This window comes from Amblyomma americanum, chromosome 11 (assembly GCF_052857255.1).
Source record: "Amblyomma americanum isolate KBUSLIRL-KWMA chromosome 11, ASM5285725v1, whole genome shotgun sequence".
Taxonomy (NCBI): domain Eukaryota; kingdom Metazoa; phylum Arthropoda; class Arachnida; order Ixodida; family Ixodidae; genus Amblyomma; species Amblyomma americanum.
The window spans coordinates 5,317,749-5,461,927 of record NC_135507.1 but is presented as its reverse complement, the minus strand read 5'-3'; the positions used below and the strand labels follow the sequence as shown (position 1 = coordinate 5,461,927).

The 144,179-nt window shown below is 45.4% G+C and overlaps 5 protein-coding genes and 1 long non-coding RNA gene across 6 annotated transcripts in view; 2 read left to right on the top strand and 4 right to left on the bottom strand.

Moving 5' to 3' along the window:
* LOC144110885 (uncharacterized) overlaps positions 1-16,351 on the bottom strand; it is a 22,790-nt gene extending 6,439 nt beyond the window's left edge. Inside the window, exons 1-6 of the mRNA XM_077643952.1 lie at positions 16,076-16,351; positions 10,298-10,520; positions 9,051-9,213; positions 8,152-8,258; positions 7,719-7,863; positions 6,021-6,215 (exon numbers count right to left, since the gene is read on the bottom strand). Of these exons, the coding sequence (XP_077500078.1) occupies positions 6,021-6,215; positions 7,719-7,863; positions 8,152-8,258; positions 9,051-9,213; positions 10,298-10,520; positions 16,076-16,346 (1,104 nt within the window). The 5' untranslated portion in view covers positions 16,347-16,351. The remainder of the gene's footprint in view (positions 1-6,020; positions 6,216-7,718; positions 7,864-8,151; positions 8,259-9,050; positions 9,214-10,297; positions 10,521-16,075) is intronic.
* A 21,364-nt stretch (positions 16,352-37,715) lies between these two features.
* On the top strand, positions 37,716-39,452 carry LOC144109522 (uncharacterized). The gene is made up of 3 exons (XM_077642347.1): positions 37,716-37,847; positions 38,976-39,140; positions 39,339-39,452. Exons 1-3 carry the CDS (start codon positions 37,737-37,739, stop codon positions 39,390-39,392), a joined length of 330 nt encoding a protein of 109 aa, XP_077498473.1. The 5' UTR covers positions 37,716-37,736; the 3' UTR covers positions 39,393-39,452.
* Positions 39,453-48,779: 9,327 nt separating this feature from the next.
* LOC144110884 (uncharacterized) lies at positions 48,780-68,383 on the bottom strand. Its single transcript, XM_077643951.1, has 7 exons — positions 68,113-68,383; positions 62,421-62,643; positions 61,161-61,323; positions 60,268-60,386; positions 59,815-59,959; positions 57,685-57,879; positions 48,780-48,860 (listed from the first exon to the last, which is right to left on the bottom strand). The coding sequence occupies exons 1-7, from the start codon at positions 68,381-68,383 to the stop codon at positions 48,780-48,782; spliced, it is 1,197 nt and encodes a 398-aa protein (XP_077500077.1).
* An 18,002-nt stretch (positions 68,384-86,385) lies between these two features.
* LOC144110745 (uncharacterized) lies at positions 86,386-93,595 on the bottom strand. Its single transcript, XR_013309915.1, has 3 exons — positions 93,474-93,595; positions 91,293-91,494; positions 86,386-86,525 (listed from the first exon to the last, which is right to left on the bottom strand). It is a non-coding gene; the product is annotated as an uncharacterized LOC144110745 (long non-coding RNA).
* Positions 93,596-94,035: 440 nt separating this feature from the next.
* LOC144110883 (uncharacterized) lies at positions 94,036-129,567 on the bottom strand. The gene is made up of 11 exons (XM_077643950.1): positions 129,474-129,567; positions 126,046-126,106; positions 117,081-117,184; positions 116,049-116,143; positions 112,185-112,422; positions 108,950-109,172; positions 107,344-107,506; positions 104,710-104,816; positions 104,289-104,433; positions 101,438-101,632; positions 94,036-94,059 (listed from the first exon to the last, which is right to left on the bottom strand). The coding sequence occupies exons 1-11, from the start codon at positions 129,565-129,567 to the stop codon at positions 94,036-94,038; spliced, it is 1,449 nt and encodes a 482-aa protein (XP_077500076.1).
* Positions 129,568-129,916: 349 nt separating this feature from the next.
* Positions 129,917-133,052, top strand: LOC144109513 (uncharacterized). Its single transcript, XM_077642338.1, has 2 exons — positions 129,917-130,234; positions 132,622-133,052. Exons 1-2 carry the CDS (start codon positions 129,931-129,933, stop codon positions 133,050-133,052), a joined length of 735 nt encoding a protein of 244 aa, XP_077498464.1. The 5' UTR covers positions 129,917-129,930.
* Positions 133,053-144,179: the final 11,127 nt, after the last annotated feature.

Genomic DNA, 144,179 nt, shown 5'->3' with positions numbered 1-144,179 from the left:
GCCAGCGTTTATTTTGCATTGTGTTTGCTGCTGTTGACCTTACTTTTTGTTTAAGCATTCGGCCGATGCTTATTTGACAAAAGGAATGCCGCGAAACTGTTGTACTACTTGTTTGGTCGAGTTCAAAACCGTCGGCTCGCGGGAAAATCACTTTGTTATGCGAGATGCGATCAGCGTTATCTAGAAGGAATGCAGCCAGGCGCAACTATTTCGACATTATTCTTGGTTGTTGTACTTTTTAGCGCCTTATCTTGAAGGTTCCTCTTAGATGACCACTGAGCACGTTTGTTGCTACCGGCGTCGCGGAATTCTTCAGTTTATTTATGGGCGATATTCACTTCAGTAACTAAACTACTGCTGAAATAATTCGTTTCCTGTCCACTGCTCATAATTTCACAATGGAAAAATCAAACTTGGGTAAAAGGGTGAGATGTGTGGTTTGCAAAAGCACTGAGATCGTTCTGTTGCTGTTCGTGGTGACTTTGAACGCAAATTTCGTCATTGCACAAGCGACTTCCAACTATTGTGGACAAAGTTGCTATTAGTGGTTTATTTGAAAAAATAATAAAAATTGCAATTTAATAGAAAAAAAGATGGGCGCTGCAACCACGCCAACTGCGAGTGCTCTTTCTGAACACAAAAACGGCAGCGCATCTGAATTGCCATGACATCAGGGGTTTGAAAGCGAAAATTCCACACCTACTATGGTTTCCGAAAAAGTCTCCTTATGAGCTCTGCTTTTTTATGTTATTTTATATATTTTATATATTATATACTTTTATGTATTATATATGTTATATATGTATTTATATAGCGCCCCTTCCGAGCGTTTTTATGATTGAAATGTGCGACTTTTGGAAGCGTAGTGAAGGAGGTGCGACTAGGTGTGGCGTATACCGAGGCGTATCTAATTGGGAGAATAAAGACGGTTGGGAAACGCTTGACACATGCGAGACCTGTTCAGAAGCAAAACTGGATGATTTGGCCAGCCAGTCCATGAACGTTTGACATCACGTTATTTACGCCACGGAGATGTCTATTCTTGAGTAGGGGACTCGGAAATCCGCGAGCTCCTTTCTGCAGATAAGGTGCAACCATGCTTACCCGTGTACAGTGGGCAGCACCTGCACTGATAACGCGAATATTCTGGCATAGATATGCCTGGTCGCGAGGAGAATTGGGGGAAAAGTGCGACGCTCGACCAAAGATTTGTTAGAGAACCGATGTTCCGATGCTGATTCGACACATTCTGGTTTTCAGCTAGCTTGGAGCCAGAGGCGAACGTTGGCTTCGACCGGTTCTCATGACGTCGCAGTTGCAGTGCAGCAGGGGCTGAGCAGGAAAAGGAAGGAGACGGTCCTTTCTCCCCTTGATGTGGGCTGTTGCACTGGCATGCATAGTTGTCCGCGAGTATAGCGTGAAATCGCAGGTGATTGGCAAGTGCCTCAGTGAAAAAAGGTTGATCGCTACGTCATGACAATCAGTCTGAGCCATTAGCCCCGTTTACATGAACCCGGTAGCGTCGGGTAGATTCGGGGGTCGGGTTAAGCATGGTCAATCGAACTCAACCACTGCGTGTTTACATGAACTCGATTTTAGCGATTCGAGACCGGTTCAGCTGTAGCGACACCAAGCGTCGAGCAAGCAGTAGCAGCCTCCAAGATTGAGGCACGCCATCGCTGTGTCGGAGGTGCGACGGCGCACTTGGAAAGCAAGTTCGCGTTGATCCCCTTCCTTCTCAATAACCCTACTTTTCGACCCAACAGCGTTTACAAGCACATCGGTTCAGGGTCCAGTTGTGTCACCTACCCCTTGCGGCGGAATTGACTGGACCCGACCCGTCGACTCCCGGCTCGGCGTGCGTACCAGTACCGGTTTTCAAACAACCAGGTGTGTGGGTTCATGTAAGCGCCGGCTGCTATAGGCTCGAGGCCCTCCTATGAAGAATATTTGCAGCTTTATTCTTGACTTGTATCGACACCTGGGTCGCTGCGCCCTTGGGCTGGGCAAGGAACAATGCTGTTCTCCCGCACTGTCCTGAATAGGGAGCCCCCATCCTGTGTTTTGGCACTAACAATGCCTTATTGTGTGGCTGCCCGGAGAAAATAGGGGGGGGGGGGGGGGGGGGGGGTTGGATGTGGCCTTGCATTCCACTTCCTTTCGGCACCAAGAGCTCGAGCAAAAAAGAAACGCAGAAATCCTTTCCCAATACACCCCAAGCAAGAAAAAAAGGAAAGAAAGAGCGTTCTGAGTAAGACCTGCGCGCACGAACACAGAAAACCAAGAGGCTGACGGTAGAGTGTAGCAGCGACAAAATATTCTGACGCCAGATGGAGCCACATCGCGCTAGTAAAATTTGGCGCGAATTTCAAATCCCCTCGGAAAATACATACACAACTTTCAGAGCCTGTAAAACGCAAATACTAAGCTCGATATGAATGAAAATTGTGGCTTGACAATCAAGAAAGTAAAAGGGAGGAAATGTTGCGGACTAAATTCTGTTATTTGGCTTAGTTTTTTCACGAAATGACATAAAAGACCGACATATCTAAACGTGCAATTTTTCTGGATATTTACCTCTGAATTGAAAAAAATCGAAACTTAAAAATAATATCTGTCTGCAAAATTTTTTCCATTCATTAAAGAAGAAAACGCTGCCACAGATATCATGAAAATCGAGCCATTTTTAGGCACGCTACAGCTTTTGAAAGTAACCATGTATTTCCTAAGGACACTGTCACTGGTGAACACTCTTAACCCGCGTTTGCCTGCCCGCTTCTGGTCTCTTACCGCCCGGTGTTAAGGATATCAAGATAAGAAAAAAAATCTCTCAAAATTTGATATATGCAAATGTCGACCCCGTGATCGCACAGCGGATACTTGCCACTGCAGCTAGAAGTTCTAATATGGCGGTTGATGGGCAAAGAAGCTGGTGCAAAACACACAGAAGTTAAACAGAAGTTTCCACATATGTGAAATATGATGCTATCGCATTCCACCCCCCTGATTAACCAACTCGCCCAAACAAGTATTGCATCAAGATCACTGAGCGTCCCCACAGATTTTATCCGCCTTACGTGATGGTTTCTGGACCTCGAAGGGTATAATCAAGGATAATTGCTATATATCAAAATCTAATGGGTATATATTACCTGCGCCAGTCTTGACAACACGTCGCATTAGTGCGGATTGCGAGTAATCGAGAAACGTCATAAAATGCTAAGAGGCAGGTAAGCAGGTAGGGTTTGGGATGGAATATTTTATCAAGCAACCAATTCGGAAAAAGATATGACAAGATGCCAGTTGAAATTTGGTAAGTAAGGTTTGAAATTTTCGCAAGGCACTGGCCACTGATCGAACTGCGCTTACAGTGGAATCACTGTAACCTCGAGTATGTGCACGACGCAGCTAGTGGTGTGGAAGGTTAGTGTTTTACTACACAACATACCTTAATAAATGTCTTCTAGATGCGGCCATATCCACGAAGTACTTGAGAGGTCAGGGAACGATAGGAACTCACAACGATGAGATTCCGTGAATATGTGCTCGTTCAAGGAAGTATCGCTCTTAAGCCCTTGTGATGGCACCCGTCATTTGTGTTAAACAATAAATCTCGCGGGAAAGTTATCAATATGCTCGTTAGTGTTCCTTATATGCTTTTGCAAGGAGCATAGTTGTGTGACTGTTTTCCACGCGCCACTCGTAACGCTATTTTGCGGTGCAGTGTTCACATGACCACGATGATGTCAAATTTTCCAGATAACTGCGGCACAGGAGACTTCACAGACGCAACACTGCTGCTCGCATGCGTCTGTTCTGAGGCGCCACTGGCAGGCACCTTGCGCCATCTGCCCGTCCACTCTCTTACTGGCGCTGTCAGTAGCTGAGGCGCTGATTCTGGCGGCGAGAGGCACGCATTAGCCCGGTAGAGATGATAGTGGACACTATGCTAAATAGAGAGTTATAGCACAGTGCGAGTGCTACCGTAATTCTCTTCCGCGGGGTACCACGGTGTACGCGCTGATTGGTCCCGACGCTACAAGCGCGCACGCAGCTTGCTGGCACGTGGCGCCATCTGGCGCCCTCAGGGCTTACTGCGCACGCGCAGTGGCATCTCGCGGAGGCGGAACATGGTAGCGGCTCGCGGATCGCGCTATGCTATAACTCTCTAATGTCCCTAGCATAACGTGCACACTGCTACCGCTACCGCGGAGCACATTGGACACAACAGTAGTACATGTGCGAAGCTTACAGGAGGCGAGGACGGCACTGAAATGCACTTTTTACTTTGATATAACGGCTGACGCTTTCCGCGTTGACGTGAATTCATGGCGACCGGGTTCATGACATCGTGCAGCAGAAGACTGTGCAAATTACCGAAGATTTCAGGGCGATTCATCCCACGATCGACGAGTCACGTTACAACAAAACCAGTTGTTGTCGGCGTCGTGGTATAAAAGATTGGAGAGCCGTGGTGATGGTAAGAATTGGAGAAGGAAAATGCGAGTTTGCTTCGGAGCCTTCTAAGTGAAGACATCTCACCTTTGTTCTGAAGGATTCCGCGTTGTCAAGAGTCACCGTAAAACCATGATTCTTATCGAATGCGAATACAGTGCTGTCATACGCAGCGTAGTAAAATGTCGACTTGTATGTGAGGGAACTGTTGTCGCAGACCTGGGAAAAAGCAGAGATTCTATTGGAGGGAAGCAAGTGGGCGCGAGGAAAAGGAAATATCTGAGGGGAGTTCTTATATGGGCGCATTTCAGCGTAAGCTCTAAAGGGAGTCATCTTTCTGTAAGGAGTTGAACGGGTGATGACGTTAGCGGTAAAAGTAAGGTGTTAATGACGAGATTGAGCGAGCCACACAAGTCATTGAAAATTAATTGGTCACATGGTAATAGTAACTCACACGACCTGTTATTCTAAGCAGTCGGTTTTAGAACTAATTATATTGTCATAGTTCATGCTCACGTGATCAAGACGTGATTTCATGCAAGTCACGTTATCTCCCCACAACGATCGAGCCATTTAAAAATACAGGTCACATGATAAATATCTTCAGTCACCAAGGCTCTTACTGCGACTAACGCGTCACTTGACCAAAGGGTGATAAGTGTTGATGATCACTGGATGATGTCATTTTGTGTGAAAAAATGGAAGCTACGGACAGATAGCTTAAGTTTTTTTTTTTTTGAGAATTCGAAATGCGAAGCTCTGCTATTTTGAAATCTGGCTGTTCGCTATGACAATATTGCGGAGGCTAGCAGATGGGAGCGGAGCCGAGCAGCCGCAAATAAAAAAATGTCCTTGATCATCGTCATTTTCCAGAAGCGCTGGAGTGCACTGCTTGTTCAAGCTTGAAACTTCTCTTTTGGAGAGCTTTGCGCGCGTTTGTGTCGTGTACTTCCAACGACCTGTTTTTGTGTCATCATTGCGACCTGTGATACTATGTCTATGCGTTTTTGTTACTGTGTCTGCTGCACATATTTGGATCCAAGGTACTCTCCCAGTTATAAGGCACCTCCACAGTTTTGCAACCTTTAAAAAGTTTACCTTGATGCCCACGGATGTCGCGACAACCGGCGAACTTTCGTGATCTGGCTCTATCAAACCCCAGCTTGTCGTGAAGAGTTTATCTACCGAAATGAAAAAAAAAAAGCTGTGCGTGCTTTTCACAGTTGAGGCCGTAACTGTTTTTTTACGGTCCATCAGGGCCAACTAGGGACGGTCACAGTGGAAACATGCTGGTAAAAAGCTCTCCGCTGATGTAGAATTCTCTGGCCTCCCTTATGTTTTTGTCGATATATTTATTTTACCTCCATACCACTCTTTGCTCGCAACTTTCGTTCAGGATATGCCACACCGCCTCAGTGCACTATATTTCGTATATTTTTAACCTTTCTCCATGGTGCGGTAAATTCACCGTACTTAACGTCAAACGCTCAAGATCACTGCAATTATTTTCGCTGAAATAGATGCTACAAGCATTTCGTATACGCAGCAAGAAAAAAGAGACTTGCCTCTTGCACAAACGCTTTCTGGGAGTAAACTCCTGTTTTGCAAAGGTTCCCTGGGCGGAACTTTCCTGCCTTGTCGAAATGAATATCCGGGTGCTTTGGCTGGTACCAACGCCCCGCCATGGTGAATGACAGAGCGTACATGGTGTCGATGCCGTGCGTCTTTTGCAGATACCTCACCGCTGTCATTGAATCCTGCTGTGAAAACAAAGGATTGAATAAGCAGCACTATTTACTTGCTTAAAAAAGTACTTTATGGATTTTGGAACTAGTGAACTCCGCTGAACTGTTTCCCTTCCGGTAAAAGTGGCGCCTTCGAGAAAAGGAATGTACCGATGTAAAAGAATCCCATCGACGCAGGAACCAGAATGTCGAATAGAAGGGGCAAAATTACAGCACAAACCTTCCAAAGCCGCTGCCAGTTCTGGCCATGTTCAGAGAGAAGGCCAACCACATATTCTAGCCAGTTTCAACTTTTCTTCTGATGAACAGCAAAAACGTGTCTGGTGTAAACCTATGGAAGGATGTACGTTGAAGAAAGCTTCTTCGATCATTAATTAGCTTATTTGAAAGTAAAAACGGTGTAAGATGTCCTCCAGAGCACAGCCTTTTAGGGAATGGGTATACTCTTTGCAACGAAGGCATTTTCCCACCTCAAAGCATAGTAACCTCATACAGTTACCAATGGAAGGATCCAGGAAGGATTCGGACCTCCAGAGGACGTGATGTTAGCAAGCAGAGTTCATTGAAACGTAGGTTAAAATCTTCGAAAATGCTAGAACATCGAAAGTTTTGAAGACAGAATTTGTTTCCGTTGCCAAGCATAAGTATTCCGTATTTTACTGATGGAAATCTACCCCAGGGCTTGTGCAGAATACCCTTCCCCTGAAGGAGCGTACGCAAGAGGACAGCTTAATGCCCTTTTGCAGCCCATATCGGCTAATTCATGTTTAGACTGAATACCTTCAGAACAATCAGGGCTGCAGTATATCATAATAATATGTAGGGATTCCCAGTTAATCAAAGATCATATGTCACAGGGAGAAGTTAGCCAAAGAGCGTCACGGTCAATCTTTTTGCTCTACATGAGGTAACTAAGTGAAGGTGATGAGGGACTACACACAGAAAATGGTACACAGGTCCAGCGATCCAATAACTATTTTATGCAAGATGTAAAGAATAAATGGGGAAGTGCTTGCCCAGACACCTCATTCCGCACCCCTGCTTCCGCTAGCATGAGTAGATGAAGCTCACAGATGGAGCACGCAGACAAGGAATAACACGAGACAGGTGCTATTTGCAACTGTTTATTGAATTTAGGACCGGCTTACTGTGTAGCCAAAAAGAAGGCGTGGTGGAAGGGGAGACAAAAACAATACAACAAAGAGGTAAATGACGCGCGTGAGGACAAGGATACTACAATGGAGGGTACAAAAGTGAATCAACTATTTTGAAAATTATCTAGAAACATTTTCATCCTCGTGAATGACAAGTGATGGAGCGCTAACACAGGAATTCCCGCTTCCGCTAGGAAGCCTGCAACACTGGGCACGGGTAAGCGACCAGTCATGCCCTCACAAGCGACGGACACTCTGATTGTTAGAAGTTAAAGGCTTCGCCTGAGGACTAAAATGACAGAACACGACTAAACCTTGAAGAGATATCTCCTGTTCTCTTTTAGTGCGTTGATCTAGAACTCACCAGGGTATGCACGTAGCTCGCGTTTTCATATTTCCTGCCCCTAGTAGTCTTTAAGGTTGGCCCTAGTATGAAGCAGTCAGTGATGTTGTTGTCGCGGTGAGATAAGTGTCCCAGAATCACCAGTCCTCCCGGAATGAATGTGGTCCTGCAAGTACATTATTAATATTGAATACCAAACAGCAGAAAAGCTTTCGCTAGACGCTCCTTACGACCCGCTACATGCAGATACAGACAGAGACACGGACACAAACTCCAGAGGGAATTTGGAAACACGCCAGACAAAACCGTTTGAAATATGCGCGGGCGTTTAAGGCATGCTTGCCTGTAAAATAAAATGTGCTGAGAAATAATAAACGAAACAACACCGAGACGACGATCATCTGTGCCCATGCACTGCTTGGAACCAGAAGAAATGGAAACATTGAACGCTCACTTTATGTATTCCGCCACTTGATCACAGGTCGTTTGAGGCCGGCAGTAAAGTCCGATGACCATGCTGGAGGCATTCGTGCTTTCCGCAACCGCGATTTCTTCCAACTCCTGCGAGACGTTGTGTTATAATCGCAAAGCTCTGCACTGCACGTTGGCCGCAACGGAGACGCACACCAGCGGCACCCAAGAGCAAGCAGCATGTTTCCGTAGCCTGACACAGTGATTTTTGAATTCCGTTCAACCTTAACATTCCCAAGCTACAGAGTAGAGCTCTCCCATGCGTAAAATGAAGATTTAACTTCAAAATGCGAAGAACTCCATTGTGATAAACCGATATCAAAACTTGTATGTTTCCTGTCCGCCTTCTACACTGCAACGAAGACTACAGCTGCGTGTCATCATGAGGGTGGTGGTGTTGAGGCTATTCGAGAATGGCGGCTACTATTGACGTCCGAGTCATTTAGTTCAAAAAATTTCCGGGAGGAAGGGAAACATTCGACGTAAGCTTAAAATTATACGACTCTAAACAGTGGACAAAGACGCGAGTAAAACATGTATATTTAAACATGCAAATCTTGCACACTGCAGACGCGCACAAGAAAACCACCAGAAGAAAATTCAGAGTGTGGAGTACCCCTGCACTCTCCCATTGCATAAATACCCCACAAAGCAACTACTGCTCTGGACGCATGCATCTTTGTTTTGCTTGTCGCAATTCTTACTGTACAAGCCTGTACAAAATCGAGTGGTCATGAAAAAAAAAACGAAGACGGGACAAAAAAAACCGTAAAATTAATTCATTCGGCTGAAATATTTAAGAGTGGATCTTTTTCGAACTAAAAATCCGTACTGTTAGATTGATTGCTTAAGCGCACAGATTCGTCGGTTCAGACAGCGAACCTTGAGTACAGTGAGGGCCGACTTGACCACCGCTGGGTTGCTCTTCACGATTAGCTCGTGGATGTTGAGAAAGCCCCAGCCGTAGATGTTGTGCTGCCAGTGGTCCTTGTAGTGCTTCTTGCCATCGACCGACCGGATCTCGTTGGTGAAACCATCGACTGCCCTGCGTGGAGTGAGACGGGAATATTTACATCGCGACGGAGGTGACTAGAGCTATTTATCGAATGACTCTTGCGGCCTCACCCAGCCTTGACCTTTGCAGCTGCCCGAAAACAGAAAAGCAAGCTCAGCGCAGCAATACTGCAGTAACAGAAATCAAAAGCGCACAAATAGGTAAAGAAAGAAATTGGTGGTAATGACAGTCTAGCTGAGGTCAAGAAGAGAGAGTGAGCAAGAAAGGGCAGGGCATAGTGTGCGAAGATGAGACCACCGTTGGCACTTTCGTAAATGTAGTGAACTCGGAGAAGGTAAACGCATTCGAAGCGACAGAGATTAAGGAGGACAGATGAAGTGGAAAGGTTTGCGAAGACAGTTTGGAAGCAGGTAGTGCAGGTCAGGATAAAACTTAGCTAGCTAGAATTCGGTTAGGAATAGGAAATGGGATTTCCTAATCGATTAGGAATTCGATTAGAATAGCCCGCCTGATACAAAGCGGGCCTGGGTTTGATCCCGATTTCTAGCTAATTTATTTTAAAGAGTTACTTGTATATTCTGAAATAAACCCACTATAAAAACCTCCTTGCGAATTTCAGCTTCATTTGAACGCTCCTCAAATTCAGTACCTTCATTGGAAATTTTTGGGATTTTTTCCGACTGACGCAGGACGATGAAGGGCCGTTGGCAACGAAGGGTCGCTGGATCGACACCCTAGTGAGCGCGTTGTGGTGTGTATAAATTTGTCACTTGTGTTTGAGATTTGTACTGATGTTACACTAATTAAAAACATAAAACCAATATAGATATGCTAATTAGTCTGAGAAATTGCGCGGAATGAAAAGACAGTGTAACAAAAGAAAAACAAAAGAGAAAGCAGGAGAAGGCGCTATCCACTTTACATTTAAGGCGGAGCTAAAGCGTCCTCTTGATTTTTGATTATTCCTTTGCATCAACTAGCACAGAAATGGAGGCTGGCGCCCCCGCAGAAATTTTGGTCCAGAACACTAGTTCATATTTTTTTTTTCTCGGGAGAGCTTCATTTCTCGAGATAATAAAGGTCATCCATAAGCCGGTAGGACGGGATGGCTTACGGCGCGTGCACAGAGAACCCGAAGCGGACAGTGGGGCTCTGCCTGGCTGTGTCGAAGAAGGGCTTGAGGTAGTCGTTGGTGAATGTCCCCATGAAGGTGTCCTCGGGCCGTAAGTAGAGCGAATCGTAGAAGATGTAGTTGCAGACTTCTCCCGGGGGCATCACGAGACCAACGTGAAGGTAGCTCACTGTGCACACGGTGGTGAAGCGATGCAGACCCGGCCCTGTTGCGGGCAGAAGCAAGAGGGAATACACTTTGTGAGGTGCTTGGGGCATGCGTACAAAGCGGTTTAAATGATTTTGTCAGGTGAACTCGGCGCACTCTCTTCACTGCGCTGATTTCTCTCCTAACAGCATTTAACCGCCACCCTTCGTTTAGCCTCGGCTATCCAACTTACACCGTCGGAAGCGCCTACAATGCACTCTCAATTTCGCCTTGACTACACGTTGAAGGAGGTAACTCGCTGGCGTGCTGGGCCTACTTGAGCCTTCTTGAGGACGTGGTCTTTCTAACAGGTGTGTAAGGAAACTTAAACATGTTGGAAACTCCCAGCAAGCAATTGCGTAATTTAGTATCCACCAGGAAGACCTCCGCCGCTCATGCTTTTATCATTAATCTCATTTTTGTGCGCTCGTTCTGTAATGAGGCTCTTCTGAATGGCGCGATGCGAGATGGTGTTGTCGCATTGAAGAGATCAAGGGGACTAAGTTCTGCTTCTGCTTTAGACGTTCTTTTTCTGAAACTGTTCGTCTCTCTCCTTTATCAGAGTACTGTAAGAGTGAATTACAGATGAAAATTATTTAATTACCCGATTTTGGAACAGATCAGCTCTCCTGACCAAGTGACTCAGTCATTTCTAATAGAACACTTGATACTGTGCTCTTCCTGACTAAATGAGGCGTTTTTTGTGACACAGATTTTATTGGAAACTTTAAGAATCATACGTGGTGGCGAGTGATATCGTGCGTAGTGATTTGTAGCGCAGACGATATGTGGAGTTTTTTTTTTTTCATTCGGCTACTGATCCAGAGTACCCGGGTTCGAACCCGACCGTGGCGGTAGCGTTTCGATAGAGGCGAAATGCAAAGGCGCCCGTGTGCTGTGTGATATAAGTGCACGTTTAAGATCCTTAGGAGGTCGAAATTATTCCGGAGCCCTCTACCATGGCACCTCTTTATTCCTATCTTCATTCATTCCCTCCTTTACCCCTTCTCTTACGGCACTGTTCGGGTCTCCGCCGAGATGCGAGACAGATACCGCGCCATTTCCATTCCCCAAAATCCGATTTTCAGTTTTCATTATGACACCGGTACTCTAGCCATGCTTGCTCGTCCCTACTGCTGATGCATTGATTTTTCTCCTCGTTAGGCCTAAAACACCAAGCTTTTGAAAGGGGGGCCATGTCTTTGATACCTCAATATATAGCTGTACAATTTACCAGAACGTGTTGAATGCTTTCTACACTGTTCCAACGTGCTACACAATTATCATTTTCCTGATGCTTACTTATTTATTTTCTCCTTTTAATGCATCCTGATCTAGCCTCAAACGGAAGCCACTGCCTCTGGAATTATAATGCAGCTCTTCCTTCCAGACTTTAGCTCTTACGGTTTCCTAATTCACGCAGGGGTTCTCTTCTTTCCATTTAACGTGTCCACTTAGCAGTCGTCTTCCCATGAACTGCTTTTCTATGCTCACGGCAACTTCGTTTTCCCCATTGTCACCTTTTTGTACTCTGACGTAAGCTTTCTATTCCCTTTCCTCCACCGCGTGACCTCGAGACATGACCAGAGTGTCGAGGTCAGGGGTCTAGGGTGTGACACCATAACTGTACAACATATGGTCATGCACGGCTAACGTGATTGGGTTCAAGGTCGTTCAAGATCATTCTCACCTACGCGACGACAGCTTTACCTATAGTGAAGGTTTCGCGTCAAAAACTGGCAAGCCCTTTCCGGCAACTTTTTGAAACTCTTGCTCCCACGTGGTTATGACGTGGTATAACATGGTCTTACAGCACCCCCATCGGATGTCATCACGTGGCTTCACATCACCCCATCGGATATTCTTAAGGTCAAAGGTCAACTCAAGGCCAAAAGTCAACCAGAGGTCATGTGTCGAGGTCAGGGGTCTAGGTTTCGACACCATAACTTCCCGAGTTTGAAGTGATGACCAACACTTATCCTCCTCGTTAGAGTTGCTTTGTAGGAGATCTGATTTGTACGAGAACTGATGGGAGATCTTAGTAGGAGATCTGATTTAAGGTAGCGTACCGCGCTCACGAATGTAAGTTTCGGAACTATTAGAGTCATTCCCCGTTAATAAAAATGTTACTATGGCCGACTCTAATTATGAACCGTGATTCTGACACCAAACTTTTGTCATTTATTTTCGCCTCGTTAATATGGACACTCGCAGTCCAGGCAATGGGCAGCGCGCAGAAATGCAGAGATAATGGCATTCTATTATTCTCCTAGCGTTGGAGGGCCCCGAAACACTTTCTGGAGAGAGCACACGAACTCGGTCAGTCACTACATTTGTGTTGTCCGGAAACCTCCGTCAAATGTTACAGTTGCGCACACAGCAGAGAGCGCATAATCGTGTTCGAAAAAGTTGGCAGTCACTTAACTTGGCTAACCCTGGAATTCAGCGAAAAGCAAGGACGCTTGCCAAGCGTCTGAGGCTCGTCCATGACAGCTCCGCTACACGCTCGCGACCGCTGTTCTTTATATACACACACGCCCACGTGGCTATGACGTAGTACCACATGGTCTTACAATACCACCATCGGATGTCATCACGTGGCTTCACATCACACAATCAGATATTCTTAAGGTCAAAGGTCAACTCAAGGTCATAGGTCAACCAGAGGTCATGTGTAGATGTCAGGGGTCTAGGGTTCGACACCATAACTGTACCACATATGGTCATGCACGGCTAACGTGATTGGGCTGGAGGTTGTTCAAGGTCATTCTCTGACCTACGTGACGACTGCTTTACCTATAGTGAAGGTTTTCGCGTCAAAAACTGGCAAGCCCTTTTCGGCAACTTTTGAAACTCTTGCTCCCCTCCGTGCCGCGCATCTGCCTACGTCGGTTAAGGGATGGCTATAGATTAGGCTCTTTTAGACGTCACGCAGCTACCATGGTCCGCGGCCGGTGAACGGCGTCGCGCCAGTTGGTCAGGAACCTCCGCCCCCTGGGGAATTCATGCGCGCGTCAGCGGTGGCACTGGCAGAGGACCGTCAGCGTGCAAAAAGTGACCAGAGGAGAGGGAAAGGCCCGTAGATGCTAAAATTAAACTTTTGACTATAGATAAATCAGCGTTTAAGAAATGCCCTGAAAACTTATTCTTTGAGGATATACGTCAAGCGGCGTCTTTAACTTCTCAGGCACAGCGCAAGTTTATTGAGTACTCCGTTCAAGGGCCATCTAATATGAACAGCGATTACAAAAAAAATCTGCTCTTCCCTAACCGGATGCATACTTCCCACTAATTTGAGTAGTGGACACCAGCGAAACAAAGGAAGAAAGTGTGAAAGCTACAATGACTCCTCTGCTTTGAGCTTCCATGCTGTCTAATGTCCCGGGTTCGAACCCGACCGCGGCGGCTGCGTTTTTATGGAGGGAAAACGCCAAGGCGCCCGTGTGCGGTGTGATGTCAGTGCACGTTAAAGATCCCCAGGTGGTCGAAATTATTCCGGAGCCCTCCACAACGGCACCTATTCTTCCTTTCTTCTTTCACTCCCTCCTTTATCTCTTCCCTAACGGCGCGGTTCAGGTGTCCAGCGATATATGAGACAGATACTGCGGCATTTTCATTTCCCCAAAACCAATTATTATTATTGTTATTATTATTATTATTATTATTATTATTATTATTATTATTATTATTATTATTATTATTATTATTATTATTATTATTATTATTATTATTATTATTATTATTATTCCAATGTCGCGGTGCCGATCGAGGCGCGTCAACATTTGTTGCACTTCGTGAATCGCTCTGAAGGATATCCTATGTTGTACAGCTGTAGTTTGCGTCACGTTGAAAGCCGCCTTCTGCGGCTTTCAGCCGACTTACAAAATATGTACTGTATTGGTTCGTGGTATATGAGCAACAGTAAAAGCAGATACTCTATAATGCCTAGAGGCGGCGTCAAGCAATGGTAATTAAGATAATGCCAGGATAGCCCGCTTGGTACGCCCAAGTTGAGCGCTGGGCGAGTATAAATGTTCAAGAGAAAAAAAAACAACAGTAAAAGGACGCATGAAGAGGAGAAGGCTCACACAGAAGAGAGAGAGAGTTGTAAGTCCAGCGTCAGTCTGTGTGTGTCTCCTCTTGGTCCTGCATCCTTCTTCGATGTTTTTTTTTTGTCTTGAAGGTATTTAATTACAACTTCACTGCCCATTACACAGGAGCAGACCTTAAACTAAAGTGTTTTTTTTTCTTAATACATATTTCTCATTTTTTGCAATTTGATCGTGCCGACAAACCGCTTTATGGACCATTTTGCTCGGGAGCCGATGTATACATGTTAACGAAGCACGAATGTACACCGTCCCCCACTCCTTGTATTAGATGTTATTGGTTGTATCCCCATAGCGTTGCACGTTTCAATAGAGCCACGTTCCTTTTTCCTTTCGTCCTGGGATGTTCCTCATGAGGTGGTGTTTGATCTGTCAATACACCCTAGATATTTGTACTTTGCTACGCGCGGGGTTTCGCACCCGTGGATTGATGCTGTTTCCAACGCCACCTTGTCCAGATATGCCATATTGAGAATAGCGCTTAACGACCTTCTTACTGTGATTCTGATGTACCAATCCTACTTGAGCCACTTGACGGCGGATGGCGTCACTCATGGCATGGCAAATTCTCACAGTGGCCCTCATAAATAACCAAATAGTTGGCAACCACATTGAGTTTTTGCGGCATCTTTAAGCAGAGGAGAGTTCAACGAACTACACATGCACGCAGACGAAATCCTTGAAATTTTATATCTGAAACAACTGATTCGTGCATGTTCACTTTCTCCCAACGGCTACCTAAGGGAGATGGACGCCGAGGCACAGGTTTCGAACAGTTTGTTGCTTTCTCGTGCAGCTCATTGACGAAGATAGGATGGCCCATTTGTTGGCCATTACTGTGCGAAGTCATGTACAAAAGTTTTCGAGATGTGGATTCGTAAGAAAAATTGTTTCCGCATAGTGAGATAAACCAGGTCAATGAAAACAAAATACGCTTAAGCGGGCATGTGTGCTCCAGCTGCTGAAAAAAATGAAAATCGAATGGCTCGCGAGGCGAAGAGAGAATTTTTTTCGCGCGACCGCATCCCCGAACTTTATCCATGATTGTACTTGTATAAAATCACATTTTCTGCATTGTTCACATCCAACGTTGGTAACACATTGACCTAAACGTGCACATAGCGCGTGGCTCTGAGTCGACCGTTGGGATATTAGGTTTACACAAGATGATATGCTATTTTCTTGTTCACTTCAGGCTGTAGTCATGTTGTTACCGTAACTCTTGTGTCTTAACTCGCGTACATGTCTCTACAAGAATTACAGGGCTGAATAAAAACACCGCGGCGTTTCGTGTGTACGCTGTCCAGCCCACACCTAATGCCATTGTGCTTGAATGAAGATGGGGCTTCTTTTCCTCTTTCTTGCTGGCCCAAATGTGGCTCAGCGTATCTTCCACCTTACGACTTGTGCAATTCCTGCCGTATAAAGCATCTGAGCGAAGGAAATGTACGAGGCCAGTTCTCACGCTTTGGAGTAGTCATTTCAGCCGATGTGGTGGTCTCTGGCGTAGTTTCTGACGAGGGTGCTGTCTCCGCCTCAGTCGTGGTCATAGGCTCCGTCGCATCCGTAGACATTGCCGAAGTCACTGTAGTTGTCTCTTCCGTGGAAGATGCCTTCGTATCCGCAGACGTGACCGCAGTCAGAGACATTGTCTCTTCCGAGGAGGATACCGTCGCCGTTTGTTGGCTAGTGCCAGGAGTAGACTGCGTTTCTGGTGGCTGGATGGAAGGTGCCATCGACGTCTCAGAGGTGGCCTGAAATTAGCGCAAAACAGAGGACACTATTCGTTGTGCTACTGCATAAAGGAGATGATTACACATGAAATTGGCACCATGTTCCACAAAGTGTGTGACATTTTGAAACGTTGCCACATGGCGGGCGCTCTTCTCGACCTGAATATGTCCGAAGGCGCACCCTCCGAAAACACTTCCTCCGAGAAACTTCCCGCCTAGAGTTCCAATCAAGTAAACTGAAAACTGAATTAGAATAATGGAGCAACTGCTTATTTGCGTCCACCCCAGTGCAGCCATATTTCCCCCTAGGAAAAAGATGAAGCATTTACCGGAACTTAGCAATTAAAGAAAAATTCATCCTGGTTCAGAGATTGAAGTCAGGAACCCACTCGGGGCAGTCGCTCTGCCAGCTTTTGAGAGTAAATTATATTGTGTAAATTTTCTCATAACCTTGAAACCATCACTTACCAAGTGTACACGATATCAGATCTAGTGACCTTTTTTATCAGAGAAATTGGGATTAAGTGAGGGTGAATGGATTCTGCTGCGGTTGAGAAAAGATAAGGTGAAAAGATTATGATGATGATTAGCGGTTGTGGCTGAGAAATAACAGAGAGAGGCATCATTTCTTGGAACAATTCGTCGAGCCAGAAAGCAACAGCTAGCATTGAAATTTTGCGTGTTTAGAAGCTGTAGCATATTGCTCTTTGTGGAGGCCAGAACTTAATAATTACAGTATATTGCTGTGCGACCACAGTTTAAAACTTGGTTACAGAGTTTTATTTGATTGCCAAGCCAAGAAGTGCACCGAAAGCAATCTCATAACATTCGGCAGTAAGAAGGAACGAACAGTCGTGCTTACAGTTGTGGCCTGTTTTAATTACTTAAACATCAGAACGCCAACCTGAGTTTCTGAGAACATGCATGGACATATCACGGAGCCACCGGCGTCATTTTCGGGTTTGCACTAGTAGATATCAAACGAAGACACTCCTGAGACATGGCCACCGACATAGGGACGGCGCAGCTAAGGACGCTACTAGGGATGTCTAAAGTAAAGCTATGTACAGACCCGTGAGAAAAAAAAAAACAGCACATATTTTCGAGACAGGGGTGCACAGACGGCCGAACTAAACTAGCTCTCATTAGGTCCGTGTCAACTGTGAAGGAAAGTATGATATGCGAGTGGCTTCGCACCTTATTCGGATTTGAGATGCAACACTGAGAAAAGTAAAACTCATCGCGATAGAGGGACTTGGTCACGGGTAATTCGCCCATGAAATATGCTCACTCATTTCAACTAGAGCACACTGAACAGCTTAATATATCGTACCACCAACATTCCCCCAATTAACATAATATATTCGCAATCTGCACTGGGACCAGGCAGATCTGCAGCATGTTAGGGCCGCATTTTGCAATTCTTTCAAACTACCGAGAGCGAGGACGCGTAGGTATAAAGCTACCTTTTCTTACTTTCTTTACTGACACATTAGCACACTTCGTAAGGTGATTTTCATCTTATAGCTCAGCAACTCTTACCATTTGATACGGCTTTCAGTGGAACCGCATGCACAAGTCGGTATCCTTAACTCGTTTAAGAAGGTTATCCTAGCGATGGCGAAGAAATCTGAACGTGTAGCTCTGACTCGACCAATAGCATTAGTTGACCTAATTGGACGCCGTGCAAACATTCAGATTCATATGTATTGGTACATTCAATACTGGGTACCAACAGCAAAAAGACCACTCCCTCTCGAAACCAAGCTTCCATAAGCTATAAAAGGCCGAAATTAAAATGCAGCTGTCGCCACCGCCGTCCGTCTGTAGATGCAAACCTCAATGCAAAACTGTTTAATCTCTGAGGCTAGGCACTATGCTGTTCATTTGCAAGCAGTGATACGGAGTTCTCTTCGTTGCTGTCATAACGCTTTCTAATAGCATGGCGGGTAGTGCTTCAATTCTAAATGTAACTCTATCACGAGTAAAGGCGTCAACTAATGCCGACCGAACTTGAACATTGATAGAAAGGGCCATTTTTTTCCCTGAAGAAAGTTGTATATAGATATTCTCAGTGTTTTTTTTTTACTTGCCGATGTAATCTGAAATTAATATTTGGCGCTTTCAGCGTCAGTTAATTTGGCAGTTGTCTCACTGCATGAAATAGTACAAATTAAGTGCCGCATCCTTGTTGTAGGCCCTGTATTTTGTCGCTGACTACAAGAAATGCTCAACACAACAGCGCTGCGCTTCGTTTGCACATGCGAGCAAGCGAAGCAAAAGAAGACTTCAGAGAACAAGAAAGAGTGGGCTGCCTCCCAATGGTCAGGGTCTCTAAACAGTTCCTACACTCAAACGTGAATTACTCTACACAAGTGTACAAGGCATTAAAGATTCCTTTAGCGCCCTCCCTGGTAGGGGTAGGGTATGCTGCGCAATCCTTGAGGTAAACTGGCTTCACCAAAAATAATATATACAGTTGACAACGAAAACATATTCTCTCTTCAAAACATGCAAAGTTCCAGCAGTTACGAAGATTTTAACTGAGGTTGCAATCTCCTCTGTTCGCTAACATCATGCGCTCCGGCGCCCCGTTTGCCGACTGCATCAGGTTACTATGCTTTCTGGTTGGAGTATGCCTCCGTTGCAAAGAGTAAGCATTCCACATATTTAGTGATCGAAATCGGCACCGCGACCTTGCAAGCATACACTGACCCTTGAAAGGAATGCGCCAGAAGGCAGCTTACTACCTCCTTCTACTCCTATTTAGGCTTTTAGTGTTCGAGAAGAACATTAATACAGCCGCACTTATTGCGAATTCAGTGGCGGCATTTGGCTATTGAATGCATTGCGATTGAATGCACACTTGTGGCCGCTAAAGGTGCCAAGTACACGCACGATTAAGCTCATTTGAGTGCGACAGCACAAGTAATGCATCGTTCATTGTGAACTGCAACACGCGGGCGTAGACAGTAGTGCGATTTTCGCTTTACTGCACTTGAACGTGCAGTAATGCACGCAACTAAAGTTCTTAGCCCATAGACTGGCGGCTGCACGTATGACCCGTATTCACCGCCAAACTACCGCTGCTTCGTTAAGGCAGCCGAAACCACGTGTTTAGTGTTGCAGGTAATACTTAGTGCAAGTGTACATCTCATTCTAAGCGGGGATATCTATGGGTTTAAGGCAGCCACACCTTTCAGGGTACAGCGACATGAGCAGGAAATTTAGCCTATTGGTTGTTGGTATAGGAGCCGGAACTTGCCTGCACTGTCGGCGTCCCGTCCGCAGGGTTCACGAATCCGGGTCCGGGTTTTGGGGCGTATGTTCTTTCGCGGTCTTCCGTTACTTCATCGTCCTCCTCTTCTGTTACGGGCGACGTGTTAGAGGTTTCAATGAGTAGTCTCGCATGAACACCTCCGACAAACATTAACAAGCCATCGAGCTTCCTTCCGTGTTGGACACGCGTACGGCTCCTTTTGCGCAGCCTTCAGCTATCAAGGTTCCTCGAGCTTCAAGGTAACTGTAGTGCTCACTTTTGTTGTAGTTTCAATAGTGCCAATTTTGCTACAAGATTAACCTTCAGAAAACCATAGCAAATGCAACAGTCTGTATAGCTCACAATCGACGTAAGTGGGCACGATGTCGACACACGTTGCTTAAACTCGGATCTCGAATGGACGGAAGACCAGTAATGAAAATGTCGAAATTAAATATTCTGCTTGGGTCTACGCCTGCGGCATTTCGCACTTACCATCCGGTGGTGAACTAATCCGTTCACTGTGGGCGCCTTTTGATAAAAGCGAAATAGAAGGTAGGCCCTGTATTGAGGTTGTGCTATACTTTAAAGAAGCGACTGTTTCCTGTTCTGTGCATCCTGTTGTTTCGAATGCATACAGTAGACGGGTGCTCTGTTTATCCAATGTAAACTGTATCAGCAAACCACGCTGGAAACTCACAACTACTGCTCTAGGAGGCAATGGCTTGGTCCTAACACAATGTTATTCTCACTGAATACAAAGGGCACAAGTTGTTCAGTGTAGCATGGACTCTACGAGCACGAGGCGACGCCATGTGCGCACTTTTTTCACGATCTAGCATTCCAACCAGATTTGGAAGCCATCGCCTAGTCCTCATATCTTCCCGTGCAAGCAGCGAGACATGTTTTATGAGAACAAGAGGGGTAGCGAGAGATGAAGAAGCAGGCCTCTCACCGCTTGTGAGAACGCTAGTGCCGGCGAAGAATCCAGCGATTAGGGCGGAGAGCAAGAATAGGCAGCAGATACTGCCAACGATAGAGAAGAAGCGGTTCTTCTCCCTGAACAGAACCAAATGCAGGATAAAGGTCACACGCTAGCATGTAGAAACCAGTGAGCTGCTCGTCTGCAGCAAGTGCCTCGGCCAAGAGCCCATGACTGCGCTAGACACGGCATGTTTTGAAGAAACACCTTCACAGCAGAATTTTCAAAGAAATAAACGCCACTTATGTCTGACTAAATTTTGTTTGGCTGTAATAGGGAATGTTCACTTGCTACTAAATTCGTATTCAACGAATGCAATGCGTGTAACCATCAGCTTCTACATAGCATTATCAGCGGTGCAGCGCATCAGAACACAACGAATACGTGCTGACTTGTACGCTGGTAAACTATTATTGAATAGTAAACTTTTAAATATTAATGTCAGTTTCTTTATTAATTCAAAGGCGTGTAGCCCACCGTAAGTAACATGTATATCAGCTTTTAGTGTTTTGAAACGCAGTTACCCTCGGCAATGTGGCCCAACCAGTTTTAGCTATTTTTATGTGTAATGTGCGCTGGAGCGGTTGCTTTACCTGCAACATTTCCGAAAGGGGATGTTATATCGGTGCGATATGGGCAGAATCTGTTGGGCAACAGGGTCGACGTTAAGCGCGTTTTCGAAATTCTAAATAATTGATATTGGTATTAATTACTGTGGGCCACACGCCTCTAAATATGTAAGCAGTCTAACAGTATTAGTCGAAATGTTTGGTTTATTACATATTCGTTAACGAGCCTTCTAGTTAGCATCTCTTTGCAGATGCACTACACCACAGACAAAGTTATGCCGAAAACGTTTCTCTACCTCAGAAAGCCTATTTCTTTTTTTAAATTTCGGAACATCTGAGGCGAAAAACAACGTATGTTACTCTGGGACAATTGTTCTGCGAGGTTCTCACATCATCCCAGAAAATAAATGCCGTGATGTGCAAAGAGGGTTGTAGTTCTGAGTCTTGAGAAAAAGCTGCATTTTTCACTGTCGTAGTAATCTTTAGACTTGTAGATTTCATTATGCAGTTCCACAGAAACAGCACATTCGGCATACCAAGCCATCCTCGCTTTGATTTTCTTCTGGTTGTGTGCATACTTTGCCATCAGACGACGCTGATACAGTATTTACAACTTCAAAATAATTTGGCTCGCTCTTATCAATCCTTTCAGCCCTGAAAAACTTCAGATGTTGAAAACAGCGTTCGAATGCAATAATCAGTGTCACCTCAGGTTTGCAATATTCATCAGTAGCGAAGCACAAAATGGCAAACAGCGCAAAAAGGAGAAAAGTCAATCACGATATTCAAAATACAACAGAAGCCACCACGGTAGAGGCAGACTATTGAAGCCTGAACTCGCTCTCACTGCAGCTGTGGAAAATGCTTCGAACTTTGATTTCCAGTCATGCTGTGTATTCTATTTCATAGACTTCATTTTATTTTTAATTTCCAGAGATGTACTTCAAATATCAAGCGTAGATATCATTTACACATGGGCTATAAATCTTAAGGGACGGAGGCATCACGTAATGATGTCTTCTGCGTTTTGTCCGGGTTTATAACGCCTTTAAACTCGGCTAAGAAAGCTGAAGTTGAATGGAATTCCACTTACCTTTCGTCTTCTGTGGGTAGAAAAAAAACACGAAGAAAAGAAGTAGCATGATAAGAAGTAAAATAAAAAACAGCACAATTTGAAAGACCAATGAACTTGAAAACTTCATTGCGCTTAGGTTCCGAACGAGCAGCAACTGTTGCAGCTAGGCGCCCGACTGTACCATTATACAGCGTGTGGTGAGGATGCCGGTGCTCGTCTTCTTGTAGAGTGGCCAGCCATTTCGCTTTGAATGATCATCAGCTCTCCCAGTTAACATTTGAATGCAAGTGGAATCTTCGTACAGCTGCTAATAATCGGCACACTAGTAAAGGCGAATGTCGAAGTTCAGCTGTCCATGCACTACAAGCGACACGTGCAAGATGTCCGTTCCGCGAACTGTCTTGATGTCTTCTCTTATTTTTCTGCCTGTTTCTTTCAGTTTCACACTTGCCATAAACATGGATTGTCGGTGCTTTTGTGGACTAAGTGTCATCGCCCAGTTTTCTTGCTTTTTTTTTCTCTTTTGTCTTTTGCTGCACTACAAGAAATACGCAGGCACTGCTGGGGCCATAGCGAGTTAGCGAGTGGCAACAGAAACGGCACATTCGGCATCTAAACACTGATAAAAATACCAATGAGCATAAGTAAAAGAAAATATAAACTAACTAAAAACTTACGAATCAAAGAAGAACGTGTAAAACTTATGCACAAAATACAGCAATCTTAAATTAATGTACAATATGACCCTACAAATATCACATCGCACAGATCAATAAGTATGCGTAATATCGCTTCACTAGATCACGAAATATCATATATAACCAAGAAATTTAACATCAAATTAAATACGAGAATATGTATGCGGGGTTACGTGAAGCTAACATCAAGCGAACGACATGAAGTTATACAGTGAAGTGCAGGTGTGAACTCAAAGTACTTCATTCACTTCAAGGTAGTGATTTTCATGTGGAAAAGCTTTTGGCACGTTTTTTAGGTCACACGGAAGACGGTTCCACATTTTTCTGCCAGTAAACTAAAGCACCAGAGTATAGATATATCGACGGGAGGATTGTTGCATACTATTTTGTGTATACATTCAGCAAGTGTTTTTCTCACGAAACAGATCAACAGGTAGCAAACGTAGTTTAGCAAACAGTGGCTTGATAGTTATGACGAAGTTTTCGAAGCGCACAGGTTTGCGCAAAGAGAGAAGCATTTCTAAGAAATGCCGCTAGCTCAGGATTCACCACTCTCCTGCCATCTCCATCACCATCATCTAGGCCCCAAAAAACTGGCGCTCGGTGAACGCTAGTGCTTTCGTGATCACCGAGCTCAGTATAGGCGTAAGGAAAAACAAACAAACGCCTGTTTCTAGCCAGTGTAGAAACTGGGTCACTTTGATTTGCTCGCAGCTTCAAGAGCCACTGCAGAAAGCCAGCGTCATGCCAACTTTATTAGCCACCGCTGAAGCCCTCCTATCGCCGTCTGTTTGATAGGCATCTAGCTTACACTTACCTTGCCTGTTTTCTGCATTTATTTTTTCTTTTAAATAGTGCCCTACAAAATGGCGAAAGCAATAGCATTTCCGGCTTATTTTTCATGTTGCAACAAATAGATGAAATCCTGGGAGAGCTTCTTCTATACACTGACGCCTACTACTGTTCCCACCTGCATTCGCACACCATATCGGGTGTTTCTTCTAAGATGTTCTGTCATTAAAAAGAATGGTTTTCGAGTGAAAAAAGCGCTTTTTCCGGCAATAGCATTGCCAGCGGTGTAGCGCATCAGAATACCGCTAACTGTTAGGTTGGTTAGCTAATATTGAATGTTTAACTCTTCACGGATTACTGCTAACCGCCTTATTTATCGAGAGGCATCTAGTTCACTCTGAGTAATATCCATATCAGTTTTTAGAATTTCGAATGCGCACTTACCGGTGCCCCTGTGAGGCAACATATTTTGGCTATTTAGATGATTTAAGTGTAATGAAGGCATATCTTTACCTGTATGTTACTCGAAGGCGCATGTATTTTGGCGCGATGTAGACAACATTTGTTTCCTGTTTGGACTTTTGACTTTTTCCTCTTTTGACTTTTGCAACTGAATAAACACCGGCATAACCTGAAAGACGCAAACACACTTTGCTACAGACGAAAATACTATGTAGATTTTTTTTCGTGGTCCAAAAAAGGTAGTGTGTGTTCCGCAAGTGTGTGGTCAAACTTTCCAGTTTTGGCCAGTGGGCTAGTAAAAGGAACTTAGAGGAAGAGTTTAAGTGAGGCTCTAAGGACACTCAGTGCATTTAAACTAGTGCGGAGGTTTTTTTCTACCGGAAACCATTTAACAAGCACAGCAGCGTTCTTATCCTTAAGTTCCCGTATTCACGGGAAAACGAAAAAGCCGAGGATAGTGCAAATAATATTAAGGAGCGAAAGTGCTGCAGAAAAACAGCCAAGGGCTGTCAGGGCAAACCAGCATTACTGCCGCGGTCTTCTCCTTCGCATAAACCGATCGAAATTCTGATTTTCTTGTAACTTATTCCATGCTGCATGGAAAACATATACGCAGGAGGAGTACTGTGGCCATTGACCTTCTAGATTTTCAGGGGCTAATTGTTTAAATGACTCACGGAAGACAAACTAATGGCTTGTATACAAGTAAAAAATCTGCTGATACAGTCTGTATTATTCGCTCACGTCGGCCAAAATTGCATTCTTGTATCGTGCCTGTCGCGGATACTCTGAATGTGCGCAACGAGTCACGGAAGCAATGAAAATGAAGCCGGGAGTAGAATTCTAATTTTGCCCCAAGCCGCATTTGCGTCTGTGTGCGCTCACTTGGCATATTTGTATTTAAAATCGAATACTATCTCTCTTCCTGCTTTATGTGCAAGAAAACAATGAAAATTTCAAACAAGCAAACCATCATCACCATAATCCTGACTGCGCCCATTGCAAGGCAAAGGCCTCTCCCATGTCTCATTAACCTTGTCCTATGCCAGCTGCGGCCGCCGTATCCCAACAAACGCGGGTTAATAACGTCCTAGTCGAAATCAACAGGAATAATTCGGCTTGGGCAGGGCATGTAATGCGAAGGCAAGATAACCGCTGGTCCTTAAGAGTAACGGAGTAGATTCCAAGAGAAGGCAAGCGTAGTAGGGGGCGGCAGAAAGTTAGGTGAGTGGGTGAGATTAAGAAGTTTGCGGCATGCGGTGGCAATAAAACCAGTACTGTTTAATTAATACTTGCCATCTTGTTGCTCAGCTGGAACGGAAAGCCCAGCAGTTTGATAAGTGCACAATGCCTTAAAGTACTCCACAATTTTGTGATTTTTGTGAAAATTTTTCTTCGGGTTTCACAAAATTACGTCGTTAATTTAAAAACCCAGTTTACGTTATATAAGTTGGGCATAAAGATCGTGCGGAATTGGAGCGTAAATGGCGCAACTTTCACTAAATACAAAAAAGAACTGTTTGAGCAATCATTGCGTTTTGTTTGCTGAACAAAATGGCGTAAGCGGTAAACCCTGGCGGATGCCCCGTATTGCTGTATTTGTTTCAATTGTCTAATCTGCTGCTGTGCATTCGCAGTAACGAAATATAGGAGATTGGCCCTACGACTACTAATCAGTGCAAGCGCTCTGGCCTGTATTTTGTAGTACTTGTCTGAAATATTTTCACATGAGAATACAAAATTTTACCGGACAGTACTTACGTCCCACTGAGAAATCCACTGTCGATAAAGAATTAAAATGTCAGAAACAGCGAATGAGCAGAGACCAGTGATGTTCTTATGTAACAAAGCGAAACATTCGCTTGTGTAGCAACCATAGATATCAGAAATGCTTTGGTACTCGCTTTTCGTGCGCTAACAAGAATCTGACAGCGTATCCTGGCCGCGAAGATCGAGCCAAATCTTAAACACACTTGTGTTATTCAGGAGACAAGGATAACGAAATTTAGGGGCCCCTTCCGACAAAGGCCTACTATGAAAGAATCCAACAAGCGCTGCAACTAATGATAGCATGAGGGAATGTCTTGTTCTTACAAATTGATTTTGCTGAAAATGGGAGGAACTACCAGCGTAATCATTTTATGTGCAAAATAGTTTTCCGCAATGTAGAGCAGATAACTACATGCAGCCGGTTGGATCTAAGCCCATGACTTTCTCTTTCGCGAACGGTTATCTATCAAGGGATCAACGATCGCAGCTGGAATCTACTCTCGAGTGCGTGTTGCATGTAGTTTGGTCCTCAAAATGTTGACCATGGAATCCTCCTGACAGTGGTTACATGGCTTTTTCATATGTCGTAACGAGCCGTTCGCAGACTCAATAGCTGGATACTATGTGTGCCAGAATGGTCGGGGAGAGGGGGGAGGGGTAGTGGAGGTGGTGAATTGGTGAAATCTTTCGTAGCACGCAAAACAAAAACACCCGAAAGAAAAAGTGGGAGAACAACCGCCGCAGCTCTGTTGGTTGCTCATGATATGCGACATGCGAATGTCGTGAGTTCGAATCCCAGCGGTGGAATGTGGTTCTCTTTTTTTCTATTGTTACGGATCGGGTAGCATAACCAGTTGTTGTGATGCAGGGTAGCGTGGTTGGGCCGGATAACGGATGAGGAAAGATGGAAGCTGACATTTGGGACAACAAAAACACACAGGGTTACTGGCACTTTGAAGAAACTTTTTTACATATCGTACAAAAGAGCAAATAGTCAAGCATTAAAAGTTCATAGTGTCGAGTGACTGGATGAGCCTTGTAGCCAGGGCCCAGAGCGTTTATTCCCACTCAGGACACTCGTTAAATACCCTAAGGGTCCGCCCCTTCCAACAAGCGGTGGCCAGTTCAACACGAGGCACAGATCGGAAGAGTGAGACAGAAAAAAGAACGCGGAGGCATTCATTGGTATAGGCGAGGAGGATTCGGTGTTCCGCTGCTACTTCGCCCCAGGCTGGAAGTGTCCATGCAAACACACATGCGGCGCCGCGGCCACAACCTCTGCGGGCTCTCTCCGGTCCGGACAGCTCTTGTCAGACGCGGTTAATTACTGGAAGTCACCGTTCCCCTCTTCCCTCCGTCGTCTTGTCCATCTTCGGTCGCGTCTCGCGGCAAACCAGACAAAGGGAAGGCCATCTCACCCCCACCCCCCCCCCCACCCCTTCCTGAAGAGCGTGGGAAAGATTCAGCAGGCAGGTTCCCAGAGACAACCCAATTTTTTTTCGTGGGGTCAACGAGGGATCAAATGACCTGTCGAAATTGGCGCTACCGTGGTCATCCCGGTCGATGTAATCTTCGCCTTAATCCTCTTCGGCTGGTGTGCATCCCGTTCATAACACTCTATAGTGGACGTTATGGAGCCTGATTGCACACCTAATTTTCCCCCCTTTCAGCAACACCGCCGTATAAAAACACATTCCCGTACACTCCTTTTCTTTGGCTTGATTTACTGTTGGCGTCTTCCCTACTGCAATTGTCACCCTGATGACCATAATGTTAAGCTCTTCAGTAGCGGCGGAGGTGGTCGTTGAAGCAAATTATGGTTTTTACGGATTGCCCCTCTACAGTGTACTGCCGGGGATAAAAGATTCCAGGACGAGTAAACGGCAACCAAAGGCCATACCGTCGCTATGCGCCAGTAGTTTGGCACTTATGGACATTTAAGTTTGAATTAGCTTCTCTTCAACGTGCTAGTGAGATTAGCAGATCGTCGGTAAACATTCTAACATTACTCCTACATTGCTATTCCCGCAGTGTGGAGACTTGTTTTTCCGATAGTAAATTATTATATATTTTAGCTTAAACCCGAATGCAAGGGCTGGTAGGAGGTTCTGTATTAGAAATCTGCATTGCGTTTGACCCACGAGGCGTTGCCTAATTGATATAGGCCCCAACGGTACGTCTGTACAGCCTTTGTCAAAAGCATAGCGCACCCAAGCCTTCATTGATGGCGATGTTATGTGATTCCTTATGCGGTGGCAGCGTTCCAAATCCCTCGAAGGTGAAACGAATTGTCCTCACCTTTCCAAACCATAGAACTTCGACATATGTTACAAGGGCTACGCTACGCTCCTGAGAAGCACACCTTCCTGAGCTCAGAACTTTTGGTCAATACTGGTGTTGCAGAATCGGTCTAATAAATGATTTCTTCCTCAGAAAAGTGAAACAAAAAAGGCAAACTGATTTTTATGTGAAAAAGAGTACTCATGAAAGTTCGGTGGCTCAGTGCTCAATAATCCTAACGACTAAACCTGTAAACTGCTCATTATAATGCTTAAAACACAGGAATTTTTCCACGGGAATGAAACATCCAGCAGGTAAACGTCACATACGAGGACACCTGGCAGCAAAAAATTGTTTAGAATAGCATGCAGGTTTATTTTGGTTTGATGACTGAGCTTTAGTCATCCCACTTGCTGCTAGTAGTTCAGCACTCACAGGAAAATAAACCTACCCAAAATGTTGTGAGCCATACGTTACGTCCATTCTGATCCATTCTTGCCAATATTGTTCATTACGTCGTGTGTAGATCTTGTAATAGATTAGATTTTTTTCCGACGGGTAACGAAACGTTTACATATGCATTCATTGATTCGACTGATTCGTCTAGCGTTCATCGCACGGCATGATATCATGCAAGAATGAACTTATTGTTGGCCAGCCGAAGAGGTATCTTCATTTCAAATTTGCTTTCTCTCCAGATTTGTTGACGATATTGTCCTTTCCTCCACCGACCCTCAGTTCATCGTCGCCTATCATTCCCAAACGAGGTTATCGAACGTGTCAGCCAAACCACGACATATGCTCTCAATGTATGCTTCGTAGGATTATCGGGAATGGAAGATGCCTGTTGTAATGCAGAAGTTTTAGCAAGTTGCTGGATATTCACGATCAAACACAGCTCAAACTAAACGAGTCAGCGCTTGTGGTGTCTACTTTTTCTTGCATGTCTCGTCTAGTTTGTGTATTTGTGCAGTTTTTCTCCGTCCACTATGTTAAGTCTATCGTAAATACTCGTTCACCGACATCGCCGGCTGCTCATATTTTTGCGTTTTGTACGGCCTCGACCTAACATATACTCCACTATGTTGTGCTCCGTGCTACTCAGGCTCCGCCTTGTTTTCAGCATCATGCTGGCTCTCCGTCAGCCTCCGAGTCACGACAGCATCTTCTCCATCGGCCGCTGCTAACCAAATCCGCGAGCTCCTCCTTGGGCATGCGCATTCCGTCCATTGCGTGTCAATATCTCACTTTTTGCCAATCGTTGTCTTCCCGGCATTTTCCGAAGAAATTAAGGAAGATGATAAAGCAACAACACAGGCGCCACTTCAACCATTCGGAGTGAGGACGCAAGGATCGTCGCACGCAGGCGGCGCCTCGGGCCCTCTAAAACCTGAACACCGTGACTCAAGCATGCAGTCTAAACCACTGATTAAGTTGTGTCTAATTCGGACGCGAGCATTCGCACGTGTTCCAGCATGCGGTTCCCAGTAGGTAGACATTCCCATTCCAAGCGCGCTCATAAAGAGGGCGTCTTCGGAAAGAGCGCGACCCAGCGACTCGAAAGGCCATGAATTCGACGCCCCATGCACCACAGAGCGCTGGTACGCCCGACGCACACGTTTCGTCCGTGCAGCCGGGCCTCTGTACGCACCCCACGCTACCGTTACTGTTACGACCTCAATGGCTTGAACAGCCATCAGCAAGAAACACTTTTAGCGCGAGAGCGTAGGCTACTAAGGCCATCCTAACCTAGCTGGTATAGAGTGAGCAGCAGTGGCCCATGGCTCAGGACTCTGCGGCTATACAGCCGTGGGTGCCTTCAAGGGCACAATACTTACTAGCCGACATGTCTGCCTCTACTGCCTCTGAAAACAAAACCAAAGGGTAACATAGAGAAGACAGAATAAAATAAGTACTAAGTACCGTCACTGACGCGTCGTGTGGCTAAGATTTGTTTTTCAAAGCCGCTTTATGGAGAACATCACCGTTAAATTAATGGCTCTCGTATCTAAAAAACTGTTTTGAGTTTAAAGTATAGAGTAAGAATAGACACCGCCGACAGCTTTTAGACACAAACGCAATTGGCCGCAATAATGAACGACTTGTGCGCAGCTAATTTATTTAATTTCAGCACTCGTGACAGCTGAGGAACCAAAAAGAAAACAGCAAAGAAACCCGAAAAATATATAACAAATCCGTCCTGTTTTGGGCGTGTAAAGCAACCAGGACCGAAAGTGGTGAGGCTTGCCCCAACTGGAGGGTCGCTTCCACGTAAACCACCTGGTGACACCTTTCCCGCTAATATAATGCCGACAGTCACGATATATTGTGTGAAACTTTCCAGAAACATATCAGACGGTGTGGAAGGCGCGCGAACTAGGAAGATGTGGAAACTCTCCTATCGCAACTCGAACATTAATGGTCACACGTTTTTTTTTTTCCTATACCCACAAGGCTAGGAAGGATCCGTCCACCCGTTAGTCTGCATTCAACGGTATCAGTAACTCAGCGTTTGCGACGTATGAAGGCGCAGATCTGAGAGCCCTTCTTTATTACCATTATTCAAGATATACTAGCAGGCTATGGTTGAGTACTGTCCTTGAAGATCTTCAAAACCTTCCACAACTCTCCCTCAAGAGAACAGCAGCAGTCATGCTGTTCCAATCACGCCCTATTTCATCCCGACTTCAAGGCCCGACTCCGAAGCCCATCTCCAATGAAGAATTCTAAACACCTACTCTAAGGCCAGAATCTAGGGGAGGTGACAAAAGGACTAATCTAAAGCCTGACCTTCAATGATAGTCTCCGACACTACCCTAAGACCGCTGTCTAGGGCCTTGTTTTAGAGCGCCGAGCCAAAGTCATAGCCTGAGGCCCACACTGACACCAATGCCCACTCGAACCAGGCCCACATTGATTAATAAGGAGCTGTCAAGCGTCAGCAGACGTTGCCATTGTCGACAGTGCATTCGAGTGGCCAAACTTAACATTCTTCTTTAGGCATGGAATCATGGTGCGACCTACAGCCGCCGTGGTTAATTTTGGGGACAGAAGTAAGCAACCGCTTTAAATAATACCAGTTAGAAGAAACAGTAACTGAAAAATCAGACCCGGGTTGAAATGACTTCGGGCAGCGTGTTCATGCATTTCGGGTGGCTTACCCATCGTCGCGGTTTTTGCGGTGTGAATACGTTCTCCTGTGCGAAGACGATCTAACGAAGCCTAGGCAAACGGTGGGAGTACTCAGGTTCAGGTTGGCGTCACTGGATGACTTGGATGCGGAGTCGAGAGCACAAGAAAGATCGTTCTGACGGCGGCCCAGTACTTCTTCTTCGGTGCGTGCGCCGGAAATTATAGAGACGCGCGTGAGACGTGCGGGCTTCGTCATTTTATGGAGCCTGATTCGTGGTATTTTGTGAGTATCGAATTTAATAATTATGATTTCATTTCCTTTCGGAATAGCTTGTAGATAACATTAAATTTATTGTTTTTTTATGGTCGTTTCAAGATTAGCTTTCCTCCTAGTGCCCTCTCTGCGGCATCTTCTGAAAGAGTTCTTCATTGGGATTTGACCTAAATTTTAGATATCATACTTTGGTAATGAACTTCAGCCGAGTTAGTTCTTGGGCTAGTTGGTATTCTTGATTCACTCTCATAATTTTTCAGCGCTGTGTTCGTCCTTATTCTCTTCCTTCTTCTTTTCTTTGACTGTGTGCCGTTTCGCTGAGAAACTATGATATTGAATTTCGGTAATGCATTTGCCTAAACCAGCCCAAAAGCTAACAACAGATTGAGAACCAAAATATTTTCAAATATCAACCAATATATTTGCTTTAAATTAATTTTTCGCTCACAACGCCTACACCGCATTTTCTGTAGAACGGGGCATTTAACGCGACCGCGTTAAAAATGGCCGCTTAGCTGCCTGTACGACCTTTTCAGGCGTTTGTCCAGCTTGTCAGTGTTCACATTAAAGTACTACGGTGCTTCGTCTTTTGGAATCCCAGATACAACCTATCATTGGCCGGCCTCCTTCGCGCAGAGGTAGGCGGGGAGGCAGCCGCATCTGGCTAGGAAAAATGAGGAGTGACCCTGAACCGCATTGTCAGATGAAATCAAGAGGTGAATGGAGGGAGAGGTGTAAAAATACACCAAAGAGGAACGTGGATGCGAGCATATGGTCAGTATGGTGAAAGAGTTCTGAATGGCCATGTGCCAAAGGAATACAAACTGCTATTGAAAGAGACGCTTAAGACAAATCGAGCTTTCCGCAAATTTATTACCATTCTGTAACGACTGAGGTTTCTAGCGCGGTTTGGGTTGTATACAAATAGTTGTTCTCTCTGACGTCTTCCTTCAATGCCACTCGAAAATAGGAACTGGTCACCTCTGGTGCTCGTGCCGCCAGTTTTGGAAAGCTTGTCGAAAAAGCCTCATTTTGCTTGAGGTGCGGCGAAACTTTGAGTATAGTTTTTGAAAGTCGGATGTAGAGAAATTGTACTAAAAGCTGTGGGTACGAAATTTTCCACCGATTTTAAAAAATAGATTCAGCTTGCCTCAGCTGTACACTCTAAACACAGTAACCTTTAGCGTAACTTTTGGACGTGAGTAACTTTTGTCGCAAAGGTTACAAGTGATGTTTTTTATGTTTTCATTATGTTTTCTTAATTTTTGTTGTGCCCAAAGGGTATAACGGCCAAAAGTCAACCGTTTCAAAGGTTACGATGAAAAAATTGCCAAGTGACCTTTGCGCAGTAACCTTTGAGCAGCACGGTAACCTATATGCGTCGACTAGCCAGGAGATATGCACATAGAGAAGACGTATGTCGCTTTATGTGCGGGAATGTGCTTTTCTGATACATTGGGCCTGCTGTTCTGACCGAAAGGTAGACGCTTTAATATGCCGGAGACATCAACGTACGCTATCGCATGAGCCCGATACTACTGTTTTGGGTCGCAGTCACATTGAATCGCGCGTTATTAGATATCTGTCTTTACTTTTACAAAAGGAGGCTGCGAATGCATGCAAAGCAAATGCAGTATTCTGCGGCTGAATATGAGAGAACACATCTTGAATGTTCAATTCATATCGATGAATTTTGCAAAGAAATCCAACGTGTACTTCCCTAAGCTTGTTCTGTTCCGGTTTTATTGCGCGAACAAGCGCTAATAAACAGATATTTTAAATTACACGTAATTTCTCGATGCCTGGGATAGAGCCTATTTCTCATCTTCTTTGAACTGATACGCGATAACAACGGTGGCAATTAATGGTCAAAAAGCAGGCATATGGAAGGGCAGCGCCTGGGAAGGCGACAGCGTACGTAACCGCATTTGCGGGCTGCCGAGTGCGCAATTCGACTTCCCTTCTTGCGGCTCCTTTATACGCTTCCAATGTATCATTTCAGGTGGCAAATATATATCACAAATCAAAGCGTAATGCGCCCACGGTACGAACGCCGGCGCCCAAGAAACGAGTAATTGCCAAAGAACTACTCAAAATATTACGTGACGGCCGCTCCAGTATGCGTGAGACGCGCATGCGCAGACGGCCTTGCGCTTCACCCAATGAAAAGCGATCTCCTGCTTCACGCTTGGCATCGTTGCACGCCGGCAAGTCTAGACAGCGGGAAGGCGCGGACTTTGCAGCGTTGCGGAGGCGGCTTTGTTCTTCAAACTAGACTTGGAACCGTTCGTGAACCACGCCGTCTTTTGGTGTCGTTTCTTAAGTGGTTTGTTTGGGGCGCACCGCGTCAGTAATGCCGCTAAGCAGCAGGGACTTGTGGGGTACTTACACTGTGCGGCAGCTGCAACGAACCTCACTGTGACTGTAGAAGAAACGTCGTCGTGTGCTCGGCAGACGGCTCCGCACGCTGCGCTATTCGTTGCGACTGCTGCAATCACGTTCCAGGGATTCACGGAAGAATAACGGACTTGGGTGAGTGGCCTTTTTTTACCATGTGCACAATAACGACTTGCAAAGTCATTTATTTCATGCTTGTTAGAGCGCGTATATTTTCTCTGTTTGCCAGAACACCTTCATTTGTAAGGCTCGTTGAGTGCACTTCGAAGCGAAATCTGGTTCAGTAGTTTGAGTGCCTTAGTCATCTATTGCGCGAGTTTCCTGTCAATAAGTTCAGTTATCCAGAATATTGGTTTTGGGCTATTGTTGCAGCATGTCGTTTGGGTCATTAGGTGCGATAATACGGGGGTAATCTAGCGCTAATTCTTGATCGTTTGCATGCGTGTGCACATTATTGCATACTTAATAAAGAGCACGCTTGAAACGCACGGCGGTAGTTTTGTTTTGAGTCTGAATGCTGGAACTTTGCACATCGTTTCAATGATTATCGATTGATTGGTGCGCTATAAGATTTTGGCGATACAACTGGGCACATAAAAAGTAATATTGAAAGTGTGGCGCCACCGAACTTTATGCAACATGTCCTGCTCAGGATCCAGTGCGGTACAGACGGTGTGAATTTTGTTTTCTTGCCAAATGATTCTGTCGCGCGTTTTACTTCGTATTTTACCTAGGTGTCCCAGGGCAAGACAGTGGAGTTGCTGAAGTGCCGCAGCATATTCCGCAACCTAGTAGTTTCCAATGTTAGTGGGCTCAAGAAAGATATTTGCAATTTCTGCCTACAAGTTCTTGTTCTTTGTGAAACCATTTTCCCTTGTTCGCCATTGCACGCTTTTATGTGCAATTGTGCTTGGTATGAGACGTTTTTTTTCTTATTCATGAAAGTGGACGCTTGCAGAGTGGGGCTGCGGTACGATATTAAACGGGACTTCTAGAACTTGTTTATTAATATCTGTAATGCACGCTCTTGGAGATTCATTTCGCCTCGGGTTACAATATTTGTGCGGCTGTTGACAGAACCTATGCAGGCGTAGTCCATGTTTTACGCAATGCGTTAGCTAGTGTACTTGGCTGATGCGTTAGAGCCGCACTGAGGACAGCAGCTTCCTGTATATCCCCCCTCCCCTTTCTCTTATCGAGAATAAATGTTTTTCCACTCCACTGCACAAGGCACAGTATGCAGCGACCACGAAATAAGTGGTGATCCGTCAAAGGCATGAGGGACGTCTCTTCCTATTCCTGCCCACACTCTGCCTTTAAATCTCTGTACTACAATTCGATACGAAACCGCATGCGTGGCTGTTCAATTGATGGCGGCAGCAGAGCTGTCACAGCATTACTCCACCTCTCTCTGCAAATTCAAGGTTTACGAGAAAAACGGTTAACCGGTTGCAGAGGAGCGAGTCAGAAGTTGTCGTCCCAGCCGCCAAACGAAAGCCTTTCAATACACGGTCACCTGGAAGATTGCGCGCGTGGTAATTTATGGCTCTGGAAAGCGCACCGCGTGACAGACCGAATGTCCTTGAAACGGGTGGCGATGGCTGGGAGCGCGGACGGAGCGTTGCGTGCTGTACCGATTGTGTTTGCTTTCGTTGGGTTTCGGTTGCCGTTTTTGTGTGTTTGTGTATCAAGCGAAAATGCGTCGCGTCTTCCTGGAATTTACGCGGTGCTCGAGAGTAAAGAATCTCGTTGGCACCGGCGTGATATTAGTTCTTCGCTTTTAAAGAAATCCTTCTCATTAGCTCCGACAAGCGCATTACCGATTGGTCACCAAGAGGGTCCCCGAAATCCTGGGCAATCGTATTTCAGAGGGGTTTTGGCGCAAAGTGGAAGAGGAATGGCGACCGTCCGAGGTGCTGCTCGGGACTTCTGCTCGGAAGATGTTGCGTACTATGAGTTACTGCTTTGTTGTTTGATCTATATCAGTTCGTTCGATTTAACTAATGTTCGGCCTCATCTTTAATAAATTAAATTAACTAATGCCGTACATCGGCCCCCTTCCTCGATGCGGTGGAGCCACCGTGCCGTCACGGACGAACGTTTTGTTACAATATAATAGCATTTACTGAAAGCACTAGTGTTGGCTTGTTGGCTCGTGAACCATGCATCCAGATGAGTTCGAGAGACGTAGTGAAGTCTCCGGAGCTGTCAACGTGGGCAAACTTTCACGTCTCGTACGTTTCGGCACTTTTTCAAGTTAGGCACTCTAAGCACGTTCTGAGTTTTAATCGGAATTTACTGAGCAGAAGATATGTAGTCGCCTGTTCTTCTTTTCATTGTAAGAAAAGCAACAGGAAACTCTAAGCAGGCTCGTGATATCGTTAAAAGAAACCGGCATATTTCTGCATCATAGTTGTCAAAATAAAACGTCAAATACAGAAAAGCTAAAGCTATATATAAAAGCGATACGGAACAGATGCTTTTGTCCTCTGGCAGAAGCACGCATATACGCCGGGAAAATATTTTTTCGTATCAACTATCAGCGAACATATACGCCGTCGGTTCTATACCAAAGGTGCTACGCAGCTGTATGGCTTCGTGTTACCACGCACCCCTGGACACTTGAAGTCGTGTAGACGTTTGAAAACCCAGAGCGATCTGCCTTCACTGTTTCATTGAACGTTGACAGTATACTAAGGAACCCGCCACCCTTCTACTTTGTGCCTGAAACAAAACAGCAAAGAGAAAAGCTACGAGCAGAAAACAACCAGCATCGTATGTGTTTGGCCTCTAAAAGAGGCGCTTCTACTCTGTGGCAAGCTTGGGCCGAACCAAGTAGTATCAGTTATCAGCGAGTACACGCCGTCAGTTAAACCGAAGCTGCTTCGCAGATTTTCAGCTTCGCGTTACCGAGCGCTGGTGGACATTCGAAGCCTCGTTGCAAACCCTGGAGAGGCGCTTCAAAAGCTGGTATCATTTCACCATCCGTCTGCGTATATTTCTAACTCAGCAGTTCAAATACACAAGAGCTAAAAGCGAAACACAGAAACGCAGCCAGCAGCGCATACATTATCTTCTGCGAATTAGCGTATGAGTTGTATAGGAAGATTGGGACGCATCAGCTGGCAAAATTTGAGCGAGCGCACTCCGTACGCTCTCGGTTCCACCACAGGTGGTCGGCCTCTGTGTTTTCTGCGTTTTTGCCGTGTGGGACTGCATCCTGCTGTTGTATAGGCCAAACAGCTATGTCCATGCGTTCAGCTTTTGTCTCTGGTATCAGGATCTCAATTTCTCATGTGCTTGTGTTCGAACAAAATGACTTTCCAATGTTTGGTGAAGTAGAAGTAATTGTACCTTGGGAAGGAAAGATTTTCATCACTCTTCTGGTCTTGGCAAAAGTGAGTTATTCTCAGCGAGTGAATGCATTTTTCCTTATGAAGGCACCACATATTGTTGTCATCAAATCTGAACTCCTTTTGTATCCGTGGACATTGTATATTTATGTAAGAGATGACTGTTTGTCTGCTATTACAAAATTGCATTATGAGTCACCTTTGATATAATGCCAATGGTTTTGGAATATTTTCTTCCTGATGTTGCATACTGATAGCAAAAAAGAACTTGAGTGTGTTATTGCAGGTTTTCATTGAATAAAGCTTAGTTTGTTTCCTTTTAGGAATTCGGAGACTGACTCGTTGCAAGTATGCCAGAATTCTCTGAGTGTGCACAACCAATCCTGCGAGGGAAAGCTCTTTCGGACAGGTCACAAAAAGCGGTCAGGGCAGCTTCGGGTGGAACTGGCATTGTTCCTGGAGTAAGTTTTTCTTGTTTGTTCTTCGTTGAATGTAGTGCAATTTGCTGATATACCGAGTATTTCAGCGAACACTTTCGATATATCATTGAAATACATTTGGGACACGAAAAAGAATTGAAAGATAAGGGCAACTGACAAATCGACACGTTGAAGGCAATTATAATGGATTAATTTTTTACTTCAGTGACTAGTTCTCTGAGAAATCTGTCAAGGTTTGCACTGTAGTCGGATGGCTGTGTTGAGGTAAATGATAAGAAGGAATTTTTCTTTAATAATAAAGCTAATTTCTGGCACGAACTCTCACTCTTGGCGAGTATAATTTATTCTCAGAACGTTACTTTGGTCACATAGGCAATAACTGAGCCTCACTAATTAGTCTATATTGGAGCAGTGAGTGATGGTGTCATATCAGTTTTCGAAGCAACGATAGACTCCTTTAATGAGCAATAAGCTCGGTGGAAACGTGACCCCCGTTATTGCGTGTTACAATAACAATGGCATCCATCCGAACATTATTTGCTATTTAGCAATGTCATGTGCATTCTCTTGCTTTGCTACTTAGTGCAAAGAATACGACACTCATAGCTAACTACGTGGATGTTATTTTTTTGCGAACCAGCAAAAGAAGATGCATGATATAATCTAACTGAGTAGATGAAATGTAGTGCTGTAGTCACTGCAACCAGGCATCAGCAGGCACTGCATTTCCACCTCTTTTTCCTTACATTTGTCGCGTTCAGTTTAGGTTTTGTGTGGAAATAAGCCCTGAGTAACTTTGCGATTGCCATGATGATACCCTGCCCCAGTAATTCTTGCTACAAAATATTGTAAGGGAACATTACAAGAATATAAGAACTGAGCATTGCCATATACCCTGCTGCAGTGAATAGCAGGCAGCTGATTAAAAAAATTACGATTTATGAAGAAATTAGGTCTTGTGATGTGTTAAAACATTGGTGAATTTATTGAAAACTCAATTAAATTGCACTCAGATTTACATGCATGAGGAAAAAGAAATTTTATTTCTGTTAATAATACTGACAACTGCTTTCAATTGTATGATCTTTTCTTCAAGAATGCTTGCTTTAATTGACTGATTTACACTTCCTCCTAACGACTTTTTTCCAGCTGTGCATTGAAGTGGAACTCCGATTTAAGCGGATCTTTGGAGATATAGAAGGAAAACTCAAAGCAGTAGCTCAAGTATTTTCTTCCAAACAAGGACGCAGATGCACATTTCTTGCCGTTGGAAAGCATTTACAAGGCCATTCCAAGCACGCATTCATCAACGAGGTTTGTGAAATATTTCTTATTCATCTAACAGTTTCTTCGGCATACTGGCTTTTCATGATGACAAACTTTTTTTTAATATGATCAAATCCTCTTGAAAAATCTCATGTTCTTTGTGTACCATGTTTCACTATGGGGAGAATACCAGCCACGATTTAAGTATGACTGGTTGCTCACTGGCTCTAATTTAACATTCCACAGATCCCACTGCCTGAAGTTGCAAGTGACTGCACCTCATGTATAAAGCTGTGCTGAACACACTTGCGTTTACTAAGCGTAGACAGCTGGGCTAGTTGGTTCACAGTCGCATTATGATACATCGTTCTGGCGCACGAAAAACACGGACGAAGGAAGAACAGACACACAATCGCCGGACATCAACTGAAGTTTATTCACAGAAACCAGTCCTATATGTACACATGTGACCACCAGGTAACTGATATCAAAAGCACAAAATCGGGAAAACCAAAAGGCAATCAACCAGAGCCACAGGTTCCATATCGCACACGTGCCTTCATGCAGATCGCCCACAATCATGCCCAAAAAGATTTGCCTTTTCAATTGATGTTGAAGATTTATTCTACTCAATACCTTATCCCGAGCTGTTTTGCGCGGTCAGAACTTTCATTGAAGACGCCGGGCCTGTGGCTTTTCAGAATATGACAGGGTTATCTACCGACAATTTTCTAGAGCTTTTAAGATTTTATCTTTCATCCACCATTGTCACCTTCAATGATTGTTGCCTCATCCAAAAAGAAGGAGTGTGCATAGGCTCTTGCCTAGCACCGCTTTTAAGCGATATATTTTTATCCACCCTTGACAAGCGCATTCAGGCGTCCCTTTACAACGCCAGCGTGCTGAAAGTTTTTAGATACGTAGACGACTACCTTGTAGTAATGAACGCGACTGAGGCTCGGGATAGGGGTATTGTCGTGGACGACATTATTGACATTTTTGTTTGCAACGCCTTTGGCATGAAGTTCACGCACGAACTGCCGCAGGAAGGGCACATCCAGTATCTAGATGTGTGCTTTATTTTTGAGGAAACGCGCGTGTGCTGGCAGTACAAGCCACGGTCGAGAAAACAAATTATTAACTACAAATCGGCTCATTCTAAGCTCGTGAAGAGAGCTATTGCAAAAAACTGCATCCGCTCTGCTCTAGCCAAGTCGTGTGAGCATCGAGTCCGGGAGAGTGTCCATGCCCAACTAAGGCGTCTGGAGAAGGCAGGTTTCCAGAGAGAAATCGTGGCCTCAGTGGTCGAAAGCCAGATTAGCGAAGTAAAATCTGGTGGACGGCACAGGCAGGTGGATAACACACGCCCGCAACAGCGACCTGTCGTTGTGCCTTACTGGCACAAGGTCTCGCACCGCCTCAAGAAGGTCGGGGACAAGTGCGGCGTCCGTGTAGTGTTTTCAGCTCCGGAGAAGCTGGGACGCCTGTGCCGCCTAGTAAACGAACCCAAAAAGAGGTCTGCCTGCAAAATTAGGCACACCAAAGCCCTCGTCGACTGCAAGGTTGGCGTGGTGTATAACATCCCTCTCGCCTGTGGCAAACGCTACATTGGACAAACCGGGCGCTGTATCAACGAACGCTTGCTAGAGCATCGCAGGACAGTAACTTCGATTAGTGGCGGAGGTCATTTAGCTGACCACATTCGCCGTTGTTCGTATAAGCCAGCATGCAAGGCGTTTTTGGAAGAAACAAGTGTGTTAAGAAAGTTCAGGACTCAGAAAAGCCGGGAAATTTTTGAAGCCCTCTGTATTGCCAATGATAAAGATCACTGCGTCAGTACTCCCTCTATTGTTCTTAGAAGAAAGGAACAAGATTATCTGAAGGCTAACGGTGTTGATCGTGTCAGCTAGGCACAGAAATTGTGGGCGATTTGCATGAAGGCACGTGTGCGATATGGAACCTGTGGCTCTGGTTGATTGCCTTTTGGTTTTCCCGATTTTGTGCTTTTGATATCAGTTACCTAGTGGTCACATGTGTACATATAGGACTGGTTTCTGTGAATAAACTTCAGTTGATGTCCGGCGATTGTGTGTCTGTTCTTCCTTCGTCCGTGTTTTTCTTGCGTTTACGCTGGAAGTAGTAAAGAAGTGATCTCGATCAGCAGCGGCAACCTAGATCGTGTCCTCATCTTCTGCCTGGTGACGTATTACATAAAATTCACGACTATACGCCGTAATTTTTCGCCATTCTCGTCCTGCTTCAGAAGATTGCCCTGCAAGACACTGTAGTGCCACGTGGACTACTGACGAACCTACTTAAGAGGCCTTCCACGCTCTTGAAAAATAATTTGTTCTAATTTTCTGGAAAGAAATGTTTTTCAGTTGTTCACTTTCTAATATGTTGTAGTAAGTTTTCTAGAGCTAAATTCAGCAAGTTTTATTAAAACTGCAGTACACAAATTCATGTACTTATGCGAGTGTTGTCAGGCTTATAGTACTGTAAAATGTTACGAGTTATTGGTCATGTCATTGTGCTTCTTTGTTAATAAAGTGACTGGAGGAGTCAATTGTATGATCTTTTCTTCAAGAATGCTTGCTTGTATGTCTGTGAGCTGTTTATTTATGATGTTTAAATCGATTGATTGTTGTTTAGGTTGGTATGTGGCCGCAAGCTCTAAAAGAACTCATGTTATCTGCACTGCTTGTATCTCCTGTCTTGATTTCTTATTGTAGTCATTTTAACCTTTCTTTTAAGAAGCGTGATAAAATATGTGATCACAATACTGCCTTCTCTGATATTTTTACCATTTATATTTTGCCTTACACAATGTCAAGTTGACTTGGCACTTGGTCTTGAATAATTGGGCTTTTATTTTGTTCGTTTTTGTACTATAATTACAGTGCCTATTTTTTATTTAAATTGCAATAAGAGTGATATATGCTGTTGACAAACTCTTCTGGAAGCGAGACTTGACCTGGGCTTGCTTTATTGAGTTGCTTGTTCAACGGGGTTGTTTGGCTTGGCAACACAAATAGTGTAATATCGGCCCAGATTTCAGTACCTTGGATGCTCATTTCTTGCGATATTTTTTTGCGAAAAGTTTGCAAAATGCCTTGAACATACCTGCATCTGTTACATTCCTTAGTTTTTCTATAATGCAGACAATATTTGGGAAGTTTTGTTGTTTTGTATAACTTCTAGTCTTGAAGATGTTGGAGTCAATGAACAATTTGACTGTTATATACCGATGTTTGTCATTTTTCTCTTTTCTGAACTATTCTCCTGATTGGCCAATTTTTGTTCCCTTCAAATCGAAATCCAGCAGAGCTCTGAATTTGATCACCTTCAGTAAGTTGCAAGGATATTTTGGCCGTTCTAGGCCAGCCATTGTGGCGGACAAAGGTCACACATTTTGTAGCATGTAACCTATGCTTAACCCAATGATGTATACCTTTGTAAAGGTTACAGCGCTAAAAGGTTGCGTAACCTATGCATAAAAAGAAGTAATGTTTACCATTTGTAACTTTTACAAAGGTTAAAGGTGGAAAAGTTCCATCGTGTAACCTTTCAATTATAGGTGTACTTCAATGTGAAAATGTGCACCTTTACAAAGGTTACCCAAAGGTTACCGTGTTTAGAGTGTAAATTATCGACTGAAATTCTGCCCAGCAGTTTCCATTGCCTTGTTCCTCTTAAAATCTACTAAAAGCAGTGCAATTTTTGCGTAAAAGTACAATATGTTGTTCAACACAACTGATTTCATAAGTATGGGTATTGAAGAAACAATATATTACGTTTCTTTCTTGTTTCAATGAAATTTCTCCCGACGAATTTTTCTTCAGCGATTTAAATTCAAATGGGCTTGTGCTTTTGATTGTGGTACCAGTCATGAAAAAATCATTGCTTGAAATATGGGCAAAACTTTGTTGTTTGTGAACATACAGAAATGCTGATGAAATATCTGAAAACTCGTACCTCTCCGCCCGATGTTGCCACTAAGAGAGATTTCTAAAGAGAGAGTTTCTAAAGTCTCGAACACTCAAGTTTAATATCGTATTTTCTGAGCGCTGAAGAAATGCTCTCTTGTTCTTCCTGGCTAATGTCTCTAAATGCATCTAAAACAAAGTTAATGTCGTTTACTAACCGTTCCACTCGAATTGCTACAACATACTTCCTCAATAACGATAAAGTTGAACTTACAACAACTTACAAGTACCTAGGAGTTCACTTTCAGTCTGACCTAACTTGGCATTACCATATTAACACAATCTTAGCATCAGCAAATCGCGCACTCGGCCTTCTTAGGCGTAATCTCAAACACGCGCCTTCACACTTAAAAAAACTTGCTTACATCACGCTAATCCGCCCGAAAGTTGAGTATGCGTCTGCCATATGGGACCCTCATCAAGCTTACATCATAAACAACCTTGAATCCCTGCAAAACCGTGCTGTTCGCTTCATCTTTTCAGATTATTCACGCTTCACCAGTGTCACAGCATTAAAACAACGTGCCGAGTTGGAACCGCTATCATGTCGACGCCATTTCGCTCGCCTAACCTTGCTTCACAAACTGTATCACCATCCCACCCTCCACGACGACTTCTTTTTGCCACACCCTGCAGTCTTTCCTCGCCGCGACCACGTTAACAAAATAAAACGCGTCACATGCCGTTCTTTGCTCTACTCGAAATCATTCATTCCTCGCACTATAATAGATTGGAATAACTTGCCATCACACATAGCTACTGAGGTTAACCCACAATCGTTTCAGCATTCGTTAAAACAAACCATGGACTAACAGATTTGGTATTTTTGTTGTATTATGTGCATTTACTGAGTATTTTCTTCTGCATTGTTTGTTGTTGTTATTTGTGTACATTACTAGTTTTAATTAATTATTACGTGTATTTTGTTTCTAATGCCTGTGCCATATTTTTATGCTTGTATCGCCCCCCCCCCCCCTATGTAATACCCTCGCACGAGGGCCCTTAGGGGTATTGTAAATAAATAAAAATAAAGCAAGATCCAATAAGTCTCATCCCAGCTTAATTTACATATGCCACAAAAAAGTATGGTGTGAAACGTAAGCTTTTATTGGTAGTTTATTACCGGAGCCGTGACCTAGCAGTTTGGGCATCCGCCCCGTCTGCAGGTGGTGCGGGATTCGATCCGCAGCGCCGCCTGGTGCCCGCCAATGATACAATGGGTACAAGCTTTCCCTGGCCTGGTGTTGAGCTTATTCAGGATGAAATATTTGGGATCCCACCTTGAGTAAACGAAAATATCTTGTGTCATGGCGCTCTTTGGCCCCAGATCCACTTGCAACACAAAACATTCATCATCATCATTGATTATTCAGAAGGAAAGGCATCCAAGATTGTAGTGAGGTATAAGAATGGCGAGTTGGGCAAGTTGCATGTAGTTCATATTTGCGGATAATTCTGCGCGGAGGGACGCAAGACACTGGAAGGGGGACAAAATTTTATTGTGGTGTTAGTTCCTGCACGAGCGTCCCTGCTGATTCGTGAGCGTGCATTGCGCAATACGGCTCCTCTTTTGCGTGGATGCTTGCTCTCTGTGCGTCTATATCTTCAGAAATGACCGGAAAGTCCGCAATGGCGCCATCAGCAGCCGGTCCACACTTGGAAAACCGTGCCATGAATGAGAAAACGTAACGACCAAAAGCACACTTCCTATATCAGTGTCTACGCAAATATTAAAATAAATACAAGATAACTAAAAAGCAAACGAAAGATAGCGTTATGAGCACATAATTGAGCTCAGGAATGAACTAAAGTCCATTCGAGACCAGGGGGAGTCCGCAAGGCAAATTCCGGAGGGCTGGCTGTATGGCGGCGCATCTTCGTTACTTCAGGCGAGGCACTGCGAACAGAATGCAGACTTAGCATTAATTATTCTGGAATTTAGATATTTTAAAACTTTTTACTTATCTTTGTGACTTGCGGTATGTAAGCCGTAAGAACAAAATGGGAGACGGCAGCTCGCACACCCAAAAATAAAATTTACCCGGCTTCTCCGGTTTTTCAGGCACATGGTGTAAGTTTCTCACAAAATTGGCGAGGAAAACAACGGTGCGAAGAGATGCAAGAAATTCGAGCTCCCACGTTGCCTGCATCTCTTTATTTCATTTTTTTTTCAGTTTCTCGCGCTTATTTTATAACCACCGAAAACGATCGATTTAACGTTGTGCATATTACGTTGCGCAGCAGTGGTGTTTCTCCCCCGGAAGAATGAAAAGTTTTTAGCGCTCGACAACAAAAAAGTAGGAAAATTTGTTTATCCATATCAAAGTGAAGGAGATTGGACAGGGCGGAATATCTTCAGATTAGTCAACGCGTGACGCTCAGATTCTAATTCGACTGTCTCATAAATATTCTAGCATGTCTAGTGTTATTCGTCTATTTCCAGATAGCCACGGACACTGCAAAGCAGTTGTAATGGGAGGGATACACACTCGTATAGTGGTAGTAGTAGTGGTAGTGGTAGTGGTAGTAGTGGTAGTGGTGGTGGTGGTAGTAGTAGTGGTAGTAGTAGTGGTAGTACGGGCTCGTAGCCTGTGCAGCCAGGTCCCGACAGTGCGTGGGAGGGGGTGGGAAAGAAATCTGATTGCAGAGTAACCGGGCAGGAGAATAGACAGTGGGAGAGGTTGGCATAAGGAGCAGGGCCGTTGTGGCATGAAGTATCACGATGAAATTTGTATAGATAAAGCCCTGCAGGTGTGACAAGTGCGTTAAGTTGTAGCTGTCAAAGGATGTGAGCCTCCTGCACAGAAAGACCGGATGAGGGTCGGGGTAGATGTTACGGTCGAGGCGTAGTGCTTTGTAATATTCTTTGATGGTGGCGCGAAAGGACCGTCTCGAACCGCCCTCCGAGTTCCTTGGCCAGGGGCTGAACGGTACCCGGGCAAATGTTTAAGAGCTTCACGGGCGAGCTGGTTAACCAGCTCATTGCCGTCAATCCCCGAGCGCCCAGAGATCCATCGAAGGAATAGAGGGCAAGGGTGCAGCGACGCAAGTGCGGCCTCGAGCTCCGTGGACAGGTGTGATGGGAGTGTTTTTGATTCAATGACACGAATCCTGGGAGTCTGTGTAGATGGTGTAGTGGAAAATGTATAGCTTGAATGTTACAGCTGGAAAGTGGAAGTTATAATTTAGGCCGAAGTTATAGCTGGAAAATCCTTAACTCGCTTTTCATCTAACTATCCATGTTGCTTTCTTGCTGTGTTGTACTACGATACTATTCACCTTCCTCTGATGCGTGCGTTGCTTTTAATGCAATGCCATTAGAGTTGACACACCAAACACCCCCCCCCCCCTCACCACCTCCCCACTGTCCGAGATGATCTCGCTCATTGACCGAGAGATGTCGTGTGGTCTTGTGACATCATCCCAACCTACCCTGACGAAACACCTTGATTGTTTGAGAGAGGTCACGAAACATTGTCACTTCATCAAAACCTGCCCACCGTGGCAGATGACAAATAATTAATGATTGGTCGAGAATATTTTGGAGACAGCAAGGAAGAGACTCGATATCAGAAGTCGGGGAAAAAAAAGGTTGGTATAGCAAATGTCGTCACCGCCACAGCACAGCAGGTACCTGCTACTGCAGCTGGTAATCGTAATACAACACTTGATGCACTGACAATTGCAAAGAAACTGACGCAAACACACCCTGGGATTGCAACAGAAGCTGCGTATAATGTGAAATGTAATGATATCTCATTCCGCTCATCGGGTACCTTAAAGGGCAGGTGAAGAGGTTTTAGAATTGTACGAGTTTAAATGGGGTAGAATGTGTGACACCCGGAGGTAAAGCATGTGAAGTATTTTGGGGCTAAGATTTGAAATGTTGACGTAATAGCAGAATAAATCCGCATTGTTGGTTAGGCTTCTCTTCAGTGCCTGCGATGGGCAGAGACCGCAACGATGACGTCACATAGAGCGGCGCTGCGTTTCCAGCTAATAAACGTTTGTTTCAAGGAATTAAACCAACGCCGCCGACAGTGAAGCCCACGAAGCACGATGAGACGCTGCCATAGAGAAATGGATGCATAAAGAAATGACTCCCATAATTTGAATGCTAGCATGCGCTGCGGCCTGTCGCGCCCTCATAGCGAATTATTCATTGTTTAGTATATTATCTATTTACTTTAGGAGCAGAAAGATGAAAATTACATTCCGCGGGCGCTCTTGACCGGCCATCAACGCAGCTGCGCCAAGTCCGTCAAACAGCGTCAATCCAGGAACGACACCAGGTGCTTTATGGAATGAACATTTATTTCATTGCATATAAACCCAAAATCGATACAGTAGCCGTCGCCAATGCACACTGCTAAGCTCGTTCCGCGCTAGTTATGCGTTAGTTACGGCACCACGGCTCACAGCAGTGCCTGTCGCTACCACGGACCATGCACCGTCAGCTGAAAAATGTAAATTACGAGCAGATGTCACTCGCTAGCCTTACAAAAGCGGTGCGAACAGGAGAAACGCGTAAAAGGGGCGGTATTACGAACAAGGAAAACATGCTTTTACGAACCCGGCACGCGGAACATTTATGCACCACACACAGTGCTACAGCTACCACAAGATATCTCCCAATGATTTACAAGCATTCCTCTGTTCCCCGACGTTATTCTCTGCCCCCCAGAACACTTACATTCCACGGCCAACTGTGCGTTTTATTCGACAAATGTTTGTCACCGTGACCGCAACAGCACAGACTCCAAAATATTTGCTCGGAGTGTGTTTGAGCACTGAGAACAAATGCGCGGGTGCAATTTGCATGTCTTCAGAAAAATAGAGAATTTCCAGGGCAGCCGCTCCTTGTTTTCATAATTTACTTTTTCCCTGGTCGTTTTGAAAAGCGCACTACCTTGTCACTACGCGGGTGCAATGCACATTTTCACTAGAGCAGACGACGCAGTTTTTGAGGCACAAGTTTCTAGTTATTGAGCATTTCATGCGCTACCTATTTTTCACAGCAGTCATAAAAGTTACGCGCTCATACTAACAACATGAGAACGCTCGATTTGGACACTTTTTTCGATTTTTTTTTCAAGTTGACCACATTTTACCCGATCTTAAAAAAAATCATTCGAAATAAGTTGTGCATTGTTGGGGGCCACAAAAAACATCGCGCCCAGTAAAACTCAACGCGCCACCATAGGAAACTAACCGCAAGGCAAAGCGCACAAGGTATGAGCGCGCCCTTCACTAACCGCGCACCGACCGGCACCATGGCGCGAGCAGGTAGGCGTGCCTTTCACCACTCCGCCATATTGCCCCAGCCGGCGCGCTCAGCGAAACTGCTCGAAATGCAGCGTATATTGGCAAAAGCTACGTTTCTCACCTTGCCGCTGTCAGTAAGAGCAAGACGGACCGCGCCATGACTGCCGGCAGGCCACGAACCATGCGCGCCTCTTCACGAACTGCGTAATTCAAGGCACCGGACGGCGTGGCCAGCGTAAACTGCTTGAAATGCAGAGTGGTTGGGCAAAAAAGCATTCCTCACCTTGCCGTCGTCAGAAATCGTGCGTCGACGACCAAGACAGACGCGAAAACGCGGAACCTGCGCGCTAACAAAGATGCCGCACGCTCGCAGCGCAGCCCCGCAGGCAACGGCCTACAGGTTTCGCTTTGCCCCATGCCTTATCGCGATATCGCCTCAGTCACGGGACAGCAAGATGGCCACTCGCGCCGGCGGATGCAGCTGCTGCTGCTCGATGGTTTTCGACTCTACCTTGTGCTGTGGCGATGCGAAGTGTGGTGTTTTCAGTGTGCATTAGTTATTCTGAAACCATGGGAGTCGCCTACCTATGTGAAGAACATTATGCGACGCGCATGGACCACGTTAGGCGAATTGCTTGTGAAGCTGGCGGTGATGTGGCTACTCCGACGGCATTGACGAAGATACTCAGCGTGTGTGGCGACCGTACGAGTTATGTGCCAAAAACGGAGCAGTATGTTCACTGTGCGGGATCATCGTGTAGTTTGTGCCTGAAGTGCAGCACGTTGTGACAAGTATTGCTTACGGATTCGACCACCTGGGAACATGAGCAGCCGGTGCACGACAACGTGGTCTGCCTAAAACGTAAGAAATCCTCTGTCTGATTTCACGGGAGTTCTGCATGTTCTAAAGGGTGCCGGCAAGAATGGTGCTGCAAGGTATTGCAACATTCGGTTCTGGATAAAGCATTAAATGTGGTGCTTGCAGTGCAGTCCGCCTAGTATTGCATTGGCAGTCTGCAGCTGTCACGAAACAATGCCTGCATTTCGTAGTGTAAAAATTCATGTTTCTCGTGCGTTTGAGCATAGAAAACATGAATTTAAGGTAAACTTTCTGCTCAACTTATTTCGGTACTGCTAATCGCATAGCTTTACTTATCCTACCATAAGTTGTTCTCTTAGTAAGGCCGACAGCTGGAGATGAAAGGAAGATTTCATTCGAGCCGTGCGCCCGAATTTGCAGAAATAATAGCACCGAAGCTTTGGAAAGTGATTTTCGCACTGGCCGAAAGGGCCAAGTTTGAGTGCACCTTTATTTGTGCTCACAGAAAAGTCTGGGACTCAGGCTATTAAAACAGCATTCTCAACTTCCTAATTAGCACCCAACAAAAAACTGCTAGGATAAGATATTAGTTGATGAAAACAGATTACGCGTATTTCTTGCATTTTCAAGTGTTTGCATCGTTGCAGTTCGTATTTTCTGTTGTCTTGCGATGGTCATTTGTGTGTTATGTTGCAGAAGAACTTGAGTTTGTTAGTTGTTATGTTTATTCGATATGCACTAAAGTACTTTACAAGCAATATGCTGTGCCTCCCCGACGTCATTCATCTAAGGGTCATAACGCTGCAGCTTGATAGAATACGTCGAAGTGAACTGCTACCTCAAAGTGTCGCAAGGTGTTCATACATCAATCAAAGCCGAAGAAAGCGGCGAAGCCATTTGCTGGAAGTCGTCTTAAAGCTTTAGTGACTTGACTGACACGATTGAAACCTAACCGCTTAGTTATCAGACGAGATTTCAACATTCCTGAAACATACTGGCCCTCGGAAACTGTTTCAGGGGTTCCACTACTACTACATTAGTCAAAGAAATGTAATTCATTGAGTATATCCCAATTAGGCCTGCAGCCAACACGTGGTAATAATGCATTGGATTCATTTTGATGAATCACCCTTCGAGAGCTCCGTCTGCCCTCATGTCGCCTGCTATCAGTGATTGCAGTTGGATTTTGGTGGAAATGAACTGCCCCTATATTAATCTTGACGATTGTGGCGATCGGCGCATTTACAGTTCTCGATTAGCAGGTGCATCAGCAGTTGCCCGATTAGCAGGTGCATTAGATTTCTATAATGATGTATTGAGACGTTATCTGCACCACTCAGCGCACAAGAATTGTGGTGTGCACTGAAAGACAATCCCTAGCATTTTGGAGAACTACATATGCCTTCAAGTGTGATGAGAAAAAGCCGCAGCATAGGCAAATAATGGTTTACAAAAGTGATGCGGAGAATAGCTGAAAAAGGACCGCAGGTATATGCACGCTTAAAAAAAAATCTATCGCAAAAAGGCAGGAATAAGTTAAAGAAAGCTAGAAAAAGTTGTGAACGTTTCGGTTAAAACGGTCAAATTCCGCGTACTTTCAGTCGGTCGAGGTGCGCATGGAAGATCGCCTTGAAGAATTTAGGCAGTAGAATAAAAGAAGCAGGAAGGATGAGTGTTCTTCCCACCGCCTGAACGTAAAGAATTATCAGTCACGATAATCTGGAAAAGGCAAAGTGCTTTAACGCGTTTTTTTTTATCTCAGTGTTTTCTCCTGCTGGAAGCAATAGCCTTATCAATTTTCCGCCCGATACTAGGCAGTATGAAACCCATGGTGAACGGCGTGTTTGACCGCCGAGGAATTTCGTCGCTCTTGCTATAGTTTAAGCATGTTTCACTGAACCTGACGGTTTGCCTACAGTTCTATTCCCGTCTTGTTGTTTTTTTGCCAAGGTGTCCGCAGATTCTTTCCACTAGGTCATTAGAGGGCAGCTCTTTACCTGAGGATTGGAAACGTGCGAATATTGTGTGTGTATATATATTCTGCGTATATATATATATATATATATGTGTGTGTGTGTGTGTGTGTGTGTGTGTGTGTGTGTGTGTGTGTGTGTGTGTGTGTGTGTGTGTGTGTGTGTGTGTGTGTGTGTGTGTGTGTGTGTGTGTGTGTGTGTGTGTGTGTGTGTGTGTGTGTGTGTGTGCGCGCGTGCGTGCGTGCATGTGTGTGTGTGTGTGTGTGTGTGTGTGTTTGTGTGTTTGTGTTTGTCTTTAAGTAGTGTTATATTTAAGTTTTAGACCATGTGTTTTATACTAATCATATGAGTCATGCTAGTGTACACTCGTTATTAAACAACCATCAACGTGGTTTCCGTAGAAACCACTCGCATGTCACCCAGCTTACCGAATTGATGCATTACTTAGCAAGCACACTGCGTTAGGGATGTTCTATTGATCATATGTTCTTATACTTTTGAAATGCTTTTGACATTCTCAAATTCGTTAATGAAAAAGTTATCCTCCTGCAACACAAATCATAAATTGATTAGTTGGATAAAAGAATAATTAAGCATTAGGTGTCAGAGTGTTATTATTAACTTGCAACAGTCACACGTCGGTGATGCAAACTCAGGGGTGCCTTAGGAACCCGTCTGGGGCCCATTAATGTTTATAATTCACATGAATAACTTTTTTTAACTGATATTTCATGATGTATGCGTCTTTTCGCGAAAGAATGTGTGTTATACGGAGTTATTAACAGTCAACGTAACTGCAGAGCGTTCCAGCAATTACCAGTCGCCCGATATTGTATGAAGGCATTAAAGGCCTAAATGCTTCTTACTCTGGTAACAATATGAGGAGAGCCGCCACGGTGCCTCAGTGGTTATTGCGCTCGGCTGCTGACCCGAAAGACGCGGGTTCCATCCCGGCCACGGCGGTCGAATTCCGATCGAGGCGAAATTCTAGAGGCTCGCGTAGTATGCGATGCCAGTGCACGTTAATGTATTCCCAGGCGGTCGCAATATCTGGAGCCCTTCACTACAGCGTCGCCCATAACCTTAGTCTGTTTGGGACGTTAAAACCGCATAAACCAAATATATATCGGGAGACTGGACAGATAGGCGGAGCTGCAATATATGTTTTTTCAAGAACTCGCGTCCCGGGAACTTTTGCCCCCCACAGTCCATGCCCACCCATGAGTGTTCTTCATTCCACTTATGCCGACTTAATCCAATTAATTTAAGAGCGCATTTAGGGCACCGTCAATATTAGGAAGATTGTATCGTGTTAAGCAGGCGATCTTCGAACAACATGGATAAGGTGGATAAGTGGAGGAATTGCTAGACGACTTGACAGATACTCTGAATCCAATATATTTATTCTATGTTTTTTATGGGCAATCAGCCTGAATGCATTTTCTACACTAATAGGTCACCCAGCCTTTAGTGAGTGCATGGTCATCGCAACATTTAACGCGACAACGTTAAAGGTCCCTTTCTCCAGAAAATCCGGCGTTGGCGTTGTGAGCGAAACATCACGGGCATGACACTGGCAGGTGCTGCCCAGACAGCAAACTAGGAGTCAGGTGGGCTACCTAGGTCACGTGGCCTTGAGGCGGAATCACAAACTGCCCCACGGAGAGTCAGCCGACTGGACACCCTGGCAGTGGCAGTTAAATTAACCATTGGTCGCTCGGTAAATGCAACCTTGGCCGCACAAGGTCAACCGCTAGGAGCGTCTGCCATCGCAGGCTTGTGGCGCATCGCTTAACCGCTGCACCACAGCGCCAGGAGAGGTATGATAACTGCTTTAGGGATCTATGAATGTAATGCGAAGAACGACCTTCTGCATATATGAGAATTAACTGACTACGCAATCCCTTCACATCCATAATGTGGAGCTGAAGTGTGTCCCCTCCGAATTTTTTTCTCAGCTCTTCTTTCGTACCCGTGTCCCGAAATCTTTGTCAACCGGAAGTCCCACGATCGCGGTGAATTTTTTGTCTTCGCGTTCATCTCCTCTATACGTCGCATGCACGTATACGTACGCGAGTAGCACGTTCCCGAGAAGTTTCCAACTTTCTTGTCTGCCCAAATATTCAGCAAATCTCGGGCTCTGCCGAAACGTTGGAGAAAATCCCAGGCGGCCCCTTTGTAGGGGCCGCAGTTCTTGGCCGCGCCGTCGTAGTTTGCGTCGTAGACCGCGAGCCCGACCAGAAGGTCCGTGTTGTTTTCCCAGGTAATGCATATCTGCGTCAGGAAGCGGCAGAGTGTCATTGTTTTACCATAAAATCGCGAAGCATTGTAGAAAAAAAAAAGACCGGAATAATACAACATAATGCCAAATAAAAAAGGATTATTAATGTTAGGTGATATCATAATACTTTTTCCCGTGTCTCATGAGTAATTACATATGGTTTTAAATTCGATAGCCTTACAGTTCACGTTAGGAGTAAAATCCGCCGTCCGATGTCACGAAAATCACTGACTGGTGCAGAGGGGTCACGCGAACTTGTGACGTCGTTCCAACTTGCGCTTATGGACCACCCTGATTGGTCGAGAGAGTTCCGTGACCTTGTTACGCCATCACAACATGATCGCCGTGCACTGGTTTGTGCGAAACGTGCCCACCGTTGCAGGCGGAAATTAACGAGTGGTCTAGAGAGACCGCGTGACTTTGTGACGTCATCCCAGCCTGCCCTCCAGATTGTGAGCAACCTAATTTTTCGATAGCAGCTTAGCGTTAGAGTTCCTATTGGAGGATATTTTCATCATCATCGGATTGAATAAGCCCACTGCAGGGCAAAAACCTCTCTCACGGCTTTCCCATTGACCCTTCTCTGTGCCAGCTGCGCCCACCGTAAGTCCGCAAACTTCTTAATTACATCCGCCCACCTAACTTTCTGCCGCCCTCTGTTACGCTTGCCTTCTCTCGGAATCCACTCCATTACCCTTAAGGACCAGCGGTTATCTTGCCTTCGCATTACGTGCCCTGCCCAAGCTCATCTATTCACCCGCGTTTGCCTGCCCGCTTCCGGTATCTTTCCGCCCGGTGTTAAGGATATCAAGATAAGAAAAAAATCGCTCAAAATTTGATATATGCAAATGTCGGCCCCGTGACAGCACAGCGTATACTTGCCACCGCAGCTAGAAGTTCTAATATGGCGGTTGATGGGCAAAGAAGCTGGTGCAAAACACAAAGAAGTTGAACAGAAGTTGAGACAAATGTGAAATCTGATGCTATCGCATTCCACCCCCATGATTAACCGACTGGCCCAAACAAGTATTACTTCAAGATGGCTTAAGCCTCCCCACAGTTTTTATCCTCCTTACGTGATGGTCTCTGGACCTCGAAGGGTATAATCAATGATAATTGTTATATATCAAGATCTTATAGGTATATATTACCTGCGCCAGTATTGACAACACGTCGCATCCGTGCGAATTGCGAGTAATCGAGAAGCATCATAAAATGCTAAGAGGTAGGTTAACAGGTAGGGTTTGGGATGGAATATTGTATCAAGCAAACAATTCGGAAAAAGATATGACAAGATGCCAGTTGAAATTTGGTAAGTAGGCTTTGAAATTTTCGGAAGCGACTGGCCACTTATCGAACTCCGCTTACAGCGGAACCACTGTAACCGGAATATGTGCACGACGCAGCTAATAGTGTGAAAGGTTAGTGTTTTACTACACACCATACTTTATCAAAGGTCTTCTATATGTAGCCACCGCGGTGGCTGAGTGGTTATGGCACTCGGCTGCCGGCCTGAAAGACGCGGGTTCGATCCCGGCCGCGGCGGTCGAAATTCGATGGAGGCGAAATTTTAGAGGCCCGTGTACTGTGCGATGTCAGTGCACGTTAAAGAACCCCAGGTGGTCGAAATTTCCGGAACCGTTCACTACGGCGTCTCTCATAGCCTGAGTTGCTTTGGGACGTTAAACACCTATAAACCAAACCAACACCAATCTTCTAGATGCGGCAATATCCATGAAGTATTGAAAGGTCAGGGAACGATAGGAACTCACAACGATGAGATTCCGTGAATATGTGCTCGTTCAAGGAAGTATCGCTCTTAAGTCCTTGTGATGGCTCCCGTCATTTGTGTTAAACAATAAATCTCGCGGGACAGTTATCAATATGCTCGTTAGTGCTCCTCATATGCTTCCGCAAGGAGCATAGTTGTGTGACTGTTTTACACGCGCCCCTCGTAACGCTATTTTGCGGTGCAGTGTTAACATGATCCCGATGAAGTCAAATTTTCCAGATAGCTGCGGCACAGGAGACTTCACAGACGCAACACTGCTGCTCGCATGCGTCTGTCCTCCTGAGGTGCCAGTGGCAGGCACCTTGCGCTGTCTGCCCGTCTCCTCTCGTACTGGCGCTGTCAGTAGCTGAGGCGCCGATTCTGGCGGCGAGAGGCACGCATTAGCCCGGTAGCGACGATAGTAGACACTATGGTAAATAGAGAGTTATAGCACAGTGCGAGTGCTACCGTAATTCTCTTCCGCGGGGCACCACGGTGTACGCGCTCATTGGTCCCGACGCGACAAGCGCGCACGCAGCTGGCGGGCACGTGGCGCCATCTGGCGCCCCCAGGGCTTACTGCGCACGCGCAGTGGCATCTCGCGGAGGAGGATCATGGTAGCGTATCGCGCTATGCTATAACCAGAGGAGGCTATGCTATAACTCTCTAATGTCCCTAGCATAACGTGCACACTGCTACCGCTACCGCGGAGCACATTGGACACAACAGTATTACAGGAGGCGAGGACGGCACCGAAATGCACTTTTTACTTTGATATAGCGGCTGACGCTTTCCGCGTTGACGTGAATTCATGGCGACCGGGTTCATGACATCGTGCAGCAGAACACTGGGCAAATTACCGAAGATTTCAGGGCGATTCATCCCACGATCGCCGTGTCCCGTTACAACAAAACCAGTTGTTGTTGGCGTCGTGGTACAAAAGATTGGAGAGCCGTGGAGATGGCAAGAATTAGAGAAGGAAAATGCGAGTTTGCTTCGGAGCCGTCTAAGTGAAGACATCTCACCTTTGTTCTGAAGGATTCCGCGTTGTCAAGAGTCACCGTAAAACCATGATTCTTATCGAATGCGAATACAGTGCTGTCATACGCAGCGTAGTAAAATGTCGACTTGTATGTGAGGGAACTGTTGTCGCAGACCTGGGAAAAAGCAGAGATTCTATTGGAGGGAAGCAAGTGGGCGCGAGGAAAAGGATATATCTGAGGGGAGTTCTTATATGGGCGCATTTCAGCGTAAGCTCTAAAGGGAGTCATCTTTCTGTAAGGAGTTGAACGGGTGATGACGTTAGCGGTAAAAGTAAGGTGTTAATGACGCGATTGAGCGAGCCACACAAGTCATTGAAAATTAATTGGTCACATGGTAGTAGTAAGTCACACGACCTGTTATTCTGAGCAGCCGGTTTTAGAACTAATTATATTGTCATAGTTCATGCTCACGTGATCAAGACGTGATTTCATGCAAGTCACGTTATCTCCGCACAACGAGCCATTTAAAAATAGGGGTCACATGATAAATATCTTCAGTCACCAAGGCTCTTACTGCGACTAACGTGTCACTTGACCAAAGGGTGATAAGTGTTGATGATCACTGGATGATGTCATTTTGTGTGAAAAAATGGAAGCTACGGAGAGATAGCTAAATTAAGTTTTTTTTTTTAGAATTCGAAATGCGAAGCTCTGTTATTTTGAAACATGGCTGTTCGCTACGGCAATATTGCGGAGGCTAGCAGATGGGAGCGGAGCCGAGCAGCCGCAAATAAAAAATGTCCTCGATCATCGTCATTTTCCAGAAGCGCTGGAGTGCACTGCTTGTTCAAGCTTGAAACTTCTTTTTTGGAGAGCTATGCGCGCGTTTTTGTCGTGTACTTCCAACGACCTGTTTTTGGAGCACCATTCCGACCTGTGATACTATGTCTATGCGTTTTTCTTACTGCGTCTGCTGCACATATTTTGATCCAAGGTACTCTCCCGGTTATAAGGCACCTCCACAGTGTTGCAACCTTTAAAAAGTTTAGCTTGATGCCCACGGATGTCGCCACAACCGGCGAACTTTCGTGATCTGGCTCTATCAAACCGCAGATTTTCATGAAGACTTTATCTACCGAAATGAAAAAAAACGTTTTCCGTGCTTTTCACAGTTGAGGCCGTAACTCTTTTTTATGGTCCATCAGGGCCAACTATGGAGGGTCACAGTGGAAGCATGCTGGTAAAAAGCGTTCCACTGATGTAGACTTCTCTGGCCTCCCTTATGTTTTTGTCGAAATTTTTATTTTACCTCCATTCCACTCTTTGCTCGGAACTTTCGTTCAGGGTATGCCACACTGCCTCAGTGCACTATATTTCGTATATTTTTAACCTTTCTCCATGGTGCAGTAAATTCACCGTACTTAACGTGAAACGCTCAAGATCACTGCAATTATTTTCGCTGAAATAGATGCTACAAGCATTTCGTATACGCAGCGAGCAAAAAGAGACTTGCCTCTTGCACAAACGCTTTCTGGGAGTAAACTCCTGTTTTGCAAAGGTTCCCTGGGCGGAACTTTCCTGCCTTGTCGAAATGAATATCCGGGTACTTTGGCTGGTACCAACGCCCTGCCATGGTGAATGACAGAGCGTACATGGTGTCGATGCCGTGCGTCTTTTGCAGATGCCTCACCGCTGCCATAGAATCCTGCTGTGAAAGCAAAGGATTGAATAAGCAGCACTATTTATTTGCTTAAAAAAGTACTTTATGGATTTTGGAACAAGTGAACTCCGCTGAACTGTTTCCCTTCCGGTAAAAGTGGCGCCTTCGAGAAAAGGAATGTACCGATGTAAAAGAATCCTATCGACGCAGGAACCAGAATGTCGAATAGAAGGGGTAAAATTACAGCGCAACCCTACTGAAAATTGTGTACAGGTTTGAACGGGTCAGCAAATAGGATTATGGCACATTTGGTTTGGCTTTATAGGATGGACGTCCTAAAGCGGCTCAGTCTATGAGGGACGCCGTAGTGGAGGGCTCCGGATAATTTCGACCACATGGGGTTCTTAACGGGCACTAACAATGCAAAGTACACGGAATTTTCACATTTTTCCTCCATCGAACTGCTATCGTAGTGGGCGGGTTCGAACCCACGACTTGCATGCACTGTGATGTAAGTGCACGGTAATTAACCACGGGTAATGGTAGTTATACAGAGCCCTCCAATAAGGAGTCACTCAAAGGCTGAATCGCTTTGGAAGCTTCATCCTATAATGTTAAACGAAATGTGCCATAATCCTTTTTGTCTCCTATTCAAACATGTACATATTTTTCAATAGGGAAACCTTCCCAAGCCGCTGGCAGTTCTGGCAATGTTCAGAGAGAAGGGCAACCACATATTCTAGACAGTTTCAGCTTTTCTTCTGATGAACAGCAAAAACGTGTCTGGTGTAAACCTATGAAAGGGTGCGCGTTGAAGAAAGCTTTTCCGATCATTAATTAGCTTATTTGAAAGTAAAAACGGTGTAAGATGTCCTCCAGAACACAGCCTTTTAGGGAATGTGTATACTCTTTGCAACGAAGGCATATTCCCACCTAAAGCATAGTAACCTTATAGAGTTAGCAATGGAAGAATCCAGGAAGGATTCGGACCTCCAGAGGACGTGATGTTAGCAAGCAGAGTTCATTGAAACGTAGGTTAAAATCTTCGAAAATGCTAGAACATCGCAAGTTTTGAAGACAGAATTTGTTTCCGTTGCCAAGCATAAGTATTCCGTATTTTACTGATGGAAATCTACCCCAGGGCTTGTGCAGAATACCCTTCCCCTAAAAGAGTATACGCTAAAGGACAGCTTAATGCCCTTTTGCTGCCCATATCGGCTAATTCATGTTTAGACTGAATACCTTCAGAACAATCAGGGCTGCAGTATATCATAATAATATCTGGGATTCCCAGTTAATCAAAGATCATATGTCACAGGGACAAGTTAGCCAAAGAGCGTCACGGTCAATCTTTTTGCTTGACACGAGGTAAATAAGTGAAGGTGAAGAGGGACTACACACAGAAACTGGTACACAGGGCTAGCGATCCAATAACTATTTTATACAAGATGTAAAGAATAAATGGGCAAGTACTTGCCCAGACACCTCATTCCGCACCCCTGCTTCCGCTAGCATGAGTAGTTGAAGCTCACAGATGGAGCACGCAGACAAGGAATAACACGAGATAGGCGCTATTTGCAACTGTTTATTGATTTCAGGACCGGCTTACTGTGTAGCCAAAAGGAAGGCGTGGTGGAAGGGGAGACAAAAACAATACAACAGAGAGGTAAATGACGCGCGCGAGGACAAGGATACTACATCGGAGGGTACAAAAGTTAATCAACTGTTTTGAAAATTATCTAGAAACACACTTTCATCCTCGTGAATGACAAGTGATGGAGCGCTAACACAGGAATTCCCGCTTCCGCTAAGAAGCCTGAAACACTGGGCACGGGTAAGCGACCAGTCATGCCCTCACAAGCGACGGACACTCTGATTGTTAGAAGTTAAAGGCTTCGCCTGAGGACTAAAAGGACAGAACACGACTAAACCTTGAAGAGATATCTCCTGTTCTCTTTTAGTGCGTAGTGATCTAGAACTCACCAGGGTATGCACGTAGCTCGCGTTTTCATATTTCCTGCCCTTAGTAGCCTTTAAGGTTGGTCCTAGTATGAAGCAGTCAGTGATGTTGTTGTCGCGGTGAGATAAGTGTCCCAGAATCACCAGTCCTCCCGGAATGAATGTGGTCCTGCAAGTACGTTATTAATATTGAATACCAAACAGCAGGAAAGCTTTCGCTAGCCGCTCCTTATGACCCACTACATGCAAATATAGGCAGAGATACAGACACAAGTATATTGGCGGCAACACAAACTCCAGAGAGAATTTGGAAACACGCCAGACAAAACTGTTTGAAATATGCACGGGCGTTTAAGGCATGTTTGCCTGTAAAATAACATGTGCTGAGAAATAATAAACGAAACAACACCGAGACGACGGTCATCTGTGCCGACGCACTGCTTGGAACCAGATGAAATCGAAACATTGAACGCTCACTTTATGTATTCCGCCACTTGATCACAGGTCGTTTGAGGCCGGCAGTAAAGTCCGATGACCATGCTGGAAGCATTCGTGCTTTCCGCAACCGCGATCTCTTCCAGCTCCTGCGAGACGTTCTGTTATAATCGCGAAGCACTGCAGTGCAGTTGGCCACAACGGAGACGCACACCAGCAACACCCAAGAGCAAGCAGCATGTTTTCGTAGCCTGACACAGTGATTTTTGAATTCCGTACAACCTTAACATTCCCAAGCTACAGAGTAGAGCTCTCCCATGCGTAAAATGAAGATTGATCTTAAGGCCAAGAACTCAGTTGTGATAAACCGATATCAAAACTTGTATGTTTCCTGTCCGCCTTCTACACTGCAACGAAGACTACAGCTGCGTGTCAGTATGAGGGTGGTGCTGTTGAGGCTATTCGAGAATGGCGGCTACTATTGACGTCTGCGTCATTTAGTTCAAATAATTTCCGGGAGGAAGGGAAACATTCGACGTAAGCTTAAAATTATACGACACTAAACAGTGGAAAAAGACGCGAGTAAAACATGTATATTTAAACATGCAAACCCTGCACACTGCAGACGCGCACAAGAAAGCCACCAGAAGAAAATTCAGAGTGCGGAGTACCTCTGCACTCTCCCATTGCATAAATACCCCACAAAGCAACTACTGCTCTGGACGCATGCATCTTTGTTTTGCTTGTCGCAATTCTTACTGTACAAGCCTGTACAAAATCAAGTGGTCATGAAAAAAAAACGAAGACGGGACAAAAACACCTTAAAATTAATTCATTCGGCTGAAATATTTAAGAGTGGATCTTTTTCGAACTAAAAATCCGTACTATTAGATTCATTGCTTAAGCGCACAGATTCGTCGGTTCAGACAGCGAACCTTGAGTACAGTGAGGGCCGACTTGACCACCGCTGGGTTGCTCTTCACGATTAGCTCGTGGATGTTGAGAAAGCCCCAGCCGTAGATGTTGTGCTGCCAGTGGTCCTTGTAGTGCTTCTTGCCATCGACCGACCGGATCTCGTTGGTGAAACCATCGACTGCCCTGCGTGGAGTGAGACGGGAATATTTACATTGCGACGGAGCTGACTAGAGCCATTTATCGAATGACTCTTGCGGCATCACCCAGCCTTGACCTACCTTTGCAGCGGCCCGAAAGCAGAAAAGCTAGCTCAGCGCAGCAATACTGCAGTAACAGAAATCAAAAGCGCACAAAGAGGTAAAGAAATAAATTGGTGGTAATGACAGTCTAGCTGAGGTCAAGAAGAGAGAGAGCAAGAAAGGACAGGGCATAGTGTGCGAAGATGAGACCACCGTTGGCACTTTGGTAAATGTAGTGAACTCGGAGAAGGTAAACGCATTCGAAGCGACAGAGATTAAGGAGGACAGATGAAGTGGAAAGGTTTGCGAAGACAGTTTGGAAGCAGGTAGTGCAGGTAAGGATAAAACGCAGCTAGCTAGAATTCGGTTAGGAATAGGCATTGGTATTTCCTAATCGATTAGGAATTCGATTAGAATAGCCCGCCTGATACAAAGCGGGCCTGGGTTTGATCCCGATTTCTAGCTAATTTCTTATAATGAGTTACTTGTATATTCTGAAATAAACCCATTATAGAAACCTCCTTGCGAATTTTAGCTTCATTTGAACGCTCCTCAAATTCAGTAACTTCATTCGAAATTTTTGGGATTATTTCCGACTGATGCAGGACGATGAAGGGCCGTTGGCAACGAAGGGTCGCTGGATCGACACCCTAGTGAACGCGTTGTGGTGTGTATGAATTTGTCACCTGTGTTTGAGATTTGTACTGATGTTAGACTAATTAAAAACATAAAACAAATATAGATATGCTAATTAGTCTTAGAAATTGCGCAGAATGAAAAGACAGTGTAACGAAAGAAAAAATAAAGAGAAAGCAGGAGAAGGCGCCATCCACTTTACATTTAAGGCGGAGCTAAAGTGTGCTCTTGATTTTTGTGTATTCCTTTGCATAAACTACCACGCGGCGTGGTGACAGAAATGGAGGCTGGCGCCCCCGCAGAAATTTTTGTCCAGAACACTAGTTCATATTTTTTTTTTCGGGAGAGCTTCATTTCTCGAGATAATAAAGGTCATCCATAAGCCGGTAGGACGGGATGGCTTACGGCGCGTGCACAGAGAACCCGAAGCGGACAGTGGGGCTCTGCCTGGCTGTGTCGAAGAAGGGCTTGAGGTAGTCGTTGGTGAATGTCCCCATGAAGGTGTCCTCGGGCCGTAAGTAGAGCGAATCGTAGAAGAGGTAGTTGCAGACTTCTCCCGGGGGCATCACGAGACCAACGTGAAGGTAGCTCACTGTGCACACGGTGGTGAAGCGATGCAGACCCGGCCCTGTTGCGGGCAGAAGCAAGAGGGAATACACTTTGTGAGGTGCTTGGGGCATGCGTACAAAGCGGTTTAAATGATTTTGTCAGGTGAACTCGGAGCACTGTCTTCACGGCGCTGATTTCTCTCCTAACAGCATTTAACAGCCGCCCTTCGTTTAGCCTCGGCTATCCAACTTACACCGTCGGAAGCGCCTACAATACACTCCCAATTTCGCCTTGACTACACGTTGAAGGAGGTAACTCGCTGGCGTGCTGGGCCCACTTGAGCCTTCTTGAGGACGTGGTCTTTCTAACAGGTGTGTAAGGAAACTTAAACATGTTGGAAACTCCCAGCAAGCAATTGCGTAATTTAGTGTCCACCAGGAAGAACTCCGCCGCTCATGCTTTTATCATTAATCTCATTTTTGTGCGCTCGTTCTGTAATGAGGCTCTGCTGAATGGCGCGATGCGAGATGGTGTTGTCGCATTGAAGAGAACAAGGGGACTAAGTTCTGCTTCTGCTTTAGACGTTCCTTTTCTGAAACTGTTCGTCTCTCTCCTTTATCAGAGTACTGTAAGAGTGAATTACAGATGAAAATTTCTTTAATTACCCGATTTTGGAACAGATCAGCTCTCCTGACAAAGTGACTCAGTCATTTATGATAGAACACTTGATACTGTGCTCTTCCTGACTAAATGAGGCGTTTTTTGCGACATATATTTTATTGGCAATTTTGAGAATCATACATGGTGGCAAGTAATAACGTGCGTAGTAATTTGTAGCGCAGACGATATGTGCAGTTTTTTTTTTCATTCGGCTACTGATCCAGAGTACCCGGGTTCGAACCCGACCGTGGTGGCAGCGTTTCGATCAGATCCTTAGGTGGTCGAAATTATTCCGGAGCCCTCCACTATGGCACCTCTTTATTCCTATCTTCATTCACTCCCTCCTTTACCCCGTTCTCTTACGGCACTGTTCAGGTGTCCGCCGAGATGAGAGACAGATACTGCGCCCTTTCCTTTCCCCAAAATCCGATTTTCAGTTTTCATTACGACACCGGTAATATAGTCATGCTTGCTCGTCCCTACTGCTGATGCATTAATTTTTCTCCTCGTTAGGCCTAAAACACCGAGCTTTTGAAAGAGGGGCCATGTGTTTAATACCTCAATGTATATCTGTACAATTTACCAGAACGTGTTGAATGCTTTCTACACTGTTGCAACGTGCTACACAATTATCATTTTCCTGATGCTTACTTATTTATTTTCTCCTTTTCATGCATCCTGATCTAGCCTCAAAAGGAAGCCACTGCCTCTGGAATTATAATGCAGCTCTTCCTTCCAGATTTAGCTCTTACGGCTTCCTAATTCACGCAGGGATTCTCTTCTTTCCATTTAACGTGTCCATTTAGCAGTCGCCTTCCCATGAACTGCTTTTCTATGCTCACGGCAAATTCGTTTTCCCCATTGTCACCTTTGTGTACTCTGTCGTAAGCTTTCTATTCCTTTTCCTCCACCGTGTGACCTCGACGTGTCGAGGTCAGGGGTCTAGAGTTCGACACCGTAACTGTACCACATATGGTCATGCACGGCTAACGTGATTGGGTTGAAGGTCGTTCAAGATCATTCTCTGACCTACGCGATGACTGCTTTACCTATAGTGAAGGTTTCGCGTCAAAAACTGGCAAGCCCTTTCCGGCAACTTTTTGAAACTCTTGCTCCCACGTGGCTATGACGTGGTATCACATGGTCTTAGAGCACCTCCATCGGATGTCATCACGTGGTTGCACATCACCCCATCGGATATTCTTAAGGTCAAAGGTCAACTTAAGGCCAAAGGTCAACCAGAGGTCATGTGTCGAGGTCAGGTGTCTAGGTTTCGACACCATAGCTTCCCGAGTTTGATGTGATCAACAGTTATCCTTCTCGTTAGAGTTGCTTTGTAGGAGATCTGATTTGTACGAGAACTGATGGGAGATCTTAGTAGGAGATCTGATTTCAGGTAGCGTACCGCGTTCGCGAATGTAAATTTCGGAACTATTAGAATCATTCCCCGTTAATAAAAATGTTACTATGGCCGACTCAATTTATGAACCGTGTTTCTGACACCAAAGTTTTGTCATTTATTTTCGCCTCGGTAATATGGATACTCGTAGTCCAGACAATGGGCAGCGCTCAGAAATGCGGAGATATTGGGATTCTAGTATTCTCCTAGCGTTGGAGGGCCCCGAAACACTTTCTGGAGAGAGCACACGAACTCGGTCAGTCACTACATTTTTGTTGTCAGGAAACCTCCGTCAAATGTTACACTTGCACACACAGCAGAGAGCGCATAATCATGTTCGAAAAAGTTGGCAGTAACTTAACTTGGCTAACCCTGGAATTCAGCGAAAAGCAAGGACGCTTGCCAAGCGTCTGAGGCTCGTCCATGGCAGCTCCGCTACAAGCTCGCGACAGCTGTTCTATATTACACACACGCCCACGTGGATATGGCGTGGTATCACATGGTCTTAGAACACCCCCATCGGATGTCATCACGTGGCTTCACATCACAATATCAGATATTCTTAAGGTCAAAGGTCAACTGAAGGTCATAGGTCAACCAGAGGTCATGTGTAGATGTCAGGGGTGTAGGGTTCGACACCATAATTGTACCACATATGGTCATGCACGGCTAACGTGATTGGGCTGAAGGTTGTTCAGGGTCATTCACTCACCTACGTGACGACTGCTTTACCTATAGTGAAGGTTTTCGCGTCAAAAACTGGCAAGCACTTTCCGGCAACTTTTGAAACTCTTGCTCCCCTCCGTGCCGCGCATCTGCCTACGTCGGTTAAGGGATGGCTATAGATTAGGCTCTTTCAGACGTCACGCAGCTACCATGGTCCGCGGCCGGGGAACGGCGTCGCGCCAGTTGGTCAGGAACCTCCGCCCCCTGGGGAATTCATGCGGCCGTCAGCGGTGGCGCCGGCATAGGACTGTCAGCGTGCAAAAAGTGACCTGAGGAGAGGCAAAGGCCCGTAGATGCTAAAATTAAACTTTTGACTATAGATAAATCAGCGTTTAAGAAACGCCCTGAAAACTTATTCTTGGAGGATATACGTCAAGCGGCGTCTTTAACATCCCAGGCACAGCGCAAGTTTATTCAGTGCTCCGTTCAAGGGCCATCTAATACGAACAGCGATTACAAAAAAATCTGCTCTGCCCTAACCGGATGCATACTTCCCACTATTTTGAGTGCTGGACACCAGCGAAACAAAGGAAGAAAGTGTGAAAGCTGCAATGACTCCTCTGCTTTGAGCTTTCATGCTGTCCAATGTCCCGGGTTCGAAGCCGACCGCGGCGGCTGCGTTTTTATGACGGGGAAACGCCAAGGCGCCCGTGTGCTGTCTGATGTCAGTTCACGTTAAAGATCCCCAGGTGGTCGAAATTATTCCGGAGCCCTCCAATACGGCACCTATTCTTCCTTTCTTCTTTCACTCCCTCCTTTATCTCTTCCCTTACGGCGCGGTTCAGGTGTCCAACGATATATGAGACAGATACTGCGCCATTTTCCTTTCCCCCAAAACCAATTATTATTATTATTATTATTATTATTATAATATTATTATTATTATTATTATTATTATTATTATTATTATTATTATTATTATTATTATTATTATTATTATTATTATTATTCCAATGTCGCGGTGCCGATCGAGGCGCGTCAATATTAGTCGCACATCGTGAATCGCTCTGAAGGAAATTCTATGTTGTACAGCTGTAGTTTGCGTCACGTTGAAAACCGCCTCCTGCGGCTTTCAGCCGACTTATAAAATATGTACTGTATTGGTTCGTGGTATATGAGCAACAGTAAAAGCAGATACTCTATAATGCCTAGAGGCGGCGTCAAGCAATGGTAATTAAGATAATGCCAGGATAGCCCGCTTGGTACGCCCAGGTTGAGCGCTGGGCGAGTATACATGTTGAAGAGAAAAAAACAACAGTAAAAGGACGCATGAAGAGAAGGCTCACACAGAAGAGAGAGAGAGAGTTGTAAGTCCAGCGTCAGTCTGTGTGTGTCTCCTCTTGGTCCTGCATCCTTTTTCGATGCAGACCTTAAACGAGAGTGTTTTTTTTTTCTTAATACATATTTCTCATTTTTTACAATTTGATCGGACAAACCGCTTCATGGACCATTTTGCTCGGGATCCGAGGTATACATGTTAACGAAGCACGACTGTAAACCGTCCCTCACTCCTTGTATTAGTTGTTATTGGTTGTATCCCCATAGTGTTGCACGTTTCAATAGAGCCACGTTCCTTTTCCCTTTCGTCCAGGGATGTTCCCCATGAGGTGGTGTTTGATCTGTCAATACACCCTAGATATCTGTACTTTGCTACGCGCGGTATTTCGCACCCGTGGATTGATGCTGTTTCCAACGCCACCTCGTCCACATATGCCATATTCAGAACAGCGCTTAACGACCTTCTTACTGTGATTCTGATGTACCAATCCTACTTGAGCCACTTGACGGCGGAAGGCGTCACTCATGGCATGGCAAATTCTCACAGTGGCCCTCATAAATAACCAAATAGTTGGCAACCACATTGAGTTTTTGCGGCATCCTTAAGCACAAGAGAGTTAAACGAACTACACATGCACGCAGACGAAATCCTTGAAATTTTATATCTGAAACAAGTGATTCGTGCATGTTCACTTTCTTCCAACGGCTATCTAAAGGAGATGGACGCCGAGGCACAGGTTTCGAACAGTTTGTTGCTTTCTCGTGCAGCTCATTGACGAAGATAGGATGGTCCATTTGTTGGCCATTACTGTGCGAAGTCATGTACAAAAGTTTTCGAGATGTGGATTCGTAAGAAAAATTGTTTCCACATAGTGAGATAAACCAGGTCAATGAAAACAAAATACGCTTAAGCGGGCATGTGTGCTCCAGCTGCTGAAAAAAATGAAAATCGAATGGCTCGCGAGGCGAAGAGAGAATTTTTTTCGCGCGACCGCATCCCCTGAACTTTCTCCATGATTGTACTTGTATAAAATCACATTTTCTGCATTGTTCACATCCAACGTTGGTAACACATTGACCTAAACGTGCACATAGCACGTGGCTCTGAGTCGACCGTTGGGATATTAGGTTTACACAAGATGATATTGGCGCGTGCTCCAGGGGCGGTGCTATTTTCTAGCCCTGGCGGTGCTATTTTCTTGTTCACTTCAGGCTGTGGTCATGTTGTTACCGTAACTCTTGTGTCTTAACTCGCGTACATGTCTCTACAAGAATTACAGGGCTGAATACAAACACCGCGGCGTTTCGTGTGTACGCTGTCCAGCCCACACCTAATGCCATTGTGCTTGAATGAAGATAGGGCTTCTTTTCCTCTTTCTTGCTGGCCAAAATGTGGCTCAGCGTATCTTCCACCTTACGACGTGTTGTGCAATTCCTGCCGTATAAAGCATTTGAGTGAAGAAAATGTAGGAGGCCAGTTCTCACGCTTTGGAGTAGTCATTTCAGCCGATGTGGTGGTCTCTGGCATAGTTTCTGACGAGGGTGCTGTCTCCGCCTCAGTCGTGGTCATAGGCTCCGTCGCATCCGTAGACATTGCCGAAGTCACTGTAGTTGTCTCTTCCGTGGAAGATGCCTTCGTATCCGCAGACGTGACCGCAGTCAGAGACATTGTCTCTTCCGAGGAGGATACCGTCGCTGTTTGTTGGCTAGTGCCAGGAGGAGACTGCGTTTCTGGTGGCTGGATGGAAGGTGCCATCGACGTCTCAGAGGTGGCCTGAAATTAGCGCAAAACAGAGGACACTAGTCGTTGTGCTACTACATAAACGTGAAGATTATACATGAAATTGGCACCATGTTCCCCAAAATGTGTGACATTTTGAAACGGTGCAACATGGCAGGCGCTCTTGTCGACCTGAATATGTCCGAAGGCGGACCCTCCGAAAACACTTCAACCGAGAAAATCCCGCCTAGAGTTCCTATCAAGTAAACTGAAAACTGAATTAGAATAATGGAGCAACGGCTTATTAGCGTCCACCCCAGTGCAGCCATATTTCCCCCAAGGAAAAAGATGAAGCATTTACTGGAACTTAGCAATTAAAGAAAAATTCATCCTGGTTCAGAGATTGAAGTCAGGAACCCACTCGGGGCAGTCGCTCTGCCAGCTTTTCAGAGTAAATTATATTGTGTAAATTTCCTCATAACCTTGAAACCATCACTTACCAAGTGTACACGATATCAGATCTAGTGACCTTTTTTATCAGACAAATTGGAATTAAGTGAGGCTGAATAGATTCTGCGGCGGTTGAGAAAAGACAAGGTGAAAAGATGATGATGATGCTTAGGGGTTGTGTCTGAGGAATAACACAGAGAGGCATCATTTCTTGGAACAATTCGTCGAGGCAGAAAGCAACAGCTAGCATTGAAATTTTGCGTGTTTAGAAGCTGTAGCATATTGCTCTTTGTGGAGGCCAGAACTTAAGAATTACAGTATATTGCTGTGCGACCACAGTTTAAAACTTGGTTACAGAGTTTTATTTGATTGCCAAGCCAAGAAGGGCACCGAAAGCAATCTTATAACATTCGGCAGTAAGAAGGAACGAACATTCGTGCTTACAGTTGTGGCCTGTTTTAATTACTTAAACTTCAGAACGCCAACCTGAGTTTCTGAGAACATGCATGGACATATCAAGGAGCCACCGGCGTCATTTTTGGGTTTGCACTAGTAGATATCAAACGAAGACACTCCTGGGACATGGCCAGCGACATGGGGACGGCGCAGCTAAGGACACTACTAGGGATGTCTAAAGCGGAGCTATGTACAGACACGTGAGAAAAAAAAAAACCAGCAGATATTTCAGAGACAGGGGTGCACAGACGGCCGAAAAAAAACTAGCTCTCATTAAGTCCGTGTCAACTGTGAAGGAAAGTATGATATGCGTGTGGCTTCGCACCTTATTCGAATTTGAGATGCAACAATGAGAAAAGTAAAACTCATCGCGATAGAGGGACTTGGTCACGGGTAATTCGCCCATGAAATATGCTCACCCATTTCAACTAAAGCACACTGAACAGCTTAATATATCATACGACCAACATTCCGCCAATTAACATAATATATTCGCAATCTGCACTGGGACCAGGCAAATCTGAAGCATGTTTAGTGCCGTATTTTTGCAATTCTTTCTTTCAAACTTCCTTGAGCGAGGACGCGTAGGTATAAAGCTACCTTTTCTTACTTTCTTTACTGACACATTAGCACACTTCGTAAAGTGATTTTCATCTTATAACTCAGCAACTCTTACCATTTGATACGGCTTTCAGTGGAACCGCATGCAGAAGTCGGTATTCTTAACTCGTTTAAGAAGGTTATCCTCGCGATGGCGAAGAAATCAACGTGTAGCTCTGACTCGACCAATAGCCTTAGTTGACCTAAGTGGACGCCGTGCAAACATTCAGATTCATATGTATCGGCACATTCATTACTGGGTACCAACAGCAAAAAGACCACTCCCTCTCGAAACCATGCTTTCATAAGCTATAAAAGGCCGAAATTAAAATGCAGCTGTCGCCACCGCCGTCCGTCTGTAGATGCAAACCTCAATGCAAACCTCTGTAGATGCAAAACTCTTGAATCTCTGAGGCTAGGCACTATGCTGTTCACTTGCAAGCAGTGATACGGGGTTCTTTTCGTTGCTGTCATAACGCTTTCTAATAGCATGGCGGGTAGTGCTTCAATTCTAAATGCAACTCTATCACGAGTAAAGGCGTCCACTAATGCCGACCGAACTTGAACATAGATAAAAAGGGCCATTTTTTTTTCTCTGAAGAAAGTTGTATATAGATATTCTCAGTGTTTTTTTCACTTGCCGATGTACTCTGAAATTAATATTTGGCGCGTTCAGCGTCAGTTAACTTGGCAGTTGTCTCACTGGATGAAATAGTACAATTTAAGTGCCGCATCCTTGTTGTAGCCCCTGTATTTTGTCGCTGACTACAAGAAATGCTCAACACAACAGCGCTGCGCTTCGTTTGCACATGCAAGCAAGCGCAGCAAAAGAAGACTTCAGAGAACAAGAAAGAGTGGGCTGCCTCCCAATGGTCAGGGTCTCTAAACAGTTCCTACACTCAAACGTGAATTACTCTACACAAGTGTACAAGGCAGTAAAGATTCCTTTAGCGCCCTCCCTGGTAGGGGTAGGGTATGCTGCCCAATCCTTGAGGTAAATTGGCTTCACCAAAAATAATATATACAGTTGACAACGAAAACATATTCTCTCTTCAAAACATGCAAAGTTCCAGCAGTTATGAAGATTTTAACTGAGGTTCCAATCTCCTCTGTTCGCTAACATCATGCGCTCCGGCGCCCCGTTTAAAAGCCCTTTCTATTTATTGCCGACTGCATCAAGTTACTATGCTTTTTGGTTGGAGTATGCCTCCGTGTCAAAGAGTAAGGATTCCACATATTTAGTGATCGAAATCGGCACCGCGACCTTGCAAGCATACACTGACCCTTGAAAGGAATGCGCCAGAAGGCAGCTTACTCCCTCCTTCTACTCCCATTTAGGCTTTTAGTGTGCGAGAAGAACATTAATACAGCCGCACTTATTGTGAATTCAATGGCGGCATTTGGCTATTGAATGCATGGCGATTGAATGCACACTTGTTGCCTCCAAGGCGGCCAAGTACACGCACGATTAAGCTCATTTGAGTGCGACAGCACAAGTAATGCATCGTTCATTGTGAACTCCAACACGCGGGCGTAGACAGTAATGCGATTTTCGCTTTACTGCACTTGAACGTGCAGTAATGCACGCAACTGAAATTCTAAGCCCATAGACTGGCGGCTGCACGTATGACCCGTATTCACCGCCAAGCCACCGCTGCTTCGTTAAGGCAGCCGAGAGCACGTGTTTGGTGTTGTAGGTAATACTTAGTGCAAGTGTACATTTCATTCTAAACGGGGATATCTATGGGTTTAAGGCAGCCACACCTTTCAAGGTACCGCGACATGAGCAGGAAATTTTGCCCATTGGTTGTTGGTATAGGAGCCGGAACTTGCCTGCACTGTCGGCGTCCCGTCCGCAGGGTTCACGAATCCGGATCCGGGTTTTGGGGCGTATGTTCTTTCGCGGTCTTCCGTTACTTCATCGTCCTCCTCTTCTGTTACGGGCGACGTGTTAGAGGTTTCAATGAGTAGTCTCGCATGACCATCTCCGACAAACATTAACAAGCTATCGAGCTTCCTTCAGTGCTGGACTCGCGTACGGCTCCTGTAGCGCAGCCTTCAGCTATCAAGGTTCCTCGAGCTTCAAGGTAACTGCAGTGCTCACTTTTGTTGGAGTTTCAATAGTGCCAATGTTGCTACAAGATTCACCTTCAGAAAACCATTGCAAATGCAACAGTCTGTATAGCTCACAATCGACGTAAGTGGGCACGATGTCGACACACGTTGCTTAAACTCGGATCTCGAATGGACGGAAGACCAGTAATGAAAATGTCGAAATTAAATATTCTGCTTGTCTCTACGCCTGCGGCATTTTGCACTTACCATCCGGTGGTGAACTAATCCGTTCACTGTGGGCGCATTTTGATAAAAGCGAAATTGAAGGTAGGCCCTGTATTGAGATTGTGCTATACTTTGAAGAAGCGACTGTTTCCTGTTCTGTGCACCCTGTTGTTTGAATGCATACAGTAGACGGGTGCTCTGTTTATCCAATGTAAACTGTATCAGTAAACTACGCTGGAAACTCACAACTACTGCTCTCAACTACTGTCCTCATATCTTCACGTGCAAGTGGCGAGACATGTTTTATGAGAACAAGAGGGGTAGCGAGAGATGAAGAAGCAGGCCTCTCACCGCTTGTGAGAACGCTAGTGCCGGCGAAGAGTCCAGCGATTAGGGCGGAGAGCAAGAATAGGCAGCAGATACTGCCAACGATAGAGAAGAAGCGGTTCTTCTCCCTGAACAGAACCAAATGCAGGATAAAGGTCACACGCTAGCATGTAGAAACCAGTGAGCTGCTCGTCTGCAGCAAGTGCCTCGGCCAAGAGTCCATGACTGCGCTAGATACGGCATGTATTGAAGAAACACCTTCACAGCAGATTTTTCAAAGAAATAAAAGCCACTTTTGTCTGACTTTAAATTTTTATGGCTGTAATAGGGAAAGTTTACTTGCTACGAACTTCGTATTCAACGAATGCAATGCGTGTAACCATCAGCTTCTACATAACATTATCAGCGGTGCAGCGCATCAGAACACAGCGAATACGTGCTGACTTGTAGGCTGGGAAACTAATATTGAATAGTAAACTTTTAAATATTAATTTTAGTGTCTTTATTAATTCAAAGGCGTGTAGCCCACGGTAAGTAACATGTATATCAGCTTTTAGAGTTTTGAAAACGCAGTTACCCTCGGCAATGTGGCCCAACAAGTTTTAGCTATTGTGATGTGTAATGTGCGCTGGAGTGGTTGCTTTACCTGCAACCCTTCCGAAAGCGGATGCTATTTCGGTGCGATATAGGCAGAATCTGTTGGGCAACAGGGTCGACGTTAAGCGCGTTTTCAAAATTCTAAATAATTGATATTGGTATTAATTACTGTGGGCCACACGCCTCTAAATATGTAAGCAGTGTAACAGTATTAGTCGAAATGTTTGGTTTATTACATATTCGTTAACGAGCCTTCTAGTTAGCATGTCTTTGCAGATGAACTACACCACTGACAATGTTATGCCGAAAACGTTTCTCTACCTCAGAAAGCCTATTTTTTAAAATTGCGGAACATCTGAGGCGAAAACCAGCGTATGTTACTCTGGGACAATTGTTCTGCGAGGTTCTCACGTCATCCCAGAAAATAACTGCCATGATGTGCAAAGAGGGTTGTAGTTTTGAGTATTGAGAAAAAGCTGCATTTTTCACTGTTGTAGTAATCTTTAGACTTGCAGATTTCATTACGCAGTTCCACAGAAACAGCACATTCGGCATACCAAGCCATCCTCGCCTTGATTTTCTTCTGGTTGTGTGCATATTTTGCCATCAGACGACGCTGATACAGTATTCACAACTTCAAAATATTTTGGCTCGCTTTTATCAATCCTTTCAGCGCTGAAAAACTACATATGTTGAAAACAGCGTTCGAATGCAATAATCAGTGTCACCTCAGGTTTGCAATATTCATCAGTAGCGAAGCACAAAATGGCAAACAGCGCAAAAAGGAGTTAAGTCAATCACAATATTCAAAATACAACAGAAGCCACCACAGTAGAGGCAGACTATTGAAGCCTGAACTCGCTCTCACTGAAGCTGTGGAAAATGCTTCGAACTTTGATTTCCAGTCATGCTGTGTATTTTATTTCATTGACTTCATTTTATTTTTAATTTCCAGAGATGTACTTCAAATATCAAGCTTAGATATCATTTACACATGGGCTATAAATCTTAAAGGACGGAGGGATCACGTAATGATGTCTTCTGCGTTTTGTCCGGGTTTCTAACGCCTTTAAACTCGGCTAAGAAAGCTTAAGTTGAATGGAATTCCACTTACCTTTCCTCTTCTGTGGGTAGGAAAAAAACACGAAGAAAAGAAGTAGCATGATAAGAAGTAAAATTCAAATAACGGCACAATTTGAAAGACCAATGAATTTGAAAACTTTATTGCGCTTAGGTACCGAGCGAGCAGCAACTGTTGCAGGAAGGCGCCCGACTGTACCATTATACAGCGTGTGGTGAGTATGGCGGTGCTCGTCTCCTTGTAGAGTGGCCAGCCATTTCGCTTTGAATGATCATCAGCTCTCCCAGTTAACATTTTAATGCAAGTGGAATCTTCGTACACCTGCTAAAAATCGGCACACTAGTAAAGGCGAATGTCGAAGTTCAGCTGTCCATGCACTACAAACGACACGTGCAAGATGTCCGTTCCGCGAACTGTCTTGAAGTCTTCTCTTTGTTTTTCTGCTTGTTTCTTTGTTTCACACTTGCCATAAACATAGATATTCGGTGCATTTGTGGACTAAGTGTCATCGCACAGTTTCCTTTCTTTTTCTTTTCTCTTTTTATTGTCCTTTGCTGCCCTATAAGAAATACGCAGACGCTGCTGGGGCCATAGCGAGTGGCAACAGAAACCGCACATTCGGCATCTAAACACTAATAAAAATACCAAAGAACATAAGTCAAAGAAAATATAAACTAACTAAAAACTTACGCATCAAAGAACGCGTAAAACTTATGCACAAAATACAGCAATGTTAATTTAGTGTACAATATGACCCTACAAATATCACATCCCACAGATCAATAAGAATGCGTAATATCGCTTCACTAGATCACGAAATATCATATATAACCAAGAAATTTAACATCATATTAAATACGGGTATATGTATGCGGGGTTACGTGAAGCTAATATAAAGCGAACGACATGAAGTTACACAGTGAAGTGCCGGTGTGAACTCAAAGTACTTCATTCACTTCAAGGTAGTGATTTTTTATTTGGAAAACCTTTAGGCACGTTTTTTAGGTCACACGGCAGACGGTTCCACAATTTTCTGCCGGTAAACTCAAGCACCAGAGTATAGACATATCGACGGGAGGATTGTTGCTAGCTATTTTGTGTATACATTCAGCAAGTGTTTTTCTCACGAAACAGATCAACAGGTAACAAGCGTAGTTTAGCAAACAGTGGCTTGCTAGTTGCGACGAAGTTTTCGAAGCGCACAGGTTCGCGCAAAGAGAGCAGCATTTCTAAGAAATGCCGCTAGCTCAGGATTCACCACTCTCCTGCCATCTCCATCACCATCACCTAGGCCCCAAAAAACTGGCGCTCGGTGAACCCTAGTGCTTTCGTATTCACCGAGCTCCGTATAGGTGTAAGGAAAAACAAACAAACGCCTGTTTATAGCCAGTGTAGTAACTGGGTCACTTGATTTGCTCGCAGCTTCAAGAGCCACTGCAGAAAGCCAGCATCATGCCAACATTAGTAGCCACCGCTCAAGCTCTCCTATCGCCGTCTGTTTGATAGGCATCTAGCTTACACTTACCTTGCCTGTTTTCCGCATTTATTTTTTCTTTTAAATAGTGCCCTAGAGAATGGCGAAAGCAATAGCATTTCCGGCTTATTTTTCATGTTGCAACAAATAGATGAAATCCTGGGAGAGCTTCTTCTATACTCTTACGCCTACTACTGTTCCCACCTGCATTCGCACACCATATCGGGTGTTTCTTCTAAGATGTTCTGTCATTAAAAAGAATGGTTTTCGAGTGAAAAAAGCGCTTTTTCCGGCAATAGCATTGCCAGCGGTGTAGCGCATCAGAATACAGCTAATTGATAGGTTGGTTAACTAATATTGAATGCTTAATTCTTCACCGATTACTGCTAACCGCCTTATTTATCGAGAGGCGTCTAGTCCACTCTGAGTAATATCCATATCAGTCTTTAGAATTTCGAATGCGCACTTACCCGTGGCGCTGTGAGGCAACATATTTTGGCTATTTAGATGATTTACGTGTAATGAAGGGATTGCTTTACCTGTAAGTTACTCGAAAGCGCATGCATTTTTGTGCGATGTAGACAAAATTTGTTTCCTGTTTTTACTTTTGACTTTTTTCTCTTCTGACTTTTGCAACTGAATAAACACCGGCATAACCTGAAAGACGCAAACATACTTTACTACAAACGAAAATACTATATAGATTTTTTATCGTGTTCCAAAAAAGGTAGTGTGTGTTCCGCAAGTGTGTGGTCAAACTTTCCAGTTTTGGCCAGTGGGCGAGTAAAAGGAACTTAGAGGAAGAGTTTAAGTGAGGCTCTAAGGACACTCAGTGCATTTAAACTAGTGCGGAGGTTTTTTTCTACCGGAAATCATTTAACAAGCACAGCAGCCTTGTTATTCCTAAGTTGCAGTATTCACGGGAAAACGAAAAAGCCGAGGATAGTGCAAATAATATTAAGGAGCGAAAGTGCTGCACAAAAACAGCGAAGGGCTTTCAGGGCAAACCAGCATTACTGCCGCGGTCTTCTAATATAATAATTTTCTCGTAACTTATTCCATGCTGCATGGAAAACAAACGGAGAAGGACTACTGTGGCCATTGACCTTCTAGATTTTCAGGGGCTAACTGTTTAAAAGACTCACGGAAGACAAACTAATGGCTTGTATACAAGTAAAAAAATCTGCTGATACGGTTTGTATTATTCGCTCACGTCGGCCAAAATTGCATTCTTGTATCGTGCCTGTCGCGGATACTCTGAATGTGCGCAACGAGTCACGGAAGCAATGAAAATGAAGCAGGGAGTAGAATGCTAATTTTGCCCCAAGCCGCACGTGCGTCTGTGTGTGCGCGCTTGGCATATTTGTATTTAAAATCGAATAATTTCTCTCTTCCTGCTTTATGTGCAAGAAAATGAAAATTTCAAACAAGCAAACCATCATCACCACAATTCTGACTGCGCCCATTGCAAGGCAAAGGCCTCTCCCATGTCTCATTAACCCTGTCCTATGCCAGCTGCGGCCGCCGTATCCCAACAAACGCGGGTTAATTACGTCCTAGTCGAAATCAACAGGAATAAATGGGCTTGGGCAGGACATGTAATGCGAAGGCGAGATAACCGCTTGTCCTTAAGAGTAACGGAGTGGATTCCAAGAGAAGGCAAGCGTTGTAGGGGGCGGCAGAAATCTAGGTGAGGGGATGATATTAAGAAGTTTGCAGCAATGCGGTGGCAACAAAACCAGTACTGTTTAATTAATACTTGCCATTTTGTTGCTCAGCTGGAACGGAAAGCCCAGCAGTTTGATAAGTGCACAATGCCTTAAAGTACTCCACAATTTTGTGATTTTTGTGAAAAGTTTTCTTCGGGTTTCACAAAATTACGTCGTTAATTTAAAAACCCAGTTTACGTTATATAAGATGGGCCACAAGATCGTGCGGAAATGAAGCGTAAATGGCGCAACTTGCACTAAATACAAAAAAACTGTTCGAGCAATCATTGTGTTTTGTCTGCTGAACAAAAGGGCGTAAGCGGTAAACCCTGGCGGATGCCCCGTATTGCTGCATTTGTTTTAATCGTCTAATCTTCTGCTGCTGCGCATTCGCAGTAACGAAATATAGGAGACCCTACGACTACTAATCAGTGCAAGCGCTTTGGCCTGTATTTTGTAGTACTTGTCTGAAATATTTTCACATGAGAATACAAAATTTTACCGGACAGTACTTACGTCCAACTGAGAGATCCACTGTCGATAAAGAATTAAAATGTCAGAAACAGCGAATGAGCAGAGACCAGTGCTGTTCTTATGTAACAAAGCGAAAAATTCGCTGCTGTAGCGACCATAGATATCAGAAATGCTTTGGTACTCGCTTTTCGTGCGCTAACAAGAATCTAAAAGCGTATCCTGGCCTGAAGATCGAGCCAAATCTTAACCACACGTGTGCTATTCAGGAGACAAGGATAACGAAATTGAGGGGCCCCTTCCGACAAAGGCCTACTATGAAAGAATCCAACAAGCGCTGCAACTAATGATAGCATGAGGGAATGTCTTGTTCTTAAAATGTCATGTTGCTGAAAGTGGGAGGAACTACCAGCGTAATCATTTTATGTGCAAGATAGTTTTACGCAATGTAGAAGAACAGATAACTACATGCGGCCGGTTGGATCTAAGCCCATAACATTTCGCTTTCGCGAACGGTTTTCTATCAAGGGATCAACGATTGCAGCTGGAATCTACTCTCGAGTGCGTGTTGCATGTAGTTTGGTCCTCAAAATGTTGACCATGGAATCTTCCTGACAGTGGTTACATGGCTTTTTCATATGTATGTCGTTACGAGCCGTTCGCAGACTCAATAGCTGGATACTATGTGTGCCAGAATGGTCGGGGAGAGGGGGGGGGGGTAGTGGAGGTGGTGAATTGGTGGAATCTTTCGTAACAAGCAAAACAAAAACACCCGAAAGAAAAAGCGGGAGAACAACCGCCGCAGCTCTGTTGGCTGCTCATGATATGCGACATGCGAATGTCGTGAGTTCGAATCCCAGCGGTGGAATGTGATTCACTTATTTTCTGTTATTACGGATCGGGTAGCATAACCAGTAGTTGTGATGCAGGCTAGCGTGGTTGGGCCGGATAACGGATGAGGAACGATGAAATCTGACATTTGGGACAAGAAAAACACACAGGGTTACTGGCGCTTTGAAGAAACTTTTTTACCTGTTGTACAAAAGAGCAGTCAATGATTAAATGTTCATAGTGTCGAGTGACTAGATGAGCCTTGTCGCCAGGGCCCAGAGCGTTTATTCCCACTCAGGACACTCGTTAAATACCCTAAGGGTCCACCCCTTCCAACAAGCGGTGGCCAATTCAACACGAGGCACAGATCGGAAGAGTGAGACAGAAAAAAGAACGCGGAGGCACTCATTGGTATAGGTGAGGAGGACCCGGAGGTCCGCTGCTACTTCGCCCCAGGCTGCAAATGTCCATCCAAACACAGATGCGGCGCCGCGGCCACAACCTCCGCGGGCTCTCTCCGGTCCGGGCAGCTCTTGTCAGACACGGTTAATTACTGGAAGTCACCGTTCCCCTCTTCCCTCCGTCGTCTTGTCCATCTTCGGTCGCGTCTCGCAGCAAACCAGACAAAGGAAAGGCCAGCTCACCCCCCCCCCCCCCCCTCCTGAAGAGCGTGGGAAAGGTTCAGCAGGCAGGTTCCCAGAGACAACCCAATTTTTTTTCGTGGGGTCAACGAGGGATCAAATGACCTGTCGAAATTGGCGCTACCGTGGTCATCCCGGTCGATGGAATCTTCGCCTTAATCCTCTTCGGCTGGTGTGCATCCCGTTCATAACACTCTATAGTGGACGTTCCGGAGCCTGATTGCACATCTAATTTTTCCCCCTTTCATCAACACCGCCGTATAAAAAACACATTCCCGTACACTACTTTTCCTTGGCTTCATTTACTGTTGTCGTCTTCCCTACTGCAATTGTCACCCTGATGACCATAATGTTAAGCTCTTCAGTAGCGGCGGAGGTGGTCGTTGAAGCAAATTATGGTTTTTACGGATTGCCCCTCTACAATGTACTGCCGGGGATAAAAGACTCCAGGAAGAGTAAACGGCAACCAAAGGCCATACCGTCGCTATACGCCAGTAGTTTGGCACATATGGACATTTAAGTTTGAATTAGCTTCTCTTTAATGTGCTAGTGATATTAGCAGATCGTCGGACATTCTAACATTACGCCTACATTGCTATTCCCGCAGCCTGGAGACTTATTTTTCCGATAGTAAATTATTGTATATTTTAGTTTAAACCCGAATGCAAGGGCTGGTAGGAGGTTCTGCATTAGAAATCTGCATTGCGTTTGACCCACGAGGTGTTGCCTAATTGATACAGGCCCCAACGGTACGTCTGTAAAGCCTTTGTCAAAAGCATAGCGCACCCAAGCCTTCATTGATGGCGATGATATGTGACTCCTTATGCGGTGGCAGCGTTCCAAATCCCTCGAAGGTGAAACGAATTGTTGTCCTCACCTTTCCAAACCATGGAACTTCGATATATGTTACAAGGGCTACGCTACGCTCCTCAGAAGCCAACTTCTTGGGCTCTGAACTTTTGATCAATACTGGTGTTGCAGATTCGGTCTAATAAATGATTGCTTCCTCAGAAAAGTGCAACAAAAAAGGCAAACTGATTTTTATGTGATAAAGAGTACTCATGTAGGTTCGGCGGCTCTGTGCTCAAATAATTCTAACGACTAAATCTATAAACTGCTCATTATAATGATTAAAACACAGGAATTTTTCCACGGGAATAACGCATCCAGCAGGTCAACGTCACATACGATGACACCTGGCAGCAAAAAATTGTTTAGAATAGCATGCAGTTTTATTTTGGTTTGATGACTGAGCTTCAGTCATCCCACTTGCTGCTAGTAGTTCAGCACTCACAGGAAAATAAACCTACCCAAAATGTTGTGAGCCAGACGTCACGTCCATTCTGATACATTCTGGCTAATATTGTTCTATTACGCCGTGTGTAGCGCTTGTAATAGATTAGATTTTTTTCCGACGGGTAACGAAACGTTTACATATGCATTCATTGATTCGACTGATTAGTCTAGCGTCCATCGCACGGCATGATATCATGCAAGAATAAACTTATTGTTGGCCAGCCGAAGAGGTATCTTCATTTCAAATTTGCTTTCTCTCCAGATTTGTCGACGATATTGTCCTTTCCTCCACCGACCCTCAGTTCATCGTCGCCTGTCATTCCCAAATGAAGTTATCGAACATCTCAGCCAAACCACGACATATGCTCTCAATGTATGCTTCGTCGGATTATCGGGAATGGAAGATGCCTGTTGTAATGCAGAAGTTTTAGCAAGTTGCTGGATATTCACGATGAAACACAGCTCAAACTAAACGAGTCAGCGCTTGTGGTGTCTACTTTTTCTTGCATGTCTCGTCTAGTTTGCGTGTTTGTGCAGTTTTTCTCCGTCCCGTATATAAAGTCTATCGTAAATACTCGTTCACCGACATCGCCGGCTGGTCATATTTTTGCGTTTTGTACGGCCTCGACCTAACATATACTCCACTATGTTGGGCTCAATGCTACTCAGGCTCCGCCTTGTTTTCAGTATCATGATGGCTCTCCGTCAGCCTCCGAGTCACGACAGCATCTTCTCCATCGGCCGCTGCTAACCAAATCCGCGAGCTCCTCCTTGGGCATGCGCATTCCGTCCATTTCGTGTCAATATCTCGCTTTTTACGAATCGTTGTCTTCCCGGCGTTTTCCGAAGAAATTAAGCAAGATGATAAAGCAACAACACTGGCGCCACTTCAACCATTCGGAGTGAGGACGCAAGGATCATCGCACGCAGGCGGTGCCTCGGGCCCTCTAAAACCTGAACACCGTGACTCAAGCATGCAGTCTAAACCGCTGATTAAGTTGTGTCTAATTCGGACGCGAGCATTCGCACGTGTTCCAGCATGCGGTTCCCGGTAGGTAGACATTCCCATTCCAAACGTGCTCATAAAGAGGGCGTCTTCGGAAAGAGCGCGACCCAGCGACTCGAAAGGCCATGAATTCGACGCCCCATGCACCACAGAGCGCTGGTACACGCGACGCACACGTTTTGTCCGTGCAGACGGACCTCTGTACGCACCCCACTCTGCCGTTACTGTTACTACCTCAGTGGCTTGAACAGCCATCAGCAAGAAACACTTTTAGAGTGAGAGCGTTGGCTACTAAGGCTATCCTAACTTAGCTGGTATAGAGTGAGCAGCAGTGGCCATGGCTCAGGACTCTACGGCTATACAGCCGTGGGTGCCTTCGAGGGCACAATACTTACTAGCCGACATGTCTGCCCCTACTGCGTCTGAAAACAAAGCCAAAAGGTAACATAGAGAAGATAAAATAAAATAAGTACTAAGTACCACCACTGACGCGTCGTGTGGCTAAGATTTGTTTTTCTAAGCCGCTTTATAAAGAACATCACCGTTAAATTAATGGCTCTCATATAAAAAAAACTGTTTTGAGTTTAAAGTATATAGTAAGAATAGACACCGCCGACAGCTGTTAGATACAGACGCAATTGGCCGCAATAATGAACGACTTGTGCGCAGCTAATTTATTTAATTTCAGCACTCGTGACAGCTGAGGGAACAAAAAGAAAACAGCAAAGAAACCCGAACAATATATAACAAATCCGTCCTGTGTTGGGCGTGTAAAGCAACCAGGACCGAAAGTGGTGAGGCTTGACCCAACTGGAGGGTCGCTTCCAAGTAAACCACCTGCTGACACCTTTACCGCTAATATCACGCCGACTGTCACGATATATTGTGTGAAACATTCCATGAAACATATCAGACGGTGTGGAAGGCGCGCGAACTAGGAAGATGTGGAAACTCTCCTATCGCAACTCGAACATTAATGGTCACACGTTTTTTTTTTTTTTTTCCGACACCCACAGGGCTATATGAAGGATCCGTCCACCCGTTAGTCTGCATTCAATGGTATCAGTAACTCAGCGTTTGCGACGTATGAAGGCGCAGATCTGAGAGCCCTTCTTTATTACCATTATTCGAGATATACTAGCAGGCTATAGTTGAGTACTGTCCTTAAAGATCTTCAAGGCCTTCCACATCTCTCCCTCAAAAGAACAGCAGCAGTCATGCTGTTCCAATCACGCCCTATTTCATCCCGACTTCAAGGCCCGACTCCGAAGCCTATCTCCAATGAAGAATTCTAAACACCTACTCTAAGGCCAGAATCTAGGGGAGGTGACAAAAGGACTAATCTAAAGCCTGACCTTCAATGATAGTCTCCGACACTACCCTAAGACCGCTGTCTAGGGCCTCGTTTTAGAGCTCCGCGCCAAAGTCATAGCCTGAGGCCCACACTGACAGAAATGCCCACTCGAACCAGGCCCACATTGATTAATAAGGAGCTGTCAAGCGTCAGCAGCCGTTGCCATTGTCGACAGTGTATTCGAGTGGCCAAACTTAACATTCTTCTTTAGGGCATGGAATGTGGTGCGACCTACAGCCGCCGTGGTTAATTTTGGGGACAGAAGTAAGCAACCGCTTTAAATAATACCAGTTAGAAGAAACAGTAAGTCAAAAATCAGACCCGGGTTGAAATGACTTCGGGCAGCGTGTTCATGCATTTCGGGTGGCTTACCCATCGTCTCGGTTTTTGCGGTGTGAATACGTTCTCCTGTGCGAAGAAGATCTAACGAAGCCTAGGCAAACGGTGGGAGAAGTCAGGTTCAGGTTGGCGTCACTAAAAGGCTTGGATGCGGAGTCGGGAGCATAAAAAAAATCGTTCTGACGGCAGCGCTGTTCTTCTTCTTCTGTGCGTGCGCCGGAAAATATAGAGACGCGCGTGACGCGTGCGGGCTTTGTCATTTTATGGAGCCTGATTCATAGTATTTCGTGAGTATCGAATTCAATAATTGTGATTTCATTTCCTTTCTGAATAGCTTGTAGATAACATTAAATTCATTGTTGTTTTAAGGTCGTTTCAAGATTAGCTTTCCTCCTAGTGCCCTCTCTGCGGCATCTTCTGAAAGAGTTCTTCATGGGGATTTGACCTAAATTTTAGATATCATACTTTGGTAATGAACTTCAGCCGAGTTAGTTCTTGGGCTAGTTGGTATTCTTGATTCACTCTCATAATTTTTCAGCGCTGTGTTCGTCCTTATTCTCTTCCTTCTTCTTTTCTTTGACTGTGTGCCGTTTCGCTGAGAAACTATGATAATGAATTTCGGTAATGCATTTGCCTAAACCAGCCCCAAAGCTAACAACAGATTGAGGACCAAAATATTTTTAAATGTCAACCAATATATTTGCTTTAAATTAATTTTTCGCTCACAACGCCTACACCGCATTTTCTGTAGAACGGGGCCTTTAACGCTGTCGCGTTAAAAATGGCCGCTTAGCTGCCTGTACGACCTTTTCAGGCGTTTGTTCAGCTTGTCAGTGTTCACATTAAAGTACTACGGTGCTTCGTCTTTTGGAATCCCAGATACAACCTATCATTGGCCGGCCTCCTTCGCGCAGAGGTAGGCGGGGAGGCAGCCGCATCTGGCCAGGAAAAATGAGCAGTGACCCTGAACCGCATTGTCAGATGAAATCAAGAGGTGAATGGAGGGAGAGGTGTAAAAATACACCAAAGAGGAACGTGGATGCGAGCATATGGTCAGTATGGTGAAAGGGTTCTGAATGGGCAGCTAGACTGAGCACTCTGCCGCGCTACTTGACCAACGTGAGGTAGCGTGGAGCACTCTCGGCCTCGCATGCTCCCGCTGGGCCACGTACCAAAGGAATACAAACTGCTAGTGAAAGAGACGCTTAAGACAAATTGACCGTTCCGCAAATTTATTACCATTCTGTAACGACTGAGGTTTCTAGCGCGGTTTGGGTTGTATACAAATAGTTGTAATACTGGCCACCTCTGGTGCTCGTGCCGCCAGTCTTGGAAAGCTTGTCGAAAAAAGCCTCATTTTGCTGAGGTGCGGCGAAACTTTGAGTATAGTTTTGGAAAGTCGGATGTCGAGAAGTTGTACTAAAAGCTGTGGCTACGAGATTTTCCACCGATTTTAAAATAGATTCAGCTTGCCTCAGCTGTAAATTCTCGACTGAAATTCTGCCCAGTAGTTTTCATTGCCTTGTTTTTCTTAAAATCTACTAAAAGCAGTGCAATTTTTCCTTAAAAGTACAATATGTTGTTCAACACAACTGATTCCATAAGTATGGGTATTGAAGAAACAATACATTACGTCTCTTTCTTGTTTCAATGAAATTGCTCCCGTCGAATTTTTCTTCAGCGACTTAAATTCAAATGAACTTGTGCTTTTGATTGTGGTACCAGCCATGAAAAAATCATTGGTTGAAATATGGGCAAAACTTTGTTGTTTGTGAACATACAGAAATGATGATGAAATTGAAAACTCGTACCTCTCCGCCCGATGTTGCCACTAAGAGAGATTTCTAAAGAGAGTGTTTCTAAAGTCTCGAACACTCAAGTTTAATATCGTATTTTCTGAACGCTAAAGAAATGCTCTCTAAGCAAGATCCAAAAAGTCTCATCCAAGCTTAATTTACATATGCCACAAAAAATTATGGTGTGAAACGTAAGCTTTTATTGGCAGTTTATTACCGCAGCCGTGACCTAGCAGTTTGGGCATCCGCCCCGTCTGCAGGTGGTGCGGGATTCGATCCCCAGCGTCTCCTGGTGCCCGCCAATGATACAATGGGTACAAGCTTTCCCTGGCCTGGTGTTGAGCTTATTCAGGACGATATATTTGGGATCCCACATGAGTAAACGAAAATATCTTCTGCCATGGCGCTCTTTGGCCCCAGATTCACTTGCAACACAAAAAATTCATCATCATCATTGATTATTGAGAAGGAACGGCATCCAAGATTTTAGTGTGGTATAAAAATGGTGACTTGGGCAAGTTGCATGTAGTTCATTTTGGCGGATAATTCAGCGCGGAGGGACGCGAGACACTGGACGGGGGACAAAATTTTAGTGTGGTGTTAGTGAGATACTTCGAACACTTGTCAGCAAGTTTCGTCTGAAGAAATTTCGTTCGAGAGTTAGAAGTAAAAATATGGGAGGCGCTCGGCGAAGCGACCGCAGCTCCTATATAAAGCAAATGTCATGCAGGTGCTAGAACATGTAGCGTCATTGGTAAAAAAAAGCCGCAGTAGAGCACTGCTTGTGTCGCTTTGTCGTATACTCCAAAGCGCCGTAAATGGGCAGACAGCTTAACCTCTTCCTGTATAAAGCTGCGGATCAGTCAGCAGAGCAGGGGTTCTTGCAGGAGTTTCATATACAAGACGGACGACGATATTTGTGCCCTGTTCACACCTGCGACCTCATCTGTCCACCTTTTCCCATCTTCTGATAAGAAACTGGTAAAACATTAACAATTCCGCACTGAGTGTCGACAGCGGTGTCTGGTGCTCCTCTCTTTATCAACGGCCACCATGATTAGCCACCTGCGTCGACGATCGGAAGTGCCTGCACGAGCGTCCCTGCTGATTCGTGAGCGTGCATTGCGCAATGCTGGTCCTCTTGTGCATGGATGCTTGCTCTCTGTGCGTCTATATCTTCAGAATTGACCGGAAAGTCCGCAACGGCGCCATCAGCAGCCGGTCCACACTTGGAAAACCGTGCCATGAATGAGAAAACGTAACGACCAAAAGCACACTTACTATATCAGTGTCTACGCAAATATTAAAATAAATACAAGATAACTAAAAAGCAAACGAAAGATAGCGTTATGAGCACATAATTGAGCTCAGGAATGAACTAAAGTCCATTCGAGACCAGGGGGAGTCCGCAAGGCAAATTCCGGAGGGCTGGCTGTATGGCGGCGCATCTTCGTTACTTCAGGCGAGGCACTGCGAACAGAATGTAGACTTAGCATTAATTATTCTGGAATTTAGATATTTTTAAACTTTTTTACTTATCTTTGTGACTTGCGGTATGTAAGCCATAAGAACAAAATGGGAGACGGCAGCTCGCACACCCAAAAATAAAATTTACCCGGCTTCTCCGATTTTACAGGCACATGCTTTAAGTTTCTCAAAAAATTAGCGAGGAAAAAAACGGTACGAAGAGATGCAAGAAATTCGAGCGCCCACGTTGCCTGCATTTCTTCATTTCATTTTTTTTTCAGTTTCTTGCGCTTATTTTATAATCACCGAAAAGGATCGATTTAACGTTGTACATATTACGCTGCACAGCAGTGGTGTTTCTCCCCCGGAAAAATGAAAAGTTTCTAGCGCTGGACAAAAAAAAGTGGGAAAATTTGTTTATCCATATCAAAGTGAAGGAGATTGGACACGGCGGAATATCTTCAGATTAGTCAACGCGTGACGCTCAGATTCTAATTCGACTGTCTCATAATTATTCTAGCACGTCTAGTGTTCGTCTATTTCCAGATAGCCACGGACACTGCAAAGCAGTTGTAATGGGAGGGATACACACTCGTATAGTAGTAGTAGTAGCAGTAGTAGTAGTAGTAGTAGTAGGAGTGGTAGTAGTAGTGGTAGTGGTGGTCTTGGTGGTGGTGGTGGTGGTAGTAGTGGTGGTAGTGGTAGTGTTAGTAGTAGTGGTAGTAGTAGTGGTAGTACGGGCTCCTAGCCTGTGCAGCCAGGTCCCGACAGTGCGTGGAAGGGGGTGGGAAAGAAATCTGATTGCAGAGTAACCGGGCAGGAGAATAGGCAGTGGGAGAGGTTGGCATAAGGGGCAGGGCCGTTGTGGCATGAAGTATCACGAGGAAATTTGTATAGATAAAGCCGTGCAGGTGTGACAAGTCCGTTAAGTTGTATCTGTCGAAGGATTTGAGCCTCCTGCACAGAAAGACTGGATGAGGGTCGGGGTAGATGTTACGGTCGAGGCGTAGTGCATTGTAATACTCTTTGATGGTGGCGCGAAAGGACTGTCTCGAACCGCCCTCCGAGTTCCTTGGCCAGGGGCTGAACGGTACCCGGGCAAGTGTTTAAGAGCTTCACGGGCGAGCTGGTTAACCAGCTCATTGTCGTCAATCCCCGAGCGCCCAGGGATCCATCGAAGGAATATAGGGCAAGGGTGCAGCGACGCAAGTGCGGCCTCGAGCTCCGTGGACAGGTGTGATGGGAGTGTTTTTGATTCAATGACACGAATCCTGAGAGTCTGTGTAGATGGTGTAGTGGAAAATGTATAGCTTGAATGTTATAGCTGGAAAGTGGAAGTTATAATTTAGGCCGAAGGTATAGCTGGAAAATCCTTAACTCGCTTTTCATCTAACTATCCATGTTGCTTTCTTGCTGTGTCGTACTACCATACTATTCACCTTCCTCTGATGCGTGCGTTGCTTTTAATGCAATGCCATTAGAGTTGACACACTAAACACACCCCCCCCCCGCACCCCCTCCCCACTGTCCGAGATGAAACTTGCTCATTGACCGAGAGATGTCGTGTGGTCTTGTGACATTATCGCAACCTACCCTGACGAAACACCTTGATTGTTTGAGAGAGGTCACGAAACATTGTCAGTTCATCAAAACCTGCCCACCGTGGCAGATGACAAATAATTAATGATTGGTCGAGAATATTTTGGAGACAGCAAGGAAGAGACTCGATATCAGAAGTCGAGAAAAAAAGGTTGGTATATGAAATGTCGTCACCGCCACAGCACACCAGATACCTGCTACTGCAGCTGGTAATCGTAATATGACACTCGATGCACTGACAATTGCAAAGAAACTGACGCAAACACACCCTGGGGTTGCAACAGAAGCTGCGTATAATGTGAAATGCAATGATATCTCATTCCGCTCATCAGGTACCTTAAAGGGCAGGTGAAGAGGTTTTAGAATTGTACGAGTTTAAATGGGGTAGAATGTGTGAAACCTGGAGGTAAAGCATGTGAAGTATTTTTGGGCTAAGATTTGAAATGTTGACGTAATAGCAGAATAAATCCGCATTGTTGGTCAGGCTTCTCTTCAGTGCCTGCGATGGGCAGAGACCGCAACGATGACGTCACATAGAGCGGCGCTGCGTTTACAGCTAATAAACGTTTGTTTCAAGGAATTAAACCAACACCGCCGACAGTGAAGCCCATGAAGCATCTGATGAACTAAAGCGGCTGTTTGGGCTTGTTGGTCAGTGAACATGGTAAAAGAATGCAGCGCGAAAAAAACAAGGACGAACAGAAGTGGACAGGACCAGCGCCCTGTCCTGTCCACTTCTGTTCGTCCTTGTTTTTTTCGCGCTGCATTCTTTTACCATGAAGCATTGTTTGGTGGTCTTGGAAGGCTCACTGCAGCTCGTGGGCGAAGGCAGCGGACGTCTTAAATTTCGGCAACGAAGATTTCATCACGAGTTTCTCCGTACATCTTTATTGTAGTGAGGAGAAGCCTGACTATCGCTGCGGTTTAATCGGTGATTACGTCAAAATTTTCAATGCTGGCGAAAAAATACTTGGCATGCTTTACCTTGAAGCTTCATAGGTTGGATTTCTTGAAGAACCTAAAATTTTCAAAAAACCATTTCACCTTCCCTTTAACTGTCGCTATCGCTTTTCAGCCTCATTTCTAACAAACTTGTTTTCATGCAAGTGTTTAGACACTATAAATCAGTGCTAGCCGGATTCGAGGCTTCTTATTTTCTATTTGGGAGAATCCGTAAGGTCACATCCATATGTCGCCTTTCCCAATCATCATCGTTTAGTGTGACCCGAGCAAGGGACTCCGAGAACTACTTTCGCATTTACAGCCTAACTGCTTTTTAAAACCTATATCATTTTCACTGCATCCGCAGTTAAGTCTTGCTGTTAGGATTGAATACACGTTTACAACCCTACACTAGCCGGGCAAAAAAAAAAAAAGCCACCACCTCATAACCTTTCCGCAGTGAATGATGTTCCAAGTCGCCACTTTCTCTTTTGTTAGTACGCATGAGAACTTCCTTGGTATGCCCCACAATTATACTTTTGGAACTCTTTCGAACAACCGCTCTGCGTATCATGTTCGCCGCACAACTACGGCGGATGATAGGTGCTGCCAGCCTACGTTTTTAATGAATGGCAGCCAGTGCTCTTCGGCAGCGTTAATCTGCTCCCCTTGAAGCGTAGAGACGAGTTCAGCCTCAATCTTGTGCATATTCTGCAGTTTCTATTGATTCCAGCGCTTTTCTGCTAAAGCCTCAAACCAAACTCGCGACGCATTCCAGATTCTCAATAAGGCTGCACTCACTCGAATTATCCAGTCAAACTCGCCCATTTCAGAACTGTTCCCACGCAGCAAAAACATGCAAGATATTTGAAAGTACAAAACAGACGCATAATTCGAAGCCTCGAGGTGATCGCTGAACCGGTAAGCGCGAGGAAATTTCAATTAGAGCTTTGCTTACATGTGAAGCGCTTAAGACAGACTTTCCAGTGAGTGGTTGTCCGTACTTGACGAATTAATGATACTCAAAAACGTGAGCCTCGCAGGCCAGTGGACATAGGTCAGCGCATTTTGTATATGTATAGTGTGCGTGATTGCAGACAAGTTGGAAGCACACAAAAACGACCATGGTCGAGTGGTCTAAAGTAGTAGTGATGGAGACCACAGACTCCGAACTGGCCTGTGTTCGAATCACTCCGTTTAAGGCCGCGAAACGGGCGCGTAAATAGCAGGAGGGCTGTATCGTGAAAAAATAACATGAATAAATGAAGGTTCAATGAATGAATTCGGCTACTGATCCGCAGTACCCGGGTTCGAACCCGACCGCGGCGGCAGCGTTTTGATGGAGGAGAAACGCAAAAGGCACTCGTGTGCTGTGCGATATCAGTGCACGTTAAATATCCCCAAGTGGTCGAAATTATTCCGGAGACCTCCACTACGACACTTTTTTCTTCCTTTCTTCTTTCACTCCCTCCTTTATTCCCTCTCTTACGGCACGGTTCAGGTGTCCGCCAAGATGTGAGCCAGAAACTGCGCCATTTCCTTTCCCCAAAAACCAATTTTCATTTTCAAATGAAGGAAGTTGTAGACGACGAGGAAGGCACCTTTTTTTCTGGGTGTCTGTGGGCAATCAAAGTGAATGAATTTTCGCGTTTGTGACACCTAGCATGTAGTCTGCGCTCGTCTAACTCTTTTTCTTTTTTATTTCTTCCTTCGTGTCCCGATATCTTCAGCAACCGGGTGCCACACCATCACGATTACTTTTTGTAAAGTTGCATACTGTTACTCCCCTAACAATTTTTTTTCTCAAAATGGTACCAAAATGGTCGTTTTGTACCCACTCTGTAATTTTTTTTTTTCGAAGAAAAAAATCCTTTGGACGAGACCTTCTCGTCTCAAATCGGAGACAGTGTTCCAGAAAACACTCGACAAGCTGAACTCTTCATGTGCCAGAGATGGTAGTCATCGATGTGACGAACCTGGCTGGTCTAGTCCCCCGGGGGTTGAACGAAAGGAACACGAAAAAATTAATCATTTCTGGCTCATGACGAGTCCAGATTGTCGTCCACTTTCTGGCACTCTGTATCCGCTTCAAGGCGCGAAGGGCTTGTATGAAGCATTTTTTTTCTCAGCAGAGAGATGGACGGCCTGATTTTGGATGGCCCATATTTATAGCATGTTCGAAAAAAAATGTCTTTTAGGGAGTCAACCATCGCAGGTGCTTATACTTACGCGCGTAGCATGTTGCCGAGAAATTTCCAACTTTGCTAGCTCCCCACGTATTGAGCAGATTTCGGGCGGTGCTAAACCGTTGCAGAAAACTCCAAGCGGCCCCCTTATACGTGGTGCAGTTCTTGAGCGCGCCATCATAGTTTGCGTCATACACAGCGAGACCAGCCAGGAGGTCCGTGTTGTTTGTCCAGGTATCGCAAATCTGCGACAGGAAGCGTCACAGTGTAATTTTCATTGTATTACATTCAAAATCAGTAAGCAGTGAAGTGCGAAAGGTCACAATAATATTGAACGCAAGATACTTAAATAAAAGAGGCTCATTAATGTAAGGGGATTGCCATAATACTTATTCCCGCGACGGATTACATGTGTTTTATACCCTGATTATTTAATACACTGTGAGCATCTAAGGGTGTAGTTACATTTCAAACTCTAATCTCTTTATGATTCTAGCGCCAGTGTCGGACGATCGTCGCATTCGTGCGAGGTGCCCATTGGTACTGAAATTTGGTAACCAAGGGTTGAAATCACTCAGCGAACGCCGCTAACCATCTCTAACCGGAGGACGTTCACGATGCGGGACGTTAATAGTTTGTTTCACGTACGTAGAGCTCTTACGGGTGACCAGTGCGCATGCGCAGAACGTAAAGGGTATGCGCGAGTCTCACGTATGTGCGTGAGATTCGGATTTTTACGTTGCGGTCTTTGCGTTGTTTGCGTAAGTACGTAGCGTTGACAAACAGCGGCGCCCTGCCCGCCCGCTTCAAAACGATAACAGCTTCGTGGCTAATCCCTCGACGCGATATCGTGTTCTAAACTGTTGTATTAGCCTTCGATTTGTCCATTCTTACCCTCGCATAAAGTTTCAAGCGAGAAATAGGTATTGTTTTTTTTTTTCAGATATAAAGGCGGTTTCCAAGCTGTTAACCCTAACGAAGCAGCGCTCCGACGCTCAGTTCGACTGGCTTGGCTTTAACTCGTCTTGTCTTAGTGTGGCTACAGCACTGCCTGCATCTGTCAGTAGATGGCGTACGTGCAACTAAAAGGGTTTGAAACAAAATGCGCGTATGCTACGTAAACTCCTCACGTTTGCGTACGTGAACTGTGTACGTACGTGAAACTAAAACTGCCTAATGCTTTATTGTACGCCATAGTCGAAGGTTCACCAATTTATTCGAAAATTTACGAAGTTCGAACTGGAGGGTGTCAGAGCGTGATAGCAACGCAGATTTGCGAGCTTCCGTGAATATCAGATCGCTGCACGGAGTATCGCTTTTAAGTCTTTGTGACACCGCTCGAAATTTCTATTGAACAATAAAATCGCCGGATTGTTACCATCAGTAACGGGCAGAAAGTACAGCAGGTACGCAGCGCCGCTCATCGGACAGCTCTTTGGCAGTCTCACTTCTTGCTCTCACAGCTCACGCGGCCACCGACGAAGTAATCTCGAGAAAAATTATTTGTACAGCTTTCGCTGTGAAATTATTCCGGCTGGACATTAACAAGGCAAAAAGAAAGAAAACAAGTTTGCTAACCCGAACTATCAGTTGTTCGTTTTGCCTCAAAACAAATGTGACACACGAAAAGGCAGGGCTAGTGGTATCGTATCTTTTCCTTAATGATGCAGGCAACTCAAAAAACACTAATAACACCATATTGCAGGGATCAATATCTTTCCCAATGATAACAATTAAGGGCGTGTTGGTAGAGTTCCTTTATGAGGAATATAATTATATTCCTGAAGTGAGGTAGTTAGAAAAAGCTGGGAATTCAACTTGACTACTGCTTGCTGTTCAAGGAACAAGTGAAGTTGGAAATGACATTTCGCTGTGCTGAGGAAAGGAAGAATAAATCATATACGTCTCCCCTTCGTCAAAGGATGATGAGTGTGTTGTAAGCTTCCTATGAAGTTGTCAGGCCTTTTGTCTCTCAGTTTGTACGGCACTCGAACACCAACTTTCCTCAAGAATTTTCAGTTCAAAAATAGCGCAAAGCCAATCATCTTCTATCCCGCCTTATATCCCCTGTGCTGCAGGAACCACTCTGCATTCGTGTCCAATCCATGCGGCACAGCACAAAGATCTGAAGTCAGACTTCGCAGCGCTCGTCACACCTTCACTCGAAAAGGAAAGACATAAGCGCTGTGTGAGCTTCGGAGCCGGCTAAGGGAAGGCAGCTTACCTTTCTTCTGAAGGATTCCGAGTTGTCAAGAGTCACCGTAAAACCGTGAGTCTTATCGAATGCGAATACAGCGCTGTCGGTCGAGGCGTAGTAAAATGTCGACTTGTATGTGAGGGATGTGTTGTCGCAGACCTGGGAAGGAAAGCGGAGGACCCATCAGAAGGAAAGGAGCGAGTACGATTAAAGAAAAAAAAATTGTTGATTTGCGAAGTAGGGTCAAATGCGAATTAGGTGCTCTGGCAGTTTGGTTTTGACTTCGATTCCGGTGTTCAGATCCAGTGTACACGGACGGCAGTTGTTCGGATAACGATAATGGTTTGATGTCCATAATATGAAACTGGTCGTTCGCTGCACTCATAGATCCCTGGGACTCTTCCTTCCACTCCTGGCGCAGTGGTGAAGCTGTCAAGCAATGCGCCACTGCCCTTCTATGGCAGGTTCTACCATCGATGTGACTTGGGTTGCGACAGAGCTTGCTCTTCTTGAGCAGCCTCTCACGATTCAGCTGCTGCCTGACGCGGTGGGCTCGTTGCTAGGTATATACACATAGGCAGGCTGCCCATCACCCAGTGGGCAGGTGAGCAGCCTGCCACAGTACAGGCCTCAGACAAACAGAAATAGACAAACACACAACGGCTAAATAGGGGAAATGGCCCCTAGCGTACTAAAAATATCAAAGGAACGTTCCTATATGAACGTGTTTCAGCGTAAGCTGCTAGGGAAGTCATATTTAAAAGGATTTCAACGGGTCACGTCGCCCATTGGCAAACCAGTTACATGACTATTAGACGTCAACGGGAGCACTAACGTGTTAATGACGCCATTTTTGTGACAACGACGTGATCTCTATAAACAAGCCACTGATAATTAATGGGTCACATGACAATTATAGTGAGTTACATGGTCCATTATAGTGTGCAATCGCTGTTTGGACCAGTTACCCAGTCATCGTTGTAGTTCGCGTGATTACTACCCGACCTCCGCGGAATGAGGCGTTGATAATAAAGAGCCGCATGAGAAATAATCAGCCATATGAGTCATTACTGCGGCCTACGTGTCACTGATGATCATGTTATTTCACTCGAAACATGTGAGCTTTGCACAATGAGCTTCTCTGTAGATTCTTTGGTGTTCCCTGTGGCCGCCTTGCGTTGGTATGTATTGATATTCGGTACACTACCGAGGTCAGCATTAAATGCCTATGAGACTAACCGCAAATAAGACACTAGTAGATGGAAGCGCCGCCTAGGAGCCGCAAATAAAACTCTTCGGTAGTTGCCATTAACAGATACTTTTAGCAGAGTGGGCTAGCGGAGCGGACGAAAGCGGAACGCTCAGGCGGACCAGCGGGTTCACGGCGCTGCGCGCTCGCCCGCTCGTATGGTCACCACAGCGGAAAGCGCCCAGCGAGCGAGCGGCACTTCGGATTGACGGTGACAGAGCCAAACGTTTTTTTTTTCTAACACGACCTACTTATTTTTACGTTACTAATATTACAGGATATACTAGAAACACAAATAATGACCTTATTTAGCAATTTTAGCATAATAAAAGCTAGCGGGATTGATATTTTCTTTTCCCTGTTTTTCCCATATGTAAGACGTCCCTTTTGCTCCGATCCTATGATAAATGGCTCTAACACTGTCATTATCTATACATAATACGATTTCTATTCTCATGTTTTATACTGATGATTACATTTTTTCGAGTGATATTTAAGTTTTCTGTTGCATTTTAAACAACCCCTACCTAGTAGTAAGCAACGTCGTATGAAGGGCTCCGTAAATTTAGACCACCTGGAGTTCTTTAGCGTGCACTGATATTGCACACTGCACGGGCCTCTAGAAATCTGCCTCCATCGAAATTCAACGGCCAGGATTGAACCCGCGTCTTTCGGGTCAGCAGCTGAGTGCCCTAACTACTGAACCACTGAGGTGGCTAAGTCGGAGCATAAGCGTCCCTCGTTTTTTGCCACGATTTTCATGCGTTCCGTGTGCGAGAACACTGCCTCACGAGTTCCAACCGACTCACCGAGTTTTTCTGCAGCTTGCCTTTGTGGGCTACCGTAGCCAAACCCGCACTAAAAGATCAACTTCACAGGCCACTGCACGAGACCACTATGCTATCGCCGCAACCTATCTCGCCTTAATGTGCAATGCACTCTCGCGCTTCTTCTTCTTCTTCTTCTTCTTCTCCTCAAGTAATATGGCACATACCCACGTGGGGGGGATTGGCCAAGGTATAGGGTAGAATGCCAATGAAGCATTTGCGCGGGGAAGGAAACGTCAGAAGACTGAATCAAGATAAAAAAAAATTGGGAAAAATAAAATGAATTCAAGAGGAATGAGTCATCCGGAATAGAATCAATCTAGCCTTTTTTGGACATGCGAAAGAATTTTGTGTATAGCTAACAAGAAAATCGATTAGTTGCACTTATGTAATCGTACACACTGCTTAACGGGAATCCCTTGGCACTCGCACCGAACGATAGAAGAACTGTAAGAGACAGAGGCAGTCCTAGTCTCGAAAGAGGAACCTCCAGATATTGCTTTCTCTGAACCGCGAACCGCCGGCAAGAGAGGAGAAAATGATCGATTGATTCAACTTGCCCACATGATACACAAAGGTTTGTCGCAGCGAACCCGCACCTGCATAAGTACAAGTTTAAGTGAGGGATTCTACATCGCAGGAGCGTCATGGACACTTCACAAAGCCTTGACTTACACCACCGGATATTCCATGGGTACTTTAGGTGTTGAAAGTCCACGGTATTCAGCAACGGATCACTCAAAGTGGCTGAAATATGTTGGAACCGCTGGAAACGTGAAGCTGCTAACAGAATGAGGTGAGGGACTGGATATATTACAGGTGCGCTGAGAGCTGACCTTGCCAATAAATCAGCCACCTCGTTAAAATAGACGCCTGAATGCCCAGGTACCCAGACCAAACGGATCTCGCGCACTGTGCTCGGAACAAAAAACCTAAGTGAACGAGTCAAGAAAGATTTTTCCGAATTTTGGAGAGAGACAATAACTGAAAGGCAGTCTGTGAGAATAAGAACCCGTGCGACATGTCTGGGAATTTTGAGAAGAGCCAAACCAATGGCCAAAAACTCTGCGAAGAATATAGGAGTATAATCAGGGATACGAACGGAGTAGCTCCAATCTAGATCCTGCGAATATATGCCAATCGCCGCCTTCTCACAGCTGCCGGAGGCATCAGTGGAGAGAACAGTATGATGTGGAAAATTCTGTAGGTGTTCAGAAAGAAGACCATTTAGGGTATGTGCGGGCATATGCTTCGCATGGGACGGGAAAATAAAGTCGTAATAGAAGACGGGATCAGCCTGCGTGTCAGCAACTCGTTGCAAGGAGATCAGATCAACCTGAAGCGGAGCTAACAGATTCTGCGTGAACCTAACTTGCGGAAGCTGATAACGTGGCCAGTGATTAGTCAAAAAAAGGTGTGGTTGGGATACAAAAATTGGAATACTAACGCCTGGGGCCGGGTCAAAAGACTTGAGGAAAGTACGCACTGTTAGAAGTTGGAAGCGGGAATATAGGTTGGGGATACGCGCTTCCAGATAAAGGACAGCGTTGGAAGCTGATTTTGGGAGCCCGAGGCATAGCCGTAGGGCACGTCTTTCCAGTAAGGCTAATGGCTGCAGCTTGTAGTTCGCGCTACCAGAGAACAAGGGGCAACCAAATTCCAGAATCGGTCTCATATAAGCCTTATAGAGCAACAGTAGCGTGTCACGACGCATGCCAAACTTTTTATTGCCAACTCGGGTCAAACGGCCCAGTGCACGTTCCCCTTTAGTAACATTATTCTTAATATGGTGTCGCCAGTCCAAATTTTGGTCATAAGTAACACCTAGGTATTTAACCGACTCCACCTGCGGAATTGGAGTGGAGCGGTAGGCTAGCGAGATGTACATAGGAGCGTCGGGTGGAAATACCAGCACGCCGCATTTGCTGACATTAAGTGATAAATTGATTTGGTCCAACCAGACTTCAAGAGCATTCAGATATGCCTGCAAATACCCGTAGAGCACATGAATATCATTTGCTGATGCGAAAAAAGCTATATCATCTGCGTATACATAAACTGTAACGTTAGGATGAATGGGGATGTCCCGAACTAATATGTTGAAAAGCAGCGGAGAAAGAACAGAGCCTTGCGGCACACCTCTTGATTGACCATAGGTATTAGAACAAAAAGATCCGTCTGTACAGAAGAAAAATCTATCTTTTAGAAATGCACAAATCCAGGTGTAGAGGTAATGCGGTGGTTGTAGTTGAGCAAGCTTGTTAATGAGGACTGTGTGCTCCACGCTGTCATAGGCCTTCGCAACGTCAAGCGTCACCAAGGCCGAAACTTCTCTCATGCGCATTGAGAGGCGTATTCGGCTCTCGAGATCCACATGCGCGGACCATATGGAACAACCGCGACGAAAGCCAATCTGTGCGGGACTGAGGCCGTTAATATGATGAACATGCTTTGTGAGGCGACTGTGTACTACTCTTTCTATTAGCTTTACTAAATTTGAGGTTAAAGCAATCGGCCGAATATTGTCTAATTGAAATCCATTGTCTGCATTTTTTAAAAGTAAAATTATTTTCGCAATTTTCCAACTGTGAGGAATCCAAGAGGTTTCCAATGACGCATTTACAATATCTAGAAGGTGAGTTGGAAAGTCGTGCGCTAAAATCTTTAACATGCCCACAGTAATCCCGTCAGATCCCGGAGCAGCAGAGTGCATCGAGGAAACAATTTGCAGGAGCTCCGACACGTCGACCTCAGGATAGTCCGAGCTGGGGGTGAGAGTGTGCAAAGGTTCTGCTTTCTGTACCTGGAAACGTAAGGCCAGCCCCTGCGCGATGCGTTCAAGGTTTTGCTTAGCCTCCTGCGGAGACATTACCATTGACCTTATGCGATTGGAGGCCGGAGAGCTGTTATTCTGCGCCATGAATCTATAGAGAGCCTTCTTATTCTGGGGTTTTGAGAGATACGTGTTTAAATTTTGATTATAATCCTCCTTTGCCTTTTTAACAGTTCTTTTGAAACATGCAGAGAAGAACTTATAATTTATCCAATTAGCTGGGCTCTGATTATAAGAAAGGCTTTTCCAGGCTGCTTTTCTACGACGATAAGCTTTCTCACACTCCTCCGTCCACCAAGGAGACGGCTGTCTGGCAGGAGCAGTAGTGCACACCGAGAATACAGAACTCTCAGCAGCATCTTGCAGAAAGGTAATTGTCCGCTGAGCTCTTTGTGCTCGACCTGAGCTAACTATGGAGGGGAGTGAGGCAGATATCAATTTTTTGTACATAATGTGGTTTAGAAATTTCATGGTTGCACCACCTTTTCTGATAGGCGAGGATATAATAGAAAAGGTTATTGGAAAGTGGTCACTAGATGTACCTGATTCTTCAGTTGACCATGCAGATACGCCAACCCCACGAGATGCTAATGTTAAATCTATGATTGAACGGGATCCTCCACGCATAAAGGTTACTGCTCCGGAATTACAGCAGCGCACTGCATTCATTGACATCCAGGACCACAGAAGCTGGCCGCAGGAGTCAGAGCGACTATCCCAGGCACTGTGGTGCGAATTAAAATCTCCTGCGATGACTGTGCTGTTTGCGCCGCTCAGTAAGGTGTCCAAACAGTCTGTCCTGTGAACACCGATTGGGAAGTAGACGTTAGCAATAGTGACTTTGGCGCACTGTGGAAGGGAGATTTCAACCGCCAACAACTCACAGTCAGGGCGCATAACTGTCTGCGAGATTGATGCCCGGTGACATATTTTCGTACAGATCATAGTTATTAACCCACCACCCCTGCCATTAACGCGATCTACCCTGAAAACACGAAATTTTTTTAATGTGAATGATTTAAGTGGAGAGAGCCACGTTTCTTGTAAAATCACAATATCTGGATTATGTTTATGAAGAAGTAATTCAAGATCCGGTAAAGAAGAAAGTACGGAGCGACAATTCCACTGCATAACTTTTAGACCCGCCATGATTATCGACTGGTTAAAGAGGCATCAACAGCCTCCTTCAGCACATCAGTCTGGGGAATTAATTTGGGGGGTCCTTTCTTTGCTTTGACTTGCGGAACAGCTGACTTCGAGGGTGAGGAAGAAGCTCGACGCTTCTGGGAAGTGGTGAGCATTTCAACGTCCATGCTACAAGGATCTACGTGAGCGACACTGTCAGGAGCGCTGTTGGCAGGCGGTACTTGGGGCACGGTAGGAGGCGACATGGAATGACTCTTACTAGCAGCACTCGGGAGTGATGCCGGCGTAGCCGCCGAAACATGTGATTCAGTAGGCAGAGATTGGCCAGCAACAAGTTGAGATAGAGCCTCGGTGAAACTGCTCAGCATTCGCTCGACCACCACAGAAAGAGCCTGTTCTACTGAGGACACTATTGAAGTAGTCAAACTTGACGGTATATCAGCAACAGATCTTCGCGCACGGCTGGCATCTGCTCTCGAACATCGTTTCGCTTGAATGATATCGAGCAGGCTTTGTTCGTCGGCTCGTTTCGAGCAGTTGACATCATCAGCTGAGTGGTTGCCCTTGCATAGGCAACACTGGGGCTGATCAGAGGCGCAGCTGTCATCTGAATGCCCTTCTCCACAAACCCGGCAGCGGGTCGCCGACTTACACGCTTTACCACTGTGACCGAAACGCCAACAGTTGTTGCACTGAAGAGGACGGGGCTGCAGAGGGTCCACACGATACACTATCGGCCAAACCTTGAGTTCAGAAGGACAGGAGGAACCAGCAAACGTAGTGATAACTGACTCTGTCGCAACACGCACACCATTGAATTCTCTACTGCACCGGTAGACAGAAAGAACCCCCCCACCTGCATCCTGAAACTCCTTCAGTATGTCCTGCGGGGAAGATGCCGGGTCCACGCCACGAACAATACCTTTGGAACATGCGAGCTGTTCCGGGATGAAGGCTTTAACCACTAAGGACTGAAATATTTTGCACTGGAGCAGATCTGTGACACAATCAATGTCAGCGGACCTGCAAACAATGCCTCTCCGGCCGAACGGTCGCACCTCAGAGATCTGGAGGTAGTGGGTAGTGAGAGATCTTAGCTCCTGCTGAAGGACCTTGGGGCTTTTCATCTTGATCGTTCCCTCACCGATCGGCACGAGAGCCACAGGGATGATGTCAATTCCATTTTTACGAAAATTTTCTAGCGGCAAGCTTTGGGTGGGCAAGCTGGCAAACCAGGTTGCCGTCCCTCCACCCGGGGAGGTCAGCGACATACCTGAGCCAAACGCACTCTCAAATGCACATTAACCTGGCCTACAGACCTACCCTGAGAACTGGCCAAATCCCCCCCACAGAACGGCCTCACCAGAGATGACCACGTAGGCACCACCAGGACACCACAGTTGAGCTCGAATCCAAGCACCAGCAAGAACACGTCAGCCTTCCCAACACAGTCAGTCTCGCGCTGTGCATTGCACATCGTCGTCTTCATCAACTAATACCACTATCCTACTAATATAGACACACTCGCGCTGTGCATTGCACATCATAGTGTTCATCAATTAATGATACCATCCAACTAACATAACACTCTCGCGCTGTGCATTGCACATCGTCGTCTTCATCAGCTTATACTGTTATCGAACTAATATTGCCGCCAGACGTGCCCATCACCCAGCAATGCAAAACCATTAGACAACCAGGCTACTAATCACATTCTTTCGCATATCTACTCGATTTAATTACGGTTGAAACCCTTCCACTTTTTTGTTGCCTATGGATTTCACTTCAATGCCACTCCGGTTCCGCAAATTTGGTTGAAGGTGTCACACGGGTTCAGTGCACTTTAATTCGTATTTATCCCTTCTTCATGGTGCAGTTCTCTCGGCAATCGACGCTATGAGCATATCGTACACCCAGTAAGCAAGGCGAGACTTGCCTCTGGCACGAATACTTTTTGCGAGTAGTTTCCGGTTCTGCAGGGGTACCCTGGGCGGTACCTTCCTGCTCTGGGGAAATGATTGTCCGGATTCCTTGGCTGGTACCAACGCCCCGCCATCGTGAACGACACAGAATACATGGTGTCGATGCCGTGCGTCTTTTGCAGGTGCCTCACTGCTGCCATGGAATCCTGCTGTGAAGCGACAGGAATAAATGAGCGAGACTTCATTTCTCGCTCGAAAAAAGCACGTATTTTTAAGATATATAGTGTGTTTATATTGTTTATTGATGTAATACATCCCCCTTGAGGCAGGGCAAAAGGACTGAACACATCCTCCTGACTAGGCCCTGGCCTCAGAGGACACCGACGGTGCAGCAACAGTGGCGCGTCAGCAGTTGCTCTCCACAACAGCAGTTATACAAGAACAACCAACACTATCCAGAATATTGTACTGTGTCAAAATGTACATATGAAAACATATTGTAACAGTGCTGTGCAAAACGCAAAAGGAAAGTAAAAAAAGTTGGTTAGTAAATTTAAAGGCAAGCAATGAAAAGAATGCTCTGTTCGGGGTGGGAGTAAGAAGTAAAAAGAAAAAAAGATCACAAGACCGCGCATATGGCAAACATAATCTCTTCAGACACGTTTCCCTTCTGCTAAACAAGCCGATATCGAGGAATCCAATGCATTGATTTAAAAGCATCACTTCGACGCTAAAACTAGCCAAAACAGCAGCTTGGGCTTGTTGGTGATCCAACATGAATTAAGAACGTGGGAAACACAGACGGGATACATAGAACAAGAACGCACAACGAGCGCTGTCTCTCTCTTTGAAAGAAAGCGCTCATTGTGTTTTTGTTCTATATGCCTTTGAAAAACAGCGCTCGTTGTGTGTTTTTGTTCTATGTGTCCCGTCTATTTTTTGCGCTCTTACTTCGAGAGGTCTAAAACTAGAGTGTGCAATAAAAGGAATAAATGAGAGAAGAGATATAGTCAAGAGCTGCTAAGAGTTCTCGCCACGCTCAGAGGAAAGGCCGTACTCTAATTACAGCCAACAATAGCATTTATTTCAATCTAGAGAAGAAAAGAGGCCGGTATAGATCTCTAGGCGAACGCGAATTGAAGGAAGCCTCTTTCGCACACTCTAAAACCGAATTAACCTATATGGAAGTAAAAAGGGAATAAGCTTCCCTTTTAGGGACACCCTTTTAGGGGCTGAGTATGTTTCTGAAGTACCGGGGAAGACATTGTTCAGTAAATATACGGAATGCTTACTCTTGGCAGCGGAGTCATATTCCCGCCGCAAAGCATAACAACGATGAACCTAGTAATGGGAGGAGGCTGCCTCAGGGCTCTACCCTAGGGCTCTACTCCAGGGCTCGAGTAGAGTACCTTTCCCCTTAAAGAGAGTGCGCTACAGGAGAGCTTGCGGCTATTTTTACTCCCATATGGGATAACTCGTGTTTAGAGTGTTGACCTTCATAACAATCAGGGTTGGAGTGTGTCATAACAATATGCAGGCGCTTCCAGTTAATCGATCGTTCACTCTACCCAGTCATACCATAATGATGTTGATGGTTTGCATAATATGTCACAGGGGCAAGTTAGCCAGACGGCGTCAAGGCCTACCGATTTGTGCGCCGCGATGTAATTGAGTGAAGTTTATAAAGGACTACATGCAGAAACATTTAAACAATGCTAGGGACCGAATAAATATTTTATCGCATATTGGAAGACGAAATGGAGAAAGCGCTCTCTCACAAAGCTCTTCGCCGCCCTTGATTTCGCAGGAAGGCTGGAAATCTGGGCATGGGTCAGGGACCACTCATTTCCTCACACCTGACGGACAGTCTGACTTTTAGCAAGTTAAAAGCTTCGCCTGAGAGCAAAGAGGGCAGAACAGGACTTAAGTTTGAAGACACAACTCCTGTTGCCGAAGCGAGTTAACTGAACACATCACTAACTTCGATAACACCACGGTTTTACAACAAGGTTTGCCATTATACAATTTGCCGTTCTCAGACTAGCTGTCCTGGTGAGTGTGAGGTAAAAATCTCTCAAGCACTTGAGATAATTCAATGTGTGAAAATTTAGGGCAGGTACTGATATAACTAAACTTAGTTCTGTAACTACTATATAACATTATTATTATTATTATTATTATTATTATTATTATTATTATTATTATTATTATTATTATTATTATTATTATTATTATTATTATTATTATTATCTACAACTCTGATGGAAGCATCTTGCAATAAGAAAACATTGTTTCGCGCGACCCGCCGTGGAGGATCAGTTGTTGTGGCGGTTGGTTGCTGAATACAAAAGTAAAATTTCCGGAAATTTTAAGTGCTCCTGAAAATATAACGAAAACGTTTTTTTCTCTCACTTAGATATTAGAAGCATAGGTAAGATACTTAGAAGAATATGTTGGTAAGTTACAAGCAGATACATGAGAAGTTTGAAACCAAAAATACGTTTTCTTTCTTTCTTTTTCGCATATATACTCTACCGCCTGGTGCTTTGGCTTCGAAAAGACTCGGGGCTATCTCGCGTGTGCTACCCATGGTGAATACCTTTGTTTGCACTCAGCCATATGGAGACTGAGAAGTTTAGGAAGTTTAGGAAGTTTGTGTGAATAAGGTAGCCGCGGCTGGTACAGGACTGGGTTATTTGAATAAATGTATATGTTACGCTTGATCTTGCCGAGTTTTAGTACTTCGGTAGCATGGGGAAATTGCACCCAATTTTGGCCCTTTGTAGTATAAGAGCAACAAATACGCTATGCAGCATGCACCTTGCAGGATTAGAAACTCAGGCAACTGATTGATGTGGAGCTCACCAGAGTATGTATGTAGCTCAGGTTTTCATAATTTCTGCCCTTAGTAATCCTTAAGGTTGGCGCAAGTATGAAGCATTCAGTGATGTTGTTGTCGCGGTGAGATAAGTGTCCAAGAATCACCACTCCTCCCGGAATGAATGTAGTCCTGCAAGTACAGCATGAATATTAAATGCCAACTGTAAAAAGAACTTTTCCCAACAGCTCCTTTACGGGGTACTTTGCGACGCTTCGGGAACAAAAGACTCCGAACACTTACGGTAACACGACAGGGATAACGTACGACATATGATAAGGCGTTTAACGCATGATTGCATCATACAAAATAGGATAAGGATTAATAAAGGAAACTGCAGCAAGTCTAACAATCTCTGTGCCGACGCGCTTCTTGGAAGTGAAAGAAATCAAAACATCGAGCGCTCACTTCATGTAATCCGCCACTTGATCGCAGGTCGTTTGAGGCCGGCAGTAAAGTCCGATGACCGTGTTGGAAGCATTCTTGCCTTCCGCAACCGCGATTTCTTCCAACTCCTGCGAGACATTGTGCTATAATCGCAGAGCTTGAGCTGAACTTTGACCATAACAGCCACAACCGCCAGCAAGACTCAAAGACGTAACGTTTTCGTACTCTGCCACAGCTACTTCCGAATTTCAATCCCCCCCCCCCCCCCCCCTGCAGTTCAGACCAGCGCAAGTAACTAGTTCTGCTCCACGCGCAACAAAAAAAAAGGAAAAGAAAGAAAGAAAGAAAGCAAGCAAAGTAAGTAAAGTAAGGTAAATAAGCAAAGTAAGTAAGGTATGTAATGAAGTAGAGTAAAGTAAGTAAATACACTAAAGGAAAGAAGGAAGAAAGGAAGGAACTCTATTGTGTCCTGCCGATATCGAAACATTCGAATTTTTCTCTCAACCCTGAATCCGACTACGAAGATTGAGGCTGCCTGCCAGCTTGTAATTGGCGCATGCGCCAGCACAGGGGTGCTTGTGATGTTGAGCCTATTAATTATGGCTCACTGGACGTAAAAGTTGGCAAAGATTTATTTTCAAACATAAAAAATGGCAGCGAACCATGAGCCGCGCGGGCGACAAAAAAAGCATCCTTGTACCAAAATGCAACTGTTGATTGCCGCAATACGCAAACCCACTAACGTGTAGACAATTAAAATTTCGCTTACCTAGAATTTGCTGCTGTTATTTATTTATTTATCACATTACCCACAGCGCCGGTTTGTCATTACAGCGAAGGGAGAGAGTTACAATAATCCTACAACATAGTGACAGGAAAAGAAAAAAAATACAGAAAATACATTGCAGCATAATTTGATATAAACACAAGTATAAAATTGCAGCAATGCGGCGCACTATTCATTACATTTCGTTGAAAGGACTTCCTGGGGCAACTTATTTCATTCATTTATTATTTCTGAAAAAAAAAACACTTTTAGTAAATCAGTTCTGCATTTAATTTCGTTTACTTTGAAAGGGTGGTTCCTTCTTGCAGACATATAGTCTGGCGGGATTAAATAATGGTCATGGTCAAAACCTGTTTTAGAATGGTATATACTATAGAAGAATTTCAGCCTTAGTAATATCTGCGTCTCTGCAGTGAGACTTCTGAGCTGCTGACACACTGAAATTTCTGCTGTAAGTATTTGGCTTTCGAGCGGCAGAAATATGCTATACTGACTGTTGAGTTCAGAAAACTTTTCAGGCTCTACGATCAAACTCACCAAGTAATTCTAGTGTCTGAATCCGTAAAACTCCAAAGAAGCACGCACATGCACATACAATACGCCAATAGCGCTATTCAAGGTCATTATATTGCCGGGTCATCTAGACGCATGTTTGTTGAAATGGTAAGCTGTTTACCGGCATAACTGGTTAGCTTTTTTTTTTGTCAGTGCGTTTAGCAGCATCTTTCTGCGCTTTTTCGAGTGGACACTTACTTTGCTTTGAGAAAATAAGTTCGTAAATGCTCTTCGTACAAGACTGATGAGATTTGGTGCTTTGCGAGCACAAGCAACTCAGGCTTTACAGGTCGTGAAAACACTTATTTGCCACGAATTATTCACGGGAGTGTAATATGGCAACTTTTTAATATAGATCGACACATGCCGTTACAAGAAAACATTTCCGCCCTCTAATGTGCACACTTCTAATTTTTCTTTGGTCCTCCTATGTCGAAGAATATATTGAGCGCTGCTATAATGTTCTTAATTACGCGTCTGTTGACCTATGCTCGCCAAAATAACTCGTTTTGTAAAGAGAACAGGAGGTATAGTCTTTTCAAAGCGCTCGTGCTTGCAGAACACGAAAATAAAACATTAAAACTCGAACGCGTTGATCTTTTCATCTTAAACATACTGGTGTTGTCCTTTGTATGTAAAAGGCAGTGAATAACTGTCTGTCTATGTTGCTAAATAGGCTACGTCGCCTGTAGTATATTTACCTTTTTGAATAGTTATTTGCGGAAGAGAAGTCATTTCTTGTCAAAGTAACCTGGGGAACCCTTGTTTTCTTCGTTTGTAAATAGCAACAGATTTATGTCAGTGTTTTAGCAGCGTTTTTAAAATAAGTTTTATGAATAAGATTCTTTGAAAAGACAGACTGCCACTGTATATGCTGACAGCGGCGTTACAGTGCTGCTGAGAATGTCTAATATGCATCGCCGCTTTCCCTTTAGAGATGCAATCTTATTCATCTTAGTGGCTTGAAATATGGTTTCATGGCAAGCTGCGTCTCTCACTTACTGCCATGCTTCTCATTTCTTTAATTAGGAACGGGGAGTAGCAAAGCGCAGTACACGACAAACCATCTACTGCTCGTGACGTAAGCACCACTTCCTCTTGCTTGTCTCGATTCTTACTGAGCATGAAGACAATTGAACATGAAACAGCTTGAGGAAATGAACATAATCGCTTGGTATGACAAGACTGTAAATCTACTAAAACGATTCATTCATCCGGTTGAATTTCGAAAAGTGGATTCGATCTTTTTGGACTAAAAAGCGGTGTTTCAGTCATTGTTCAACCGAACCGGCTCAGAGGTTCAGACACCAAACCTTGAGTGCGGTGAGTGCAGACTTCACCACCTGCGGGCTGTTCTTCACGATTAGCTCGTGGATGTTGAGAAAGCCCCAGCCGTAGACGTTCTGCTGCCAGTGGTCCTTGTAGTGCTTCTTGCCATCGACCGACCGGATCTCGTTGGTGAAACCATCGACTGCCCTGGAGGGAAAACTTCCGTTCTTGTAGAGGTTGCGGCATCGGCCGACCCTGTGCTATTGCAGCCACCTGGAAAGCCACTTCAGTGTAGTTGTGCGGCAGTAAGACACACGAAAATAGCAGAGTGGACTAGTGAATAGAGATTACGTAATGATATCCTAGCTGAGCTCAAGAGGCCGTAGTGAACACAGAGAAGGGCAGGGCACGTTGTGCAGAGGTCACGGCTAGCAAGTAGGTTAGTGTAATGGACTCGGAGGAATAAAATGCGCTCGGGGCGACAGAGAATTACATAGTTAGACCTGCACTGAGCTGTTCGCAGGCTTAGGTTTGCAGCACGTAGCGCAGGACAGGACTCATGGACTTCATTGGAAGAGGTACAACTCTGGAGCGGACGTACTGGGGTTGGTTGTGATAACGATCGGGTAGCGCTAGGACTCGATTGTAAGCAATAGGATTTTGAATCCCGCTGTAGACGAGCCTATTCGTACAGAGCAGAAATCCTATCCCCCATTACTAATAAGCATTTACGATAAATAAAGTTAAGACGCAGTGGCCGCTGATAGTTAAAAAACCACTTTGGGCATTGGTTCAGTGCAAAAACTTAATAACTTCCCCTCCAGCTACCGAATACATATTATTCATTCGTGTTCATTGCCACGCAGTACCAGTCCAATGACTTCTACATGCACTATAAAATTTAAAACCGGTGGAAATTATTTCCTCACACTGAGTCGTTTATGAGGTCTCCTCATTGCATTCGTAGCGCAATTCGCAATCAGACTCTTCAATGAATCAATACAGCGAAGAGAGGCGCCAGCAATCGCGGAGGACAGCTGAACGGGACCTCACACTCACTTATCTATCTTTACAGACATGCCACACGAGATACCGTCAAATATGCTGTCATGTCGTCCCAAAGTACACACTAAAAGCCTAGGATGGATGGACGGACGGACGGACGGACGGACGGACGGACGGACGGACGGACGGACGGACGGACGGACGGACGGACGGACGGACGGACGGAAAACTTTATTTGGTCCTGCATGTAGTGATAATTAACCACGAATGGAGTGCCACATGAATCTCCTCAGGCCTACTAATAAATTACAAAGCGGAGAAAGTCGACGATGGCCATTGGTACGCTTTAACAACGAATACAGCATCCCCGAAGTGTGGCCAATTTGGTCATCCCAGTGATAAGGGAAAGTGTACTGCGTCAGGACAACCTGGCATGCGAAGGCTGGAAACGTGAGGTTCCGGTTCCCAATGAGTGATTTTTATTATTCCCTACCGTGTACCGCGTTGCGTGGTGCCAGAAATGCAGCCTGCCGCTTACGCAAAAACATTTGTGCAGAACGGTAGTTTATAAATTTTTTCTCTACGAATTTTCGTTTCTCGAAATGAAAAATATCATCGAAGAGCGAGAAGGACGCCATGGCTTACGGTGCGTGCACAGAGAACCCGAAGCGGACTGTGGTGCTCTGCCTGGCCGCGTCGAAGAAGGGCTTGAGGTAGTTGTTGGTGAATGTCCCCATGAAGGTGTCCTCGGGCCGTGAGTAGAGCGAGTCGTAGAAGATGTAGTTGCAGTTATCTCCCGGAGGCATCACGAGACCAATGTGAAGGTAGCTCACTGTGCACACGGTGGTGAAGCGACGCAGACCCGGACCTGTTGAGGGTAGAAGCAAGAGGAAAAAAACGCCTGTTGAGGTGATCCGCGCACGCGCAAAAAGTGCTTTACAGCAGAATATGACCTCAAGAACAGGGTATGTTGTCTTCTGTCCTAAGAGCAATTAATGGGCGCGCTTCCTTCATCCTCGGCCGTTGAACGTACATTGCTTCACCTACTTCGGTCTGATTGCGTACGTGGTCTCTCTGACAGGTGTGTAACCAGATTTCTTCGAAATTCGTAGCGCGGCTTGTGCGCATTTAGACGTCAACTAGAAGAGACCCAACGCTCATGCTCATATCATTAATCTAATTATTTTCCGCTCGAGCGGCAGCCAGATGCTGCTGATTGGCACCATGTTAAGCGCACTCATCGCATTCAAAACAGCATGGGGACTTTCCAAGCCAATTGCATGAAGGTCTGCTTGTGCCTTAGAAGTCCAATGACGGACTCTGGTCGTCTCATAGCTATCTCGGACGACACTAAGAGTGAATGACAGATTAAAATTGCTTCCTCCACCCGATTTAGAAAGGGAGCCACTTACCCCGACAATGTCGCACCGTTATTTCCACGGGAACGCTTGATACTGCGCACCGCTTCACTGAATGGCGTCTTGGTTCCGACGTATATCTTATTCGCATACACGTTGAATCAAAGTGGTGGCGAGCGCCATCTTGCCTAGAGAATTAAAAATGCCGTTTCATCGAAACTTTTTTGTTCCTATTGTGGTTGCTTGTCTTTTTTTGGATCCTGAGCATTTTTCTTCCTAAGTTCAAAGCTCTATTTCAATTTCTGTGATAGTTCGTGCAATTTCTTCCTGTCCATCTTTACTTACATATCTCCTTTTAGGACAACCTTATCGAGCCTCAGTCTGGAGGGCATTGCATCTTCGAATAATATGTAGCGCTACCTTCTGAATTTCGATCTTACGGCATTTTTTAAGCTGTGATTTTTTTTATTTCTATTTATGTGTCAATCGGCCGTCTTGATTTCGTGAACTTCTTTTTTATGCTCACGGTAACTTCCTTTTCCATCTTGTTGTCTCTGCTATGTCTCTCGTAATGCTTCTAGTTTTTTTCTTACACAGCTTGTCTCTGTTATTACTATACAAGAACTTGCAGACTGGCTGCCCACTTCTTGTCATTCTATTTTCTAAGTGTTTCCTCAGAATATTTTGTTTTGTTCATTCTATTTTCTAAGTGTTTCCTCAGAATATTTTGTTTTGTTTTTCACGAGCCTGAAATGACGTCTAACTCTTATTCTCCTTGTATAGCTTTACTTTCTGACTTTCCGTGACCACCTGCAGTTAATCAATCAACCGCTGTCTGGTCAATCTCTAGTTATTATAGCCCGTCTCATTTCGTGTACACTCCCGCGTTCGCAGATGTCAGCCGCGTAACCACAGCAACAATCCGAAGGACTCGAATTACATCATATTTGTTGTACCCCTAAATGATCTATATATGCTTGATAACGGCCCTGTTCACCTTCTTCTTTTTTTTTTGAGATATTCCTCATCGGTCCTTAAGTATTATCTACCTGTATTAATCCAAACGTCCGGAAATGTGTACTTCACGCGTGGAATTTCAGGCCTCTGCATTCGTCCTGTTATCAACGCCAACTGGTCCACGGATGGCCGATTATCAATAACTCCTAAGCCTCTGGCTACATTAACCTTATGATCCAAACCTATCTGAGCCACATGACGACAGATGGAGTGGCAGAGAGCATAAAGTGCCTACTCCACGACCATCTAAGGGGCGAGCAGGAGAATATTAGCGGTACGAATCACCAGCGGAGAGTTCTGCCAACAACACATGCGCTCGTGCAAAGCCCTTGAAACAATTTTTCTTTCTGAAACGAATCATTCGTGCTTGTTAACTGCCTTCTAGCGTGTGTCCAATAGAGATGGACGCCAAGCTGCAGGTTTCGAACATACACAGTCTGGTATGTTGCTTTCTGGGTAATCCTTCTATTGTTGAAGATCTGAGTGCCTCTTTTTTGGCCAGTACTGTGTACAGTCAAGAACACTTTTCCGGAATGCGGATTCTTTATAAAGAAATAATGCTTTCCGAAAACGAAAGTGAAAATGCAAAATATTCCGGGCATGCGTGCTCTATTGGCTGGCACGAATGCGGTTCACTAGCTAGGCAGGCAACGCAGAAAAAAAAATTTACAGGGGCACATACTCACGTTATGCGAATGCAGTGCGAATGTGGTAGGGAATTTTGATGTATTAACATCGAGTTTGGTGTCATTCTTTCATGGTTGCGTTTGCGGCCCCTACACGCATGTCTGCACGCAGCTAGGCATCTCTTCGGGTCATCCAGCCGTGCTTAGATGTTTTACCGAAGGTGTCTAAAGGTGTCGGCACGGACAAATTGAAGACACATTTAAACGTACAGTTGTCACTTCAGGTCTGGGGACGTCACTTCTCTCCAAGCAGTGAATTAGTTTATGATCGACATTTTTTTCCCCGATTACGCTGTTAATGCTCTCATTTTTTTTTTTTCATGAGCCCGCATCCTGAAAGTTTTATCCGTGACTGTACTTCTGTAAGACCACATTTTCGCCGTGGTACGCATCCAACCTGAACACACACTTACTCAACCCGCACATAGGGCGTAGTTCTTAGTGGATAGTTAGCACTTCGTATTTTGTGAACCTACTATACTATGCTCCTGCTTTTCACTTCAGGCTATAGTAACGGTGCGTGCATAGTGATGTTGCCGTAACTATTATTACTTAGTCGCGTGCTTGTCCATAAGTATCACGTGGCTGAATTTAAACTGCTAACGGTTGGCTCGTATTTCTCGAGTGAGTTTTATTCTTCGCCGCGTTTCGTGCAGTCGCTGTCCTGTCCACGCGTAATGCCATCGCACTTGCATGAGGATAACGCGTTGACTTCCACTTTGTTGCCGGCCCGCCTGGCTCAGCGTAGCTTCCCCTTGCGACATGATCTCCTATTTCCGACGCATGAGCATAGAATGAAAAAAAAAGGCCAGCCCTCACGTTTTGGCGTAGTCGTTTGAGCTGATACGGTGGTCTGCGGGCTTGCTGTCGCCGAGAGCGTAGTGTATGGCGTGGAATCAGTCGCCACCTTGGTCGTACTCATCGAATCAGTCGTGGCCCCAGTCACCGAGATTGTCGCATTCGAGGAAGATGCTGTCGGCGTAGGCCGGATGGTAGCAGGAGGAGGCTGTGCTCGGGATGGATGAGTGGGATGTGCCGTCGGCATCTCGGAGGTGGCCTGAAATTGACGCCAAACAGCGGATCCAATTCGTTGCCCTTTCACGCAAAGGGGAGGATTATACGTGGAATTCGCCCCGATGTTCCTTAAAGCATGCAAGTTGAAAATTTTGTCGGACGCTTTTCGAACACTTCCACGCAGGAGCTCTCACGTTGAATGCAATCAATTTAAATGAACTGGAAATTGCCTAGTGCATTTTATCATTTTCTTCACTTATTCAGTAAACAAATCATGAGATCTAATGGCCTCTTTAGGGAAAAAATGAATTTAAGTGAGCGTACATGAATTGAAGGGTGGTTAAAACGAGATATGGTGAAAATCTAATAATGACGACGTCGATTGCGGCTGCAAAACAACAAGGAACACAGTCATTTTTCAGACAGTTTGTGGAGCCAAACAGCCACAGCTAGCATTTAGAGCTGTATTTAGAAGTTGTCTCATAACTCTCAAGAGGGCCAGAAATTTGAAATTACAGCAGATTTCTGTACGACGGCATTTCAAAAGTCGATTATGGAGTTTAATGTGATTACCGAACTACAAGATGCGCCGAATGGCTCCTTGTAACGTCCGTCATTATAGCTAGAGGGATGTGAAGCCAAGAAACCACTAAATATTATACTCATGCTTCTTGCCATTTCCGATTACGTTTACTATACTTAAGAAGACCAGCCCACTTTTGGAAGATGCGCAGGTGCATCGCGCGATGACGACCACGTTGTTTTTTATTTGTACCTCTATACATAAATCGCGGGTAGGCAATGGTGGCACAGAACACCAAGGGCAGGGAAGTCATAAACCAAAAGTTTCCAAATGATAGAGGTACAGGACTACATTACCTGATGTTAATCCTTGGCAACTTTGAATTGAAAATGCCCGGGGCTGCACACCTTATCAGATTTAATATAATGCTGCACAGACAGAAGTAATGGCGTTCGCGATTAGCCGTGGCAAATTATTCGCCCATTAAACTGGTACTAGCGTTCCCACTACAGAGAATCCAATCGCATATATAAATAAGAGCAACGTTCCACAAAGTAACGATTTATTCACAATATTCGCTCAAGTCAGGTATTTCAGGTGCATATTAAGTGAGCAATTTTTCTAATTCATCTCATTCAGTCAGTTCGCCGTCAGTAGAGACGTGTGGGTTTATAGTTCTCTTTTTGACTTGCTAATCGGAAACAGAAGCACTGTGTGTAGGGGAGTTCTGATTTTACAGTTGAGCAAGTCTTACCGCTTAATACGTGTTTCAGTGGAGCCGCATGCCCAAGCGAGAATCTTCAACCGGTTTCAGAACATTATTAATATGTCATCTAAATTTAGACGTGTAGCTGTGGCTTAGGAAGTTTCATTATTTTGCCTAAAAACAGGCTCAGGGAAAACTGAGCTTGTCCTGTATTGATTTGGCATTGTAACGAAAAATTGCCTAGGCCCGCTTAGTGCTAGTTCTTTTACCTATAAAATGCCAAAAACGAAAAAGAGGTGTCGCCACAGCCAGCTGCTTTTATAAAGGAAAATCAATGCCGTCTTTAACTGTTTCTCACGCTAATCTATAAGCCTGTGCCAATGCGCCCTTCATTTCGTAACGGCGAAACCGAAGTTCTTTTTGCTGCTGTGGTCGTGAGCTCAAATTGATTAGGGGGTGAGGAATGTTTCATTTCTACGTCTTAGATTCTTAGTACAAAATTCACCTACAGCGTCCTAATTCCACATATTTAGAATGAGCCGCCGGTCGGCTGTTACTCATATTAAAAATTCAATAGCGTTCTCAGTCTAACATTCAGCACTGTATGAAATTAGTATTTCACAGGTTGAACCTCCGTCAACTTCCCAGTTAGCTCGCTAGTTGAATTCTGTGTCTCAGAATAATGGTGAGTTGGACGAGTTAGATGTCGTTCATTTTGGCGCAACATTGAGCGCGGAGGGACGAAACACACTGGAAGGGGAACAAGACAGGTGCCGTCTCTCAAATAAATTTTATTATGAAGGAACGCAATATATATACACAGATAAACGACGTAGGTGCGAAAGGCACACAGTGCATAGATAGCACAGAGAGCACTATAAACTCCAACGTGCAAAGAAAAACAAACCGAAGTACACTTGCGCGCCAGAGATCAACAGGTGACACATCATGAGGCGTCTAAAAATCCTATCTCCTTTTCATACAACGTGATGGAAGGAGTGCAAATAACGATTTTTTTTCTTCCGTCAGCTTGTTCTATAGCCTTTGAACTCTGGCCCTCACTCTTAAAAAATGCGTTAAACAGTAGCGCCGTGCTTCCTATACAAATGACTGTGACTGGAGTCCAAAGAGACTGAAAAGGACATGAACAGAGTGGGCTGTCAACACTAAGTCAGGGTATGAAAATGGTTCTCAAGGAAATCGACATTAGTAGATCCGCGCTGAGTTCCACTTGAGTGCCTGTAATCTAGTTTTCAGTGTACAGTGACGGAATGCACTATAAGTGTTGCCACGAAACGAGCTCAGTACGGGCACGTTTAAACCTGTACTGAAGGCGATAGTACAACCACAGCATCGCTCATTGTCACCTGCAACCAAAGGACGCTGACTGTAGTGCGGTTTTTGTTACATTGCACTTGAATGCTTTGTATTGCACGCGTCAAAAATACTTGCTCTCCGGACGGATGGTGGACATATCACTTTCCATCACCACCCAGCTCCGAGACCGTGTTTTGAGAATTGAAGGGAATACTTGTGTGTGCCCCGCAGCGGTGGCTCAGTGGTTAGGGCCCTTAGCTGCTGATCCGGAGTACCCGAGTTCGAACCCGACCGCGGCGGCCGCGTTTCGATGGAGGCGAGACGCTAAGGCGCCCGTATGCTGTGCGATGCCAGTGCACGTTAAAGATCCCCAGGTGGTCGAAATTATTCGGAGCCCTCCACTACGGCATCCCTTTCTTCCTTTCTTCTTTCACTCCCTCCTTTATCCCTTCCCTTACCACGTGGTTGAGGGGTCCACCGATATGTGAAACAGATACTGCGCCATTTCCTTTCCCCAACAACCAATTTCCATTTTCATTTTACCAAGTGTGTTGTCCGCCGTGTGCTGCAGCTCGTGTTGGCGCGAGCGAGTGCCTGCTGCAGACTGTTGCTGAAAGACGGACAGTCCACGCTTGTGCATACACTAAAACCCTACCGGCAGCCCCACAAAACAATTAGTGTGACTATAGATCTGATCCATGATATCTGATACCTGATACCTGATTTAATATCTGCTGCGGGTCCTTAGACCCCAAATATTAATCTTATTTTTTTAATATGGCGGAGTGCTCGGCTTGAAGCACTCTGGCACTGGTCCTCCCGGTATTGCACTGCCTGCGAGATCGGCTCGGTGTACATTAGCGCGTGCCTTTTCTTTCCATCTTTTTTTCTATCTTTCAAATATCCTACCTTCAGCACCTGGCAGCGGCTGTGGCTCGGCTTGAGCCAGTGGGCAGGCCCATGCACTTCCATTTTCTTTCTTTCTGTCAGCAACACTAGCAGCAGTATACATCCCATTCTAAGCGAGACGCTTTCTGCCTTTGAGGCAGCCGCTTCTTTCTCGATAATGCGACATGGCAGGAAATATTAAACCCTGGCACTTTCTATGGCAACCGAAACTTGCCTGCGTTGTTGACGACCCATCCCCAGGCTTTGAGGATCCGGGTCCCGACGAGTACGTTTGTTTGCGGTCTTCCGTTACTCCATTGTCCTCCTCGTCTGTTAAAGAGAATGCGTTATAGGTGCATGTGAGTGTTTTGCTATGAGCACCCTACGGCAAAAATTTACAAGTCATCAATTTTCCTTATGATTTTAGAATGCTGCGAACGGGTCCTTTAGATCGTTGGCAGTATTATGGATTCCCCGATCTTCACAGGAATTCTAGCGCTCACTGCTGGGGCGGCGTTTCAGAAGCTCACTTTCAGGTTAGCCATTGCCAATATATGTTTTACATCTGGCGTTCATTGTCACCACGTCTAAATACGTTGCTTATCCTAAGAATCCCGTGTGGACGAAACTGCGATAATTGTAATAATGGAGTAATTACTCATTGCCATCCACCCAAGCGCAGCCATACGGCTATCTATTCCACCTTGGTGGATTCTCCGAAACATATAACCTATGACAATTGAAATATCTAAATTTTGTTTTCACGTGACTCGGCGCCTGGCATTCTGCAGTGATCACGAGGTGAGGACTCGAATCCAGCCACGAGGCTGCATTTTGATATAAGCCAAATTCAAGGTCGGCGCTGTATTGGGGTTGTCGTGCACGTTAATAACCAGCGATTTCGCTTTTTTATAATGTACCGTGTTGTCTTATGTTCATACAGCCCACGGGCGCTCCGTCCAGGTTTCCACTAGGCCTTAGCACCTTGTCAAACGTGAGCTGTATCCGCAAGCCAAGCTGGGAACTCGAAAAGTATTGTCCTGGTACTAAGAGTGTGCTCACTGATGACTAAGGTCACAAATTCTGGGGATTACAGTCGACGCTGCGAGCACGAGTCAACGCCACGTGCGTGCTTTTCACGAGATCGCATTTCAACCAAACAGCTCTGGAACCCGTCGCTGCGTCCTCCTAGGTTCCCGTTCACGTAGCGAGTCTTGTTATATCGTAACAAGAAGGGGAGCGAGAGATGACGGAGCAAACCCCTCACCGCTTGTGAGAATGTTGGTACCGGCGTAGATACCGGCGAGTAGGGCGGCAAGCAACAACAGGCAGCAGATAGTGCCCACCATAGCGAAGAAGCGCTTCTTCTCCCTGAGGAAAAGGAAATGCAGAAGAAAGGCCGCACGTCTAAATGGAGAAAAGAGTGAACTAGTGTCATTTGATAACTAAGAACCTTGATTGAATTAATGAATATGGTGCTTACAATACTGATTTTCAGAAATATACCGGAGTAACAATAGTTAAAGAAACTGCCACGCATAAGACGATACGAGCTATAGGAAGAAGCGGAACACTTAGCGCTGTGTGTGACACTTAGGTTATTCTATTATGGATACCCACCGACTTGCCCAGTTTACTATTCAACAAACAGGAGTAAGGTAGTTGTATGCGCAGAGCCTCATACAGTGTTGTCCCGACTGAAGAGTTCATTTGATCACAAAAGTGACATGACGGTTGAGGGGACCTGCCCTGCAGCCCCCTGTGTTTGCTTTCCCGCGAGGCACCGTGCAGCAGCAGTCTCACCCCGAGGAATGAACGCATTCCCTTGTCAGTTACATTAACTGGCAAGAGAAGGAGCCAGCGTCGCTGCGCGGGAGACTGCTGAAGCCCGCCCGCGGGAGATGGGTGATTCGGCTGGGATCGTCGGCGCGGGCGGACGTGTCGCTCGCGGCTCCGCTCTTCGCCGGCGGAGCGAGGAAGCGACGGGGAGACAGGCAACCGTACTCGTCCCGTCCGGCCTTCGGAAGATATATCCATTGCCCTAGCGTGGGCGAACATTCGCTCGGAACCCTGCTGGTGAGTCGGACGTCCTCGATTCATTAGCGTACCTTGTTGCTAGCTGGCGTTATTGTTTCTGTAGCAATAAATGCCTGTTTGCGTCAGCCAGTGTGTCGTTCGTTTGTTCCATCAGAGCAAGGCCCGCCGTGGTCGGCGAGCGCTCGGTAGCGTACGCGATCACGGGGTGGGGTCCGGGCGGCTTTGAACCGTGTCAGACGCAATTGAGTGGAGAGAACGTACTTATCTCCCCAAGTCCACCCCACACGGTTTACTAGACTTTATTGTATATTAATTTTATGTCACAGTTTCGTGCATGAGATGTATGGAAGTCGAGAGTTTCGCAGCTCATGTGGTTATGTCTAAGCTCAAGAAGATGCTATGTATGTAAGCCTTCCATAAAGGAGGCAGGTTTGCATAAGCGTCAGGTGTGCGCAAACAAATGAGGTGCAGAAAATGCGAAGTTATTTGGACGGCACTGTCTCGTAAGTATACCAGAACACAATTTGGAATTCATTCGCCAGCGACTGATTGCGACATAATGTCTGGCTGTATATTACACATAACATATAGCACAGCAGCAATGCCACGTACACCTTTATGTTAATCTGTGCCAATTTTTCGGCAAGGCTTCCTTATCATCTCTGAAAACAAATGTCTATTTGTGCAGAGAGAGGGAATCTAAGAGTCATGATTAAAAGCCGCATTTCTCTTATTGCCTCAGTAATCTTTCGGCTTGCAGGTTTAACCTCACCACGTTACATATACAGCAGGTTTAGAATACTCAGCCTTCCACGCGTCGCTTTATTTCGGTCGTGGGCTAAGTATACCCTCGGAAGTCGCGAGCTTATTATTTTTTATTAAACCTGTTTTCATTGCCACAATTTCACTCGCGACTGTCGAGACGATTCAGCATTGAAAAACTTCAGGTATGAAAAACTTCGTTTAAATAGAGTAATCAAGGTCATGCTATGTTTTTAAAGAACATCACGAGCGAAGCAAAAACCAAATGCACATTCACTACCACATTAAAACCATGAAAAGAGAGGATAGTCATGGTATTGAAAATATTATGGAAGCAGCCGTGGTACACAATTTGTGCTTTAAGCAATAACAAAATATCACTATCGCCGTGGAAACAGCTTTGAACTTTGTTTCATCAGTCATGCAGTGTAAACAATAGTCTTTATGTAGAGTCTGTTTTTGTTGAGATCAACTTCATTATTTTACTTGTCATTTACCGGTGATTGTATTGCCATTGTCAGCTATACTTTAGACATGCACAACGAATTTGAAGGGAGCAACAGGCCACTACAAGCTGCGTGTTCCACTTTTTGTCTGGGCTCCTAAAGACTCTAAATTCGGCGAAGAATGCCCAATTCAATAAAATTTTACTTACTTTTCATCTTCTGTGGATTGAAAATGATATGAAGAAATGGAACAGCATAATAAAATATAGAAAAATTTAAATACAGGAAAAATTTAATGAGCGGTTACAAGAAGTGTGCTTAATGCTTCACAGAAGAAAATTGGATTGAGAGGAAATTGGATTCAGCCCTGATATTGCAGTATCGCCCGAAGCCGGATGTGTGGTTTTGCGTGTGTGCATAATATATATGAGTAAAGGTACTGCGCAAAATAATAATACAAGCACGGACGAGAAGGGAACAAGGACGGGCGCCCGCTCTTGTGCCCTTCTCGTCCGTACTTGCATTATTTTGCGCAGTACCTTTGCTAAACTATGTACGACCGACACGCCTAACGACATGCACTCCTGAAATGCGTTATATATATATATATATATATATATATATATATATATATATATATATATATATATATATATATATTAAGATTAAAAAAATAGCATAACTTTTTGCTGCCAGCTTAGGTACAAGAAAACGAAGAACGTGGTTCTGGCGCTCGGCTGCTGGCCCGAAAGACGCGGGTTGGATCCCGGCGGCGGGGTCGAAATTCCATGCAGGCGAAATCCTAGAGGCCCGCATACTGTGCGATGCCAGTGCACGTTAAAGAACCCCAGGTGGTCGAAATTTCCGGAGCCCTCAACTATGGCGTCCCTCATAGCCTTAGTCGCTTCGGGACTGTTAGACCCCATAAACCAAACCAAAATGCTAAATGATACAAGGAATCAAACAAGTAGTGTTTAACTAATACTTGCCATTTGGTTGCTCAGCTGGAAAGGAAACCAGAGCGTTTACTAAGTGTGAAATGGCGAAAGTACTGAATAGTTCCGTTTTTCTTGCCGCAGCATTTTTTAGAGTTATAAGGAAATACGCCGTTAATTTGCGGTCCGTTTTGCGTTGCGCTGTATTTCAGAATTACTGGATTAAAATTGACCAAGTTAATGTTAGAAAATGAAGATTGAAGTGCATAACTGTCTCTAGATACGCAAAGCAGTTCCAGCGGTAATGAGTTTTATTGCTCATGACTACTCAAATATGCAACAGCTTTTACCTGCGCTGACTCCGTTTAGTCTGCACGGCAGAACGGCATAAGTGGTAAAGATTAACGGATGTCCTGAGCAGTCAATTCATTTTTTTGTAATGTGATGTATCGGCAAGCATCCATAGTTGAGATACATGCTGAAGAACATAAGACTACCAGTCAATTAAAAATAATGTGGCTTTTATATTGTAGGACCTTGATATTGAGCCAGAAAAAAAAATTCAACTCAAGAGCACTTACATGACACCGAGAGTTCCACTGTTGACATAGGAATAAAATGTTGACACAAACAACAAATAAGAGCAGATCGGTAACTCTTTTCGTGCAACATCACAACACAAAAACTTGGGTGATAGCAAAACATATATATCAGAAGTACCTTGTCACATGCTTTCCGCGCAAGAACTGATTTGAACTGGCCAGCTTGTCCGTAGAGGTGAAATCAGAATGAAATCACTCCTTGCAAAGGTAACGAAATTAGGGGTCTATTACAAATACGCCTACATACAAAAGAAGTAAACATTCACTAGAACTGAGGGAAGTACAAGGGCAAATGCTTTTTTATACATAATGTTCACGAAAATGAGGAAGATGTGTGACGCAATCATTTTGTTTGCAAGATAACTTTACAAAACGCAGGGGAGGGGTTCAGTTACAGTTGGCCTTTTTGTGGGTGCAACTGTGGCCACAATATCGTGGCCACGATAGTAAACTCTTAGGGCGACGGCTGAGGCAGTCGCTCAAGTAGGAACCATTTTTACGGGCTGCCCTTCTAAAAAGTTAATTAGGATGTATTTTAGCTTAGAGCAATGGGAATCCACTTATCAGATATTGCATTTCCAGTAATCCTCCGGGCCTTACCATATATGTACAGGGCCTACGGGAAGCTATGTATAGCCTTTGTCAAACGTAAAGCGCCTTATCAGTTTCATTAAACCCCATGCTGTGTGATTCCTTCTGCATCGCCAGCTTTCGAAATCTATCGAAGGGGAAACGAACTGTTGTCCTCACCTTTAAAACACTTTGGGCTTCCACAAATGTTAAAAAAGGCCCACAACACACCTCAGAGGCCAGCTTTTTGGACTCTGACAAATACTGTGCATTTTGCGTCGTTGTTGATCCATTATATGAACTAAGTTGTGTTCGAAAACTGTTAGAAAGCCAACGAACTTTTTCTACGTGAAAAGCGCACAAACGAATGTATGCGTCGGCTTGCTGGAGACATATTAAAGAATAAAGCTGAAAACTGTTGATTATATTGCTTAAAATGTTGGTATTTTGCCTCAGGTATTGCGTATCCACGTGGTTTTGGAATACATGGATAAATTACTATGATAGCAGTAGAACACATTACAGTGATTGGGCTAGGCGCTGAAAGGAGAGCGCGTACGGGAAAAGAAACCTAATCTGGAGGTTCCGAGATAAAAATTGCGTAATGATCTTTCTCCTCAATCTAGTATAAGTCGTCAGTAGCCAGAGAAATAGGACATATTTTTCGGAATTACAATGAATCACGTAAAGCTGCATCAATTCTTCCACAAGATAACGATGAGCACGCATCGCATGCTCACGGTACTATCCTAGAATGACCTCATTGTTAGTTATCTAAAGAATTACCTTCCTAAGTCGCCTTCTGCCCAAAGATCGAGCCTGTGTTCTCAGTTGCTGTTCCACCAAACATATGTAGATCATCTCCTATCGCTCGCAACCAATTTCCTTGACAGACGTCTCAGGAAAACGCTCACATACTTTCTCTCGATGTATGTTTCCTCTTATTACTGTGAACGATACATGCTTCTCTCTCATGTTACTTCGCCTGTAACTCATAGAGACATCACGGAGCCGGCTAGTTACTTCATTACATTTTGTACGGCCGCGACGCCACAGTACATCTATACCTTCTGCTTCCTGCTGCTGATTCTCCGCCTACTGAACACGCACTTGCCCACACTTGCCTGTGCCGACCAACCCCGCCAGCGTACTCTAACCTGTCTCCTAGAATTGTGCGCCTCACAGCAACACTATTACACCTGCACGGCCACATAGTAACCTGGCTTCCTCGTCTTCCACCGGTTGCCGTATCTAAGCGTGCGGCTGTCTGAAAAACTTCTGCTTTATAATGGCTCATATTTTGTACTGCACCAGGTCACAGTAGTGACCTGCAAAATCATCCAGCTTTCCCTCAATCAATAACACATGCGTTCACCGCGACATGGTGCATGTCTTGCGCCTGAAGCCATATGCCACTCGTCCATGAACAGAAACGCCCCAATCACGTATTTCTGTTGTCGTATGTCAGTGCAATGGACGTTGTAACGTCGGCGTACAAGTGGACGAATTGAAGAGCTGTGCGCGTGCTGTGTGCCCTGGGTTTGCTGCGTGCTGGCTTAGCTGCTTCGCTTTGATTACGCATTTAGCCGTGGAAGGATCTCTCAATGACACCACTATAGTTTTTAACACGTCCGAGACCAAGATGGATAACACAATCTTAGCTTAAACCTCAAGAATTCGCAGCGGCGTACATGTACACCCGTAACAACACGTTAATGATGGAGAAAATTGGCGAGAAAATTTAATTTCACTCCTGCCTTTCTAGACAGCTTCAATAGATATTAGCAATAAAATTGTGAATATGCAAACTATTCACTGCAGCATAAGACGTCAAGCGATGATAGGGTAAAGACAAGGGCTGGTTGGTGATTCGTGACGAGGAATTGCAGCAAACATGGCTCTGTACCTTTTTTCTTCTGTTTTACCTGCAAATCTTCACCAAACAATTGCCTATGAATAGAAGGAAATATAAATTGATCTGCTTCCTTCCATAAACATCGAACGCTGGTAGAGTAGATTGTATGGCTACATCCGTGGGTGCCATCGAAGGCGCAGTACTTACTCGACGACGCGTCTGCGCCTCCACCTGTATCTGAAATTAAAAGAAAGGCACAACTTACAGGAGGAGTAACATAAGTCTTTGCTACCTGAAGTGACGTGACGCAGAGAAGTGACGTGACGCCTTCTATTTTTTACTCCGTAAGCGGTGCGACCACCATTAGGCGAAAATGCCGGCGTGTGTCTCTGCGAGACCGCCGAGTTAAGCCTCCAGCGCCTGCAAGCATGACCACATCCTCCGCCCCCCCCCCCTCCCCATTCTGGAGAGGTGGCGAGAGGCAGAAAGACAACCGCAGCTACATCCCCAATCGAGTGGCGTGTCTGGAAAGTCATAGCGCTGAAAGCGAGCGCGAGTCACGGAATCATATCAGCGAGCGCGTGTCATTGGCTGATCCAACGTGGGACGCCAAGCAAGGCGAATTTGGCATAATGCAACAAATGTAGAAGCATTTGAAAGCCATAGATACGGCCAAAATAAAGGAAAGGGCAAATGAAACAAATATGTAAAGAATAAAATTTTTACCGAGCCATAATGAAATCAGGAAGATAATGAGGAAATAAGAAAATGAAATAGAAAAGCTTGAAATGCAAAAGTATCATCTTAAAAAGCGCATTACGCTTATGCAGTTCGTCGCATTACACCACTATAGTGTCTGTCAATTTGTAAGGTCCTGTAATCAACTCCTCCGTTTTTCCTATCGCCGCGCTTGTTACTGTGTACGTTCTCCGAAGTCTTTTGGACATGTGTGGCATATTTCGGAGCCGCGCGAGATTACGTTCATTAGTGTAACTCTCATTTGATGGCCTCATGTAACAAACTTCTGCGATAAATCTTGAGTGTGTAACGTCGCGAGCTGCACACCGTCAATATACGCACTGTGTAAGCTTGGAAAAAATTTTTCGACTTGTTTTTGTTGATTCGAGACAAAAAATAATCTAAGCTGTCAATTAATCACTACCTTTGCCAATCAACGGACACGCTAGTTTTCCTTGTTTGTGCAATATCTGCGACGTTATTCTTTCGCCTATGGCGACATCATACTTTGGCCGTTAGCCACTTTTTGGTTTTCAGATTTTTCCGCTTTTATAATTGTTTTCCTTGTTGTCTTAAAAAGCTGTTATCGGTATTCAGACAGAGAGGTCCCAGAAATACGATCCGATAGTCAGCGCGAAATGCTCGAAAACCCTCCGGAGTTGCGCTGTAAGGAAACCTCATTGTTCGAATAATGGCTGTTACAACTGGTGTCTCTTGAAAGCAGAAGCCACGAACAGCTGACATACTCACGCTAATGACTGCGTATAATGAACAACGTTTACGGAACTAATTTAGCGTTTCTTTCTGCTCGTCACAAGGAGGCGAACCACACGACAACAGCAACGAAATAGAAATAGAAATAGAGAATCGAAATAGAGAACAGAAAAGCAACCAGGACCGAAAGTGATAAGTTTGCCAGAAGAGACGGGCTGTTTCGAAGTAAACCACCTGCTGGCCCCTTTGCTGGTAGTATCACGCGGGCAGTCACGACAGATAACAAAACACGTTGTGGGGCTAGTTGGTGAAGCATGGCTTCTTAGGTTTTTTCAGCGCTACAAAAACGAGGACACAGAAAGAAAGAAGTACACAGGACGGGTGTTGACTCGAACTTTAATGAAGCCGACACATTCTACATTTATACACAATGAAGGACCAGAGCGCATGCGGGTGGGAAATTTCCGGTAGATTAGAGAGAGCATACTGCATGCTCTCGTCTATTTATTAACCTGTATTCCCTGTCTCGCAGGGAGACTGATGTGGTGCTGACGCACATGTCGCCCCTTTGTTTAATAAAAAGCGCTTCGGATAATTCGCGTGCTAATCTGACCTTACTTCTGCTTAGAATATTGGTACGCTTAAGTCGTGGTTCACAGTTCTGATCGTTCTCATCTTTGCAGGGGCGGCAGTGAGCGGAAACGAGTCGGAAACGTTACCAAGTGAACGTTCATGTTCCCTGGCACGTTCGTTCACACAGCTAGTCTACCCGACATATACTTTCCCACATTTAAGGATGATTTTGTATACCATACACGTGGCACATCGCACGTACGGCTTTGTGTGCTTCGTCCTGCGGCGGGAACTGTCCGGGCCGCAGCGGCTGACATTGGGACACATCTTGGCCAATTTACATGGCGCAGAGAAGACCAGCGGCACGCCGTACTTGTTGCAAAACCTTTTCAGGTTGTGGGACGCCCTATTAATGTAGGGGATAACCACTGGCTTGGCGCTGCGCGACAGAGTGAAAATTACCGAAAACACATCAAACAGCCTGGAGGGAATGCAGATTAATATCCAGTAGAAACTGTGCATAGTTAACTCGCATATTGGGCGCTACGCTTTTTGTCCGTAGCTCTATATGGTGGCATAGTATCTTAGCAAGCAGTGAATGCGCCCAGTTCATAGAGATACAACCTTGCGTCGCGAAAACAGAAGCAGTCATGCTCTTCCAACCGCACCCTAATCCACCCCGACTCCAAGGCCTGACCTTTAACAACGGACTCCAAAACCCTGCTCCGAGACCAGTGTCTAGGGCCTTGCTCTAGTCCGCCAGAGCTTGAGCCAGGACTAACTTCATTATCGAGGACGCTGTCAAGAGTCAGCGCTGGTTGTTAGTTGTCGGGCATAGTATGTGCTACCACCCAACACCGATGCGCAGAATTTCTGGGACCAAACACAGCGATCATTCTAATTCAAAACCAGCAAGGAAAAAGGCTCCCTAAATGAAAAATGCGTCCCGTGTTGAACTGGCGACTCCGGGCAGCGTGTTCATGCATTTCGGCTCGCTTACCCATCGTCGTCATGGTTTTTGCCGACGTGGTATTTCTTGAGCGACGAAGACAGAGTGGAGCCTAGGCACAAGGGGAGACAGCTCAGGAGGTTACTGGCGTCTCTGGAAGACCTGGATGCGGAGTGCGGGGCGCACTATGAAAAACCGGTCCGACGGCAGCGCAGTTCTTCTTCTTCTGTGCGTGCGCAGGAAATTCTGGCTGCACGTGAAGAGAGCGGATTCCCTCGAGCAGGATTCGTCGTCTTTTGAAAGCATTGCATCGAAGTACCGCAGTTTATTTGTTTTGGCGAATAGATCAAGGAACAGTCATTTTTGTCATCCACCGGGAAGCCAATAATAGAATTAGGGTTTTAATCAAATGCAATAATACTGAAACTGTTTTCAGGAGCAGTATTCAATGCAACGTAGAAGAATAGCATATAAGTGGCTTACCCACAAACAAGGATTTTTTTTTCAAATTTAGATGAACCTGAGCGTCGTTATGCATCTAAATAGGCTAACAGTATCTTCGTAGTTGAATAGAAATTCTTCCTCGTCGTCACCAATATAAGTGCGGTTTTCGTAGCTGTGCAACTGTCCTGAGGCAAGAGAATTCTGGAACACATTGAGGTTTTCCCCTGACCAATAGGTCTTCTGTCCTTGAACACACAACTTTCGTTCTTGCGCACAAAACGAAGCCATAGTTTACCGAGACCTCGGCGTTGAAAAGAAAAAAAACTTGAGGGACACAAGTTCAGCTAAAGAGTGTGACGTAGTAGCGTTAAAGGGTCCCAACAGTCACTTGGAGGCCCCGTGGCGCACGCTGCCGCAGACATCGACACAACTGGCGCCGTAACGTACGGCTTTATTACGCATCATTGTCCATATTATTTTGTGGTGCTAATTGGGGACACTAATTAGCTACGTGTTCCTTTAATGCAATTTGCCTACTGTGGGGTCTGAAGTGCTCGTACAAGGCTTCCACTAATACATCTTACGAACGTTCTTCAGTGTTGTAGATGTTACGTGCCGGCCCCCGAATCAAAAATTAACAGTTCTACTTGTCTATTTCTTTTTCTGTTCTGCGAAACTATTTCCTACGTCACTATTCTCACGACCACTTGGCATTTTCCACTTACTTGGAGAGCGACTCAGAAACTGGGCTATCCGCCGATCGAGTCATTTAAAGCTATCGCGTTACTAGAGAGGCGCAAGGTTATGCTTTGGTCAACGGCCAGTGGAACTGTCACTCGTCGCTGCTGAACGCGGAAGAGTTTGCAGTTGCTCTGAACACTCGCAATATCAATGCGTGGCCAAAATAATATCCTTCGCGACATAGCTGCCACCGCCTAGGCCTCGCTCCCCAGTTCAATCGACGGTCGGCCAGCTTGCCCTGGCAGAAGCGAGGTGGAGGGGCAAGAAACGTCACTGACGTCACGTAAAATGCAGCCAATAGCCGCAATGCGGCGCCGGCCGGACCCGCACAAAAGTTGAAGTTGGCCAACTTTCCATCCGGTCGCCGGACGGGGCGGACGCGCATTGTCTGGACTGTGCACGCGTTCCGTCGTCTGCTCGCCGTGCGGAAGGCGCTAAACAGCGATCGTGCAACGCTCCTTCCTAAAAAATACTCCCATAACCTGCCACCGAAATCTGCTTCTAAGTGAGCAAACTGTAATACGAAAGTGAGAATACGCGCTGCGAGTGTTTCTGCGCGTATATACAGCTGGAGCGAAGCGGTACGGTGGATCGAGTACCCGCAACTCGACACGAATCTCTCCTTTCAGTACGCCCGCTCGTATAGCCCGCTCCAAATGTTAGCTCTCTGGAACCGACAAGCAGATTGTTCTCATTATTTAAATGGTGCAGGTTTGCCTTACGGATACAGCAAATCAAATATTTGCTGTATGACCGGCGGCGATGACCAACATGACGCGCTTGTCGAGGCTTGAGTCGATCTCGGAGGAGAAACTATGTGACAAACCGGAAATTGCTAGTGGGGCTCTGATAGCCTATTCGCGGGGGACTGCTGGGCGACGAGCGAAATTTTCTGTTGGTGCAGATCCGAGCGGCGAGGCCAGCAACACTGCAAAAGTGCTTCTCGCGACGGAGTCGCTCGTCGCATGCCGCCGTCGCATTCGCGTTCGCGTCAGCTTCCGCGTACATGGAGCTCAGCCTTCAGAGCTGGCATGAATGTCTGTAAACGAAAGGGCCCCTCGTAAAACTCTTCGCGTATCTGCATGTTTCCGCGGAAGTGGTATGCGGATACGCTGGCGTGGGAACGCCAGACCGGATCGAGCGGCGCCGCCTGTGAGAGCCATGCATGCTTTCTTGGTGTCCTGGCGGATGCGCGCGGTAACCAATGCTAGGAATCCTCGGCCATCATAGCGACGCTGTTATGCCGCCAGTATTTCCGGGCTTTTGTGTATGCATGCCGAGCACGTGCGCGCGGGAGCTCCTCGGAGAGTAGACCAGAGTCATACAGTAAACTCCAGCTAAAGTCCTTAATATAACTAAACAGGGCCGTAAACGAGGCTTTATCGCCACAGTGAGTGCTGCAAGGAGAGTACTAACCGAGTATATGTGAGAATATATGACCGGGTTGGGAAAGGAGTGGGTCTCTAGCCGTCGCCAGGCGACTTCCTGGGCTTTGGTTGGGGATCTGTAGGGGGTGGGTAAACATCCCTGTTGAGGTGATAGTGATAGGTAATCTCCTGAAATGAGACCAGTCTTACTCGCAGACCTCAGGTCGGAAGTGTCTACGGCGTGGCCGACGAATCCGCGGGCGCTAGCGTGGGCAGCCTCGTTCCCCGGGTTGGAGGAGTGGGCTGGGACCCAGATCAGGTTAATCTACAGGAGCGGAGATGGGGTGTGACGAAGGAAGAGGAAGGTGTAGGCGATATGCGGCCGTTCGGAAAGTTATATATGGTGCCTTTTGAGTTCCTGAAAATGGTGTCGGCGCGTTGATGCTGGCTATCACTAGGGCGACCGGTACTTCCTCCGCTGATTTAGGGAAAGTGAGGAGACGGGTAGTGGAATCTGAACTTCGCAACCTTTAACGCTACAACCTTATCCAGTGAGGCTATAGCCTAGCTGTGCTGCCCGAAGAATTAGCGGGCATTAAATGGGGTGTCGTAGGGCTTAGTGAAGTCGAGAGGACAAATGAGGCGTATACAGTACTAAAGGGCGGGCACATACTGCGCTATCGCGGTCACGGAGTGCCTGCTGACCTTGGGGACGATGAGCTGCCTTCAGCACTAGAAGCACCAGTGCCCATCCTGGGAGTCCGGCGCGGCCAGAGCACCACCTTGCAGATCCGCTTTGGGGCGCCAAAACCACCGTCCCATGTGGCTATCTACAAACTGCGACTGCCAGTGCGGCCAGCCCTGCACCGCCCCATACAGTGCGGCCGCTGTGGCCGCCTTGACCACGTGACGGCCAGCTGCACCCACCCCAGTCGCTGTCGCCGCTGCGGACGACACCACCGGACTGGTGCCTGTGACGCCTCAGCACCACGGTGCATGAACTGTGGCGGAGGCCACCCATCGGACAACCTGGCCTGCCTCCGTTGGCAGGAAGAACGACGTGTGGCGGCTGCGTTTGCAGCCGCTGCGGAACCAGTGTCAAGGAGGGCCATCCGGTCAGACCACCCGATAGGGCAGAAATCGTATGCCCAGGCCGTCAAGGCCACAGCGGCTGACACACCCAGGCCACATCTGCAGGCCCCCCAACATGGCGCAGGACCTACCCATCCCCCACGCTGGTACCGTACCTCTCCTCCTGAGCGGCCAGTTGGAACAGCTGACGCGGATCTTGCGGCCACCCTCCAGGCCCTCACGCAGCTCCTGCTAGCAGCCCACCAACCACCACTGGGCATGGCGCAGGCCCAGCAGAATCAGCCTAGCTATCATGGCTAGCACACCGCAGATGGTTCCCAGACCACGGGTCCTCCAGTGGAATTGCCGGGCACTTCGACCCCGTCTCTCCGAGCTACATGACCGCCTCCAGCTGGAGGAGTACGATGTCCTGGCCCTCCAGGAGGTGTACCTGCAGCGGGACAAACTACACCTGCCTGGGTACATCGGCTGTGGCTGCAGGACCTCCTGCCAGCAGTCCTCCTGTAAGGCGGACCCATGCTTCGAGGACCGCCATCCCCGGACCTTCCCGCGCAGCCATCTTCGTCCGCAGGATTCTGGCCCAGGCGGAGATTTCGGTGAGTGGTGTGGTTGTGGCCCCCATGGAGTTCGTCTGTGTGAGGGTCAGGCTGGGTCGAGTTGACACAGCTGTGGCAAGAGTACATGAGCGCCCCCAGACCCCTAGGGACGCCGAATCCTTGCCACAGCTAGTCAGTCTCATTGGCGGCGACTGTGTGCTCTGCGGGGACTTCAACGCGGCTCAACCGCGGTGGGGATCCTGCAGGGCGGATCGTCGCGGCCGGGACCTAGTTGAGGCCCTTCGCCGGTACTAGGCTGCATGTTTTGAACACTGGGGTCCCCACGTTTGTCCGCCGACAGGGCGTCTGCACATGCATTGACCTCTCCATTGGGACGCCGCGATGTGTTTATGGATACATGCATACATACAGGAATTTTATTGCAAGATATGTATATACAGTACATAGCGTGTGCCCGCAGAAGCGCAAGCGCTTGCGGGCGGGCCACGGCAGTCACAACAGCATGCGGTCAATACAAAACGCTGAAATTGCACAATTTACAATGCAAAAAGAAGAAGAAGAAAAAAAATTAGCAATAACACAAAGCCGAAATATTACATATAGTTCAGTCAACAAATTTAGCGATTGATAAATGTAACGCAAAGAAAATCTGGAGGTAATAAATAGAACACGAACAAGATACAAATTAGAAAGCAATTCAGTATTTCCTTTCTTTAAAACTTTCAAACCACGCTTGCAGTCCAGATTTCACAGCCGTCAATGAATCACAATCAAACACCTTTGCAGGTAGTTTGTTAAAGTGGTAGGGTATATAGAACTGTCGTGTCCTTTTACCATAATGTGTATAAACGCTTGGAACTTTATAACGCGCTATGTGCCTAAGCGACTCTGGTTTTTTATCTGGCTGCTTAAACTGTGCTGAAAAGTAGTTTCTCAGAACTACCACCTGCAAGTAGAAGTCATGCAGAGGAATAACTCCTGCTTTAACCATTCTGGTGTTATGGTCGGACTTCTCGTAAGCAGTGCCATACAATAAATTAGTGGAGATTCTGCACAGGAAACTATCTACCTTCTTAATCTTACAAGGTGCACAAGAACCATACACTGAAACACCGTATCTAAGGATAGATTCTCCTAAAGATCTATACACAGTCTGACGCAAGTTTATAGGTGTAGTGTATTTGATACGATAAAGCTGCACAGAAAGAGCACTGAGTCGTTTTAATAAATAGTCAATTTGGGAAGACCAACACATGTTGGAATCAATATAGGCCAAGATATTTAACACTGCTCGAGTAGTGTAGTGGCGAACATTCGCATTTGGCACAGTTGCTACCATGCAGAATAACCGACTGGGTAAGATCAACATTCTTGTGCGGATTTCTGAACAAATTAACACAGTTTTGTTTATGTTTATGTATATTTGATTTCCAGATAACCAGTCTACTATTTTATTGATATCGTACTGAAGTAATTTCAGTGCGAGTGGGCTTGATTCATGGGATATCACTATAGCTGTATCATCAGCATACTGAAATAATTTTGCATTTAATGTTAGATTAACCATATCATTTACATAAACATTAAACAAAAAGGGTCCCAAAACAGAACCTTGTGGAACGCCGTACTGAATATGAGAAAAAGTACTAAATGATTCTTTAATTTTCACTACTTGTTTACGGTGCGAAAGGTAACTTGCAAAAAATTGTTGGTATGGTCCACGGAATCCAATACTTTCCAACTTACGTAACAGAACGGAGTGCTCCACGGTATCGAATGCTTTCGATAAATCCAAAAATAATCCAAAAACACATTGATTAACATCCAAGTTACCATTGATAAAATCACAGCAATCTTCGAGAAGCTCAACCGCACCAATATTACGACGGAAACCATACTGTGTAGTACTCAAACAAGAATACTTCTCACAAAAACATGTCATATATTGGTGCACAATTTTTTCCATCAGGATGCTAATGACTGGAAGTATGGCAGTTGGTCTGTAATTTGTTTGATCTGTCTTTTTTCCCGACTTGTAGATGGGTCTTAGCACTGAGATCTTCAGACCTGATGGCATTTCTCCGGTCTTGAAACACCCATTAAGTGTATGTAAAAGTACATCTTTAAGTTTAGAGTAATTGTTTCGCAAATCACGCAGTCTAATCTTATCGTAGCCTGGTGGTTTGTTGTCTGGTAGCGTCCTAATAAGGTTCCACAACTCATCTTGATCAACAGAAGGAAACGCAGCAGAATTAATTGTTTTCTTGCCTTGGTATTGAATGGTAGAAACAACAGTTTGTTTTTTAAATTCCCTAATGGATGATACAAACGCATCATTAAAAGAATTTGTAATGGTCGAAGGATCTGCTTTCAGAAAAGTACAGAGCAACTTCTCATCCAAATTAGATTTCTTCTGTCTACCGCAGAGTCGTGGGAAGGTATCTGTGCTTCCCTGGTGGCTGCCAGAGGGAGTGCCAGGGCGTGGCACCTGTTCCGGTCGCTACTGGAGCCTCCCATCCAGCGGGCCCCTTACCTGGCCATCGCAGTGGCAGGGGGAATCACTTACCAGCAGCTGGCTGATAAGCTAGCAGAGGCCCTCCTCCTGCAGGGCTCTACCCAAGGCGCAACTACATGCAGCCAGCCTGCAGACATAGACATGCTGCGGACATCACGGCCGTCTGCTCCACGGCCCTCACGGGGGGGAACTCTCCTCTGCCCTGTTGCACTCCGAGCGCCGCAGTGCCCCTGGACCAGACGGCGTCACTTATCAGATGCTGCGGAACAAGCCTGCTCCAGACGTACAACGAAGTCTGGTCCACAGGCTGCCTGCCTGAAGCCTGGCGCACAGCCGTGGTGATCCCGGTCCTCAAGGCGGGCAAGCCACCTGCTGACCTGCTGTCGTACAGGCCGGTTTCTCTGACCTCGACCCCAGGGAAGCTCATGGAGACCATGGCCTTGGGGAGGCTGGAGTGGATCGCTGGGGCCACAGGCTTCCTGCCCGAACAGCAGTCTGGGTTCTGGAGGCACCGTTGTACTGCTGGTGCCATAGCAGATATCGTGCCCAGCCTTGAGGATGCATGTCACTCCCGCCACGTCATCTGCTTCACACTCCTGGATGTGAAGGGGGCATTTGACAATGTCTCCCATGAGGCAATCCTCGAGGCTGTGGACTGCCTTGGTGTCACCGCCAACCTCCGGGGGTACATCCGGGGTTTCCTGAAGGACCGCGCGAGCTGCGTCCGGGCTGGAGGCGCTACCAGTGCCCCCCAGGCCCTCACTAGAGGGGTTCCCCAGGGCAGCGTGCTGAGCCCCATGGTCTTCAACTTGGTTATGGCCCAGCTGCCTTCCAGAAGAACTGAAACTTCCCGTCCGCATTGCCATCTACGCGGACGACATTGCCCCTTGGTGCCGCGAACCACGGCGCCAGAGGGTTCAGGTCATCAGGAACGTACAGCAGGCTATCACCAGGGTCAGCTCCTACCCGGAACTAGTTGGCCTGAAGCTCTCCCCATCAAGTCCGAGGCCATGCTGCTCAACATCCGACCAGGAGCACGCCCGGGGAAGACCTGCGTCAGCGTCGCAGGACGGGAGCTCCCATAGCGGCATTCCTGCCGCTACCTGGGCCTCCTGATTGACCACCACCTCACCTAGCGGCCAGCTGTCAAGGCATTCTGCAGACAGGCAACCAGGGTCCGTGGCGCCATCCAGAGTCTCCTGGCCAGAGTAAACGGCATCACTCCACAAATGGGGCTCCGGTTCTTCTAGGCCATGGCAGGGGCTCAGTTCCTGTATGCCCTCTCGCTGGTCCAGATGACCATACACTAGGAGCTGGCTATCGAGAGCTCCCAGAGGGCTGCAGTCTGTCTGTGCCTGGAACTTCCCCGTGGCTCCCAGGTCCCGGCCACACTTGCAGAAGCCGGGATGTGGCCCATGGTGCTGCAGGCCCAGCGGACGGCACTCCGCCATGTTGAGCGTCTGCACCTCGCCCCGGACGGACGTCCCCTCCTGGAGCGCCTCCTCAGCCATCCTCTTTCACGAATGGGGAAAGTTTCCCAGGAGCTCGAGCAGCTGGTGGGAGGGCAGCCAGAGCGCCTTCCTCCCCCTCCCCCTCCACGACCGGACATGGGCCATCTGTTCAAGGTGCTCATGTCACCACGTGGAGCCAAGCCGAAGCGCCTCACCCCTGCAGTTGGCCTTCGGCCGGAGGCAGCAGCGACCCTGGGGGAGGACTTGGCCGGCTGCACGCAGCTACACACGGACGGGTCGGTCCTTATGGGTGCCTGCCCGTCTGCCGCAGCTGCCTGCACTGCACCTTCATTGGAAGGGAGCCGGCAGGCCAGGCTCCCGTTCGTGGCAAGCTCAACCACAGCAGAGCTGGCTGTCGACATTCTGGAGTGCCACCCCGCATTGCAGTCTGCGGCCATTCTGAGTGACTCCAGGGTGGCCCTCCAGCTTCGGCAAGAGCAAGGGGGCCGGCTGCCTGTTGTACGCAAGTTGGCCGCCAGACTCAATTGAATTCAATTCAATTCTTTATTTACCAGAAAACTGGACGGTCTCCAGGGCTAAAAGTTGCTGCCTACAACTTGACTGGGGCCCTGGAGCCGTTTACAAAGCGGCAGCAGACATTGGTGGCAGAGTACGCTAACTATAATTACCAACAGCTCAGTAGCAGAAGGCATCAGGAAATAAAGACCTGCTTCATGATTTATCACAACAATAGATTCTTATCAATTACAATTGAGAAAAGTGTACTCGTAGCTCTTTTGGGGATTTGAAGGCTACCTGTTTGTGTTGATTTAATAAGACTGGCATATTGTGTTTTAATGATTGCAATTTGTACTGAGTGCGAAAATATGGGACTAACCAGGGTTCGGAAATTCGAGTTAAAGAAGGAGTAGCTCTAGGTTGCAGCAATGCCATGGAACGAAGGAAACTCTGGCTGTCATGCTGAGAAAAATAGAAAGCATGTAGCAATCGGTGTTCATAGTGATAGTCAAAACTAATAATTTTGTATTTTGCAAAGAGATGCCTTGTCGTAGAGTGATGATCAATATTGGCTAAGTAGCGAAGGCACCTTTTTTGCAGAACTATTATCTTCTCAATATTTGCTCTTGTGGTGCTTGCCCACAACAAACTGCAGTAGCTCACGTGCGGGACGAATAATGCGTTATATAACTGAAGTTTAACTTCTTGCGGCAGAACAGTACGACATCACGACATAGCTCCAGTCACTGAAGAGATTTTTCTTGCAACATAGTTGACATGAGTGTCCCAACTCAAATGGCACAAAAAATATACACCGAGAATTTTGTGAGTATCGACAAGGTCAATATTTTTATCTTGAATCATTAGAGACTTTTCTGGAATGATTTTCTTATTTCTGGCTCGAAATAAAATAGCTTTCGTTTTCTGGGTGTTTATTTCTATGCGATTTAATTGGGACCAGACAGACAATTTTTCAAGTACATCATTACAATGTGACACAAGGGCATTGGGATAATACCAGAAATAAGCACAGTACTTTCATCAGCATATATAATGAATTGTACACTGTTGTCTATATGAACTATGTCATTTATGTATAATTTAAACAGAAGCGGGCCTAATACACTCCCCTGTGGTACACCACAAGATATTCGAAGTAAGGATGACTGGTGGTTGCTAATACAGACACACTGGCTTCTATTGCTGAGGTACGAGTTAAGCAAATCGAGATTTTCCGCGGATGCCATATGAAGTTAGTTTTTTAAGAAGAATGTTATGGTCGAGACAGTCAAAAGCTTTGCTGAAATCAACAAAAAGACCGAGCGTATATGTTCCCTTTTCAGTGTTCTGTAGTATATTTTCTGTTATTGCAAGCAGCGCCGTTTCCGTAGATTCACCTTTTCTAAATCCAAACTGACAATCGGTCAGCGCCCTAGTTCTATCTAAGAAATTTATTAGGCGTGAGTAAATGATCTTTTCTAGTCCTTTGGAGAAAACAGGTAATATAGAAATCGGTCGATAATTAGTTGCTTCATTTCTGTTTCCACCTTTAAAGATTACAGCAACTCTTGCTCGCTTCATGCCCTCAGGAAAGGTACCCGATTCTATTGCTAAATTATATAAGACATTACAATTATATAAGACATAAATATATAAGACAGTACTGGACACAGAAATTCAATCGCGTACTTTATTGGTTTTATTTGTATGTTTTCATAATCAAGGGCCTTGCTATTTTTTAAGCATAAAAATGTCCTGTGTACCTCAGTTTCGTCAGTAGGGCGAAAGAAGATGTTTCAGGGGTACTGATGCTAATTTTGGGCAACGTTGTTAAGCTGTAGCTGTAATGATTTGAGACATTGGTAAAGTGGTGATTAAAATTATCAGCAAGAGCTTCGTGATTAAAATTATCAGCAAGAGCTTCACCAATTAGGTCGGTGCCGTTGACCGTTAAAGTTTCAGGAGACGAATCGGCTTTACCTCTGCCGAGTACATTATTTATTGTTTTCCAAATAATATCTGGCCGTTTTTTGCCTATGTTGGAAAAAAGATGCTCGTAATAAGCTTTCTTTGCCTGCCTAAGCGTAGTATTTAGCTTATTTCTAAAGGATTTTAAATTCTTTAAGGTTTTCCTCCGTCCGTGTGCGAAGAAACTGAAAGTACAGACGGTTTTTCTGTTTGATTTGTTTCAGATGCCCGCGTGTCACCCAAGGTTTCTTCGCCTTTTTAGAACGTTTTAGTGTTCTAAATGGGAAATGTGCTGTATACACTCTCGTAGTTATTTCTATGAATTCGAAGTATGCTTCGTCAACTTTAGTTGACTTAAACACAGGGCTCCAGTCACACCTACTGATACTGTTTTTAAACGACTCGAGCGAGTCGTTTGAGATATGCTGAGAACTGAATAATTCTTCGAGTTTCTGGCTTAATTTTGTGTTTTTGACATATGTCATAAAAACAGGACAGTGGTCACTGATGTCACTGGTAATAGTGCCAGCACTGGTAACAATACATGTGTCCATGATAATTAGAAGGGCAAGGGCAGAACAGCTTGACACTGTAACACGAGTTGGCGAGGTGATCAAGTTTGTAAAGCCAGAAGCTTGAATCATATTTCTGAGTTCATTTGCATGATTGCTATCTGATAAAATGTAAATATTAGTCACCTCCAACAATTAAGCAAAACTTGTTTCTGCTGGCATATTCCAATAACTCATCAAGTTTATTTAGAAACGCTTTGATATTTCCTTGTGGAGGACGCTACAAGACGGAAACAACTTCATTATAATGACGCAAGGTGATAAGCTCATAGTCATTTGTTGTCACAGTGAAATTGGAGATTATTTCACAAGTTAGGCTATCCTTAGCATAAACTGCGACGGCACCTCCACGCCCACAAGACCGATTTTGAAGAAACCGGTTATAACCAGTAATATCGACTATTTTACTGTCACTGTGGTACCATGTTTCAGACATGAGTATGTAATCAAATTTAAATGAAAAATGATCTAGAAAGTATGATATCTCATCACCCTTGTTAGATGCAGACCGAGCATTGATATGCAGAACTGATGTTTGCGAGGTGTTTTGCAGTTTAAGATTACGGGGCAACACAAACTAAAAGCATTCCATGTTTGAGGACCAAGCAGCAATATCGAAAGCGTTCAGCATATTCTGTCAAGCTCATCCTCATGTCTGATTTGAATGATCGGCGCTTCATCGGTCTTCCGGGCAAGGATTTTTCCATTTTGTGTCCATACAGCCTTCCATTTGTGCTCTTTCTTCTTGCTGATAGCCTTTCCCAAAAGCAGTTTAAGCGTGGGGCAAAGGTGTTCATTTATGTATATGCCAGTGGTCCCGTAAAATCCAAGATCAGTGTTTTTAAGCCGAAGCTTCCTAGCCTTTATCAGTGCCCTGTCGCGCTTCGCACGTGATTTGAACTGAATGATGATGTGGCTTTTATCAACATCTCGCGTAGGCACGCGGTGGCAGGCTTCTAGGTCAGACTCAGATATGCTTTCACTTATGAGAGAGCCGATTTGGGAGACGATGCTGAAAACGCTTTCATCTTCGTGCCTTTCTACTCCACGTACCTCGAGAGTGCTGTTTCTTGAATACTGCTCTGAGTTTACCAGCCGCATTTCAAGATCTCGATTTTTATTTTCAAGGCTAATGCACTTAGCATCTGCACAGCATCTGTTCCCATGGCTGCTCTATCTCCCTGGCCTGGATTCCCAGCCACGTCGGAGTCTCAGACAATGAGGCAGCAGATGCCCTGGCCAAGGCTGCCCACGGAAGCCGTACCCCCTGCTCTACTGCTGCGGCGTCCCTGGATGTTGCCAGAACCATTACGGAGCGGCAGCTGCTAATGAAGCACCCGGACCCCAGGGTTGCCCAAGGGATACCCGCTCAACGCTTGCCAGATAAGGGGATCACTAGACGGCAGAGGTCCCTCCTCCTCCGGCTCCGCATCGGATTTTCTTGGACCGGGGCTAGGCTCCATCGCAAGGGTTTGGCCCTCACTGCAGACTGCTCTCGCTGCGGCCATATGGAGGAGACTACAGATCACCTCCTCCTCGATTGCCCCGCCTTTGCACCCACAAGGCAAAGCTGGCTGCCTGCTACAGGGGCTTGAGCCTACCATCCGACTCGGCCAATGCCCTCCTCTTCCCCATCGGCCCCAACGCTTCCAAGGCGCTCCGGTCTCTCCTCATCTTCGTGGAGGACACATGGCCTGGACTGCTATTGCTTGGCTAAGGCAGCTGACTGCTACGACTGCGTCTCCCGCATCTTTATACTCCCCTTTTCCTCTTCCCTCTGAATCTCTACCTATCCTTCTCCTCCCTATCTGCATGCCGGCAGTGGTGGTGGTGCGATAACATCAGTCACAGGCCCGTGCACTTTCCTTTCCTCTTCCCCTTTTATCCACTAACTACTTACTAACGCTATCGCGGATTAGCGGATAGACGAGAACTAGGCGTGGGAGCAAGCGCAAGTTCGCCGACATAAGGAAATTTGGTAGAGAATCGAGCATGCTCTAAAAAACGGAGGTAGCCTAAAAACAGCGAAGAGGAAACTAGGCATAGGTAAAAACCAGAGACAAAGAGGGCGACGTCATAAGCAATATGCATATGAAAGTTAAAGTAACCGAAGATTTCCACGCTAATCTAAACAGTAGCGAATGTAATCAGAACGTTATTGAGGGAGACACTGACGAATATCAATGCGTCATCCCGCCTGTAAAGAAAGAGGAGTTAAAGAAAGCCTCAGGAATAATGCAAACGGGAAAAGCAACTGGTGAGTGTCAGGCAACAGCAGATCTGTTTAAGGACGGAGGGGAGATTGTGCCAGAAAAACTAGCCACTCTGTATGTACAATGCCTTATGACCTGGACTGCACCACCAGCTAGAAAGAACACTAATATTATCTAATTTATATGAAAGGAGACGCCAAGGATTTGAAAAACTACAGGCCTTTTAGTATACTGTCCACTGCCTACAAGGTATTTACTAACGTAATCGCTAATAGAGTGAGGGAAACCTTGGACTTCTATGAACCAAATGATCAGGCAGTCTTTCGTCAAAGATATTCCACAATAGATCATATTCACACTATCAATAAGATGAGAGAGAAATGCGCAGAATATAACCACACCCTATATATATAGCCTTTATTGATTACGAGAAAGCATTTGGCTCCCTGGAAACCTCTGCAACCGTGCAGGAATTGCGCAACCAGGATGTAGAAGAGCATTATGTGAAAGTACCGGAAGATGTCTATAGAAGCTGCACATCTACGATAGTCCTTTCAAGTCAGCAAAAAAATTCCAATAAGGAAAGGAGTCAGGCAGGGAGACACGATCTCACCAAGGGTATTGACCGCCTTTTTTACAGGAGTTATTCCGAGGCCTGAATTAGGAACAGTTAGGAATAAGAGGTAAAGGAGAATACCTAAATAACCTGCGATTCGCTGATAACTGATGAACTGTAAAGCGTGATCGTTGAGTTAGACAGGCAGAACAGAACGATGGGTCTTATAATTAACAAGCAGAAAAACAAAGTAACGTTCAACAGTCTAGCAAGGGAACAGCAGTTCACAATTGATAGTGAGGCGCTAGAAGTGGTAAACGAATATGTCCGCTTAGGGCAGGTAGTGACCGCTAATCCGTATCACGAGAGGGGAGTAACTAAAAGAATAAGAATGGAGTGGAGCGCATGTGGCAGGTTTTCTCAGACCATGAATAGCAGTTTACACATATCCCTCAAGAGAGAAGTGTACAACAGCTGTATCTTACCAGTACTCAGCTGCGGGGCAGAAACGTAGAGGCTAACGAAAAGGGTTCAGCAAAAGTTAAGGACAACGCAGCGAGCTATGGAAAGAAAAATGAAAGTTGCAACGTTAAGAGACAGGAAGCGGGCCGAATGGGTAAGCGGACAAACTCGGGTTAATGACATCTTTGTCGAAATCAAGTGGAAGAAATAGGCTTTGGCAGGGCAGGTACTTACGGAGTGGCAGTGTAACTGAGAGAATTCCAAGAGAAGGCAAGCGTAGCAGGAGGCTGCAGAAGGTTAGGTGGGCGGATGAGATTAAGAAGTTTGCAGGCATAGAGTGGGCGCAGCTTACAAAGGACAGGGTTAATTAGAGACATGGGAGGAGACTTTGCGCTGCTGTGGGTGGATCTCTCGTTAAACAAAGCTAACCACGCTGCGAAGTTTTAACGCCATAACGCTAAGGCTCCTGTTTTGCAGAAACTGGGTCGTCGTGGGCGTTGTGAGTGAAAAATCTCCGAAGAAGCAACCAGGAGTGCAACCTAGGTCACGTGACCTTGTGACGTAATCATAATCTGCCCACCGGATTGTGGTCGCGCTCACCACAGTGGCAGGTGGCAGTTAATTTAATTATCGGTCACTCGGGAATAGCAACCTGGGTCGTACAAAAACCACAGGTCACAGCACCTGCCATTGCAGGGCAGCAGTGGAGCATCGCTTAATCGCTGCACTACAACACCAGTAGCGGTATGATGACTCATAGGAATCTATGAATGCAGAGTCGGGAATGACCAATTCTGCATAAATGGCTATTAATTGAACCCATTACCTTCTCGCGTCATACAATGAATGCGGAGCCTAAGTGTCCCCTTCAATATTTTATTAAATTTTTTCAGGGCAATGGCATCTCTTCCTCGGGCAGTGGTGGTGGTGGTGGTACATGTGCATTGTCGATTGCGAATTCACAGTTTTGGGCCTAAGGCGTGCGCCGACAGAACTGACAACGACATTTCATCACCTGCTGACAAAGACTGTTCATCATCAAGCAGTGTCTCCTGGCTTCGACGGATGACCGGTGCCAGTCTATGAACCAGGCGCCGTGACCATCTTATCATCCGCCTGCAAATACCAGGATCGGTGGGTGGCCTAAAGGAACGTGGAATCCACATGACAAAAGGAATGCTGGTTTTGCAGGTTAGTAACTCCAGCTTGCTTCGATCTTACTCGCATATTGTTTTGCCGGTTCTACCCCGGGTATTACTTGCTTGCCTTAGAACTCACTCGCAGCTCCAAGATTGCTCGCGTCGCCGTTTTCGTTTACTGCGTTGTAGTTATTATATATTTTGCTTCAACTATTATATTTTTACGTCGAGCTTCGCTCGAGGCCATCAAGTTTAGAGATTTCGCTGGGGCTCCCAGTACGAACAAAATATCATTAAGGTGAAGCCTAATGCAAAAGAACTGACTGAAGTTGAAAGTACACGCGCCGTTGATGACTTCAGCGCACGTGTCACGTCACTACAATCAAGAATGTCGAATCCTGACCAAATCGACAGCGCAGATGAATGCAAGAAACGGTGAGAATAGTTGAAGCGCATGCTGGGTTCAGTGATGGAGAAGTTTGAACATCTGGACACCCAAAAGAACCGTTGCGATATGCTCTTCTGTGGTGCAACAAATACGATCTATGTAAGACAAATATCGGGTCGGAAAAATATGTACCCTATGCCCGTAAATCGAACTTGGGTGCTTAATTGGTAAAAATGAAGAGTGCTCACAGGCTGGGCCTGTCCAGGTCTTACAGGGATTGTCCTTTGCTAGGGAGTTTCGCTTTCTAGAGTGGGAAGCACCTTTTAAGGAGAACTGATTAATTAAAAGAAAGAAAGGTTAGCATTTCATACGAAGGTACGCAAAAAGTACACGCTTATGAAATTTATCGAAATTTAGAAAAACATTGTCAACAGAGTCAATCTCGGGTGCGATAATGTTCACAAATAGCGAGAAGTACGTGTACGGTGGTAATACAGGTGTGGTAGCACCTGTCACGTGACAGAACCAGCCTAATGCAGCGGTGGTTTTCTTTCTCGTATTTAACTGCCGAGACATTGAAAATAATATTAATGAATTTGGAACATTCTTTGATAAGGTTAAGCCTTCCGCTATTCTCGGCACCGATTCATGGTTAGCTAAGGAAGTTTCTGATGAAGTATACTCAGATTGGTTCGGATGTAACAAATAGGACGAACTTGCATAGACGAGGTGCTTTTATTCTTGTGAGTAAAAGGATTTCTTCCCACCAGGTAAATAAAATACTGTAAATCGTCCGAACTGGCGTCCCGAAGAGACACGCGGGCAATGTGGAACTCTGTAGTGGAGTGCTCCAGGTGAATTTGGACCACATTGCGTACATTTACGTCCGCTGACATCGTCCAGTACACAGGAGTTTTCGTATTTACGGCCGGCGCGGCCGTAAGAAGCGCTAACAAGGAACAGAATGACAAGCGCCGAAAAACGCATAAAGTTTTTTCACACTATTTATTTAGCTGTAGGAATTCAACGATAAAAAAAGGTGTATCAACCTTTCACCAAATCTATCCGTTCTGATAATGATTCTAAGCTTTCTGAATTCGCCATGGAAGAACGCAATTGGTCGAGATGTCCCTACTTTCGAAGGCCATAATAAAATGGTCTAAGTTATGAAGACATGTTGTGGTTTGCATGAAATGATGCTTTCTTCTTAGTGTTGTGAAAGTGCATGCCTCAGTAGTGTTTTTCTTGTGTTTCCTGCACCCCTACTATAATACCTTTAGCACGGTGGGTTCGTGGATAAACAAGCAAATAAGGAAATAATGAATAATCACTGAATAAAAATAAAGAACACGTCCGACTATACAGCTTAACTGGTATAAGACTTATGCGAGCCAAAAGAAATGATAGACGCCCAACCGTGCACCTAGACGTGTGAGAACAAAAATGTGCGGGAAGTGTGCATAACGCAATTAAAAAAACTTATTAATTGCGAAAATTTCTTTTGAGAAATTGAAAGCAAGTTTCGACACTGGTGCCGTCGCCGTCGTTTGTCGCTCCGTTTGCGTAGAAATCAGTCGTGGGGCCTGAATGCATCCTGGCCGGGCGTGTAAATCGTGACAAACATGGATATAAACGGGATTTGTTCATCGCGCAAAAAGAACGAAAAACATTATCAGTGCAAGCAGTCAGAAAATGTCGAGCTTACACTCACTGGCCGACTGCAAAACATGCTACGTTTCATGTGCAGCGGCGGCGCTGTTATTGCTACGGACGGCATGCGTTTGTCAGGAGGAACGCTTGGATTGAAATTTTCCCCAAATTTTCGAACATCGCCGCGCTTAGTAAATTCCAAACAGTTTCGTGCGTAAACGCCGGCATTGTTTCATTGCCAGTATCCCGCCAGCAGTAAGACGATGTCTTCCCTTTTCTCTTTTTAAAAAAAATGGTTCTACTCAGTATATTATTTAATGCTTTTTTTGTTTCATAGACAGGTGTCGATGTGGCGATTGGATTAGGGACATGCACACAGTAAAAGAGTGTGCCTGCTGTAAAAAGCAAGCAAATGTACAAAGTGTCGCTACAAATTATGCGTGTATAACAAAGCACCCTCCGTTCCAGCTGTCCTGCCAGTATCGGACATACTGGAACTTCCTTACTTACAAATTACGTATTACTGCCCCTGCAACCTTCATCAGCAGGAA

Coding starts and splice junctions, on each gene's coding strand:
- LOC144109513 (XM_077642338.1), top strand. CDS start 129,931: ATGGCTAGCACACCGCAGATGGTTCCCAGACCACGGGTCCTCCAGTGG. Junction 130,235..132,621: donor TGGCCCAGGCGGAGATTTCG/GTGAGTGGTGTG, acceptor TGTCTACCGCAG/AGTCGTGGGAAGGTATCTGT.
- LOC144110884 (XM_077643951.1), bottom strand. CDS start 68,383: ATGGCACCTTCCATCCAGCCACCAGAAACGCAGTCTCCTCCTGGCACT. Junction 61,324..62,420: donor GGGTTCTCTGTGCACGCGCC/GTAAGCCATCCC, acceptor CACTCCACGCAG/GGCAGTCGATGGTTTCACCA. Junction 57,880..59,814: donor CGAGCTACGTGCATACCCTG/GTGAGTTCTAGA, acceptor TTGCTTTCACAG/CAGGATTCTATGGCAGCGGT.
- LOC144110883 (XM_077643950.1), bottom strand. CDS start 129,567: ATGGGTGGCCTCCGCCACAGTTCATGCACCGTGGTGCTGAGGCGTCAC. Junction 116,144..117,080: donor TACCAACATTCTCACAAGCG/GTGAGGGGTTTG, acceptor TCTCTTTAACAG/ACGAGGAGGACAATGGAGTA. Junction 104,817..107,343: donor CTGCACTCACCGCACTCAAG/GTTTGGTGTCTG, acceptor AATGTCTCGCAG/GAGTTGGAAGAAATCGCGGT.
- LOC144109522 (XM_077642347.1), top strand. CDS start 37,737: ATGCCAGAATTCTCTGAGTGTGCACAACCAATCCTGCGAGGGAAAGCT. Junction 37,848..38,975: donor GAACTGGCATTGTTCCTGGA/GTAAGTTTTTCT, acceptor ACTTTTTTCCAG/CTGTGCATTGAAGTGGAACT. Junction 39,141..39,338: donor AGCACGCATTCATCAACGAG/GTTTGTGAAATA, acceptor AACATTCCACAG/ATCCCACTGCCTGAAGTTGC.